Below are 144,179 nucleotides of genomic sequence, written 5' to 3' on the forward strand. Positions count from 1 at the left end.
GTGTCAACTTTCTTTTTCTTATTTTGCAGCACTCTTTCTGCGTGTAGTGCTTGGTTCACGTAATGTTACAGGCTGCCAGTCGGTTTGTCAACCCAATGTTTTTCAATCCATTGTTTTGTAGGATTATTTGAATTTTCATGAAGAGCATAATTGCCCTTGATACACACTCCCTGGAGTGTGATCTTCAGGAATGCCACTGTTTGCTTTAAAACATGCATTCATTCCAATTCTATATTCTTCAAATGGTTCATGTTATTTTATTTTGCTCTTCCAATGGCAGAACAATTTGCTTTTTTTCTCAATCTAGCAGAGGTGCGCGATAACCCTTGAACTCCCTGCTGCTGTGAGAAAGTACTTTGCTGTCATCCAAATTTATTGTACTTGCACACCATTTAAGTGGTAAGATTTTCTCAAGTCTTCTGTTCCCTGGACGAATTATGTCACATAAACTTTATGAGATGTGATATCTTTTATGGCCGTTTTTCACATCATCTTGAGTTCAGCTGTTTTGTTTTTGTGTTTTTTTGTGCGTGTGTTTCTCTTATTTTATCCTGCAGGTTAACTATATATATTTTTTGTGTGTATGTTGAGCTGGCCAACAAAGTCATATTGTGTTACCCACAAATTTAGATGTTTTATTTTAGTAGGGCATTGGCTTTCTACAAACTTCTAGTCCTTACACATTATTTTTTTTCAGATCTTCCGTTTGATCTATTTTGCCATTTGTTTTTCCCTTGTTGGAGTCAGTGGTTCACTTAGGGTGACTATACTGACTTCCCCCTGAACAGGGTGACAATTACGTTCTGTTTGAGGTAATTCTCAAGCTTCTACCACAAGTGGCGGATAATTCTTACCTCTGCATCCTCAAACAGTTGTCACTCAATTTCCTGTTCAAATGAGGTAGCGAACCTCCACTCACACTTGTACACATGCACACGTTTCACGGAGCTCACGTACAGGACACACCTTGCCCTTTTCTCAGTTTTATAGACTAATTTGTCTACTCGATAGGGTCTAGTATTCTCGAGGTTTAGTTCTGCCGCAGTCACCCAGACGCGCATTCACTCATTCCTCATGAGTGTGGGAGTTTCCTACTCACCAGAGATGCCTTTACTTCCTTCCGCTTCTCGTCAACTCTCAGCCTCCAGATGCAAAGTCGAGGCCCAGTCCCGGAAAGGGTCTCAAGTGCCGTGGCCACGGTCTTTGCCTGGACGTCAACTCAGGCCCTGGAAACCTCAGGTATCTTGAGATCCGGCTCGAAGGACCAAGTAAATATCGGGTTCACTAATCAGACATTCATTAAATAGGACAAAAAAGGAAGCAAAGACACCAGTTCAAGTCTCGCGAGGAGAGAGGAGAGGAACTGTCTCGTACAATTCACCACTGCACTCTCTGATTGTCCTCTCCTCAGCACCTCTATTTATTTAGTTTTAAGACCCCCCTTATTTACATGGATGTTACAAAATGGAGATGACAAGCAAAACAGTTTGAAATAAGGTGTACATGTTTGTCATGTGCGTGTGCATGTGTGGAAGATTGCTGAATACGTGTGTGGTCATTTTAACAGGCAACAGTTCTAACAGTCCGGATGATTAGATGTTTTTGTTCTTGCTATCTCCTGCTAGGAGGCTGCCACGTTATCTAGAGCAGAGCAAAGCATTTCTTTATTTGAAGCAGATGTATGATAATTATGATCACAATTATTCCTACAATCGCCCTCTGAGGGAAATCGTACCTGCAATGACACCCGCGACAAAAACGAGTTTGACACCTCTGCTCTAAGCTGTCAGACACCATGCCTCCCTCAGCTGTAATCCAAACAAAGCAATGTGTTACTTTCTTTTTATTGCATATGAATGCAAACTGTTTGACTGATTGATCATGTGGTTCTGTGGGGGACCAGCATGTACTGGATCTGTGTTGGTCATAACGAAGACTCAATTGGGCCAAAAATCAATCAAACCCATCCAGCCCGAGACTGACATGGATCTCATCTGCCTGATGAAAAGCTCTGCTGTCCTGCAGGGTAAAATAGGACATAGTGAAGTAAGTGGGATGATAAAGAAGAGATGGGAACTGCTGTGTGCAGTATGTACTATTTGTTGGTGTAATCACATTTCCATCCATCCATTTTCCATGCCTCTTATTCTGACTAGGGTCGCAGGTGTGCTAGAGCCAAACACGTGATCCCACAACAAAAAGAAAGAATTTCCGGATATGCACCGCTGTTTACCGAGTAGCTCCATAAGTTGATGGAGTCAGGTGTCTTGTGTTGTACTCAAAAAAAAACGACTTCCTTTGGAAAATACTTCTTGCCGACTGGGGAGTCCACCTCTCACCCCCCCCCCCCAAAAAAAAAAAAAACCATTAAACATCATCGGGTTTGGGCTGAGGGAAAGGTAAAAAAAAAACCCTACTGTCTAAATGTGTGTACCAGGCCGAACATGTTTGTAGATGTTTGTTTTCATGTACTGTTTCTGTGTTGGACAGTAAGTTCACTTCTTTGATTGGCCACATTTCCTTTCATGTTACAATTCTTGAAGTCATGACTCATGAGACATCAGCTTTTCCCACACAAATTTGTTTGTAAATACTGAACACATCCCAACTTCTTTCATACACAAGAATTGTGACAAATCCACCCTAAACACATCTCAGACCTAAGGAGGATTTTATAGGTTAATCTTGCCTGGTGTTTGACGTTCTTGGTTAGGGGAGGGGCTAAACCTCCACAAAAACAGGCCAATTGTGTCCTAAATGCATGCAGACTTCAATTAGCTGTTTTTACACAAGCCTGTAGAGCCAAAAATCTGTCATGTGTCTCTGCTTTATTTTCTTTTCAAGTGTAGAACTCAGACACTGAGAATATTTTCATGCTTTTTATATTTTCCATCCCTCCCTCCTGCTACCGCTTTCCCTGTCCTCCTTCTTCGCCGGCTTCAATCGAGCATCTGATCACAGGCTCGGGAGAATGGGGGATAATGAGATTAGGCCTGTACATGTTTACACATTCTGATTTGCATTGAGCTTTTCCTGTCTCTTAGTCTGACCCACATTTCTCTTCTTCTGGTTCCGCTTTTCATGTCTCCAGTCCCTCCCTCTCTCTGGTTTGGCTTTTCTTGTGCTGCAGCAGTGGCGTTGCAGGCATGTAGAGAAGATGCATTTTGCTCAAGGTCTGACGCTATCAGAGTTTTGAAATGAATTTGGTTATCTTTAATGTTCTTTTATCAAGTTTGCAAGATAATTTGGGTTAGAAATGCCCACAATGTGTCATGATCTGATTTTTGTTGACTTTGTTTTAATTAGTCTTTTTTTATGTCAGGTATTCCCAATGTACCTTGCGAATGCTGTCTTGTAGGGTTCTTTGTATTTTTGTTTCCAGCTGTTCTTGTCAGCCCTGTCTCTTGTGCCTAGCAACCAGCTTTCTCCAACCACTCATATTCTTTCCTGGTACTCGTTGTTCTCTCCTCACTTTGCTCGTATTAAGTTCCCTGCTTTCTTTCAGTCTATGTTGGTGCATTATTTTGTGTAGTCATATCCCATGTTTTTTTCTGTTTTAGAGGGGAGTGTTATCTTTCCGTATTTCTTTATTACTTTGAATTTAGGTTTTTAGACTTCATTAAGTGAGTGTTTGCTTCCTAATACTTGTTTGGCTTTTTTTTTTTTCATATGAAATACCATCCACGACATAATGTTCTTTTTCAAGGGACTGTCGTTGGTCTTTTTATACCTGGCAGTTGAGACAGCTTGATTTCTTGTTAATATTTGACATGTAAATAAGATTGGCCCGGATTGGATCTTACAAAATGTAAATAGAAAATGGAAAACACCTCCTTTTTAATGGTGAATGGCGATATCAGATCAGGCAGGCTAAGCATTCATAGCAACCTCAAGCTCATTCCATCAATGTGGAGCAAGTCTTACTACCATTGTGAAGTAGAGCTCACCAAGCGTTACATTGTATGGACACTACTCGCTCATCGCAACACTACAAAGGAGAAGACATATCACATGGGTGAAGTAGGAGAGGAAGGAGGATATTTTGTAAACGGGCCTAATTCACTTAATATAACGTCACCGGTAGCTGTTACACATTTTGGTGATTGTGACCACACTTGTACATTCAACATTCTGAATATACCATAGTTAGTTATCATTGTGAAATCCAACACAAATACTACAGCGGCGGTGCTCAATGTGTCAGTCGCGATAGAGTATCTGTCGATTGACTGACAGTCGGTCTGATCAATCCTGGCATTTTCTGATATGTCACTGCACATAAAGGTACATTCTAGCAAGCTGGCAAGTTGGTCTGCTATTTATGTTTCTAGCTTCTTTCATGGCCATCGTGACGATGATACACTCTTGTGCATGGGTTCTTTGCATTTGTTCACCCCAACCAGTCGGTAGGCCACAGGGAGGTTGGCTGCTTGAAAAGTATAGTCCAAAAATGTTTGACCACCTCTCTACTAAAGTATAATTGCTAATGGCAGGTGAATCTCTCAGGACCTGAAGTAGATATTAAACACCAAGTCGATCCTCAAAACAACACAACAGAGGATGTACTTCCTGCAGCTTCACAGGAAGCACGGCCTGCCACAGGAGTTGTTAAGACAGTTTAACACAGCAGTTATTGAATCAGTCTGTGTTCTTCTAGTTTGGTGCTGCTCCCAAAAAAAAAGAGAGATGAACTCCAACTGCAACGGAAAATCAAAAGTGCTGAAAAGATTATCAGACATTCCAACAGCTTCTTCCCTCTTGCCATTGACTGGTTAAAGAGCAACTATTTTAAAACAGGTATTGTTATCAAAACTACATATAATATTATTCACTTAAATGTCAATGCGAAAAAAAAGTGAGTGGAGAGCGTGTCAAATGTTGGATTAATTGGATATGAAGTTATCTCATATTTGCTCTTATGGTTGTTTTAATGCTTCTTTGCTTAATTTGATGCAATGCAATCAAGAGAGCCATTGGGAGCCATGGAAGCTTCTGCTATGATGTGCTTAAACAATGTGATGCAATCAAGTTACATTGGGTGCCGTGGAAACACCAGATAGGGATGCAGCAGACAACATAAAGAGTGACGATCTCGAGAGGATGATGAAGACATCGCAAAGATTCACATTGGCTACTTTGTCACAGTTGCTTTAGTTGTTTGTTTTGTTGTGATACGGACTGCGCAAAGGAATAAACAGGAGGACTCTTTTGGAAGTAGACAGAACGGGTTCGAGATTGTGAAAGAGACGCATCCCACATTCTCCTTGCAAGCAAAGGTTCCTCTTGTCTTCCTTCCTTGAGAAATTGTACTTTAAATGTTTTGGGTTGCGTGAGCCTGGCTATCACCAGATGCTATATCACTGGACAAGTCAATGACCATGTCCCTGAAGAAGCTGTCCCTGACTAAGCAAAAGACTGCGTAAAAATATGTGGATAGTTGCAGAAGTCTCACTCGACATCCCAGTGGTGGCCATATTAGCTGCGACGTCATTTACAGATGTCACACTGGGACAGTCGCCATAGAAAACAGGCTGTGCCACCTGCTATGACAGATGAAGAAAGACATTTTCAGATTTTTCTAATACCCCTTCAGAGACTGAAGCTCTTTTTGAAGAAGAGAACATCTTAGAAGCGAGTGAAGCGACCGGGGCCATTTTACCATATCATTTCGAGCCATATTTAGACGATATGCAGACCACTTCTATCTAACAACAGACTCCCCAACCAACGAATGTGTCATGCTCCTGGTTTCCTGCCCAGGCTGGCGTGGCCAGCCAATCAGTCAGAGCACACCTGCACCATGTTACAGTTGATGACGCCCAGTATAGATAGGACGTGGGGGACGACTTGTCCTTCACTAGATCGTCGTCCTTGATGCCTCGTTCCCGCACTCCTGTTGGCCTGACTTCTGCTCTCCATGCACCGACCCACGCCTGTCCACTGACCACCCTCGTAAGCCTGCCGTACTATTACTTCTGATTGTTGGGACTGTCTGCCTGATCTCAGACCTTGGACCGAATAAAGGTTTCCTCTGTACTGTCTGCTGTCTCTGGAGTCGTGCATTTGGGTCCAGCCTCGAGCCCCGTTTCGTGACAGAATGAGGAACCCGATGAAAAATTCAAAATGAAAGGCCTATAATTGTTCGATTTCCAAACTCTTTTACAAGTCTTGTGTATGTAGCGTACCCAGGCAGACCCATGCTCAGTGAAGTAACTTCAGGGGTGACCAGACACCGGTGGCACGCGGTAAAACGACCTTTCCCCCCCGACCCCTCGGGGCTAACGGCAGCCACCGGGAAACTGTGGCCACCTTCTTTCTAACAGTGGCCACGGCAAACGGTGGCCACCGGCGATATGACACCGCTCTTTTGTTACGTTCTGAGAGAAGGATTACATCGCTGGACGCGGATGGAGGTTTTTTTTAATACTGCTTCTTTCGGACAAGTACACGGAACTTCTTCTTTTCCTTTGGGCTTGTCCCGTTAAAGGTCGCCACAGAATGTCCTCTCAGATGAACTCATATTTGTTTGGCACAGTTTTACGCTGGATGCCCTTCCTGACACAACAACTCTGCTGGAGAGAAGCTTACAGCACCTCGTATTCCCAGGCGGTCTCACATCCAAGTACTAACCAGGCCCAAACCCCCTTAGCTTCCGAGATCTGACGATGTCGGGTGTTCTCAGGGTAGCGTGGCCATAAGCCCTCATTGCATTGCTGGAACATTCACTGGAAATAACATTTGTTCGAGTATGGTGACTATACATTTGGCTAGTTAGCTCATGTTACATGCTACTAAACTGTCTTTGTACTTCTGTTTTATCATTGTTTTGTTTTGTGTCTGATTAAATGCATAATGAGTGCTTTATGATATTTTGCTGGTTTGACCAAGAGGATTTATTCTAAATTATCACGTAACATATGCTGTTGTAGCGCCGGAAAAAAAGAGTCGGAGGCGTAGTGTCGAACACAGGAACAAACCTTGTTTTATTGGGAGACATCAACAGACTACACGCATAACGGCAGGAACTCACTACTTCCTCACTCCGGAAGTGCAACAACAAAAACAGTCTGTGCGGAACCCAACAACCCAACTCGAGTTCCTGCGGGTGAATTATGTAAACACCACACAAGCCCCCCCTACCCCAGAATTCACCCATAGACAAAATCCCCATGACGCAGAGGGATGACGACCCGACCCCGGGGGGTGCTGCACTGTCCATTGAGTCAAGGGACAAGGGCCCAGGCGGGGTCAAGGGCACCCCGGCAGGTGCAGGGGCACAGGGCAAAAGGGGGACGACCCCGGCGCGGGGGGAGAGCCAACCCCAACGGCTGCGCAATGTCCAGGTGCGCGGGTTTGACCCCGTCCACGGAAACAGTCTCGGGTCTACCACCAATGTCCACGAGCAAGCTCTTATCCCCACGCTCCAGGACCCTGAAGGGGCCGTCGTATGGGGGGCGCAGGGGTCCACAGTGGGCGTCATGTCGAATGAACACAAAATCCGCAGAGCGCAGGCAACGGTGCAACCGGGCAGCTGGGGTGCCATGTTGCGACGTGGAAACTGGCACGAACCCTTTGGCGGCCTCCAGCAGGGAGGACCATTGCCTGGCTGCAGACCAAGGCGCCGTGGCGTCTGGAATGAATTCGCCCGGGACCCGCAGCGGCTGGCCATAGATGAGCTCGGCAGATGAGGACATCAGGTCCTCCTTGGGGGCGCACCTGAGGCCGAGACCCACGGGAGCTTATGCAACCAGTTGGCGTTCGTCAAGCCGGCACGCAGGGCTGCTTTCATTGAGCGGTGTAACCGCTCGCAGAGACCGTTCGCCTGAGGGTGATGGGTGGTAGTGCGGTGCAGCTTGACCCCCAAAGTCTCACCGACTGCATTCCAGAGTTCAGAGGTAAACTGAGGGCTACGGTCAGAGGAAAGGTCGGACGGGGTCCCGAAGCGCGCAACCCACGTGCCGATGAACGCCCGGGTCACGTCCAACGACGTCGTCGAGAAGAGGGGAACGGCTTCGGGCCAGCGGGTTGTCCTGTCCACCATGGTGAGCAAATAGGTGAAACTGTGCGAGGGAGGAAACGGCCCCATCAAGTCGACGTTTAAGTGGTCAAACCTCCTCTCGGGGACAGCGAAGGGCTTTTGTGTGGCGATGCACCTTAGATCGCAGACAGGCCACGCACGAGTCGACCCAGGCCTGCACATCATTCTTAAGCCCGCGCCACACAAACTTCTGGGTCACCAGCCTCGCGGACGGTTTCCTGCCAGGGTAGGAGAGGTTGTGGACCGCCTCAAAAACAGCCCGCCGCCAGTTCGCAGGGACCAGCGGCCGAGGCTGCCCAGCCGAGAGGTTTCACAGCAACATGACGCCCGAGTCACCAACAGCAACTTCCTCCAGGTGCAAACCCGTGTCAGAGGTCTTGAGGGCCTGCACCCCGTGGTCCGAGGCCTGGTCTGCGCTCATGCAGGAGTAGTCGAGACCCAGATGCACAGTGCTGACAACCGCCCTGGAGAGCCAGTCCGCGACCACAATGGATTTGCCAACGATGTGTTGGATGTCCATAGTGTACTCTGAGATGAACGACAGTTGGCGTTGCTGGCGGGCGGACCACGGCTCGGCCACCTTGGACATGGCGAAAGTGAGGGGTTTATGGTCCACAGATGCCGTGAACCTACGGCCTTCCAATAGGGAACGGAAGTGGCGGATCCCCAGCCAGAGGCCGAGGAGCTCCCTATCGAATGTGCTGTATTTGCGTTCCCTGGGGACCAGCTGACAGCTGAAAAAGGCAAGTGGTTGCCAGGTGCCGCTGACCCACTGTTCGAATACGGCCCCAACGGCGTAGTCCGCTGCGTCAGTAGTAAGAGCGACGGGGGCCCCGTGGGACAGGTGGGCCAGCATAGCGGCACGACTGAGCACAGCCTTCGTAGCCTTGAAGGCTTCCACCCTCTCGGCCGTCCATTCAATGTCCTGGTTGGGGGCCTTGCCTTTACGAGCCTCATACAGCGGGTGCATGGTGTGGCCGGGTGGATGAAACCGGTGGTAGAAAGTCCCCATCCCCAGAAACTCCCGGAACCCTGAGCCGAGCGAGGTCGGGGAAAAGCGGAGACAGCCTCCACCTTTGCCGGAAGGGGGGCGGCGTCGTTCTTGTCGATTAGGTGCCCGAGATGGAGGGCACCCTGAAAAGACACTTCACCGGGTTGATGATCAGGCCATGCTGCTCGAGTCTTGCGAAGAGGTCGCGGAGGTGCATCAGATGTTCTTCCTCCGAGGAGCTGGCGATGAGAATGTCATCCAAATAGACGAACACAAAGGCCAAGTCTCTGAGCACAGAATCCATTAAACGTTGGAAAGATTGGCCCGCGTTTTTGAGACCAAACGGCATCCTCAGAAACTTGAACAGGCCAACAGGGTGTGATTACAGCCGTCTTGGGAACGTCTGAGGGGTGCACGGGAACCTGGTGATACCCGCGCACCAGGTCGACCTTGGAGAACAGGATTTTGCCTGCCAGGTGGGCCGAGAAGTCCTGAATGTGTGGAACAGGGTAGTGGTCGGGTGTAGTGGCGTCGTTAACGCAGCGGTAGTCACCACATGGTCCCCAACCGCCACTCGGTTTAGGGACGATGTGTAGCGGCGAGGCCCACGGGCTATCCGAGCGGTGGACGACGCCCAGACGCTCCATGTTGGCAAATTCGGACTTACCCACTGCTAGCTTCTCGGGGTCCAGCCGTCGGGGTCTAGTGTGAATCGGGGGGCCTTTGGTCTTGATGTGGTGCTCGACCCTATGTTTAGTTGTGGCAGAGGAGAAAATTGGCCGTGTCAAGCCAGGGAACTCACCAAGGAGGAGCTGATACTTGGTGCCATCTGAGAGTGAACTGGAGAGACCGCCATAAGTCGCCTCATTGCGGACACAGGCAACCGTGGAGAAAGTCAGTGCATCCACCAGACGGCCCTCCTTGACGTCCACTAGAACCCCGTGGGCACAAAAAAAAAAAAAAATCAGCGCCGAGGAGAGGGAACGAGACGTCTGCAGTGATAAAGTCCCATGTGAAGCGCTGACCCCCAAAACACAAGTCCACAGTCTTTATGCCATAAGAGCGGATAGGGGAGCCATTAGCGGACAGTAGGGGTGGCTCTTGAGTCCCAAGAGCGGCGTCCTCTGCAGTGGCAGTCAGGACGCTCCTCTGGGTACCAATGTCACAAAGGAATTTGCGCACGGAAAGCGTGTCCTTGACGAACAGCAGCCGGCTCTTCGCGCCCACGCTCACTGCCGCTGCGGAGTGCGGGCTTTGGAGTTTCCCGATGCGTCGTAGTTGCAAAGGGCGCGGCACCTCTTTGCTTTTGCGCCAAAATGGGCATGGAAGTAGCAAAAGCCTATGCCAGCGCGGCCGTCCGTGGCGATGGGGCCCCTGCTGGATTCCCCGACCTCCACCCACGCCCGGGGGCGAGTAAGTGCGCGCCAGGGCCAGCACCTCAGGGGAGAAGGGCTGGGTGGCCAGGAAGAAAGGGTTGGCCTCCTCAGCCAGGGCCCGGGGCTCAGTGAGCGCCGTCAGAACATGCAGCTGCATGTGTCTGAGAAACAGTTCCATGAAAATGAAATTGGGCTCCTCCGTGCCCAGCAGGTTTAGCATCATTTCCATGAGTTCTGAAGGTTTGCTGTCCCCCAGTCCATTAATAGCCAAAAGACATCAGGCAGGCTCTGGCCGGGAAAGCTCGAAAACCTTGAGCAGGTGAGCCTTGAGCCCAGCATATTTATCTCGGGTTGGGGGAGATGTGGTGAAACTCACTGCTCTGGCCGCCGTTGAGCTCCCGAGGGCTGAGACAACGTGGTATGACGCGCGGAATCATCCGAGATCCCGTGGAGGGCGAAATGAGCCTCCGTCTGCGCGAATCACGCTGCCGTGGATGTCTCACAAAACTCCAGCAATTTGAGGATGGCGGTTGCCATGTTCGGTTCAGTCTCGGAAACGCCCGGACTGACGTCGGGGTCACCAATGTAGCGCCGAAAAAAAGGAGTCGGAGCTGGAGTGTCGAACACGGGAACAAACCTTGTTTTATTGGAAGACATCAACAGACTACTCACATAACGGCGGGCACTCACTACTTCCTCACTCCAGAAGTGTAACAACAAAAACAGTCTGTGCGGAACCCAACAACCCAACTCGAGGTCCCGCGGGTGAGTTATGTAAACACCACACTATAAATTGTCAGACAAATTAGTCCCACCAACCATTATTTTTTTAATAGCTCTATATACTTAACTGTCATTTAGAGCACACCAAGCTCTTGTCCTTTGCACCTGTGCAATCCATTTTTCACCACGAATCAGGTCTTTTGGAAATGTGTGAAGAGTGAGTCCATCCTCCCGAGTGTTCAAGCAAAACCCAGCAATACAACGAGCCAGCATTTTGGCTTACACGCAGAAAAAACGGGTAATTTCTTGCCGGTACAGTAGCTATAAACCAATATAAACACTCAACCCTATTACTGCAAAAAACGTAACTTCCTGGTTCTTCATCAACTCAAACCAGTCGACAAAATTTTCATGGCGGAAGATGAAAAAAAAAAAAATCAATATGCGGCAACATTCTGACGTGCTGTGAACAAACTAATAAGTCCATTGCAGCTGATCTTTTTTGGTTAACATACTAAATGTTATGTTTTAGGTCTCAGTTGGCCTTTAAACAGTTAACTAACAATTCAGTTGTGACATGCTGCCATTTTTTAATGGTAAGAAGGGCAACATTGAACATTCCTCTTAATATAAGAAAACTGAGATACATAATGAGAGATTAAAAAAAAAGTGGGGCGAATGGGAAGAAATTATGAAATGTGAATAAGAAGGAACCTGAAGACGATGAGCTGATTAATTGTGAGACAGAGAAAGACAATGCATATTTTCTCTGATATCGATGACAATGGATACTGGGTCAGACCACTATTGGAGAACCAGACATTCAGGATGCAGGTGGACATTGGTACATGTGTAGCTATTGTATGGAATGTTGTTTACAATGCTGCAACACTTTGCTCTCCAAAATCCTAAATTGAAGTTAAGGACATACACTGGTGAGTCTGTACCAGTGTTAGAAAGTATATATGTGACCGTGGAACATAAAAAAAGAGTCTTCCACTTTATGTTGTTTCGGGCAATCATCCCATTCAGGTGAGTCGCTGGTGCCTGGAGAAGATTAACTAAACTGGCAAGAAGTGGTTATAATTAGAGGTTTTGTCTGCAAAGTAAGCATCCTTGAACTATGATTTTCATGATAGAAGCAGTTTTTCTGAGTAGAGAGGCTTTTGGGTTGTAGGGGTGAGAATCTCTCACCACTACATGATTTTATTGGTTTACAATTCAGAGGGCTATGATTACAAATGTATAAATGATGTAACATATGTTCACATATGCTTCTCAGCATTGCAAATAGCCAACAGTGGTGTTTCAATGGTGTGTATTTAAAATACTGACAAAAAGCATCATAACATAATAATCATAATGTTAATAATGAAGCTAGGTTCTTGTCCATAGTCATGGAGTTGTGACAGTCACCACCACACCCGTGAAAATGAAAAGTATGGATGATCCCAGTGAATCTTGTGACCCAACAGTTGTCAGAGAAGGCCGACATGTTGTTGCTCTGCTTTCAGACATACTGTAGCTTAAATTTACATAATTTTATCGGCAATTATTAATTATTATCAATTGTTCAGGAATCTGTAAGAGTCACTTTTTCTTTTCTCCTGCCCTGAGACTGCTCACTGGAATAATCCTAATCGATTTTTAACAGCAGAGACAAGTAATAAAAGTTTTACTTTTGTGAGAGCTGTATTTGTTCATACTGGTCCTAATTGGAAATATGCAACTCTGCAAACACTTTGTGTTTTTACTTTGTCTCTCTATCTGTACTGCTCTCTTTCCCATGGCTCTTTTTACATCTCTACAATCTGAACTCACCTTCAGATCAAAAACAAGACAAGCCTCAATAATAGATATTTTTTTTTACTTTTAAAAAAGTGTCACACTGTCAGCCTCATCCACCAATTTAATTGTGATATACAGTAGTTCAATGAGGCTTTGGCGTTAAACCAGAAAGCATCTTGCTGCATGATTGGAGCATAAAAGCAGCTCGTCAAAACCAACAGTTTATGGCAGCTGACAGCAAGAAGCCACTTTGCAAGCAAAGTTGCTACTCAAGCAGAAAGCATGAAGACAGTATTATGGAAGCAAATTTTCAAAGCAGTCTTTGGTTCTTTTTAGACATGTGAAAAGTGATAGCTTGTCATCTGAATTTCCACATATTACTGGAGTTTGTTGTCATGAGACATTGGTGTATAATGCTCGTTGTATATTATTGTCTGCCAGGTCTCAACCGAGCTTTCATTTCTTAAATGTATAATTTTATTTATTTGTGCCTGTTCAGTGAGCATATTTTTAAAATTCACTTTTTTTGAAGAAAAAGAATCACCTTTATTGTCATGAACATGCATGCAACATAAAATTTGTTCTCTGCATTTTACCCATCACAGTGAACACACACACACACTTGTTAGTGGAAAACTAAGGGAAGCAGGGGCACCATAAAGACCTAGGGACCAGTTTGGTGTATTAGCATCTTGCTCAAGGACATCACAGCCAAGAATCAAGGAACTTTTTCTGAATGGTCCAGTCAGGGTCTTGAACCTACGTCCCCCACAGTGGTTGGTGATGATCTTCACCATTGGGATACAGTTGCTCAAACCTTAACAGGTTATGGTTTTTCTGCCCTGATTTTAAACTTAAAATTTACTATGCTAAAATGGCTCAGTACAGTACAGTAGAGTACATATTGTACTCATTGCAATGTTCATCCCTTTTTAAGGTAGTTTTGCATCAGGTAAGATCAGATAGGCGGCACGGTGAATCAGCTGGAAAACATTGGCCTCACATTTCTGAGGTCCGAATGCAATCCCGGACCCGCCTGTGTGGAGTTTGCATGTTCTGTCGGTGCCTGCTTGGCTTTTCTCCGGGTGCTCCAGTTTCCTCCCTCTTCCCATAAACATGCAACATTAACATCCCATAAACATGCAACATTAATTGGACACTAAATTGCCTCTACGTGTGATTGTGAGTGCAGCTGTTTGTCTCAATGTGCCCTGCAATTGGCTGGCAACCAGTTCACGGTATACCCCGCCTCCTGCCTGTCGACAGCAGGGGTAGGCTCCAGCACTCCCGCGACCCTGGTGAGGATTAGCAGCTAAGAAAATAGATGGATGGATAAGATAGAGCTGAAAATATACTTTAATTTACCTGAATCACCCCACTGTTTACCATGTCTTTGACATGTTTTCTGCCATGCCAGGCCACTGTAGATGGATGGGAAAATGCGCTTCCATATCTCCTGTGAGGATACGCAGAGCCTCTCTTAATACATTCATCCATCCATTTCCTAAGCTGTTTATCCTCACAAGGGTCGCAGGAGTGTTGGAACCTATCCCAGCTATCTTCAGGCTAGAGGCAGGATGGATCCTGAACTGGTTGCCAGCCAATCGTAGGGGATACATAAAGAAACAGCCATTCAGACTCACATTCACATTTACTGGAAATTTAGTCTCCAATAACCTGACTATGCATGATTTGTTGAAGTGGGAGGAAAACCGAGTGCCTGTAGAGAACCCACACAGGCATGGCGAGAACATGCAAACTAGACTAGTTGGACCATTCCTCTCTTATTATTTGACAATTTCTTTTTTTCATTTTACCTTTACTTTTTTTCAATTAACTATTATTCTTATTGAGATTATGTGCCAAAAAATGTTAAGACCTGTCCAAAGCTGGTTGGTGTGCATCAATGACATTGTGCTCAACTCTAAGTTGTCTATCGTCAAGCCAAAGGGTGAACAAAGTAATGTGACAGTGGTAGAGAAGGTCTCTGCATTCACATATACATGTAAACATGTGCACAGGCATTCAAAATGCAAAGGTCATGGAATGTTTTCATTAAGTGTGAGTTAAATAAACCCCAAGAACAAGATGCTGTTAGAGATGAACTAGACTAAACATACATTGATTTTCCTTTTGGGTTTATTATTTGTGCTACAAAATTTGCATAACAGCACAATTCCAATTCTGAAATGGTTAGGATAACATAGAAAAAGTGAATCACAATAGATCATTTTTTGGATCAGATGTTTTGAAAACAACATGTATGGCTGTATTTTCATTGACTGCAAATGCTGGCGCACCCTGATTTTTGTGCAAGCGCAAGGCTCGCTAATCATGTTCAGCAATTTGGCAGACTAGTTTACACCAAGATGGGCGTACCTTTGATATGTACCCATCAGAGTTACAATTTGGTGGATGAAAATGCATCTAAACTTAGATAATTTCTAAATACTGGTGCAGCTGTTCTGAGCTCCGCAGTCGTGTAGTTGTTGTCAGACATAATTCATTCATAAATATGTGAAGAGCAACCCTCAAAAGTATTGTGGAAATAAATTCATTGAATGCATTATCCATCTATCCATGCATCCATTTTCTGTACCGCTTGTCCTCACTAGGGTCGGGGGTATACTGGAGATTACCTCTTCTATCTTTGGGCGAGAGGAAGTGCACCCTGAAATGGGCGCCAGGAAATTGCAGGGCACATTTAAACAACCAACCAATCACACTCATATTCAAACCTATGGGCAATTAACTTACCACACGTTTTTTTTCGGGGTGGTGGTGTGGGAGCACTACCCGGAGAATTTGCACCAGGGTCCCGAGAACAGTGAGCTAGATGTGCTAACTAGTCATAAACCGTGCTGCGGAATGCATTATTAATATTATTCCTGTTATCGTTGCTCTTGTAGTTCCATGTAAACATATTTTGTATGCTTCAATCTCCCGGACTCGAAGAAATAAGTTTCTTCTTGTTTGTCAGTCTACAACTTTGATTGGCAACAAATCAACTCGGCCGTAAACAGAGCCTTAGCAGTGCAGACCTCCCTCTTTTAGATGCACCGGGGAGTGTGTGCACGCAATTCTGGTCTAACCTCCATGTTTGTGTGTGTGACTATCTCTGCACTGGATTTATAGTCTAGTCAAAAAATAAGTTGTACTGTCTATTGACTGGCTAGTGCTGCACAATGTATCCTGGATGAGGTGTTATTTAGGACATTGGGGAGAACCTTCTGTGGAGAAGGTGAGAGGAAAGCTTGATGACGAATTAGTAAATCAAAAATACACTACATGTGTATTTGCAGCATCATGAAACCCAAACCAAATATAGCGACAACAATTTTGAGAGCGTGCTACATGGAGGGGTGTAAAGAAACCAAACATTCGTACAGTAGGAAGTGACATTGTCGTGCAGTAGGAAGTGACATTAGCCAAGATAGTGGGTACAGTAATAAAAGAATCTCGTCGTAGTGGGATGCTAGTGACAGTGCTGCACTGAGGTGAGTATTGTGGTAGTAGGCATGTGAGTACAAGATTGACTAACACAGTGCCGATTGCACAGCAGTAAACATCTGTTGACTGTCTGCCAGGGACTGTATTTCAGGTTTTATTAGTTGTTCATTTGCCTGTGTCTCCTGAACACAGGGTACAGCTCCAATTTTCTTTAATGTGCATACCACTGGCTAATGAAACGTATGCTAAATCATTGTCAGTTGCAGCCGGTCGTTTACTCGCACAGTCCCAAAGTAAACAAACATCATTAAAGTGTTGAGTTTATGGAAGTCAAAGTTGCTGAAGTTGTTACAGCCTAGGATTGACTGTTCAGGTTTGCAAGGCCAAGATGTATTTATTCTATTCCGTTCATATTTTCTGTATGTGTATGCTAATGTGTACCATATATTTCAAGATGAAAGTGAAATATATGTAAGTGACAAGAAATTGTGATCTTTTAAACAATATTTTCTCAAAATAAGAAGCCTAACCATGCTAGTATTTTATTTCTCGGTGGTTTCGTCCAAACAATACCTTCTGCTACAAAATAAAACATTAAAAAAAGGTTTTTCACTTTCCATTTTTATCCCGATTTTCCTGTTCATACTGTAGAATGACTGTGGCATACTTTATTGTATAGCTTGTTGCGCCTTTTAGCTTCAGTAGATGCAAATTTGGAAAACAAGACTATATGTATCTGTTTGTCAGGTCATTCATACTGAACTCTTTCCACTCACCAACTACTTCATTAAGTACACCTACACATTGTAAATGTATCCATCCATTTACAAGACAGTATGCCCTTCTTAGGGTCATGATTCAGCGGGAGCCTATCCCAGCTGACTTTGAACGAGAGGCGGGATACACCTTATACAGTTTGCCAGCCAATCACAGGGCACATATTGACTACCAAAAATTACCGTTTACATCTCGGGACAGTGTAGACTCCAGAGCAGGGGTCTCAAACTCAATTTACCTCGAGGCCATAGGAGGCAGCGACCAGCTGAGGGTGGGCTGCACCCTCAGCGTGCATGCACTCATGGCCAGCACCACCACTACCCTGGTGAGGATAAGCATCTTGGAAAATGAATGAATGAAAAACGATAAACAAAGATGCTTGTGTCAAGAAATTGCGTACAAAACTACTAGTAAAATGCTACATGGCAATGCTGCTATAATTTTCACTCAGAAAATTCTCTGCTTGCACGTGCCCGAGAGCCATATACCCCACCATGTTTGGGTGGCTTTGTACACAACATGGTAAAACTGTCATTCATGTAAAACTTGAGGGCCGCACTAACATTAAACTTTCATATTAAGGTGGGGGCCACGAAATATCGTCCCATGGGCCACAAAATGCCCGCAGGCCGCCAATTTGAGACCACTGCTCTAGAGGTACAGCACTATGAAAAAGTACTGGTTCTCATTCTTCTTCTTCCACAGAGTTTCACCAAGATGGACCTTGCTTTGTGCATGGGTGCAGTCATTAATTTTGGAACATTACGTGGCCATTCCCAAACTGTTCCCCACAAAGTTGGGAGCAATAAATTCTCCGAAAGCTCTTGGTATGCTGAATATTTCAGAGTTCCTATCACTAGAACTTAGGAGCCAGTATTTTGGACAATTCCATGCTCCCAACTTTGTAGGAACAGGTCTGCTGCATATTTCTAACATGGCTGTGCACCAGTGAACAAAGCAATGTCCATAAAGACATAGATAACAGAAATTTTGTTGTGGATGAGCTTGACTGGCTCGTACAGAGTCCTGACCTCCACCAGATAAAACACATTTGGGATAAATTCGATGCAGGCTTCTCATCCAACATCAGTATGTTACTTTACAAATCTACTTCTAGAAAAATGGTTGAAAAAAAATCCCATAAATACACTCGTAAACCATGTGGACATCCTCAAATATTTGAAGCTCTTATAGCTGCAAAGGCTTGACAGATATCATACTAAACTCTATGGATTAGGAATGGAATGTTATTTAAGTTCATATCTTATTTTCCTCAAAAGGGTACAAGTCATCACCATTTCCTTAAGCGCAAGCAAAGAATCACCTTCGTTATACACTAGTGAGAGAGAGAAAATAGAAGAAAAAGAAGTACAGAAAGACACCCCTCTCATTCCCTCAACATTCTCAAACAATTAGCTTCTTCTAGCCACACTCAGATTTATCTTTATGGGAATGGCTGCATGGAGAGGATGAAAAAGAAATAGAAAAACAGTGAGTACGCACAACAGTCCCGAGCACATTTACAAGGACATACAGAAGGACTCTGCTGTCTTAAAATAAAACCAGAATATACAAATACATTTTCCAAATCAGATCTCCTTTTGATAATATAGTCAACTACTTATCACATGGGAGGGGTAGAATTACTCATTAAAAACTAAGTAAAATACAATACAATAAAGGACATCTTCATGGCACTTCACTAAACCTAACGTGCGTTTTAAATGTTGAAAGAAGTTGGTATAACTATGGGGAAAAAAATGCGCATACTCCATCCAGTAAGGCCAGAGAAACCCAAACCTCTTGACAGTGTTTACCGTGATATTCCAATTTAGGTACTATATTTTAAGGTCCAATGGCTAAAAATAGATGTATCTGCTAATGGCTTTAATTAATCGTAGAGAAACACAAATGATGCGGGCATGACTGTTTGCCTGTTTATATTAAACACAGTTACAAGTGTTATGTGTGTAAGACCAGTGGATTTAGTCATGTCACTTGAGGACAGTCACCAGAACTGCAAGATTTTCAGAACCCCTGTTGTGATTTGACAAATTCACAAGACATTGCATTGGAACTTTGTGGTTAAAAGGCTGCTTTTGATAGGAGAGAAATGTCTGGCATTTAGCATAAGCAGTTGTGGAATCTCGAAGTGGGCAACTCCACTCTTCTTTCAGTCTACCTTTTACAATCCATAAATCCGCATTGCTTCTTGGAAGGAATCCACAGTGCACCTTCATTGCTCTGCAGGTGCTTTAAAAAGCATGGAGTGAGGTTCTGTGGAAAATCCACCTCACCAAATTATTTCCCTCAAGATTCCAATTGCCTCAGGAAGCCTGTGCATGTGGTTGCGTAGGGAAGTTTGGCATAAAAGAGTTCTATCAAAAATCATGACTTTAAAAGATAAACAAAAGCGTTTAATGATTGCTAACCTCTACTAAAACTGCCATGTCATAAACTGGATTGGCACCAAATTGTGTCATAGGGAGCGCACCACCCAGGACATCAGTGAGAAAAATGTATTAATCATTGAGAGATTTTTATTTGGTCACGTTTTATCTGGATCCAATCCAGATATGTCCACAATCTGCAAAGTAATTTTTGACAAGCCTATTAAAAAACAAAATAACATTTGATCTCACTTTTATTGAACCTATTACTAGCCCATTTTTATTTACACTGCTCAGAGAACATTGCTTTCGATGTGCATTAAAGTATGTACTGTATGTACGTATATATATATATATATATATATATATATATATATATATATATGATTGTATGTATGCACTGTATTTATGAATGGTGCTGTAGATTGTAGCAACCAATAATATTCATGTTGTTAAATTAATACCTATTATTAGTATATATGTAGTATATGACAGCCATGGAATTGTGGGATATGTAAATGTGCATCACGATACAGACACAAGCTATCTTAAAAATACAATTTCCTTAAAATGCACACAAACAAAATATAACACTGGTATTCATCGCACATGAAATCCAACTGTTGTTCAAATAATCCAGCAATTAGAGCCATAACTGTTGCAACAATTATGAATAGCTCTTTGTCATGTTCACATCTGTGATGATTGTAATTACAGCCTTTAGGCCTTTTTTGCACTGGATTTCTTTTTTCCCCCATTTTTTTATTGCCAGTGATTGCATCATTCTGCACAGAGAAAACCAAGTGTGTTTGTTGGAATTAATTCATTCCATCATGAAACCTGGAATATTACAGTGTTTAATTCTGAAGGCTGAGATCGGCGACCTTGATATTTGACCCATGGCGGCAAGTTAATAACTGAAGTTTTTCACACTTATTTTACATTGCAATGTGGTATGAATCCCAATGGACTGGGCCATGTATCACTTCACTCTAGAATACAGCAGATTGCCAAAAAAATAACCTACAGCCTTTCAGTTGTTTTTAGAGACTTAAAATGACTATTTTAATTTCATTTAATTTATTTTTAAATGTATTTATTTATTTACCCCTCCATTTTATCCTACAGCTTCTCTTCGCCAGAGTCACAGGTGTAGTCTATCCGAGCTGACGTTGAGCAAGTGGCGAGACTGCTCACCAGTCGATAGCAGCACATACTGTGCAAGACAACCAATCACATAACGATTTACAATTATTAACAATTCTGCTTCAAATAACGTAATACTGTGTACATGCTTTTGTAATGTGGGAGGAAACAGGAGTATCAGTAAAAAAAAACAAAACAAAATTGCAAGCATGGGTAAAATGTGCTAACTCCACACTGAACACGTCACTCCACCAGAGCCAGCTAGAGTTCATCTGTTAACAATGTGTTGCTATTAAAACAACAAAATACAATGCCACTTTGATACAGTATATGAGTTTCATTTAACTGTGATAGGATGGCACCTATGCAATAAACCCAGTCGTGAAATTTCCTCTCACCGAAATATTCCTCAGTTGACTGTCAGTTGTATTATAAGAACATGGAACTGTTTTGGAAAGGCAGCAACTCAGCCACAAAGACGTAGGCCACCAAAACTGCTGGAGCGGGTCAGCGGATGCTCAGGTGCATAGTGCAAGAAGGGTGTGAACTTTTTGCTGAGTCAATCACGAGAGTTCTCCAAACTTCATTTGGCCTTCAGATGATCTCAACAACAGAGATTTAGATGCAATGGGTTTCATGGCCGAGCAGCTGCATCCAAGTTATACATTACACTAAGTGGAATGCAAAGCATTGGAGGCAGTAGCTTAATGAATACCGCCACTGGACTTCAGAGCAGTGGAGATGCGTTCGCTGGAAGGACAAATCACACTTCTTTAAATGGTGAGTGAATGGACAAGTGAGTTAGGCAGTGGCTGGGAGAACGATACTTGTAGGCACGGCGAGAACATACATATGATTTTAACCTCGGTCCTCAGAACTGTGAGAGCAACAGCTGCTCCACTGTGCCCCCTGTATATACACACTCATACATTTATAAATCTACATACTGTACATATACACTTACATGTACTCATACACACATGTCGAGTATATATTGTATATTAGAAACGTCTGGAAACTGAGTCACAGCCCCGGAACAATAAGTCTCTGCAACAAATCATCACACAGAATCCAGTTACACTAATCAATCCTACACAGTACCACGGGTCTTGCTTTGCTGTGCCTCTACTCTATATTGCAGATTTCTATTAAAGTTGTTAGTATTTACTCTGTACAATGTATTTGTACAGAGTATCTGTGGTGCCCTAAATATGTTTATTTCATTTATTTTTTAGGATGGTCTATTTTCAAAAAACAATCCCGACAAACAATAGTACTGGTATTGTTATTTGTTTCCACCACTGACATATTGATATGAAGAGATATGAAGAGGCAAGTGTGAAGGATCAGGAAGTGGCAACAATTAGTAAGTGGGAAGTCAGAAAGGCACTACAAAGGATGAAAAATGGAAAGGTAGTTGGTCCTGATGACATACTGGTGGAGGTATAGAAGCAAGTTGGAGAGGTGGCTGTGGAGTCTTTGACCAAGTTATTCAACAGAATAGTAGCGGGCGAAAAGCTGCCTGAAGAATGGAGGAAAAGTGTTCAAGTTCCCATTTTTAAGAACAAAGGCGATGTTCAGAGCTGTGGGAATTATAGAGGAATAAAGTTGATGAGCCACACAATGAAGTTATGGGAAAGAGTAGTGGAGGCTAGACTCTGGACAGAAATAAGTATCTGCGAGCAACAGTATGGTTTCATGCCTAGAAAGAGTACATCAGATGCATTACTCTCCTTGAGGATGCTAGTGGAAAAGTACAGAGAAGGTCAGAAGGAGCTAGATTGTGTCTTTGTGGATCTAGAGAAAGTCTATGACAGAGTACCAAGAGAGGAACTGTGGTACTGCATGCATAAGTCTGGTGTGGCAGAGAAGTATGTTAAAATAGTACAGGACATGTATGATGGCAGGAGAACAATGGTGAGGTGTGGCTTAGGTGTGACAGAAGAATTTAAGGTGGAGGTGGGACTGCATCAGGGATTAGCTCTGAGCTCCTTCCTGTTTGCGGTGGTAATGGATAGGCTAACAGATGAGGTGAGACTGGAATCCCCTTGGACCATGATGTTCGCAGATGATATTGTGATATGCAGTGAAAGCAGGGAGCATGCAGAGGAACAATTAGAAAGATGGAGACATGCACTGGAAAGGAGAGGAATGAAGATTAGCCGAAGTAAAACAGAATATATGTGCGTGAATGAGAAAACTGGAGGGGGAAGAGTGAGGCTACAGGGAGAAGAGATAGCGAGGGTGGAGGACTTCAAATATTTAGGGTCAACAATCCAGAGCAATGGTGAGTGTGGTAAGGAAGTGAAGAAACGGGTCTAAGCAGGTTGGAACAGCTGGCGGAAGGTGTCTGGTGTTATGTGACAGAAGAGTCTATGCTAGGATGAAAGCCAAAGTTGGATGTTTTGGAGACAAGATTCGAGAGAGCAGACTTCGATGGTTTGGACATGTTCAGAGGGGACAGAGTGAGTTTATTGGTGGAAGGGTGCTGAGAATGGAGCTGCCAGGCAAAAGAGCGAGAGGAAGACCAAAGAGAAGGTTTATGGATGTGGTGAGGGAAGACATGAGGGCAGTTGGGGTTAGAGAGGAAGATGCAGGAGATAGGCTAAGATGGCAAAAGATGACACGCTGTGGCGACCCCTAACGGGACAAGCCGAAAGGAAAAGAAAAAGAAGACTTTTTTGACTATAAATTCCTGCCAAACTTCTCCAATAAAATCTTTCGGGACAAGCTGAAAGGAAAAGAAGAAGAAGAAGACTGACATATTGATATTAGACCAGAGCAATCCATTTCCTTTTTAAGAACAAGTAACTCAAAGAATATACGATTGAACATTAGTAGTGTAATGTAGCACAATAAATAAAACATCTTCGAAAACTATAAAAATATAAATAAGCACACTTTGGCTCTGTTCAGAATGCACTGAACATTGCATTCATTAATGGATTAATAGGCATTATACTGCAAATGAACTTCCAGTTGGTGGAGAAAAAAAGTGCATTCATTACAAAACAAGTCGATCAAAACAACCTGTTTTGGTTCAAGAGCTGAACTATTTTTCAAAAGTCTTCAGCCTTTCTTTAATTGCTGCTTTTCCCACATATTCAGCGGATACGTCTCTTAAAATAGTGGTTAACGCTACCGTGTATATAATGTGAACTTGTGTGCGCAATATACACTGGATTGTGTCAGTTTGAGTTTTTCAGTTATGTCGTCTTTGTTGGAACTTCATACAAATTCGACATACCAGCTCCCTGTTTCCGGGATGGCCGCGTTCATCTGGCTGGAATCCAAAATGTTCCCACATCGTCACGGTGGTGTTAGGCTTTGAAACTCATTCCATTTCTGGTGCTCAACCTTCTGTAACTGAGCAGCTACTGGCTTGCCATCAGAACATTTAGCTTAGAGGACTCTTACTCCAGTAGTGCATTTGAAATGCATGCACAAACACACATTGGCATGCATATGTTAAATTAGAGGGAGGGTGGAAGGCTCCTGTCTGATCTGAAGAGTGATTAAAGGTGTAAAGATTATGCATCTGTTTAACTATCAAAGCTGTGTGTTGATTGAAAGTGGGGGGGGGGGTAGAGAAGCACTTGCTTACGTGACGTCACCCGAGCAGCGAGTTAAACCATTGGCATTGAGCGAATTTCAGATTTGTCAGTTTTCATTGTAAATATTATTTAAGATCAGTATTGCGAGTCCTTCAGTGAGTCAGTCCTTACCATCTATAACCAAAATACAATATATATACTTCGTTATGAATAATTAACCCACAATGTATTCTGTGCTGATCAACCACTAAATCGCTATTCTTGGGTTAATAAAAAAAAAAGTAAATACGCTTTTCCCGAAGGAATAAAAAAAAGTGTAGTGACGGTTAAATTTAGCATTTCTATTGACCTTCATGGTACTGCACCGTTCCTCTGCTTTGTAGAAGCAACTAGCAGATCCAAGTCCTTTTTTTTTTATTATCCATTTTTGTTGTAGTTATTGTAGTTTTTAAGCAGTGATGTGTCCACATACCTTAACGCTATTGAGTAGATGGACAAGTGTTTTGTTCAAATCGCCAAAAACTAATTGGTACTTGGTGAGACTGTGATGACTCAATTGTGACTGCTCGTTTGAATAATCAACTGTAGTCTATTTTGCAGGCAAAGTAATGCAGTACTATCCCCTTTACAAAGGTAACAAAAGTACAGTACAAATACTTTAACATTCCCTACCACTGGGAATCACTGCAATGCGTGACTCGACGTGCAGGTGTACCTTAAAAATTGTCCGACATCTATGTAGCGTATGATCAACAAAAACACAAAATTTCCCAATGTGGCTGGAATCTGCCGCTTTATGGGCGTGCGTTGAGGTTGGACTTTGGCGGGTGGGTGGAGCTACTCTACAAACTCTCTCTCTCTCTCTCTCTCTCTCTCTCTCTCTCTCTCTCTCTCTCTCTTCTCTCTCTCTCTCTCTCTCTCTCTCTCTCTCTCTCTCTTTCTCTTTCTCTTCTCTTTCTCTTTCTCTGAAAGAAGAAGTTGAGGCGTCGAGTATTGCATGTTTTAGCCATTAAGAGCATTCACGTTAGTGAGCGTGCGGCCGGTTCTTCACGTTTGGGCTTCGCACCGCGCGCGCGCGCGCGCTCAGTGGAAGGCTCTGGTAGAGAGGAAGTCGTCAAAAAGCGTCCGGCGTAGCTCGGTGTCTGGTGAGCTCACGACGTGTTTCTTCGAACTCGGTCCCTCTCCAGCTTCATGATGACCGGCGACTATCGCGCTCCACATGTTGGGCTGGTGAGTGTTGACGCGCAGACCCAGAGTCTCGTTTTGTGTTATGATTCCCTTGGGTTCTGAGGAGTGCCGGGGGGAGCGGTGGGTTTAGAGGATCCGGGTTTTAGAATGCTGTCGTCCACGGTGTATTGAGATTCATTTTAATGTATCACGTGTTTAAACTCAGTTTGATCAAACGTGCGAATTGGGTTGCTGGTTTGAAGCTTAAACTTGACCACGTTGCTGCGTTATGCTTCTGTTTGTGATCAGCTGAATGTTGTGACGTGTGAGCGGCCCAAGTAGAAATCTTATTGGGCAAATGAGAGGATTCTATAGCAGTCACAGTTATTTGTCATTAAAATACTAGGCCCGCAATCTATGATAATCCATGCAGGAAAATGAGGCTCCTTTAATCAGGACAAATAAAAGCTTGTGTTTTTTCCCACCATCCCGTTTCTTAATTTTTTTTCCAACCTTTGTTTGCGAGATTTGAATATCAATGCCTCAACACGAAATCTCATTTGTGTTCCAAATTTTATGCATTTCTTATTTACTTCTTGTAGGGTTCATATTAATGTGGCATGTAATGTGGCTGAGAAGGAGAGTTGATGAGCGGCCAGTTTGCATTCAAGATGTTGAACTCTCCAGTTGCTCTTGGTCCTGTTGTCACAAGAGTTTTTGAGACACACATGCAACGTGAATTAATAGCGGGTACTTAACCTGAAACTCGAAATGATACCACTAATCTTTGCTGGTGCAAGAGCTTTACTACATTAAGGTGGAATCGTAAGGTGAAAAAAATGTGACGATTGTATTTCAGTCGTCCTATAGCGCTAATTGTGTGAACATTGATTTCAGTCGTGCTATATGATCTTCCTGTGCTTTGCAGACTTTTTGAGGGATTATAAACAGTCAGAATGTTAAATTTGTGCTGGGACTCATGGACAGGGAAGGTTAATGTGATTAGGAGATTGACATGACTGCATTTTTTTTTTAAAGCGGAAAGTTGATCCTGTGTGTCTTTCCCGAATCTTAAATCCATTTAGCATGCCAGCTGTTTTATTCCTTCTCTTTCCTTGTGCCATTGATATGATTGGAATAAAATCAGGATGAAATGTACTATTCAGTCTTAAACCGAATGAAGATTCTGCATTATGTGGAGATACCAAAACTACCAGATTTTGATATTAAATTGATATTTAATCTTATTTCAGTAAAAGGATAAAGTGTAGTGATTTGATTCTAAAACTTGAAGAATGTCTCACAGTCTTTAAACTGATGTTTGTGGAGTTTAGGGGTGCCTTGAGAGACAAATTAAATTTGCTCTGTGATGTAAAAAAAAAACCCAACAACTCATATTTAAAACCATATTTCCCCTTGAAATCAGTGGAAATACCTGTAATCCATTCCCGCCTCCACCAATAATTAAAAAAAAAAAAATTTGTAATGTGTTTTGAATTGGAAAAATAGCACTGTATAATATTGTACCAAAAACAATAATGACAATTACATTTAGCGTAAAACATTACTTCATTTTCACTTCAATTCAATGGACAGGGCTTCTTTGCCTTGGCCGCTTGGGGGCAGTATACAGTAAGTGAGCCAGAGACACACAGACCAAGAAGAGTTTTACAACGGACTCAGTAAGCTGCAGTCATATGAGACATTTTTTCATAAAGGATAAAGACTATACACCATGCCGATGATTATTTTCATATTCTCTTGGTCTTAAGTTTGTATTCTGATCTTTGGTTTATAACACCACAATGTGATGCTGTTTTCATGTTTTGCATTCTTTGTTTGCATTAAGCAAGATAAACTGCTTTTATCAAGGCAAAGCTATGTCCCTTATGTTGTTTCACGTACACAATGTGTAATGTTTTTTTGTATTATTTAATTTGATTGTAAGCTTTAGTTGGGAGTGTCAATAAACAAGTTCAAAGCTTTATTTTGAAGTAATGTTCAAATTGCTCGTGAAGTGAGTTGAGTTCACCGAGTGGTCGTATGTCAAATTTTTGATATCAAGTAAAAAAAAATCAGTCAAACAACAGCTCGTATCACGAAAAACCCGTAAGTCAGGTCACAGCTATCTGTCTGTGACATTGTCGTGCGTTTTTAATTCAAACAGCCTAGTGAAGGGGTGCCCAGACTTGTTTACCGCAAGATCTACTTTTCAAGCAGCCAGCCTCTCGCGATCTACTGCCGGGGGTTAGAGTGGGGGGAGCACCGTCACGACTGCCGTGGAGAAAGTAAAAGAAAGGACTTAAATAGGAGGCTAGCTTTCCATAACACGCCTTTATGTGCGTGTGATCGACGTATTGGCCACACCTGAAGCGACGAGATGGATGACAGGCTCCCCCACCCCTTTTTTTTTTTTTTTTTTTTTGCACGCTGTCACACGATCGACCAAAACTGCCTCCAACATATTGAGCACCCCTGGCCTAGTGTGTGCGGTTGCCGTATGTGCATTTTCTTTCATTGGCCAATGGGGCATTGACCTTGAGAACTTGGAGTAAGTGGTGATGCAACTGGTGAAGTGACCAGGAAATAGAAACCAATAAAAGAATCAGTAATTTACCCGTACGTCACTGTGTCTGATAGTTACAATGTCACCCTGAAGTTTGATTATGAAGCTTGACAAATTTTATTAATCTTTCTTTTCATTTCTTAAAGGGGAAATCCAGTGCTTTGCATGAACAACATTAATTACAGCCAAACATTCAAATCTGTATCGGTAAAAGTGTTCCTCTGTCTTCACGATCAACCGATACTGCTATTTCTTCATCAGATGAGGATAAATTCGAGAACTCAGCGCACGGGGTAATGGTGTCCCATGTAATCCAGTATTTGGAATAGCACGGTACACGTCACATACGTTCACGTAGATCATCTGACTCGCGAAAATGGCAGCGTCCCTGAAAATTCGTCATTGTCAATAAAAATCTTCTCAAAACACTATTAAATGAGAGAGGATTTAAAGCCCAAGTGTCATCCCTATAAACATTCCAAAATAGATATTGTAATGAAAAATACATATAACATTATTCACTTCAATGTCCATACGAAAAAATAAATGTGAGTGGAGAGTGCGTCATCCATGCGTAAAGTTGCAGAAGTGTCCTTCTATGACATCCAAGTGGTCGCCATATTGGCTGCATCCTCTGTTAGTGACGTCACCCGGACATTCGGCAATGAAAACACGCGGTGCACCTTAACTATGGGAGACGAACACGTCCCTTCTGACACAGAAGTTCTTTTCGAAAAGGACAAAACCACACAACCGAGTGAAGTTACCGGGGCAATATTACACTATTGTTTCGAGCTCTCAGGGCAATATTACACTATTGTTTTGAGCCATATTCAGATGATAACCACATCCCCGTCCGATCCACCTCCGCGGCGAAAATGAGCCATGGTTTGGTGTGACACGATAAACTCCAATGATTATAAAAGATGGGAAGCAGTAAGATTTCATGGCAGTTGTCTGACATAGTGCAGTCGTAAAAAGACAAATTTGTGTTGTACTCCGATGCAGCCATAACATGTCTGAGGTTAAGGGGTAATGTGCCACATTACATTTCAAAGTGAGAGTTTGTACGATATTGCGGGGGTGGGGGCGTGTGGCAAACCCTTTTTTTTTAACCTAGCACACCCATGAGCCTATCCCTGAACTGGTTGCCAGCCAATCGTTGGGCACATAATAAACAAACAACCATACTCACATTTACACCTCAATTTAGTGTTTCCATCACCCATACATGTTTTTGGGCTGTGGGAAAACTGGAGTACCTGGAGAAAACTCACACAGGCACAGAAAGAACATGCAAACTGCATATAGGGGACGCCTGTATGAACCCGGGTCCTCAGAACAGTGAGATGTGCTAATAAGTCTTCTACCGGGTCACACCTTTATTTTTAATCCATCTTTTCTTTGAAACATATTTTAATATACTATCCATTCCTCCATCTTTGAGTTCTTTAGTTTAAACAACACAGGTTGTTCTTCCTGAAATTTGTTCATTCAGATCAGCTGTAGCCCCCCCCCAAATTTAATCTGTCATTACGTGCATTCATTAAATTCTGTTCAGTTGAGGCATATACAGTACCCGACATGGCAGAACTCCACGATTTACTGCGATATGACTATTGCACAAATGTACATTGCAATGGCGATCCTCAAATAATGTATTGTGCTGCTCTACTTCACATGTAAATGTTTGTTTTGACAAATATATTGCTATTAACTTTAAAGTCTGTGAATGATGTGAGTGAGTCAGTGACTTAGAACATAACATTTAAAAACATAAAAGCAGTGAGGTACAGGCAGTGAGCGACCTTCAAACTGACTTTACCAGGTATGATCTGAAACGCATGAAACCCAGAATAGACTGAATGAATCAAGAGGGCAGATATCCATCTTTTATCTTTGTATCTTCTTAGCTTCGCTTGCTTTATTTACTTTTCTTCTCTTCTCAGTCTTGTTTCATTCTATCATGGCCATCATCTTTTATCAACTATGCCAGTGTTGTCATTTATTTAACGAGGAATTTCGATTGAGCTTTACACGATCAGTATTTTTGGGGCGGATCACCAATCAGCAAGTTTTAAAAAAAAAAGATAACTGATCACCCATTCGAATACAAGATGCAGCAAGGTATCTACAGGATTTGTTCATTTATTGTATATAATTGTGTACTCTCTACTGAATACTGTTATCTTCAAAAAAAAGTTTTCTGGCATTTAAGACAAAAGTTAAAACATCAATAACCTCAGGGGGCATTCAAGGATTAGCCACTAACAAAAGTTTAGGTCAGATCAACGTTACAACTGTAATTAAATTCTTCTTTTCCTTTTGGCTTGTCCCGTAAGGGGTCGCCACAGTGTGTCATCTTTTTCCATCTAAGCCTATCTCGTGCATCTTCTTCTTTAACACCCACTGTCATCATGTAATTAAATTACCTTAGTGAAATTAAATTACATTAACAAATACTGTTAATGACATCCTTACTCTTATGTTAGAATGTCCCAGCTATATGAAGGAAATATAATAAGGAAACAACCATTCACACTCACATTTACACCTCAGAGCAATTAAGTGTTCTCATCTCCCATACATATTTTTGGGATATGGGAAAACTAGAGTCCCCTAAGAAAACGCACACATGCACTGACATGCAAGAATCCAGAGAATGGCCATTCGCCATTTGAAGACAGCATGCTCCTCCTTATGTACATTCTTCAGGTACCCAATCAAATTTGTTCTTGAACCATTTAGAAAACGTTCCCCAGGACGTACATCAATTATGCACAGACTGCAATTACATTGACGTGTTTTTTGTCTTCGACACCGCAAAATAATCCCACACCGAAAACGGGTTTTTTCACTGGCAAGATTGGAAAAAAAAACAAACAAACATTATTCGACGTCAGACAATTGCAGTACTATGCCATTAAACACGCAACAAGCCTAAAAATGAAGTCGCTTTTGAATTCCTACGCATCAGCGACTCAGAGTAATTGTCTTTTGAAGATATGTTCAATGACATGAATGATCGGAACGAATTCGGACATAAAGTCGATCAGCAGATGATGTGAATTATTGCTCAATACTGATCAAACATCAGATTGGTGTCAAGTCTGTTAGGAATACTTTGATGGGGGTAGTTGTACTGTATTAAAATTCCACAGTATCTAATCTTAAAATATAATATACTAATGAATTGGCAAGTACAGTAATTGAACTTTTACGTGATTAAAAATGTATGACGTTTGTGTCATGTGCTTATATCCTTGACATGATTCAACGTTTTTTCATGTCTAATAAATGGATAATTCAGTCACCCTCCAAACACTGAGGACGAAGGGTGATCTTGCACAAGTGTGATAATAGTAAAAAATGTATTTTTCAGTTTCATCATGAACTCTCTAATTCTTCATTAAATGAGTCCACCAAACTTTAGTGTTGGGTAAACAAGCGGCCTCAAGAATTTTTTTTCTTATATTTTCAGTGGAAAAGATCCCATTGTAAATGCACACTTATTCCTATGAATCCACCCAGACAGGAAAGAGTGCGTGTTTTTTTTCCTCCACCCTAGTCTAACAGCAGCTGAGGATGAAGAGGCAGCTGACCTCCACCACTCAGCTAGTTAGCTGTCAGCTGCTTTTCTGTGCTCCTCCGGGGCTGCACATGTTTCCCATGATCCAACCTGCTGGCACCAGCAGTGTAGGATCAGGCCCAACTTCTGCCTCATGTCAACAATCCCCATACACATGTGCACAAACACACACACATATTTACCACTATAAAGCTCTCTGAGTATACCACCGGCCATCTCCTGGACAGATGTAGATGTTAAGAAGCTTGACTAGGGGAAAGAGTGTGGTCAAGGGATGACTATGACACCTAACCTCAAGGAATAACAAAGGAATTATTTGTAGGCATGGATAATTTTGAAGCATGATACCGGTTGAGGTTAAATTTCCTTAAATAATTCCAGGAGGTACAACTTTTGTGGTTCTGTCATTCACTGGTGACAATTGTGAATGCTATTCATCAAAAGCACTGCTTATTGTATGGAATGGTTTTTCTTGATTAATATATGATTTATTAACAACACTTCATGGTGGCATTGCTTATTGTATGAAATGGTTTTACTTGATTAAAATATGATTTATTAACAACACCTCATGGTGGTGCAGCTGTATAGTGTTGGCCTCACGGTTCTGAGGTCCCAGGTTCAATCCCGGACCCGCCTGTGTGGAGTTTGCATGTTCTCCCCGTGCCTGCGTGAGTTTCCTCCGGGCACTCCGGTTTCCTCCCACATCCCATTACACACACATTAATTTGACACTCTAAAATTGCCCCAGGGTGCGATTGTGAGTGCGGCTGTTTGTCTCGATGTGCCCTTCGATTGGCTGGCAACCAGTTCAGGGTGTCCCCCGCCTCCTGCCTGTTGACAGCTGTGATAGGCTCCAGCACTCCCCGCGACCCTCGTGAGGATAAGCGGCAAAGAAAATGGATGGATGGATGTTAAATCCTTGATATTTTTGGCCATGATAAAAATTCTGACTTTGATACTGTACCTGTAAACAGTTCATCACTACCAGCGCTGTATCATGGCAAAAACAACAAAACTGGAATCATAGGTGGAATAACATGGAACTTGAAATTCTTTATATTTTTATTAATTTGTAATCTTAGGTAATGGAGAATATTAAATAAGTCAATAAATACATTTTTGATTGAATAAAAATACACAGCACTTCATCTTTAAAAAAATAATAAGATGATTCTCCCAGCTTTTGAAATTTGTAGCCTTGTCCATCCATCCATCCATCCATTTTCTGTACCGCTTATCTTCAGTTGGGTCATGGGCACGCTATTTTCCCAGCTATCCCAGCTATTTTCAGGCAAGAAGGTGGTTACACCCTTCAACTGGTCGCCAGCCAATCACTGCTTTGTTCAAAACTTTTTTTTTTTTTTTTTGGGCGGAAAAGAGACTTGTATGGTAGACAAGAACCTGCACATTTCTTTTTTTCCACTCTGATTTGTTGTTTGGACAATTCATAAGGGAGCTTCAGTAGAATCAAAACTACAGTATACTCAGAAGAGCACAGTGGTGTATTGAGTAATATGTGTAACGTCTACCTGTATTTTAAGTGGTAAGTAGTACTGAAATATATTAAAGCTTCCTTCACATCAGAACCATTTTTTCTACTGTTTTATCCATAACATTGGTCAAGCTACAGTATATGTTGTATGTTATCATTAAGGTAACATTTAATTTTTTAATGAATGCTTATGTATAAAAACAAACTGACAGGGTGGGTGAAAACGAGGAAGCAGTTTCAAGGTATACTGTACATAAACTATTAGGAGTGCTGTGCTCAGGTACAAAACAAAGCCCGTTTGCACTACTAATTATAAGGAAACTGCCCTGGTGTTTTGTTCTGCTATGAGAGTGTGACATGTAACACAACAGTGTGGGTCCAGTATGATGTAGAACATTCACTGTCCCTGAAGCAACACAAAAGGTTTGGCGTTGTCTAACCCTGCTGCTGGATTAACAGCCAAACAACAGAGCTGTCACCCTTTCTGTCTTTGTGCTGATGTAGGTTGGTGAAGTGTAACAATGGCGTGCAACATTTAGCCTGGGAAAGACTGTAGAAAAGAAATGATTGAGAATAGAGGATTGGGAAACATGATTGTTTGCCAAAGCAATGTGTGTGAGGGATTTGGAGCCATTTATTCACTTTTGCATTAAATTGACAAATCACATAGATGTGACAAAATGAAACCATGTCACACTCATTTTGACCAATGTTATGGATAAAACAGTAGGAAAAAATGGTTCTGATGGAAAAGGACCATTTAATATATTTCACACAGTAAGTAGCAATACAAGTTTTGTTTTCTCATCATACTTGTCCTTGATTTATCCATCTTTTATTTACAGGGGGTAAAAAAGTTAAATAAATCTTATAAATAAATGCCAGGTGTTGCACATCAATCCTTGTGCAGCATATTTGAGCGACCAAAGTATGTAAATAAATAAAACGTTGATTTGACAGGAGCACCACATTCTTCAAATAAATAATTAATTTTGAAAGACAAACAACCTAAAATAAAAACATTAAATCAAATATTCATTATTTATTTTCAAAAGTCAACAAAGAGTCACAGCAGAAGGATGAAAGAGCCACATGCGGCTCGGAAGCCACGGGTTGTAGATCCCTGCTCCAGGTGATCGATTGTTCACAGTGCTCTGCCTCTCACAATTTGCACTGAATATATGTCAGTACCTGCCATTGACTGACCAATTCAGGCTGTGCCCTGCCTTTTGCCTGAAATAAGATGGGATATGTCTCCAGTTACTGAAACACTAATAAGGACAAGTAGGACATAAAAATGAACGAATGGAAGGGTATACTATTAGGGATGGGGATCAATTCAATTTCAGCAATTGTCATCCTAATGATTTCATTTCGGTTCCAAATGATCCTCAATTACAATTTTTTTTCTTAGGGGGCTGGGTCGACACGGTGTGTAAATGTGTAATTCTGACGTCCTGTTGAATACATGATCTGATCAGACTAGTGAATTTGAACCTTTTTGGGGCCAAGGCATGTGTGCTTTACAATTGAAAAATCTCATGGGTCACCAATAAACAAAAATGTCACTAAAAGTAGATGCATTCATTGCTGTATGTACCAGTACCTAATGCCTGTGTGGAGTTTGCATGTTCTCCCTGTCCCTGCGTGGTTTTCCTCCGGGCACTCCGGTTTCCTCCCACATCCCAAAAACATGCAACATTAGTTGGAGACTCTAAAATTGCCCCAAGGTGTAATTGTGAGTGCGGCTGTTGTTTGTCTCCATGTGCCCTGTGATTGGCTGGCCACCAGTTGAGGGTTTACCCTGCCTCCTGCCGAAGGATACCTGGGATAGGCTCCAAGCGCTCACGTGACTCTTGTGAGTATACGCAGCTCAGGTAACGGATGGATGTACTTCCATCTAAATTTGTTCTCTCTAACATGACCTCACTGGCATAAATAGTTTAACAAAGATACATTATCTATTCGTAAATATGTTTTTTAAAAGCACCATGGTGGCGCAACTCGTTAGACCGTTGGACGCACAGTTCTGAAGACGGGCGTTCAAATCCCGCCGCACCCCACCCCCCGGTGTGGAGTTAGCATATTCTCCCTGCCCCTGCGTGGGTTTTCTCCAGGCACTCTGCTTTCCTCCCTCATCCCAAAAACATGCATTATTTGGGGAGTCTAAATTCCCGCTGGGTGTGATTGTGAGTGGGACTGTTGTCTGTCTCTATGTACCCTGCGATTGGCTGTCAACCAGTACAGGGTGGTGTACCCTGCCTCCTGCCCCCTGATAGGTGGGATGGACTTGGTGATGATTGGTTATCGTTATTTAAAATTGCTGTTTGATGATCGGCCCCAAGAATCCTGATGGTGTAAAGCTTAGTTTGCATAGACGTGTTTTATCATTTCACTCACCTAATTAAGAGTTGACTTCACTGAAGCTCTGCGTGGTGTAGGCTGAGGCTCGTTAGTGCGTCAGACCCAAATGACGTAAAAGTGTTGCACTGAGGTAACTCATCATTAATTTTAACAAAGTTAAGACACTTCTCCATATTGCTACAGTGTCAAATTATCACCCTCGAGTTGGCCCTTGTCCAAACAGTCTATTAAATGTGGTTAGACCAATAGGTTTTGGAGGAAGCTTGTGGAAGTTTTTTTTTTTTTTCTCTTCTAGCCATCATCTGGTTGCAATAGGGATAAAGCAGTGGGCATTGTTACCCTTCATGGTTATTGTCTTTGTATTTGCAAGCCCATGGGGAGTAACTATTTTTAAAATGTGTCAGTGTGGGGAATCTTTTGTTTAGTTAACAATCTATTGATTTGTGTTGGGCTCGGACACAGGGTTACTGGGAGGGGATGAAACACTGGAATTGTTTTACAGTTTGTAAAATCTCTAAATACGCATTTATGATCTTATGTTTTGTATTCTCACTTGGTACAATGTTTCACGTTTACTCAATAAGTACTAAAAACTCATTACATCAGTAAGTGTTCGATAGGGATGAGTAATATATATTCCCTTCGTCATATTTGTGAAAGTTACTGTAACGGTGTGCAATTTTACATGATCAAGCATTCATCCTGGGCGGCACGGTGGGGCAGCTGTACAGTGTTGGCCTCACAGTTCTGAGGACCCGGGTTCAAATAAAGGCCCCACCTGTTTGGAGTTTGGATGTTCTCCTTGTGCCTGGGTGGGTTTTCTCCGTCCACTCCAGTTTCCTCCCAGATCCCCAAAACATGCAACATTAATTGGACACTCTAAATTGCCCCTAGGTGTGATTGTGAATAAGACTCTTGTTTCCTCCCATATTCCATCAACATGTATTTATTGGAGACTCTAAATTGCCCCTCGGTGTGATTGTGAGTACGGCTGTTGTTTGTCTCCATGTGCCCTGCGATTGGCTGGCAACCAGTTCAGTGTACCTTCTGCCTGGTGATAGCTCTGATTGGCTCGAGCACTCCTGTGACTCTCGTTGAGGATAAGTGGCTCAGAAAATGGATGGAAGTATTCATCCTGTCTTTAAAAAAGAAAAGAGAAAAACAACAAATGGATGGCATGTAAGTTAGAAAAAAAAAGGAATAAGTGGACTTGATTCTGTCACGTGACTGACTCAATAGCAAGCAAAATAAACTCTTACTCTCAAATTTGTGGCGGGGGCAACCTTTTCAGTAGTTTAGCAGCTTGACTAGTGGTTGAATGTTTGCTATGTACCTAAATGTAACGCATGTACAATATGTTTTTGTTTTTTTTTTTTGGCCACCAGGAAAATGACACGTCACCAATATACCTCCTGGCTTCCCAAATGTGGCCAGAACTACGTAGTACTAGTGTGTGTGTGCGTTTGTGTGTGTGTGTGTGTGTGTGTGTGTGTGTGTGGGTGTGCGTGTGTGCCCCTGAATGCACCACTGACCACCATCACAGATTTGACTCCCTCTTCTGCCCCCATCAACTTCGAACAACAAAAGATCAACCACAGCGGAGGACTCAGACCTTGTGTTCCCATCCTGCCACAAAGTCTCTGTGGACCAACTCATTCCAGTCTTCATACAAATCTTCAATTTATCTGTGGAAATGTGTAAAGTTCCATTCTGTTTTCAATGCTCCACCATCGTCCCAGTCTCCAAGAAACCTCCAATCTCAGGTCTGAATGACTACAGGCCTACCACTTTGATAACTGTTGTTATGAAGCACATATAAACATAGAACCATTTGCACTCAAATTCACACCTATTATGTGTTGATTTTGTTTCCATTTATTTATGTATTTTCTGAATTTATGGCGGCACAGTGGCCAGCTGGTAAAGAATTGGCCTCATAGTTCTGAGGACTGGGGTTCAAATCCTGGCCCCGCCTGTGTGGAGTTTGCATGTTCTCCCCGTGCCTGCGTGAGTTTCCTCTGGGCACTCCAGTTTCCTACCACATTCCAAAAACATGTAACATTAATTGAACACTCTAAATTGTCCCTAGGTGTGATTGTGAGTGGGACTGTTGGCTGTTTCCATGTGCCCTGTGATTGGCTGGCAACCACTTCAGGGTGTACCCCGCCTCCTGGCCATTGACAGCTGGGATAGGCTCCAGCACTTCCCGCGACCCTCCTGAGAATAAGTGGTGAAGAAAATGGATGGATGGATATTTATTTTCTAATTTGTACCCAGGATTTTACTACTGTCAAGTATATGTGCTAAGCAGTCAGCTGTCCTGCTGACGGATCCTTAAACAATGGGATGTATATAAGTTATGACACTGACAAGTTTTTAACCCATTCTTAGTAGTATTTTAGTTATTGCTAATGTACCGTAAGGAGGCAGAAGATTTTGTTTCTTTTTTAAAAAAAACACTTAACAAATAGGCATTGCGACATTTGACAAAAAAGGGAAACTAAGCCAACAATGACATTGAACTTTAACTCTTTTTGTTGGGACACATTGAATAGAATCCATTCATAACCACAGGTCACCCAGAATGTATGGAAGTTCCCTGTCATCTTAGAAGCAAAGTTCCAGTGCCACGAAGGCCTTCACGTTACACTTCCACAAGGCCACTCTGTTCAAGGTTGGGTCAGAGAGTCTCTTTGACTGGAATGAAAAGGCAACTTGGTTTCCCTGATTAAAAGAAAAAAATGACCCGGAACTTAAATTAGTCTACCTTTTTGAATTTGCCCCCACAAATAAACAGGGCTAGTGAAAATGGCCCAAAGAGGGACAAATATGTAGAAGAATGGAGGAGGCGGAGAAGACGAAGAAGGAAAAGAAGACGAGGTTAGAGGCAGACCGTATGTTACAAGCAGACTGAAAGATGAAAAGATGAACCTTTTAAAAACAGTAATTATTCCATTGATTGCAGTACTTATTACTCAGGTTTATCACAAAATTCATTAAAATCAAGTTGCCTTGAGAAAAGTGATGCCTAACCCATCATGGCACAGTAGCCAGGATGTAGTGGCCTTTTGTCCAATTTTATTTAATTATGCAGACAATCATTGTACTGTTGTAGACAATCATTCTACTGTTGTCGACAATCATTGTTCTGTTGTAGACAATCATTGTACTGTTCTTTCTACATGTTAACATGCTCAGTGTAGAACACAGAATTAACAGCCAGCCAAACTCTGTTCAAGAGCCAGCAGATGAGCGTTCTATAGCTCCTTTATTGAACAATTGAAGTAGCATGAAACTGTTAACAGCGACAAGAAATATACAGCACTTGGTGAGTTATCCATTCAGTTTGTACTGTACATAAATAAAATATATGAAAATACCAACCTAAACTAACAGTGTTAACCAATTGATAATCCTATCCACTTATGGTCAGATATTACAATAAGTAGGTTAACATAAAAATCCACACTAATAGATGGGTTTCCAATGAGGTCGCCACAGTCCTTAGACCAATCAGATAAATTAACGATAGAAAAAAATGGTCAAAGAGTAGCTAGTTAGGTAGGCTATGCACAAAACAAAGTGAACATATTTGCATTCCCATAAAACCAAGTCCACAAAACACATGTAGACCGGTTCAGCGAACTCCCATGCACCCTCGAGGATCCTGGCGAGGGTGCAGAGCCGGTCCACTGTTCCACGGCAAGGCCGAAAACCACATTGCTCCTCCCGAATCCAAGACTCGACTTCCTGATGGACCCTCCTCTCTAGTACCCCTGAGTCGACCTTACCATGGAGGCTGAGGAGTGTGATCCCTTTGGAGTTGGAACATGCCCTTCGGTCACCCTTCTTGAAAAGGGGGACCGCCACCCCAGTCAGCCAATCCAGAGGCACTGTCCCCGATGTCCACACGATGTTACAGAGGTGTATCAACCAGGACAGTCTCGCAACATCCAGAGCCTTAAGGAACTTGGGCAACTCTCAACCACACCCAGGGCCCTGCCACCAAGGAGGTTTTTAACCATCTCAGTGACCTCAACCCCAGAGATAGAAGAGCCCGCCTCAGAGCACCCACACTCAGCTTCCTTGTGGGAAGGCATGTTGGTGGAATTGAGGAGGTCTTCGAAGTATTCTCCCTACGGACTCACAACATCCCGAGTTGAGCTCAGCAGCGCTCCGTCCCGACTATAAAGTGTTGATGGTGCACTGCTTCCCCCTCCTGATACGCTGGAGGGTGGACCAGAATTTCCTCCAAGCCGACCTGAAATCGTTTTCCATGGCCCCACCAAACTCCTCCCATTCCTGTGTTTTTGCCTCAGCAACCACCGAAGCCGCATTCCGCTTGGCCAGCTGATACCTATCAGCTGCCTGGGGAGTCCCACAGGCTAGAAATGCCTGATAGGACTCCTTCTTCAGCTTGACAGCATCCCTCACCACCAACGTGTTCATGAGTTGCCGCCATGACAGGCCCTGACCACCTTACGGCCTCAGCAATGGAGGCGCGGAACATCGTTCACTTGGATTCATTGTCCCTCGCTTCCTCCGGGACTTGAGCAAAGTTCTTTTGGAGGTGGGAATTGAAATTCCTTCTGTCAGGGAATTTGCCAGCCGTTCCCAGCAGACCCTCACAATATGTTTCGGCCTGCCATGTCGGACTGCCATCTTCCCCCATCATTGGAGCCAACTCACCACCAGGAGGTGATCAGTTGACAGCTCTACCCCTCTCTTCAACTGGGTGTCCAAGACATGCGGTCGCAAGTCCGATGACAATACCACAAAGTCAAAGTTCTTTCGAAGGTGCGTGTTGAAATTCCTTCTGACAGGGAATCTGCCAGACGTTCCCAGCAGACCCTCACAATACGTTTGGGCCTGCCACGTCGGACTGGCATCTTGCCCCACTATCGGAGCCAACTCACCACCAGGTGGTGATCAGTTGACAGCTCTGATACGACCACAAAGTCAATCATCGAACTGCGTCCGAGTGTGTCCTGGTGCCAAGTAGACATGTGAACATCCTTATGCATGAACATTGTGTTTGTTATGAAAAATCCGTGATGGGCACAGAAGTCCAATAACAGAACACCACTTGAGTTCTGATCAGGGGGCATTCTTGCCAATCACGGCCTGCCAGGTCTCACTGTAATTGCCCACGTGGGCATTGAAGTCCCCCAGGAGAATGATGGAGTCCCCAGAGGGGCACTCTCTAGCACTCCCTCTAAGGACTCCAGAAAGGGTGGGTACTCTGCACTGCTGGTTGGTGCATAAGCACAAATAAAAGTCTGAACCCGTCCTCCTCCCTGCAGGTGGAGGGAGGCTACCCTCTCATCCACAATGTACAGGCCCCGAGCCAGGGGGAAATTAGCATACCCACACCTGCTCGGCATCATTCCCCGTGAGCAACTTCAGGGTGGAACAGAGTCCGGTGACCCCCGTGCAGGCAAGGGAAACCAAGATCCAATTTTTGTAGTCATCATAGGAGTTTTGGAGTTGTACTTTGTCTGGTCCCTCACCTAGGAACTGTTTGACATGGGTGACCCTACCAGGGGCATGAAGCCCCTGACAACTTAGCCCTTAGGATCATCAAGACACACGAACCCCTCCACCATGATAAGGTGACTGCTCGAGGAGTTGGAGAATTTAGATATTTTATAACATTTTATCAAGTAGTATAGTGTGGAATTTTTGTAAAATGAGTTCCTCATCTCAATAAAGTTCAGGAAACACTAATTTAGGCAGTTGTGTTATGACTTAAGTCAGATGGTGCTTCTGGGTCCCACCCAAATTTAGACCATCTTGTGCCCTGGATTTTCAAAGATGGACTCTGAGATCATACATTGTCTCCAACCTCCCATGATTTGTTTCCTCTGATTATTTGAATGAGTGCTCGCATCAACAGATGTACAAATGGGTGTTTAATTAGTGACATGATTATATGACACTGGAGACTAAAGTAAATCAAACAGCAGCCAGGGAAAACAATGGCTAATCCCCCCCCCCCACACACACACACACACACACACATACACACACACAATCATAACCCCCATCACAGGAAATGCCGACCATTGGTGTGGTATAAATAGCAAGGTCTGACTTTGTAGCACCAGACAGAGGACAGGAACTACCCCACCCCAATGCATCCAAGCTCCATGGGGTCACCCTGATCACAAGGTCTCAACATTTTCCCGCCACTCCCAACTCTCTTTACCTCTCATTTTAGTTTGATCTATTTTGGTGCTGATGTCTCATGACCTCCATGTTTTTGTGGTCATCTCTTTCTTTCTTTCTTTCTTTCTTTCTTTCTTTCTTGCTTTCTTGCTTTCTTTCTTGCTTGCTTGCTTGCTTGCTTGCTCTAGCAATCATGAATAGCTTAGAGACCGAGTAGCACATCCTGCTTTATTAATAGGCCCTCCCTTAAAGTTGAAATGGCAAGTGGCCCTTGTGGATGCATTATTTTTGGAGGGGAGAATGCATCGTTGCACTTTGACCAAAAAAGCTGTAATAGCCTCGGGCTCAGCAGCACAATTAATTTGACTCATATACGATAGTAACAAAAACAAAATAAACATTTATATAGTTATTCATGTTTGATTTGTTTGGAGCCATTTTTTAGTTTACTTATTAAGGGTATTGATAGTGAGGCTTTCGCTTATTAGGACACACAAATTGTTCCATATTTAGCAGGCTTACATACATAATGTGTTTTGTCCAAATAGAGTCAATTTATGGTGACTCTCACAATCACCTTTAGCATTCAACCTAGTGTCGCAACCTCTATGTCTTCTTGTGGATGGGTTCCTCGAACGGAAGGGGAAATGGTCCGTGCAAACTTCAATAAATAAAATAAAAGGTTTTCAAGTTCTCAAAGGTAAAAAACAAAAATAAAAATGGAGCTTCACAAGCACTTTACTGTGGTGATGAGAAGTGTTCTTTTATCGTAGGCTTTGATGGCTCTATAATAGAGTTGTACCAGCAGTTTCACAACTATAGCGTCTGCAGATGCTAAGCTTGAGAAACAGTATTCCAGGTGAGAGAAGATCAAACGGTGGAGATACAGCCGCTAAAATAAGTATTTAACACACCATTTCCCCCCGAAGTATATTTCCAAAGGTGCTATTGACATACAAATTTGACCAGATGTTGGAAACAGCCCAAGTAATCCATACAAAGACACTGCAACAACCAAAATTGAAAATTAACTGAAATTAGGGTAATAATATCAAATGACACAGTATGTAATACTTTGCAGTGACAGCTCCAAGATGCTTCCTGTATGGGGAAACTAGTCGCATGCATTGGTCTGGTGGGATTTTGGCCCATTCCTCCCTCCACGGAAGCATTCTTCAAATCTTGAGGGTTCAGCGGGCTTTCTCATGGACCTTGAGTTTCAATTCTTTCCATAGATTGTCGATTAGATTCAGGTTATGTGATTGGCAGTGCTATTCTAGCAGCTTTAGTTTTTTTCATTGAAACCAGTTGAGAGTTTCCTTAGTTGTATGTTTTCTATCATTATTATGCTGAAAAGTCTATCCTCGCTTCATTTTCATCATCCTGGTAGAGGGCAGTCAATTATTGTTAGGAATGTCGTAGCAGATTTGCCCATTCATCTGTCCTTCAATAATGTGAAGTTTACCAGTACCATTTGCTGAAATGCAGCCCCACACTCTCATGTCAAATGTCCTCCAAATTGTCCAAATTTGAAATGCTCCACATGGGGTCCTTGGCTCTTGGAAAACTTTTCCAATTATTTTTTTTTAAATCATCTGTCAAATATTGCAAGGAGGATAAGTGGCTAAGAAAATGGATGGATGGGTCTTGAGGCAGCTCTCTCCTCTCTCCCATCATGTGTCTTGACTCACATGAGGGCAATGAGACCTTTTTGTAGGCCATCAATTTGGACGAAACCACCTGATACTCATTTGCACCGACAAGGAGCTGTATTGGAACTGATCTTATTTGCTGCTATGGATGCAATAATTAATGACATACTGTATGCCGCATTAAGAGTGGACAACAGGTGACCGTGTGCATCTGCGGCTCGGCATCGTATTTACCACGTTGGCTGTAGCTTGTAGGTAACAAAATAGCATGCAACAAGCGTTCCCTGATATCAACAGAGAAAAGGAGGAAGGGTGAGTGACTATTCACTGTGGAAAGGCTTTTTTTTTTTTTTTTTTTTTTTAAAAGCATACACAACTGTGCTCTGGCCACATTTTTTGCTTGAATCATAACAATCCTATCCAAACATCCTGTTTTGTCCGTTTTATTTTGGTGAAAAAAAAAAACAGTTGGGTTTAAAAGCGAAAATGCACTTTTCGCCCGACCACTTTTGGTGGCCGAAAATTAAGTGCATTGCTTGCTGGCCTGCATTTATGTCTTTAAGAATACCTCTTACATGTCTTTAGGATGAACTGAAAGTATGGAAAATGTATAACTTGATTTCAAAAGGCAAAATGTACCATTTTTTAACTTGTTCAACAACTATTAAATAGATACATTCATTGCCGCTTGTCACAATTCTAACCAATTAAACCGAGTGAGGATAAGCACGAATGAAAATTAATTGATGAATGGATAAACGTTTTTTCAGAGCAATAATATTCATTCTATATTATATCTATCTATATATATCTATATCTGATATATCTATATTCTGAATAAAATCCCGCTAAAGAAATAATAATTTTTTTAATTACAGTATATTTTAATCCATCCCTCACAAGTGTCACGACGAGTGCCGGAGCCTATCCCAGCTGTCAACGGGCAGGAGGCGGGGTACACCCTGAACTGGTTGCTAGCCAATCGTAGGGCACATGGAGACAGACAACAGTCGCACTCACAATCACACCTAGGTACAATTTAGAGTCTCCAATTAATGTTGCATGTTTTAAGGATGTGGGAGGAAATGAGTGCCAGGAAAAAATACTTGCAGGCATGGGGAGAACATGCAAACGCCACATGGGCGAGGCGGGGATAAAACTCGGGACCTCCGAACTGTGAGGCCAACGCTCTATAGAAGGGTTGGGCAAACTACGACCCATGGGCCACATCCGGCCCATTGGTCTTTTTAATCCGGCCCGCCGAAGATTTGTATAGAATTAAGGTTTGATGTGAATGATTGCATTTATTTCATTTGACATGTAATGACAGGCATTTCAACACCAGGTGGTGCAGTTGGCCCAGTGTCTCGATTTTACGGAGCCCGAGCCATTTCCAGTTATCGCTCTTCTTCTACTGGTTGGATCAGAACCCATCTACAGCAATGTCAAAGAAAAGAAAAGTCAACAGTGAGTGCCAGGTATTTAACAAAGAATGGACGTCCAAGTACTTTTTCACTGAAGTCCGGTCCAAGGCTGTATGTCTTATTTGCCAAGAAACCGTTGCAGTTTTAAAAGAATACAACATCAGCTGTCACTTTACCACCAAGCATGCTAATTACGCCAGCAACCTTTCAACACAAGAACGTACGGCTACCGCTGACAGGTTGGTCGATAGCTTGCAGGCTCAGCAAAACACCTTTATTCGAGAAACTTCCATCCAAGAAGCAAGCACGAACACAAGTTATTTACTGGCATTCAAACTAGCAAAAGCCAGCAAGCCTTTCTCTGAAAGGGAGTTTCTTAAAGAGTGCATGATAGAGACAGCAAGTATTTTATGTCTTGAGAAGAAGAACAAATTCGAAAAAATTAGCTTATCACGCAGGCCAGTGATGCGCCGTATTGAATTAATTGACGAACACTTAACTAGCAAGCTAAACAAAAAAGCGTAGTCATTTACGTTATATTCTTTGGCACTGAACGAAAGCCATGATATAAAGGACACAGCTCAGCTTTTAATTTTTATCAGAGGGATTAATGAGAATTTTGAGATAACGGAGGAGTTTCTGGATATGTAATCCCTGAAAGAAAAAACATGTGGAGAGGATTTAATTAACAACGTGTCAGCGGTCATACAGAAGCACAAGTTACCAAGGAGTGCGCTCGCCAACGTTACCACAGATGGATCACCAAATCTTACAGGAAGGGATGCTCAAGAGAATTCAGGACAGGGTGAAAGAGGACAACCCTAAGCAGGAGGTAATTTTCCTACACTGCATAATTCACAAAGAAGCACTGTGTAAATCCGTGTTACAGCTTGACCACGTAGTGAAGCCGGTTGTGAAACTCGTTAACTTTATTCCGGCAAGGGGACTTCACCATCGTCAGTTTATTCATTTTCTTGAAGAAACTGATCACACAGGCTTACTTTGCCATTCTAATGTCCGCTGGTTAAGTTTGGGAAAAGTATGTCAACGTGTGTGGGAGCTCAAACAGGATATTATTTCATTTTTGGAGCTACTTGAGAATACTGACAATTTTCCTGAGCTGAATGACACAGATCGGCTTTGTGATTTAGCTTTTACTGTGGACATACTGACACATATGAACGAGCTGAATGTGAAGCTACAAGGGAAACACCAGTTTGTTCATGAAATGCAAGCAAATGTCAGAGCCTTCAAAACCAAGCTAGTTTTATTTTCGAAGCAAATGTCTGACAAGTCATTTGCTCATTTCCCCACACTGGCTACATTAAAAGAGGCCCCACGACATGTGAAAAATATAGGAAAACACTAGATGACCTGATGAATTCTGCCGTCGGTTTTGTGATTTTGGAAAAAATTGATAGGGCACTTAAGCTGGTGTCATGTCCCTTCTCACACGACCCGGAAACAGCGTCACAGGAGTTGCAGTTCGAACTGATTGATCTCCAATGTGACATGGTGTTAAAGGACAAGCTCAACTTCCTGAAACTGGATGAGTTTTATGCTTCATTAAGTGTAGCCAAATTTCCAAACATCCAGAAGATGGCACAGAGGATGCTGGTGTTATTTGGCTCTACATATGTGTGTGAACAGACTTTTTGTGTGATGAACACCAACAAAGCGCCCCAAAGATCCCAGATGAGTGATGAACACCTCGGATCTGTTCTGAGAATTGCCACAACAGAAATGCCACCAGACTTCGATGCACTGGCTTAAATGGGTGATCAACAACACTGTTCTCATGAAAAAGTATGTTGATACTTCAATGCTTTTTTCTGTTTATGTTTGATATGTACTGTCAACAAATCCAGTTTTTTTTATATGTATTGTATCTTGTGCTGATCCGGCCCGTCTGTCAAATTTTAAAAGTCAATGTGGCCCCCAAGCCAAAAAGTAAATCACTCCTGCTCTTTTGCCTCTCCACCGTGCCGCCACTATATTTTAATATTTATATATTTCAATTTTATTGTGATTATTATTTTTATTTTTAATTTAATATTAGTACAGTGCGTATGACATTTCCCACCAATGTTATATTTCAGATTTTATTTTCATTGTGTTTTTTAATCATGCCTATTTGTAATTAATAATTGTCAGAGCTACAGTGCAATCAGTGATGTGTCCCCTTGAGGAGAGAGGCCCACCCCACGTTATTCCATTAAGGCCTACCTTTTGGATCCCAGAATGGAAACCACATCCCTGCCTGTAGGAAAAATTACCTTGTAATATAAAAAGTTTTGATTTAAAGGATGTTAACTGTTCCATATCAAAGTTCACAGTGGCACTTCCTAACTTTTTACGTGACTTGCCTGAAATACATGAGGGTTACTTTTCAAATGCAGCTGTGAGGGAGGCAATTTTAGACCGTTCTGCTTAGCAGCAGTGTATGGGGAATGGCAACACCCGTTTGGCTGTGTGACTGTTTACATTTTCTGAAGAGGCATCAAAAGTTTGAAACGCACCCTTTTATGGTTGAGACATAGAACGAACGCGAGGAAAGTCAAGTGGAGGGTATGAGAAGAAGGAGACTAAAGAGGGAAAATACAGAAAAATATGAAAGATTTGGGTCATGACCGAGAGAACAAGATGGAGGCCCCATAGTGCAGTGGTTAGAGCATAGGTTTGGTAAACATTTTTTGGTTGTGGGTTGATATCCCACTGGGTCCTCCACTCCCTGAGAGAGGTTGTGTCAGGAAGGGCATCTGGCATAAAAACTGTGCCAAACAAATATGAGCGTTCATCTGAGATGTCACGCTGTGGCAACCCCTCACGGAACAAGCCGAAAGAAGCTTACTCTTACCGAAAGAACAAGATCCCAGATACAAGTGGCTGAAATTAATTATTGGGTTAGGGTTAGGCTCTCCCTGAGATCTAACGTGAGAAGCTCGGTCATCCGGGAGGGGCTCAGTGTTGAGCCGCTGCTCCTCCACATTGAATGGAGGCAGATGATAGCTGGAGCATATGATCCGGATGCCTCCCGGACGCCTCACTGGTGAGGTGTTCCCGGCATGTCCCACCGGAAATAGACTTCAGGGATGACCCAGGACACACTGGAGAGATGAGGTCTCTCGGCTGGCCTGGGAACAAGAAGTCTGGATATGCATGCTAAAGCGACTGTCCCTGTGACCCGACATGTAGAAGTGGTAGAAGATGGCTGGAGGAAACATTTGGAATGGATTGAGGGGGACAGCACATGCTAATATGTTCCTTTTTGTTGTTATACTGTGCTGTTATTGTGTCAAAGACTGCAAAGTAACACAACTAAAACAAAACATGAATATTCTTATATATATATATATATATATATATATATATATATATATATATATATATATATATATATATATATTTATTTTTTATACTGAAACTCAATTTCACAAAACAAAACAACTGGAAAAACAATGTCTGAAATTCAACCCTGTTCTATTCCTAAATGTCAATGAATCCGCTTAAACAATGCCCTGATTCTTAAAGGTTTAAAAGCTCCATTGAGCGCATTAGGGGAAATACCATGCTTTTCGGTTTAGAGTTATGTGTGCCAACACTGTCAATAATGGAAGTACTCATGCAGCTCTGTCATATAATGTTGACTTGTGTCCTTGGAAGAAATGTGAAATGACTCTGAATTGCAAGCCAGTTACTTACTCCTTGGAATGTAAATGTGTTTGCCTTTAGCTTGGTATGTAGTTAGCTCATAAACTAACGACTGAGAGGCTCTTGTTTGACTAAAATAGTATGATCCGGAAGAAAAAATTTGACTTATTGCTCATAGAAAAATCGAAAAGTGTTTCTTGATTATTCTGATTTAATTTGTTTTTTAGAAACCACACAAAAAGGCTCTATCTTGCCACATACAATAAACTGTTTGTCCCATGATGAATTAATATGCAAAAATGTGTAAAACCAGTCACTGCTTAAGGTGTAAATTAACTCTTCAGACTAGATGAGTATCTTGCCATGATGGAATTACAAACATGGCAGTGCATCAAGAGGTTCTTTTTCAGGGCAACTGCTGTTCATTTTATCTGTGTCACTCTCAGGGGCTTTAAAACTGTGTGATACTCTCCTTCTTTTTCTGTTAAAAAGTAGAAATTGACACGAGAATTAACCTCAAGATGCTTTTGAGGAAAGGAGAGTACTCGGAATGTGCTTAAACTATTTCAGGGGGGATATGGGACATCACATAGGAAATGGAAAACCGTGAATATGTCAGACTGATGTCTACTGATCTCTTTGAATGCTTATTATAGTCACAAACTGTGCTTTGTTACCTCATTGTTATGGTAAAAAAAATAAATAAATCATGGATTACGTCGTTTTATTCATCAATCAATCTGTCCATTTTCAATGCTGCTTATCCTGGTCGGAGTCGCGGTATGGCCTAGTGTATCATAGCTAACTTAAGGTGAAAGATGGCTACACCCAGAAAAGGTCGCTGTTCACAGGATGTGGAATATACCACTACACCTTCAGTGATCTCTCTCTAGTCATGTTGAATGAAGTGCTTATACACGCGAAAATATCAACCAAGTGCTTCTAAAACTTTGGTAAAAGTACCATTTGTTATACAAGGGTTCCGTCTAGTGGTATGCAAAAGAATGACTGAAATATATATTCAAACTTGGCATGTTGCAGTGGTTTACAATAATATATATTTTTGGATCATAACCTCTGTGTCATTTTAGAGAACACCTGGACCTAGTATGCTACTGTATTTGTTGGTCATTATGGCGGCAATTATTTTTGGGGTTTGTGCTTGGTGTAAAACATTTGAGAACACTGACTTCACTTATTTTGGAGCTTCTGAGTAAAATTTAAGGGGAGTTTTGGAAATAGTTTTTATTGTATAGGCAGCGATGATCATATTTTCTCCCATATTCCTGTAGCCTACATTTTAGTGTTCTCCATGGTTAGTTTGTGAAATAGATTGTTACTACTGTTTGTATCTTTTATCACAGTCCAAAATCCCACTAAACAAGAAGGTATCACTCATTAATATCTAGAGCTCAATTTGTGATTACAAACAGGAATATTTTAAGGATTTTTTTTGCGGGGCAGGGCTCCATACATTACAGTCAATTTGAAGCTCAGAAGCTAAATAATCGTTGTGTTTCCTACATTTATCATTGTTTCAAAATAATCTGCCATAAAGAGCTTGCAATGCTGGTGCGGTCATTTATGCACATTCGTATGCATAAATGACATACATGAACAGTATCTGAGATTGTTCCTTTCCCAGCAGTGAGTTTTTAACACGAATGGCAGGTTCGAGGCAACAAGACAACAACTATGCTGATAAATGTCTACACTTGTGCTTGCGTGTGCACCACTTTGCGCAGCTCTGCTTCTAAGTAGCTCCCATCAGTGTCTGCATTTTTTTCCCCAAGAGTGACGTGGTTGAGGCTTAATGGGCCTGCTGATGGTGTGTTAAAGTGGGGTGTTAATTATAACACTATGCTCCGTTAAGCACAGTCACATTAATGTTGCACTACTGAGCTCGAGCTGGCCAGACTGCTGACTCATTCTCTGGACTGGATGATAAAAAAAAAAAAAAAAAATGTGTTTTTGATGGTTGTTTCTGTCTTGTTTGTGTCAGCTGAATCACTATTGCTGTCATGGGACATTTTTTATCTGTTCTGCCATTTGTCACATTATTTGCTCATCTCTTTTGAAGGAACCCGTTTACACTATGATAAATCATTGATTTGTTTTCTTTATGATCACATATAATCATATGTTGTTTTTTGTTTTTGTCAGGATTTTATTGTTCTACCAGAGGTTTTAATGTGAGGACACAATGAAGCATTCAGATGTTTTTACTTTCAAGGAACAAATCAACAACAATGGCAACCATGAATCAGTGCTAGCTAGAACAAATTCACCTAGATGACCAGATGACGTGATTGAATTATTTTGCAAAGTTGATCAAGAATGCTGCGGGTGGCATGTATGGAACCGAGGGGAAAGCTGAATACCATCAAAGTGATCACACGAGATTATCTCTGCGGCATCCTGCGCATGCCGAGAATTTGTGCCATGTGGGCGTCAAGTGACGTAGGGGGGGCCACACGGGGCAGTGCGTCCATCACGTGATGCAACGTGGGTGCTGCAGCCCGAGGGAGCGCGGGAGATTAAAGGGGCCTGAAAGTGGCCTTAACTCGCTCAGTGGGAGCCTACCGTTGAACTTGGTATGTTTATACCAACACTGTTGATTTCTGTAGCTGTTTTTTCAAAAAACATTTACTTGTTCACCTTTGGGCAATATGGTGACTCAATTTTTTTCAGACCAACATATGAATCAATTTTCATGAAATGTTTTAATTTATTTGTCAAAGTGCAGAATCCTATTGATTTTGACAATGGTTTAATGCCTAATGAGGGGGTGTTTATTCAGGTGATCATTTGCTGCTTTTAAAAATCATGCACTGTAATATGCTTGAATGCAGATAGACATTGTCATTGCAATAATGGTGCTGATGACTTCAAATTCAAACTGCATATAAGAAGGCAATGTGCAGTCCTGATTAAACAAGTGAACAAAATGTTATTAAATTGATCATTGCTCAAACATGCACATCGAACATTTAAGTAATCCTTCAAAGTTTTTAGACACCCAGATGCGAAATGTGCCTAGTAGATCAAGAGAATTGATTTGATTTGTTCTTGCTCTTGCCCCCACCAACCTGGCAGTGTTGCAGCGTGGCTGCTCATACTCAAAATTCCATTTGACCACAACAAATATTTACCCATTCGAGCACCACTTTTGACAGGTATTGTTCAATTTTTATTTGTATTGTTTTTACTTGTGAAATTATTGTTCTTTTAACCACAGTATAGCAGGTTTAAAAGTTGTTGTGGACAAGGAAATACATTATTGTGATTTAAAAATTGTTGAAAATAGCAAACCTGTAGATTCCCGAAAACCTCTCAGGTCAAGTCACATGACACTTTATTCATAGTGCAATCAATGAAATTTAATTTGGAGTTTTGTGATCTGAATGCATGATTTGAGACGAAGGACTATCTACAGTGTTCATTTTCTTTTTTCCCCCATGGCAGAAAAATGTAAACAGATATAAAGGAATGTTGGTCTGTAATGCAAGAAAATTATTGAGCACTTCTGACCCCATCTTATATTTTGAATGTTGATAGTTCTGTACAGCTCATGATTTTGATAAGCAAAATTCAGCTTCTTGAAAATTATTTCATTAAATTTTGCTTCAGTGTTGCTCCCTGGTCCACATTACCGGAAAGGTCAGAATATAGGCTAATCACTTCAGTAAAGAAAACAAGTATTTGAACAACCTGCCATATTGCACGTTCTCCCACTTAGAAATCATGGAGGGGTCTGAAATTTTCATCGTAGGTACAGAGATAATCTAAGAGGAAAAATGCAGAAATAACAATGTATTATTTTTTAATTATTTATTTCTGTGATACAGCTGTAAATAAGTATTTGAACACCTGTCTATTAGCTAGAATTCTGGCCCTCAAAGACCTGTCAGTCCCCCTTTAAAGGACCACCTCCACTCCATGTATTATCCTGAATCAGATGGACCTGTGTGACGTTGTTAGCTGCATAAAGACACCTGTCTACCCCATACAATCAGTAAGACTCAAACTTGTAACATGCCCAAGACCAAAGAGCTGTCCAAAGACACCAGAGACAAAATTGAACAACTCCACATGGCTGGAAAGGGCTACGGAGAAAGTGCCAAGTAGCATGGTGAAAAGAGATCCACTGTTGGAGTAATCATTAGAAAATGGAAGAAGCTAAACGTGACGGTCACTCTCAATCGCAGTGGAGCCCCATGCAAGATATCACCCCATGGGGTCTCAATTATCCTTAGAAAGGTGAGGAATCAGCCCAGGACTACACGACAGTACTTGGTCAATGACCTGAAAAGAGTTGGGGCCACTGTTTCTAAGGTGACTGTTGGTAATGCACTAAGACGTCATGGTTTCAAATCATGCCTGGCATGGAAGGTTCCCCTGCTTAAACCAGCGCATGTCAAGGCCGTCTTAAGTTTGCCATTGACCATTTGGATGATACACAGGAGTCATGGGAGAAAGGTTTGTGGTGAGATGAGATCAAAACGGAACTTTTTGGTCATAATTCCACGAACCATGTTTGGAGGAAGGCGAATGATGAGTTCCATCCCAAGAACACAATCCCTACTGTGAAGTATGGCGTGGTAGCATCATGCTTTGTGGTGTTTTTCTGCACAGGACGACTGCACTGTATTAAGGAGAGGTTGACCACGGCCATGTATTGTGAGATTTTGGGGAACAACTGCTTTCCCTTAGTCAGAGCTTTGAAGATAGGTCGTGGCTGGGTCTTTCAACATGACAATGACCTGAAGCACACAGCCAGGAAAATCAAGGAGTGGCTCCATAAGAAGCATATCAAGCTTTTGGTGTGGCCTAGCCCGTCTCCAGACCTAAACCCAATAGAAAATTCTTGGAGGGAGCTGCAACTCTGTTTCTCAATGACAGCCCAGAAACCTGTCTGATATCGAGAAGATCTGTGTGCAGGAGTGGGCCAAAATCATTCCTGCAGTGTGTGCAAACCTGGTGAACAACTACAGGAAACATTTGACCTCTGTAATTGCAAACAAAGGCTACTGCACCAAATATTAACATTGGTTTTCTCAGGTGTTCGAATACTTATTTGCAGCTGTATCACACAAATAAATCGTTAAAAATATCATACGTTGCGATTTCTGGATTTTTCTTTTTAGAAGATCTCTCTCACAGTGGACATGCACCTGCGATGAACATTTCAGACCCCTCCATGATTTCTAAGTGCGAGAATTTGCAATATAGCAGGGTGTTGAAATACTTATTTTCTTCACTGTAGTTGTAAATTACAGCTCTTATTAAGTTTGTTGAATTCAGAACAAATTGTCTTTCCTTTGCAAAATCATGGTTTACTGTTTGGGGGTTCAGTGCATCCCCTTTTTTCATGTTTTCATGTTACTTATATTGGTAATTATTCACTCTATCATGATTTTTTGTCGTGAATTCCCCCACTACTGTAGAATCACATATGAATATGTGGAAGCCAGCAGGAAAGAGGGTAAAAGACAGAGAATGTCCAAAGTTTAGGATCAATTTACAGTTAATAAAGTGCAAAGGGGCTATTGGAAAGTACAATTGGTTCAAATTACCCACCTGCACGGCTATAGTCATGTAAGAAACATGTGCCAACCACTGGAAATCAGAATGAATTGTAATCCTTTAGAGGTAGGTAGGAGAGAGAGAGGGAATGATACAGCCGCTGGTGTCCTTGCAATTGCTTTATTGAATAAATAGTAACACAAGCGCATTTTTAGCTTACCTGCCGATAACCTCAATTGACGTTGTCAATTTACACAAATGATTTCAACCTTTATAGAGGCACATATTTTACTATTGAAAAATCTCACACAACCATCAAAAATGTCACAAAAAGTGGAAACAGTATATACTTCCAGCCAGCTAATAGAATAGTAGTTCTTGTCTGACACTGTCTCACCGGGATAAATATATCAACAAAGATTCTAATTATTTACAACAAATAATGTGTGTGTGTGTGTGTGTGGTGTGTGTGTGTGTGTGTGTACGTATGTACATTTGTTTATTATATGCATGAAGTTTTGTGTGTATATAAAATATTAGGTTGCTACTTCATGGATTGTGGGGGTGATCTTGAACCAGTTATAGATGCCTGATTTTAATGGGTTCTGCGCTGAGTGATGTCGTTTAATCTGGTATCAAAAATTTTTGATCTTATATTTTTCTATTTTTAACAGGCAAAAGACCAGCATCTGTGGGATTTGATGTTGCCTTATGATAGGTTCAACTGAAGATGGAAACACTGGAGTCTGAGCTGACCTGCCCAATCTGTCTGGAGTTGTTTGAAGATCCTCTGCTCTTACCTTGTGCCCACAGCCTGTGCTTCAACTGCGCCCACCGCATCCTGGTGTCACACTGCTCGTCCAGCAAGCCTCTTGAGTCTGTTTCGGCCTTTCAGTGCCCCACCTGTCGTTACGTCATCACGCTGAATCACCGCGGGCTGGAGAGCCTTAAGCGCAATGTGACGCTGCAGAACATTATAGACCGCTTTCAAAAGGCCTCCCTTAGCGGCCCTAATTCGCCTACTGAGAGCCGGCGCCTGCAGCGGCCCTACACCGCCACCATTAGTGGCACAATATCCGGAACAATTGGCAGCGGTGGTGGCGGTGGGACAAGTGGAAGCAGCGCCCGGAGCAGTCCGGCCACTTCCAGCCACCCCCACCCCCACCCGCACGCCAATCACACCAATCACATCAACCACACAAACGCCAACCACAGCCCGGCTTTTGTGGCTAAAATGGATCTGCGCATCTGCTGCCAGTTCTGCGAGCAGGATCCACCTCGCGAGGCCGTCAAGACGTGCATCACGTGCGAGGTGTCATACTGTGACCGTTGTCTCCGAGCAACGCACCCCAACAAGAAGCCCTTCACCAGTCACCGCTTAGTGGATCCTATGCCGGACACGCACCTTCGTGGCCTGACATGCCTCGACCATGAGAACGAGAAGGTCAACATGTACTGCCTAGTTGATGACCAGCTCATTTGTGCCCTCTGCAAACTGGTAGGGCGGCACCGTGAGCACCAGGTGTCCTCACTCACTGAACGCTTTGACAAGCTCAAAGTAAGTCCTTCATGTTGTTTTCAGTTGACGTATTGTGTCATATAATTAGATATTCATTGTCTTATAGCAATATACAGCCACTTTTGTCACAATATGCCATTAGAACATTTATTAGAGCTAGTACTGTCTCATTCCCATCAGGTCCCCTCACATCATGAGATTTTATCAGAAAGAAAGACAAATATGAAAGAAGCGAGCTTTTGAGACAGACTGCCGGTAAGCAGAGAGAAGTAGCGAGCAATAGGGAAGCGTCATCATCGTAATAGTCGATGAGCTGGCATTCTGTGTGACCGCTTAGCTTTCAGAGTTTCCTTGTTAAGAGTGGGACTGCTGAGTAAGGGTGGATAAACAACAGAGAGGCATGAGCTGTCACTAAAATTCCATCGCCAAAGAGCTACTGTGTTTCTTCTAACAACTGAAGTTGACCACATGCTGGAAAAGGTTTGATAAAAGTGAACATCGAGCATCTTAAAATACAGATCTGCAATCTTTGCTGTTTCACAAAAACTTTATGAATACAAAAAATAAAGTAGAAATTCTATGCTCTTTTCCCGCACATTATAGAAACAACTAGAATAAAGTGTACTTTAAATTATAGCTGTGATCACTTTTTGCCCCCCTTGTGTGTTTTTTTTTTTTTTACTGTAAACAGGATGACTATCGTTTCCATTAACAGTTTTCCCCTTCTGCCATAGTCCTCTTTGGTGGTTAAAAAAAAAAAAAATTGTCATTGCATTCCATGTTTTGTAGCACCGTAATGTCTGACGTCATCTCCCTCTTTACCGAGTCATGTCGTCATCATCATCGTCATCGTCATCATCATCGTCTTCTATTCTGTGTTCATCTTTGTCATTTTCTTTTGTGTTTTGCATCTTGTTCTTTCTCTGTTTGGTATTGCAGTATGTCACACATAGCCTAAAGTATTCCTCTGAAGAGAGACTAAGCACGGTAGTAACGAAAATCTAAATTTGAAACCGCAGTATATATCTTCCTCCTAATGTTTCATCAGAAAGCGTTGAACCATTTCAACGATTTATTCAGTCTCACAGTTCTGCGGACCCGGGTTCAAATCCAGCCTTGCCGGTGTGTAGTTTGCATGTTATCCCAATGGCTGCATGGGTTTTCTCTGGGTGCTCTGGTTTACTTCCACATGCCAAAAACATGCATTGCAGGGCAATTAAAGCCTCAAAACTGTCAATAGGAATGTCCATACGGGCGTATGAATGGTTGGACCCCACCTCTCGGCTCCAGTCAGCTGAGATAGGCGCCCGCATACCCATAACCCTAGTGAGGATAACCAGTTAAGAAAATGAATGGTTAGGTATGGGATAGGATAAAATGTTGGGTTGAGGAAATACAAAGTTAAATATGATTTTTCATAAATTTACATCGGATTATGCAGTCCAGATAGCCTTTCTCAGTGTTTCCCACAGGAGCAGAATCTATTCGCGGTGGTTGGTATCTGGCAGCTGGTCGGGAGTTTTTGTGGGGCTTGGCTAGAATTTCTTTTATATAATTTTAAAAGACAGTGGAAATGTGATGGAACGGTGGATGACTGGTTAGCACATCTGGATGTGAGTGTCAGTTGTTGTCTATATGTGCCCTACAATTGGGTGACAACTACTTCCAGGCGTACCATGCCTCTCACCCAAAATCAGATGGCATAGACTCTAGCTCACTTGCAACACTAGTGAGGATAATTGGTTAGGAAAATGGATGGCCAATTGAAACATGAAATGTAAATCAGCATACATGGGGGTTGGATTAAAGGTGGGGTGGGTTCAGCGTTGGGGGTGATTTGAACATTAAATGTTTACTTTATACCAAACAAGCAAAGCTTGATTTTTAGTAACAATGAAGTTGTTTTCAAAACATGCACTACTGTACATATAATTACAACTAAATACTTTTATATGCTAATTTAGTCATTTTATATTCTAATTTTTGACAGTAATTTCAATAAAGAACTTTTGGGATTATGAGTCCCCTGGCAGTTTGACGTGAACTGATGCCAATGCTGTCTTATATTAATGGTGGTCATGAGATTTAACAGTTGCATAGGTATCTAATTTTGAAATATATATTTGTGAACAAAGAAGTTAAAAGAATTAATATGCACTGTGGGTGTTCGTAGGGGTTCGCAGAACTCAGTGCTGCATCCAATCGTCTTTTCGCAACATAATCCTTAATTCAGAAGATCCTTACGTCTGTATGTACCCTTAGGGTGGTGTTTCTAAATAAAGAGCACTGATTGTGCTTTGATGAGACACCGGAGCAGCGTCACTGGCGTGGGGAAGACACGACACTGTCTAAAATGTACATGGCACTTACCAGAAGATAGATTTGCAAAATTAAATGTGGATACTTTAGATACTTCAATCATTGGAAGAGCTGTTTTTTTTTCCCAAATAGAAAGGAAATCAGTGGTGCCAGTCATTAGCAGACACTAAGGCTTCACGATTGTAACAAAAACTGGTTATTTTGATCAATTCTGTAATCACGATTACCGTAGTCACAATCATTATTGTTCATGTTAGGGAAAAGTCTTTATTTTTATTGGACTACTTCTCAACAAACTATGTCATATTTTCTACACACAATAAATCTTTAAATGAGAATAAATGGTAGATAATAAAAAAATAATTGTATCACCCCAAAAATTCACTGTACCAAGGACTAACTGAATAACTATACTATCACAAAGTAAAAACACAAATTGCAACTTAATCCAAGAAAATACAATTCATGCTTAAAAATTCCGTGGTAGCTATCTGACTAGGTTGCGGGCACTGCTATAAATGAAGGACTTTTTACATGCAGCAGTGGCCACATTTTGAATGTAAAAAAAAATCGCACACGATGGCGCTCATTTAGTCGAGGCAGCCAAAAACACGATCACGTTTAAAATTCCATTAATTGTGCAGCCTTAGCAGATGCACAATAGGAGCGCATAGCAGCACAGTCTCAGTGCAGCAAAAGGCAAATTGCATTTGTAGCACCCCAAATTTAATTGTGGCATCCTACCACACATGAATGTAAATGTAAGTCAGTTTTTGGTTGGTCTAATTTATCCATCCATCTATCTATTTTCTGAGCTGCTTATCCTCACAAACGTCGCTGGTGTGCTGGAGCCTATCTTAGCTGTCATCGGGAAGGGTAAACAGGGTTTCATTTAGTTAAGGGAAAATAGCTAGCATACTATCATAGTTGGCTTTTGCAAGAAAAGTTCTCAGAATCAGTTAGTAGTCGTCATGTGCAAGGTGTATTTTTGCGTGCAACCCATCTCAAGGGAAACGCCACTGAACGGATCTTCATGGCTGCAACATAAGTTTGGTTTTAGAAGAGCTGAAATCTCCAAATTCTGTATTATTGGTGTCTTGCTAAGTTGAGCATGAATCTTCTTCTTCTTCTTCTTTTCCTTTCGGCTTGTCCCATTCGGGGTCGCCACAGCGTGTCATCTTTTCCCATCTTTGCCTATCTCCTGCATCTCCCAATCAGTGCAACCACTGTTTTGTAAATTTTGCCCTTCATCCTAGCAGAAACTCTGTCACATAACACACGAGACACCTTCCGCCAGCTGTTCCAACCTGCCTGGACCCGTTTCTTCACTTCCCTACCACACTCACCATTGCTCTGCATGCTCCCTGCTTTCACTGCATATCACAATATCATCTGCGAACATCATGGTCCAAGGGGATTCCAGTCTAACCTTATCTGTCAGCCTATCCATTACCACTGCACACAGGAAGGGGCTCAGAGATGACCTGCTCAGCATTTTTCATCATTTTACCCTACAGGAAAACTGTTTATTTTTGCTCACACCGACTTGCTCCTGCCACCAGTTTATAGTAAAATGTAGCTGGCTCTCCTATTATTTTCTCCTTCACTTCATGGCTTCTTTCTTGTGGTTCTTTGGAAAGCTCCCTGCAGCCAATTCTTTGAAGTCTCTACTTAAAAATCCTTCGTGTCCACATCTGGGAGAGAGGCAGCCCGAGTCCTGGCTCTACTCCAGATGGCCAGTGACAGCTAATGTATAATCTGGTTTTCAATCATGGGGCAGCGGAGGTCTTATTAGGGCATACCTAATCATGGACTATGTAGGTCAAGACGGGCTTTATCTATTCAACTTAATTTTGCTCCATTCTGGGAGGTGAATTTTTTTCTTTTTTTTTTTAAGTAAAAGAACTTTTACAGCTACATTGACACTTGAAGGAAAATCATTTTGAAAACATTTTTCATATCATTGCATATCAACTTTTGTGGTTCTTAAAGTTGGACAACGCACCCTTGTGAGAGCAATAACATTTGGGAAGATCTTGCTGATGATCAATGAATCACAGTTTTTTTTTAATTTGCTGCACAAAAAACAACAAAAAAAGATGTATTTTGTATAGTAAGTATTTTTCACACATTGCTTTGATATTTTTGAATGTATAGCTATACAAATATTGAGTACTGTTACACTGGTCATAGGTGTGACTGGAACCACCTAGTGACATATATTTACTCCCATAGCAGAGCACTTTGCAAAGCAAAATAGGAGGCAAGTTCATAAGTGTCTGGAGAGAAAATACTGTCATACACAATAACACTTGACAGTCACACACAATACCAGAATGAATTTGTATGTCACCCTACAGTCCATGACGTCACAAATGTAAAAGTACATCAATATCCATTCATTCATTTTCTACATTTGCTTGTCCTCACTAGGGTTGCAAGTAAGTTGGAGCCTCTCCAAGCTCTCACTGTGTGCAAGAGGCCAATCGCAGTATTATAGATAAACATTAACAATCACACCTATGAAATGTTTAGTCTTCAATTATCCGACCATGCATGTTTTGAGAATGTTGGAGAAAACCAAAGTACGTACTATGAGAAAACCCAAGCATGCATGCAACTTCCACGCAGGTGTGGCAAGATTTGAACTCGGGACTTCAGAACTGTGAGGCTGATGTGCTAACCAGTCGTCTATCGTGTCACCACAGAGAATCTGCGAAAAAAAACTTATGATATTTATGAAATGTGTGAAGTCGATCACACAGAACTATGACTTTGTTTTCTTTATGGAAACAACATTCTATTTTATATCTTGGATCTTGGCCACTTGAAGTTTTCGGGGACAAACTTGGGCAAGCATGGTTCTTGTCTCATCAATCATCTGTATTCCTACAGTTTCAGAGTGGGTGTTATCTGATGCTTGACTGTTACTGAATAAAAGTTAATCAACATTTGATCATTATTTTAATAATTTTTAAAGGCCATCCTTAACTAAAATATATATTTTTTTCATCTAGTTTGCTTCTTCTTACATGTTGCTACATTTCCAACCCTCACACCACCTTCCTGTCTTTTCTCCCACTATATTGTATATTCCCTTTATAGCACTTTGCCAGTGGGTGTTGTACAATTGCCCACTAACATGCACAAACTATGTCTTAATATTACAGAATGGGGGCCCTCTGCTGTGTGCAGGAGGGTAAATAAAGGTCCTCAAATAGGTGTATTTCCAGGTGTGTGGGGGTGTACATGTGCAATATGTGAATGCGGATGCTCTGTAGTCAATGTGGAGTGATTGTGAGGGGAAGAGGGGAAGGCGTGCAACTGTGTTGCTAGCAGGAAGCTACTGTGCTCCATGAGAGCTGCTCCAGAAGATCACTTAGTCATGAAATCAAAATCACGTAAAATCACGAAGATGAGTAAAAAGCTTTTAACGTACCACTTGAAGACGTGCATGAGCAGGAAACTCATTCTTGCCACGCACGCGCACCGACGTGCACAGCCACTCCCTGCTGACACTGCATCATGTATGTTCTGTCATGAAAGCCCACCCTGGAGTATGCTGGGTCATAGAAGAAATAGATTAACAAATCAATCCTAATCTATGCATCATGCACAATTTATGCAGAGTGTACAAGGGAAGATTTTAAGCACTTTGGTGTCAGCAGTGGTATGCAGAAAAAAGAACGACCCGGGGCACTCATCATTATTTCCTGTGTATGTTTCACACCACTGATCATATGCATCCATTACAATTTATTCATTAACTACTGATACCCCATTTTTGCAAGTGAGCTACAGAAATAGATCTGCTTTTCTATATTTTGATGGCCAGGCAGCAAATGTTATTCCATTTATATATGCTCCAGAAATCCTCCCGCCCCGACCACAGGGTGCCCTCATTGGTCAGTCTGAATAAGCACAAGATCCACACAAACATTTCTCACTAAAGACTTTCTCTCTGGAACATTTATACTGAAGATTTCAAATAGTCAAAGTTTAAATGTAGGCTAAAGGGTTATCTTGAAAAAATGAACAAAAATCCAAAAAAATTGAATAGACCTGCAAATTCAGGGTCATCCAGATTTTATCTTATTTTTACTTTGGCTGTATTTGCATGTTAGTTTTAACTGGATTATTAGTAATGTCTTTCTTGGGCTGCTGGAAGATGCAAAATCTTATGAGAATTTATAACTACATCAAAATGATGACTGTATAGAACTGAAACAGTTACAGTATTTTGTATTTGGTTCCAATCATTATTCCTCCCAATTTTTCATCATTTTCAGCATCGTTTCTTTAGAAAATTTGATGAATAAGCGCATTAGTCTGTGTTTCAGATCAGATTCATGCAAGTGGAAAGAGGCCCTTTTTCAGGAAACTGATGACACACAGAGTCAATCAGCGTAGCTTTGAGACTCGATTCAGAATACCATTTCATATTTACTGAATTTCAATGAGATTCATTTAAAGCACACAAGAAGCGTGTACCTTTAGTAGATTCTTGCAATTCTCTTAGAGAGTTGTTGATTCAGTGCTAATATAGGACAATTCATAAAAATATTTGCAGTTAGTGTTGAATATTAGTGGAGGCCCCGTAGGTCAGTGGTTAGAGCACCAGGGGTTGTGGGTTCATATCCCACTGGGGCCTCCACTCTCTGAGAAGGGTTGCCCCAGGAAGCGCATCCGGCGTAAAAATTGTGCCAAACATATATCTGTGTTCATCTGAGATGACACGTTGTGGCGACCCCGACAGGGACAAGCTGAAAGAAACTCAGTGTTAAATATCAGTCTGCATCAACACACACACACAAGGCTGCATGATAATGTCCAAAATAATAATCAAAATTATTTTCATCAGTATTGTAATCATGATTTCTTCATCATGACAATTTCTCATGTTAGGGGGAAAAAATCTCTGTTTTTATTTAGTTTAATACTTGACCTGACAATACTGTATATTTTTGTAGATACTCAGGATGCCGTACCCAAGGATATACAGTAAATGAACAAGTTATTTAAATAGACACATTGCTTGATCTTGTTCGGATTTGTAATCTTTTTTTTTTTAACTCACTCATCTGTGATTAGCTCCCAAAGTCCTGATCGTGATATTGTACTGTGATTCACATTTTAAATTGAGATTACATTTATACCAAAGGTCAACCACATGAGATCAAATGCATGAGATTTACCAAATTATACTAAGTTTTATTGACAGTTTCCAGATCATATTATTTTAACAATTTGTTAAATCAGAGTTCATTGAAGTATTTAGCTATCTTTAAAGGAAGACTCTCCTCAAAATTATAGGAATGGGAGCACACATGAAAAGTTAGTAGATGAGGGTTCAGTGTTTCTTTTAATGCCAATTATCCACAGATTTCACCAAGAAACTAAATTGGAAAAGTATTATCGAAATTCCTCTCTCGCTCAGACATTCCAATGCACCCTGCTGGAAAACTGACAGCCAATCAGCTTTTGCCACGACTGCAGTGCTTTCTGTTGTGAATACACCCAACCCCCCTCACCCACCCCCACCCCCGATAAATTTCAACGAACAGAGAATATCCACTATCTGGCATTTTGTGGCCGATTTTTGTGAAAAATAATTAAAGAAAGAAAGAAATAACATGATGTACAATGTACAAGCCTGTGTGCTTGAGCCAGAATACATACAGGCGGAACTTGACGTGTTGGAGAGGGGGCGTGGCACTAATGCCGAACAATAATCCTATTATATGGACCGCGCAGATTTGTTTGATGATTGTCCGAGGAGTTGGTTTAGATGTAGAGAATATACAGCAGGTGTGGCCTGATTTTTTTTTTTTTTTTTTTTTTTTTTTTTTTTTTTTTTTTTACACCCCAAGTTCTACTTTTCAAGCAGCCAGCCTCTCGCGATTGACTGGCGGCGGGGGTGGGGGAGGGGGTTGCACGCGCGGATCGCCGTAAATAGTAACTAGGAAGTGTTGTGTGCTAAGAGCCAATAAATCGAGTATAACAGGGAGTCTCTGTGTTATTACTACTCCCGCCATTGAGCAAACAAAATAAAAGCAACAATGTTCAAGCATTTGAGCCAGAATACACACAGGCGGAACTTGACGCGTTAGAGAGGGGCATGGCGCTGACAATGAATAATAACAGTCCCATTATATGGACCGCGGAGATTTTGTTTTTATGCTTTTCTGAGGAATTGGTTTAGATGTAGAGAATATACTGCAGGTGCAGCCAGACTTTTTATTTTTTTTATTTTATTTTTTTTTTACCCCAAGTTGTACTTTTCAAGTAGCCAGCTTCTCGTGATCAACCAGCGGCGGGGATGGCGGGAGGGGGGCAGGGGGGTTTGCACGCGTGCATCACTGTAAATAGTAACCAGAAAGTGTTGTGTGCTTACACGTATATATCCATCCATCCATTTTCTTAGTCGGACAATTGTCGCAGGAGTGGTGGAGCCTATCCCAGCTGTAAACAGGCAGGAGGCAGGTTGCACACACGCAGACGCGGGTAGAACATGCAAACTCCACACACAGAGGTCCGGGATTGAACAGCAGCGCCACTGTGCCACCTCATAAAGTATGTTGTTGCTTATACAGTACCAGCACGAGATGCTATAACTAAGCGGCTAATAACCAGTAATGATTAGATGCGTGCAAATTTCCCAAGCTGATGAATGAGCCTCAACTGTGACAACCACAGCTTTATCCTGTCAAGTTGACCCCACGGGAGGTTAAAGAAGGACAAATTTGGGTGCGTTTTCTCAGTTTTGTTGCAATTTGGTGCAGATCACATCGGCATCTTGGCTTAGCTAGAATGAATGGCCTGTAATGGTAAGCACTGGTGATGTCAAGGGCAGGGTCAAGGGTGTTTTTTCTGGGTCTGGCTGTCAAAGCTGACACATCCAGATTTTGCTTGGATTTCAAAAATGTTCTTGATTTTCAATTTTTTTTTCAGTTAATATCCAAAATATATTTAATAATAATATAGTTCACATTGGATGGTTTATTGTACATATCAATTTTGTGGTGAGTCTTCCTTTAATACTTGACCAGGGAAACTGTAGAAAAACCTAAACTTTACATGATGAGCTACAGAGAAAAGTACACAGTGTTCGATAAAGTATCAAGGTCAAACCGATAAAAATAAAGATAATCGTATAGAGTACAATAACACCGTGCAGGATAAACAATTTACTGAGAGAGTTTCCCTCAGCATTATGAAGCATTCTGTCTAAGTAATGTGCCTGAGGTGCAGTTGTTTTCACATCATTTGTCAGTTTGAGATTATTCTCAAGGCTGTAAGTGAAGAATGAAGGTTAAATAGTGTGTGAGCATGGCACTAAAACTAAACAGAAGTTAGAAAGTGGTGGGACTGAGGAGTTGCTTCCAGTTTGGGTGGTTGGGGGGTGTGAGTCATTGTTCCCTTGAACAGAAATGTCCGTGATGGCTTTGCCATTAGTCTAAAGTGTTTTGACAGCTACACATTCTCTCTCAAAATAGTATTTTTGTAATTCTTCTCTTTGGAAAGAACTCAATGGAGGCACATTTGTTTAGGAACACTATACAGTATAAATCATTTAGGTTTAAGTTAAATTGGAAAAAAAACATAAAATAAAAACAGTCTTATTGTGCCACAGAAAGTTGTGGTAATGGACCACTCACTCCATCTTTTGGCCAATAAGGGAAACAGTGACGCATACACAGTCGCAAGTAGCTCTTGTGGGTTTTAGGGAGAACATTATCCTCTCGTCATTCTGGTGGTGACACCAGAAAGCAACACAGTCCATTAAAAACACTTAAAACTTGTTTTTAGATGCTCACTTTGACATGCCACCAGTATACATTGTTCCCTCACCATGTTGTGGTACACTTGTTGCAGGATTCAGTACATTGCAACTTTTTTTTCATGTTCACATTGCATTTAATTTGCCATATAACAGAATTTTGAGTGTATTGTGTCTTTTTTTGTATACAAAAAAACAAACATAGTCAAAAACCAAACTTTTTTAAAAAAAGTTGTTTTTACTGCAATTTACATTGAATAAAATGCACATAGTGTGCCAAACTACTGTACCTTAATCGATGATTGAGAGTTTAACAAGCCGGTCCTGTCACGGAGTTATGGAGGCACTGCCCCTGTGGCCCGTCCCTAGTACTGCAGCAGATTCATCCAAATTAAAGATTAACTGAAATTATTCCATCTCTTAAGCAGAGATATGGACAATTGGCCTTTTAATGTTTGTGTACACGTAGTTCTAGTTCTAGGTCGCCTTCTCACCCATCTAGTGTGAAACAAACAAATAACTAAATCTTATATTCTCTGCCTAATTCAGAAAATGTATATGTAAGGGAGCAAGTTCTGCCACGCCATTAAATAAACTACATTTCTTTAAATACTTGGTAGAGTTGTTGGTTGGTGCAGTTGTTTGGCATAGTGTCCATGTGGCACTAAAATGCTTCCATTGTCATCTCCTGGTAGTTGAATTAAACAAACAGCCGCTCAGCGAGACAGGAAAGCGCTTGTTCCTTTTGGCCAAAGCAGTATTTGAATTAGAATGACAGCTGGCACAGTCCATAAGATAGAACCACCCCTAAAACAAGACAATTATCCAATGGCAAGAGGCATGTTGTAAAAATGTCTATAATTCTTAACCCTTGAGCTATTTTGATAACAGCATACCACAGACATGTTATTAAGACACCTGGGAACTGTTTCAAGTTATGAAAAAAAAACTGGATACTGTTTTCTTTAAGCTTTAGTTTGTGTTTGATTCAATTAATTAATTTTTAATTATGCCATTTTATAAGTGGTTTGATAAATAAAGAAGAGAAAAAGGACAAAAACCATTGGAAAAACATATCTACTGTGTCTAAAAAAAATCCTGGGGATATGTTCCAGGCAAGTTCTGTGCACCTCTCTCAAAAATTCCTGCTTTGGAATCTTTCCCAGTAGCAATCACTCATAGTAGTCGAGACTAGAGTTCAAACCAACTTAGTCCTTCAGACAAGAAATGGCAGTATTGAAAGTCTATAATTCAGATCATCTAGCTGTAAAGATGTCATTTCAAATTTTGTTTTTGTAAAATGACCTTTGTCCTTCCCTACCTTTATATCCATTTTTTTCATTTTATTTTTTTTGCAAGAAAACTCCTAAAAGCTACAGTATTTGCTGGGTTTGTTCTGGTCTTTGGGGAGTCATAGAAAGAAGTATGTCCTCCTTCAGATATCCACACCAAAAAGACCACCGTGCAGATCGAAAAGACCGCCAGGAATATGTATTTTTTTATTTACAGGAGGTAATCCTACTGACTATCCTCAGGAGTTCCCCCCACTGATTCTGGCCACATCAGGAATGCTGAGCCATAGTTCTGCAAAATAGGTGATCTTGCATTATATTGCCAAAAATGGTGCAATGATTTAGTATCTGGATCAATACTAAGATAACATAGTCAGGTTGTGTCCGATTAATATCTGTCATCCAGATACAGCATGTCCTCTTCCCCTGCAGTATTCTGTTTGTTCATTTCTTGATCAGATTGCCATCAGCTGTCACAGTTAATCTAACGCCACTGCCTTCATCATGTGTTACATGACCTCTTCTATAAATACATGACAGTGACATGATTGCGTGTACTGCCCACTGAGTCCAATCAAACAAACAAAAGTACAGTTTCAGCTGAGACAGTCAATCACGTGGAGAACCCAAAAGCCTTATGTCTGGGTGAACGCATCTTTTTTTGATATCACTGAAGAGTTGGATGCACTGCCTTTGCATAGTTGAACAAGACATCCTTGTCATTCATTGTGTCATTCATGTTTCAGGCCACTTGTGTGTGTCTCTTAAACGGGCCGAAGCACTGAATTCTGGTGGCTAACATGGGTTGCTTCAGGGTTTACATTTCAAATGAAATGTAACACTCCTGAAAAAGTAAAATTTGAGGCATTTGATCTGAGGTCAGCATAAGCTGTTACAATGCGCCAAGCAAAAAAAATATAACCCAATCACACTTGAGTAATGTTCTTGTTATAAGTTTGAGGGTGATCAGATGATGTGCTGCTCAGAAATGTGAAAGTCCAAAGATATTCAATTAGTGATCAATAAAAAAGTATTTTCCAACATGTCCCTATCATTTGCATTATGGTGTTTTTCACCAAATAGTGTGTTTAATCATAATTGTTTCTTTAAGTAGGTGGTCCAACAACTTTTATAGTTTAACTGAAATAAAATGGTATTAAGGCTTTCAAGACAAGACTTGCTGTCCAACAAATTCTGGCGTAACCGTAAAAGCAAGGACAGAAGAATACGATGTTTTGTAAAAACATTTATTGTTCTACATTACAATGTCAATGTTCATTATTCTTGGAATTTGAATTAAAAATTATTTTTTCTATAAAAGGATGTACTCGAATTATGCTCTCATATATTTATATCAATGGCATAAAAAATAATGATGCCATCCTTTGTCCTTTTGGGGATGAATATTGTCCCAAAGAATTTCCCATTATGACAAGCCTAAACAAACATTACACACTCAGAATGAAGAATTGCAATGGATAACAGAAAATTTTGTCCAAAGAGATATTTACAAAACTATTGTCTAAAAAAGAGTTAACACCATTTAAAAAAAAATCTGCAATATAGCAGGACCGCGAGGCAAGAACTGTGATATAGTGTAGAATCACTGCGTGTGTATTCTGTGATGAAAAGTTGCAGGGACTCATGTTTCCAGTTTGCGACTCATTGTTTCCACGACATGTACCGTATTTTCGTGACCATAAGGCGCATCGTATTAAAAGGAGCCGTCTCGGTTGCTAGTGCAATATCTGTATTTATCACAAATACCTAAACATAATGCGCACTGTGTTATTGGGCAAAGGCACGGTGGCGCTCTTGAGGCAGTGATGAAAAATTGTACCTTCATTTTTGTAAGCAGAACACGTTAACCTTTTTTTTCCACAAGAATCCTCACTCGGGGTGTCACACAAAACCAAACTCATTACACCACAACAAACACAACAGCAAACGCAGCAGACAACAACAAAAAAAACAGAACAAAGACGGAAGAAATACAATAATTGACACAAAACATGCACTTCAAACACTATTTACGTAAATGTCTTGTGCCACAGAGCATGCTGGCAGCCTCCCACTGTATTTAGTTGTAGGTATTCAATGTCATTTTACGACTCCATGAATTATGGTTGAAAAGACAATGAAATTATTTTTTTTCAATCATCAAGTTACATGAAATATCCTCTCCTGGCTCAATGGCGCACATGAACTGGGCTAGTCCGTTCATAACTCCTGAGCCACTTTTTCCCCACAGTGCGTCCCAGCCCTGTGTCAAGAATCAAGTTTGAATAGAGAATGAAAGTGGCACTGTTTTACTGTAAGGCCTGCAGATAAGAAATGCTCAACCAGCGACCTTTACGTTTCTACTATTTTGTGAAGCGAATATGAATTCCCCTCTGACTCCCACACAGAGATGTTAAGTTCCATGTGTTGGAGGTATGATTATCTGTAGTGTCACTTTGCCACACATGACAGGGTGAAAGAGTGCAAAGGACCGCTGCGGGGGAAGCTCTGTGACTGTAATGAAAACTGTTGTAGTCGGTCATTACAGTTTGATCGTTACAACGATGGCTTAATCTTTTTTCAGGGAATTTGAAAGAAATATAAGGACACATGGAGTTCTTAACAATTTGCATACACGATTTAAGTCAAATACATACTATAATCTTTTCGGGGACATTTTTGAACGTTTTTTTTTTTCCATTTAGATCACTTATATACTGTAACAGGTTTGATTATTTGATTCCCAGCTCAGTTTACCAAAGGAAACTTTATTTTATTGCACATTATTTTCTTTCACTTTTAACCTAACCTCTCACCTTGCATCCCAGCATGTGTTATTTGGTTCCATGTCTTTTTTGCGGCCCAAAAAAAAAAATATATATATATATATATATATACAGCAGAGTATATGTTGAATTTCTTCTTGGCAGCTTATTACCAGAGGTGGGTAGTAACGAGATTAATTTACTTTGTTACATTTGCTCAAGTAACATTTTGGAGTAATTTTAGTAGTTTTAATGAAGCTGACTTTTTACTTTTAAAGAAGTATTTATTTTAAGAAGAAATATTACCTTGTTCTGTTACAATAATCTATTCGGTACTTGTCAAAATTGCAAGCGCAATCAATTTTTAGACTTTTTTTTCTCATCTTTTGCACTTGGGACCATTGCTTCAATAGAGTGTGATTACCATAGTGATGTCCGTCTAAAGTAAAAAAAATCCAACACAATAATGTGTGCGGACGTGACTGTCTTTCAATGGACTCCGTGTGCCAATCAAAGTGAGTTGTGACAGCTGCCCACATGTCGTATTTACATAACCTACTATGAAAAACAACAACTTTAACATGCAGTGTAGTTTTGTCCCTGCACAAACTTCGTTATTTCAGCCCACTTCCATTTTGAGAAAACAACTTGTGGCAAGTTGCAGATGTTTTTGCTGTTGTTTTGGCTGTGAATAGGAAAACATTAGAACAATTTTATGGCTACAAATAAACATTTTTTGGGGTGCACTTTTCTCTCTCTCTCTCTTCTCTCTCTCTCTCTCTCTTCTCTCTCTCTCTCTCTCTATCTCTCTCTCTCTCTTTCTCTCTTTCTCTCTCTTTCTCTCTTCTCTCTTTCTCTCTTTCTCTCTTTCTCTCTTTCTCTCTTCTCTCTTTCTCTCTTTCTCTCTCTCTCTTTCTCTCTCTCTCTCTCTCTCTTTCTCTCTCTCTCTCTCTCTCTCTCTTCTCTCTCTCTCTCTCTAAAATATTTTAGTCACATCTTTGGTTAACAGCACCTGAAAAAAGTAGCAGCTTGTCATCCAGAAAAGAATTGGCGTCCACTTCAGCATCTGCAGAACATGGGAGACTCCACCACCAATGCCCTTTGGGAGGTCCGTCCAGTCATCCTCCCCACCCGATTTCAGGAAGTTGTAAAGAAATCCCCACCCCCACAGATACCAGAACTCCAAACACAAGGTCAAGATGAAAAGATCCCCACCATGCATGTGTCCTTTAATCATGCAAGTCAGTTGAAAGTGTCATACAAAAAAACTCCCCAAAAACACCAACTACATAAACTAATGAATGAATGAAAAATAACAGCAACCTCGACAGCAAAGAATACAGAAGTCCAACTTTTACACTTACAGTATACGTTTGTTATTGTCAGATGGCATTCTATCCAGGCAAAGGAATCGAAAATCACGATTTAACGTGTTGAAGAAAGGTGACCAGCTATCTGTACATGTGTAATTGATTTTTTTGCTATCCTATTTTTTCAAATGCAATACTGTATATCTATCATGTGAAGAGATTTAACCAGTGATTGGTGGGAATTTGTATCCATTCTACCACTTTACTTTTTCAGTTTAATAAAACTGTTGTCCGAGCAGTAGCTTACATGATGAATAATGACTGTGATTATTTATTTGGTAGGTTGCTATGCTTATGTTGCCAATTATGCACAATCTTGGGGAAAGTTGAATCCTGCAGTTCAAAGTATACGAGAGTTTTAGCGTAACTGAAGTGCAAAGGCATTGAAATGCTGGACATCCCCATATAAATTGAAAATAGATGTCTGGGGTATCCAGTAATTATGGTTAGTGGACATAGGTCTTCTTCATTTTTTTTAATTGCTGCTTTTAGTTTATTGTATTGAAATAGAATTCAGACCATAATTTGGAATTCTTGCAACAAATCATCATGTGTCCTAAAAATAATAATATTATATAGGTGTTTTAGGTGGTAAAGTCCATATTTTTCTCATGTGCTAAAATAAAGGGGTATGGTGTGAAGTTCATAATCTGGATATTTCCAGAATTGGGAGAGCATACTGGGAGTTAATTGGGATCCTTTAGCTTCTACTTTGCCACCAAGCTTTTAAGATGGATTTGTTTATTGCGTTCTTGAAACATTTATGACATTTACGACTTGTGGAAATAAATGGGAGTTTCGAGAGTTTTATGTTGTTGCAATATCTCTATTCCAATTCTAGCCAAGAATGATGCTCCTCATTATGGTCTATCCATTTAATGAGGTAATGTAATTATTTAGTTTTGTAATTGGTTAATTTGTACATGATCTGCAGGTAATGTATTATCCAGTAAGCGAGCATTGCAAAGGGAGATCTGTAGGATCATTTATATTAGCAGTGAGCCCTCTGTGAGAACCGTTCTATGTGGCCAAACCGATAGATCCTTTGTGAACTTGATCTCCTATGTGAGTTTGCTGCTTGAGATGCCACTGGAGTCTTGTCAAGAGCTGCTCTCCAAAGTAGGTGAGCATAATAGTTACAAGCTCAGAGTCACTAGATACATGTAATTTTAGCAAGTGGTGGAAATCTAATGCTAATTTTCTGACGATATTGACTATTTTTGGTGTTGTGGGTGAAGAATTTGGTGAAAATTTCCATGACTGTTCCAAGCCAATGCAAACCACAGCCGCGAGCGACCTGATGTAATGTGATGTAATTTTGTTCTCAATATCAGACTATTAGTTATGTGCATCCCCACTGTCTACAGTTTATACCTGGAAAAACATGAACAAGATCCGACTGTACCTTGAGCATGAATTGACTGATATTAACCAAATAGGTGCGTGTACGTATTGAATATGCTGTCTCTCATATTGTAATCAATCAGTCATGACATTGTCAATGCTGTACTTTAGCCATGCAAGTGTTACAGTGAAGAAAATAAGTATTTGGAAACGATGCTATATTGTAAGTTCTCCCACTTAGAAATCACGGAATGGTCTGAAATTTTCATCATAGGTGCATGTCCACTGTGAGAGATAATCTAAAAAGAAAAATCCATAAATCACAATGTATGATTTTTTTTTTTAACGATTTATTTGTGTGATACAGCTGCAAATAAGTATTTCCAATACCTGTCTATCAGCAATAGAATTCTGATCCTCAAAGACCTGTTAGTCCGCCTTTATAAGTGCACTTCCACTTGTTGTATTATACAACTCCACACGGCTGGAAAGGGCTGTGGAGAAATGGCCAAGCAGTTTCATGAAAAAAAAGTCCACTGTTGGAGCAATCATTAGAAAATGGAAGACGCTAAACATGGCGGTCAATCTCAATCGGAGTGGAGCCCCATGTAAGAAATCATCTCGTGGGGTCTCAGTGATCCTTAGAACGGTGAGGAATCAGCTCAGGACCACACGACAGGAATTGATCAATGACCTGAAAAGAGCTGGGACCACCGTTTCCAAGGTGACTGTTGGTAATACACTAAGACGTCATGGTTTGAAATCATGCATGGCACGGAAGGTTCCCCTGCTTAAACCAGCACATGTCAAGGCCCGTCTTAAGTTTGCCATTGACCATTTGGATGATACACAGGAGTCATGGGAGAAAGGTTTGTGGTGAGATGAGATCAAAACGGAACTTTTTGGTCATAATTCCACGAACCATGTTTGGAGGAAGGCGAATGATGAGTTCCATCCCAAGAACACCATCCCTACTGTGAAGCATGGGGGTGGTAGCATCATGCTTTGGGGTGTTTTTCTGCACATCGGACAGGACGACTGCAGTGTATTAAGGAGAGGATGACCGTGGCCATGTATGTGAGATTTTGGGGAACAACCTCTTTCCCTCAGTCACAGCATTGAAGTTGGGTCATGGCTTGGTCTTTCAACATGACAATGACCCGAAGCACTCAGCCAGGAAAACCAAGAAGTATATATATATATGTATTATTATTTTTTTTTTAAATGCTGATATACAGTAGTGTTAGATTTCGGCTCTTTCATACATGACAATTACTGTAAGCCCCTTGGTCTGGGTGCTGAGACGAGCTCAACTCGCATTGTTGGCCCCCTGTCTATTCTCTTGGGTTCTGGAGTTGTGCCCTACCGAATGTTATCCTGACACCCCCCCACCCAAAAAAAAATATATAAAACTTTCCCAGAAGGCTCAGATTACTGACATGACTTCTAAAATCCTCCTTTCCAACAGCTTGCTGTAAAGGGAGCCCATTTCTATTCTCCTTCTCTTTCATGAGTTTTTATTTGTGACTTGCCTTTAGTTCTGTCTGTGTCTCAGCCCTGCTGAATGGCTTATGCAAAAGGGAGGATCCTGAATTAATTAAGAGGGAAAAAAAGACTTTGAAGTTCGATACTTCCCCTCAGGGGATTCTCACACAATTTTGTTATTGTGGTGCCATAATGTCTCAACGATTTAGCAACTGGACTTTTTTTTTTATCTTATTCCACAATAAGGCACTGTGGGATTTACGTTATAAAGTTATGTGCATGTTTGTCGACACGTTGTTGTTTCAGCTTTTAATCGAACAGCTTTGAATTCGGGCTGCAACAACAAATACATTTAATAGCTAAATATTTAAATATAAGTTTATGTCACATGTTGGCATTGCTCTCATTTGCCTTCCCTGGATTAAGGAAGGTTTAATAAATGTTGACGTCATTGACGAGGAAGCGAGCTCAACTAAGGGGTAAGAGTGGATATGTGCAATTTGAGAGTGACACAGGTAGTAGTTTTCAAAATAGAGGCAAAACAGTCTTGTTATAAGATGTTTGTTTGATTCAGAATGTCTTTGTCTCTTAAAGCACAAAACGGACAAGATACACAATGGCAATATTAGAAGTGAGAAGGAGACCCTACTAAAAGTCTAAAAGTCAGATAACAATAAACAGGAAGAGACAAAATTTACCAATAAACAGCACTTGCTGTGATGTCAAAACTGAACAATAAAGGGTGCCACTAAATGAAACATTGTTAAAGTGTAAGTAAAGCTCAGTATAGAATTGATTTAGAAATACCAATTACAAGGGGTTTACCACTAACATTTATAACATATAAACATGACTGTATGGAAAGTCATGGGTGAGTATTCTATATGGGTAGAACATTTGTCTTCATTTTTGGTGTAAATTTTGGAGCTGGGCCTTATATCATCAGTATATGAGAATCTACCGTTTGCATTCCATGTGTTTATTATCATGGTTTTAGTTGGTTATCTTGTTTGACTTTTTGAATGGTAAATATCCCTCAATTGATGCACGAATTGAGGGATGTTAACATCTAATCCTACATAATACATCATGTTTGTAGTTGGTTATCTTGTTGTTAGACTTGTAGAACAGTAAAAAATGTTCAACTTCATGTTTCCTGTACAGTTAATTACGCTGACATTTGCCTTTGACACTCGCATTTGGAATATTTCCATTTCTTCTTATCAGGAAAAAAAAATTCCAAATGTGAACTTATTTCACTGGATATGACTATTATATCTCATGATCAGTGGCTGTTGAGTGTTTAAATAAATATGACAGGGATGTATTCTTAATTTCTCAGAGATGTGTGCAGCATTAGAGCAAGGAGCCCATCAAAATCATTATATCATGTAGGAGGGTTTGGTGTGGTGGTGAGCTAACCCATGATGATGTGCTGTCAGCTGCTGCAGTTGTAACTGAAGCAAGATGGACAGAATAAGGACTGAAACTCCACAACACAGAAGGAGGGAAGAGACAGACAATCAAGTTAAAATGAGAGGTGGTGTTGCAGAGAAATATAGACAGCAGCAAAGAAGCAGATAACAATGAGGGTGTGATGAGGGGTGTAGGGAAGTGAGACACAGGAACTTTGACTAAAGCTCCTGTCAGTCAATCTGTGGCAATTATGCCAAACTGCCTCTCTCGGCACAAGTCTATCTCCTATCTTATCAACTGTCTCCATCGTTGTTGCAGTCTCATCAAATGCATCCCTGATACATAATTTCAGTCTGCGTATATTTGGCAACCGTAACTCAATATTTGGGGTCTCAAGTAATTGAAATGCAATTCGTCACTACATGGCCACTCTTATCTCCACTCCTCCACTGCTCCTCCATTTTGGTGTTTCTTCTGGATTTCTTTAATTTCATAACCATAAATATCAACACAAACAGTGACCCTCTGACTCCAATTAAGTGGGGAGTGAAGTCATATCCATAGTTGATGGCCAGCAGGGTCTTGCTTTTTGGAGATTTACCTCAGCATACAAATGATTGACTGCTTTGTATTGTAGGATATATTTCCATTTCACTTTTTCCATTTCTGGAAATTCAGTCTTCTCAGCTCTAACAAGGAAATGTTTTCATCCTTCTATCTAAACTACAAATCTTGGGTTGAATTGTGCCGACTAAACCACTATTCATGAAACTTTGTAGGGGCAAATAATAGAGAGGGTGGTGCAAATCCTGGTAAAGGGATTATCTTATTCATAACATTATAAAGTAATTAATAGTTCACTTTAGGGACTCAATGTAACCATACTAAGATACAGTAGTTAAAAGAAATCAAGCAATACAACAAAAATAACAGAACACAAAGCATCAATTAAAATTGACAATTATATTAGAAATAAAGTTAAAGTGACTAGGCAGTCTGGAATAGATGTGTATTGAGTTTAGATTTTGAATGAGTGTTAATGAGTAATTGTTTCAGGATTCAAGTGGTAGTGAGTTCCAAAGATGCAGGGTAGACCTGCTGGAGGTTCTGTCCCCCACAATGGGCAGAAGGGACAGTAAGGTGGATGGAGGACAACAATCTGAGAACGCAGGTGGGTATGGCAAGCAAGTGAAGTTGTTGCCAGGCTGGACTGATGTGACGAGTGAAGGGATGCTTGTGATAAAATGGGTGCCACAGTTCTGGAAAAGTTGTAGTTGTTGTCCTGACTTGTGGGGGAGATCAAACAAGAATGTGTTGCGAGGTAGGAACAAGGACTGCATCAGAGTGGGTGGGTGCAGACTGGGTGATGATGTATTTGTGCTTGGAAGCAGAGTGTGCTGTTGAGGAGGACTCTCAGATCTGGGTGGGTTTGGAGAACAGGTGCAGCTGGGTTTCATCCATGTAACAGTCATAGTGTAAGTTAAAATTACAGATAATATTGCCAAGAGGTGGGATGTAGGTGATAAAGAGGAAGGGGTGCTAGACAGAGCCTTGGGAGACCCCAAAAGAAACAGAGATGGATGGAATTTAAATGGTATCCTAAAACAAACTGGGTGTGGTTGGGTAGTAATAACTGAATCACTGAAGGGGTATGTCTATTTACATTTCTGTTATCCAGAAGAAGTGAAACGTGTGGTCAAGGAGGAGATCCTGGACAAGATGGTGCGTGACTGGATGTTGAGAAGTCCAAAGTTTACAATAAAGTTGCCCATTCAGAGTGATAACACAGTGTTCAAACCTCTGTTTGGTCCAAGGATGCAATTTCTCAATGAATGTTAATGAGACAGGGAGGGCGTATGCAGGTGTTTGTTTCTTTATTTGTATTCATATTTTTTATGGTATTGTATAGTGGTTTTTGCCAGTCCTTATATGTGGAACATACAAAGGACCACAATTAGTTTTGTAAGAGCCTACTGTCATAAAAAAAAAAAAAAAAACTGAAAAATAAAAAAATCAAACATAAAACATCCAGAGTCTTTGTTGTATGACAGTAGTTTTAGGTCAAAGAGGAGGTCTAGTCATGTTCAACATCACCTCTTAACTTTCTGATTAATAACTCATCTAGCCATGTTCATGCAATAATGAACTTCAACACACACAAACTGATTTTTAAAAAAAACTATTTAAACATCAACAGATTCTTAGCTGTGCGTGTTTTTCCAGATCTGCCCATAAAAAATAAATTGGAAAACTGTTCTGAAAACTGAGAAACAGTTCAGTTCAAAACATATCCGCCGGTTTGGGGTCTTAAGCTTGCTTTATAAAAAAAAAAAAAACGTTCCATTGTCATGCATTTTGGCCACACTCATCCGTGTGTGTGCCCATTTATGTGGGTGTATGTGTGTGTGTTTGTAGGCTTATCAGGTGAGCCCGGGCAGAGTGTCAGATCCAGTAATGGAGGCTTCAAAGACAAGCGCTGCGGTGAGTTTTCTGGCTGTCTTTCACCAACTAACAACCCTCACCCGCTCATTCCTTCTGCTGGAGTGCACACAGGTAGACACCCTAAAAAAAGGATGAGGACGGAAATAAGCAACCTGAGTAATTAAAGCAGGATAAAGTAAGACAGAAGAGAAGTGAGGCGGAGAAGAGACGGTACAGACTGAGCAGTGACTAGGTGGCAGTCCGATCATCTTCTCCTTCACATGCATGAGGACCGTGACGCTTCGTTCTCATTGCAGTTAGTTACTTTGTCTTTGTTTTTTTGTCTCTGCTGGCTACATCCATAGTTTACTTGCTCCCTAATAAACCACTATTCTATTTCTAACTGTGCTTATTTCCAATTTCACTGTACAAATGACCGTCAGAGCTATTGAGCCTTTGATTGTTAGAAATCTTCGAGCCCTTGGTTTTATTTTGGCGCAAGTCATTTTTGGAAAACAAAATAAATACCGAAACAAAGTATTGTCCTTTAAATTGTATCTTGGGTTGGTTTGCACAATTTTTTATTTTTTTTTACAAATTAATACATAACTTATAAAGTATTATTAAGTCTTATTTTAGAAACTTTTTTGTTTAATTGGATCTGACTATAGTTATCTTGAGATTTTGGTGCTGCATATCTTATAAACCTGATGTGCATTGCTTCCATCAGGAACTTTTTTCCTTACTTTGTTTTATGTGATGCATACGTTTGACATAAATACATTAATTCATTCATTTTCCATACCACTTATCCTCACTGAGGGTCTCGGGTGTGCTGAAGCCTATCCCAGCTATCTTCGAGCAAGAGTCACGGTACACCCTGAAAAGGTCACCACCCAATCACAGGGCACATATAAACAAACAATCATACGCACTCACATTCACACGTACCATGAATTTCGTCTTCAATTAACTTGCCATGCATGTTTTTGGAATGTGGGAGAACATCAAAACACTACACAGGCAGGGCTGGGATTTGAATTTCCTCAGAGCTGTGAGGCAATCATGCTAACCAATCATTCACTGTCCCGCCAACATAAATACAATAAACAAAAGTTCTAATTATGCTAAACATATATTTAAAAAAAACATCCTTAAATGTTTCACTTTGTTATACATGTCCTGAACTCAATTAAGTATTTTTTTTTCCTCATTAATGTACGCAGCACCCCATATTAACAGGTGAAAAAAACGAATTGTTGACATTTTTGCAGATTTATTAAAGAAAATTTAAAATGTCACGCAGCCATAAGTAGTCAGATGCTTTGCTGTGACAGTCATATTTAACTCAGCTGCTGTCCATTTCTTCTACTCATCCTTGAGATGGTTCTACACCTTCGTTGTAGTCCAGCTGTGTTTGGTTATACTGAATGGACTTCATTAGGAAAGCCACACAACTGTCCTTACAATGCAGAGCACATCTCAGTGCAAATGAGAATCATGAGGTCAAAAGAACAGCCTGAAAAGCTCATGGACATAATTGTAGCAAGAAACAGATCTGGACAAGGTTACAAAATAAATATTCTGCCCTTAAGGTTCCTAAGAACCCAGTGGCCACCATAATCATTTAATGGAAGACGTTGATGAGGACACTCATATTAGAGCCGGCCATCCGGCCAAGCGAAACAATCAGGGAAGAAGAGGGTTGGTGAGAGATGTAAAGATAACTCCAAAGGTCACTGTGGCTGATCTCAAGAGATGCAGTCTGGAGATGAGAGAACGTTCTAGGAAGTTCATGATGACTGCAGCCCTCCACCAGTTGGGGCTTTACGGTAGAGTGGCCCAACAGAAGCTTCTCAGTGCAAGACATAAGAAAGTCTGCATAATGTTTGCTAAAATACACCTGAAGGACCCAAAGATGGTGACAAATAAGATTCATTGGTCTGATGAGACTGAGATAGAAAATTTTGGCCTTAATTCAAAGCAGTGTGTTTTGAGAAAACTAGGTGCTGCTCATCACCTGTCCAATACAGTCCTAAGAGTGAAGCATGGTGGTACCAGCATCATCCTGTGGCGGTGTTTTTCAGCTACAGGACAAATCCGGATGATTGGTTGCATTCAAAAGAAAGATAAGTTCAAGCAACGGTATCTGAGATTAAAAGGTTTTCCACAGTGCTCAGGACCTGGGACTGGGCTAAACGTTCACCTTTCAATAAGACAATGACCATAAGTACAGAGCTCGAATAATGAAGACCCTGCTTCAGAACAACTCCATGACTATTTTTGAATGGTCCAGGCAGAGCCTTGACTGAGCATCTCTTGAGAGATCTGAAAAAAGCATCAACTTTGACTATCCAACTTGACACAATTGGAGAGAGAGAGAGAGAGAGAGATGCAAGAAGTGGCAAAGGATCCCTAAATCCAGGTGTGAAAAAAATTACATCATTCCCAAAGGACTCATGGCTGTATTAGCTCAACAGAGTCCTTCTACTAAATACTGAGCGATATCTGTTTTTTTTTTAATAGATATCCCCCCAAAAAATTTTTCTGTCAATATGGGGCGCTGTGTATACATTGGGGGGGGGGGGGGTTTGAATGATTTTAGAGAATGCCTATAATACAATAGAGTAAAAAAATAAAAACGGGGACTCAATACTTTCCATACCCATTGTATTTATCACCTTTTTAAAGTATTTTGAGACCACAGTCACCATTTCTCTGCTTGATATTTTTTGATACAATAGTGTATATGTATGTATGTGTGTATCGATATATACATGTTAACATTTGTAAAGCTGATACGAACATTATTTAAGGCATAAGAGAATTTTTTATGTGTGTGTGTTTTCAATACACCATTTGTGGTTTATTTAGAATCTTGAATACCCGAAGAACATTACTTTGAAAGAATAATGGGATTAAATGAAACTTTTCTGAATAGTGTTTAGTACTCACTATATAACAATCCCAGCCTTAAGTTTAACAACACCTACAATAAATCAATTTAAAACAATGTTTTTTATATATGCTTTGTTGTGTTGCCATCCCTAGCAACATCTCCATTATTACAGTGCGAAAAGCTTTTTTGTGTATCTGTTTGTATTGCCATACTTTCTCATGTACAAAGTGTATTTTTTCCCCCCAAAAATCTTGGAAAGTCAATAGTGTCTATTATATGGAGGTATAGTAAAAGTTCAAAAATTATTTTGTACTTGTAGTTTGTGAAATTATGTGATATCATTTAGTCCCCTGATCTAATAAATAGTTGTAATAATGTGACTTTGCAGCATTGTGACAATTGCCACGACAGTACTTTCTTCCTCAACCCCCATTTATTTATTGCCTGTATCAAACAAGTTTGCTGTATAACTCACTGTGTGGTTTTCATGGCAAGGCTCTGGTCTTCTGAACATTTAACACTAATTCCCATTCTTTAGAAATCAAATGAGAAGTGATAGTTACTCTATGTACGTAGAGTCAGTCACTCTGATATATCAAGAGTTCTTTACCTCCAATTCAACGACTCCCAAACCGCTGTCTCGACTCTGTGTACAGGTTTGGGATGGATGGCAACATCTGATATGCTTTCGCGTTAGAATTGCACCGTGGTTTAGTTGTCTTTTGTCCATTTTGTTTGTTCCAGATTTACAGAGAAATTGGAAAATGTAAAAAGTAGAAGTATTTCTCACCATACTCCACTGCAGATAGTATGTTGACACATGCTGCTACTGCCACTGCTCTCCTGACTTGCCATTTTATTTTTTGATTGATTGCGACCTCCTTTCATACAATGTAAATCGCACACAAAGCATCCTGCAATGGAAGGGAATGAGTTCAAGGGATTTGCTGAATCGATATTGACTTGCAGGGAGAAATACTGCACTGCATTGAATGGACATTTTTATCCACTTCTAATTTGGGAACCTTATTTCATTTTATTTTTTTAATGATTCAAATTCAATAGACTTAACAGTGCTCTTCTCTGTGTTTAAAATATATGTTTTTTGGTCTTTTTACATACTTTAAAACATATGTTTGCAATTTTCCCATTTCATAAACTGAATGTGATGAATGAATGAATGAATGAATGGTTACTGGGCAATTATAACCACAGGTTAGTTCGCTTTGTGAAATTGTGTTAATGAATTTCGCCCTTTGTCCCTCCTCCTTTTGTCTGTTTCTCCACTTTATTTCCATAGCAAACCTTGGAGAACAACTTGACCAACCTAGTGAAGAGAAACAGTGAACTGGAGAACCAAATGGCCAAACTCATCCAGATCTGTCAACAGGTTGAGGTATGCAGCATTTTTTTCAAGGTCTTTTGATTTTTAGAATGGTCATTAATGGAAGACTATGTAGTTTTAAAACTGCTACCAAAATTTTAATGTAGCAATCCACGCCCCCTCAAGAAACGAGAGCTCAACTTGGTGAGCACGGTGACGTCTGTGCCAGTGGTTGCACCCGTAAAGACCCTTTCCAAATAACTAGAATATCAGGGAAGTTTATTTATTTCCATTCAAAAACTTTAACATGCATCGATTATGCATTTAGGGCCCACAATTTAAACAATTTCAATTTGTTTTATTTTTGCAAAGTTTGGACCTCTATTTGTAAAACCCATGGAATTAGCAATTAAAATATTAAAATACTGTGGGGAAAAAAATCAAGACAAACTTTGGAAACCATAAATGTTTTAAATGGAGTGTCATACACTACATACATACATACATACATACATACATACATACACATCTACTATACTCATAGCACGTGCAGAGGTTTACCCAGAGGTCATTAAAATTACATCAGTTTGGTTCAATTGTTTCAGTTGGGTTTGGGGAAGACTGACAACTGACCAGAAGACCATCATTGATATCCTTCATAGGATGGGCAAGCCCCAAAGGTTCTTCGCTAAGGAGGCTGACTGCTCACAGAGTGCTGTGTCCAAGCATATCAATGGAAAGTCTAGGACAAACTGTGTCATGAGAAGATGCACCATCAAGAGATGACTGTGGGCTTCAGCGGATTATCAAACAGAGAAGATTCAAGAATCTGTCAGCGATCCAGAAAGAGTAGGATGAGTTAGGAGTCACAGCTTCACAGAAACACCAAATTCAGATTAATTAGGGAGAGGGGGTAGAACTGTTAGTTTCTCAGGTCACACTGTTTTTGAGCCTGAGCGAATGTACAGTACTTTAGAAAGCACCTCAACTGGGCTAAGGAGAAGAAGGACTGGACTGGCTCTTTTCCGATTAAAGTAGTGTGCCTTTCATTTGGGAATCAAGGTCCAAGGGTTTAAAGAAAGAACAGAACCCAAACTTTCGTCCTGTGTATGCAGGCTGGCTCAGTGGGACAGCCAAGGTAGGTATGTGGAACAGCACAAGATTAGAGGTTGGTGGGTGGTGGGGAAAACCTTTTTTTTTCTATTCATCCATTTTCTTTACCGCTTTATCCTCACATGGGTCTCGGGTGGAGTGGAGCCTATCCTAACTATCTTGAGGTAAGAGTCTGTGTAGATACTGAACTTGTAGCCAGCCAATCGCCCGGGACATACAAACATACAACCATTTGCACAAACGTTTACACCTACGGTCAATTTAGAGTCTTCAATCACCCTACCATGCATGATTTTTTGATGTGGGAGGAAACAGGAGTGCCTGGTAAAAACCCAAGTAGGCACATGGTGAACATAAAAACTCCAAACAAACTCTTATAGATTACAGATATTATAGAAAGTAGCAGAAACTGTCTTAGTGCAATTACTGCAATTGTTCATTCAAATATACTGAAAGGATTGAGTTCATTAGCGGGTGCATAGCTTTAAAATCTGAATTTTGTGCTCTTTTTTGTAAATTGTGAGTCAGAATTACTATCATCACTGATTTCATTTGTCCATTCTCTGTCCCGCTTACCCTCACTTGGGTCACAGGTGTCCTGGAGCCTATTCTAGCTGACTTTTGTCAATAGGAGGGGGGAACCTGAATGTCGATGGCGACAACATGCAAAGTTCTCATAGAAATGTCGGGTTGGAACCCACAACCTCGGAATTTATTCACTGTGGCAGCTCTTAAATCCAGTCAGATATCAAATCTGATAAGATATACTATATTGTTTGAGGTACAATAACATTCACAGGTCATTGTGGCGACATGATGTCCTGATGTGAACCCATACCTCTCTGCAGAAAATGAAACACCAGGCATTGCTCTTCTGATTTATCTTTATATCTGGAACTGTATTGTGATTGAAGTGGATGTAGCCAACAATGTGACGCTTAAGTAGCGTTTTGCACTAAACACAGACTGTAATGATTTGGATGAAAACCCCCATACTAATAATAAATAAACATCATTTCCCTTGGTCAGATTTGGCTGTCCTCCCTGTGAAGTTTGGACATTATACTGACCCAGCTCCATTTTCTCAAGCGTCACTTTGAGGTCTGTGAATGCATCTACTCAGCCGGTCAAAGCTCAATGACTACTGGATGATTCATTAAGTACAGGCAAACCCAACAGCATGTGAAGATTGTCTGTTGTCTGCGTACAAATAGAGTATGATATAGGACATGCCTCAGTCTCAACAGATCAGAACCTAATATGCCGTCCAAAAGGTTTAAATAAATCATTTTGAATGTCATTTCCTGTTACAATTGAGAATTGGTTATGTTCTGATGCCCATAAATACTGAAGATCAGTTGTTGAATTTGTAGACAGGACTATTCGGTAAAAAAAGAAAAACTATAAGTAGCAAGGTTCAGAGGGCAAATGGGAGGAGGAAAGAGTTTGCACAAAGAGAAGTTAGTTGAGTGAGCGCGTGTAAAGATAATTCTGAGGAGCTTTGAGGCCGACCTGGATTCCCATCCTCCTAGTTTGCATCATCCCATATTGATTCAGGAGATCCAATCAAACACTTTGTGCCGATATGTCAGCAGCTTCTGTTCCATCCAGTCTTCTTTTTTGTTTGGTTTTTGTTTTGTTATTCATTTTCTTGTGCTGGAATTTACAGAACTCGATGGATTCTTGTTTCTGAAAAGCAAGCAAATAGTATGCATGCCTTCCCAACAAGCTAGAAAGCCAAATTGAGAGCTGCCTGCCTGTATTTATGGAACGTTCGGGGTAAAAATGTTTTGTGCAAACACATGATGGGAGATATGCCAGCAGAGACTCATTTTGTATTCTATTGTATGTAAAAGGATGTGGGGGAAAGCTTTTGTATATAAAATTGAATAATTGTATATAAAATTATAGCAAGTGCAAAAAAAAAGTTTTTTTTTTTCACCATGACCACCACTCTGCATGTACTATCTAAGGGTGTCCCATTTGGCATTTGTTGGAAAAAAAAACGTTCACTTGTTTTCACATTTACTATATGACAATTCATTTATGTACTTACATTTAGATAAAATCTCAACCGCAAGACTTCCCCATTTTACTGTACATTTTATTGTACAGATGGGCAAATAACCGTTTTTTTAGGTCATTTGAACCTAGATGTAGTCTATATCTTAATTATACTTTGTCATATTTCCAAGCCCTCAAATTCATATTAATTATAAACCCCAATTCCTATTTAGTTGTGATGTTGTGTAATACACAAATAAAAACAGAAAACAAAGATTTGCAAATCCTTTTCAATCTATATTAAGTTGTATAGACTACAAAGTCTTTATCCAAACTAAGTTTTTTTGAGAGGCCCAAATATTATATTATATCATTTTGACATTGATGCTACGACAGGGACAACAAAACTGTGAAGAAAAATTTGAAATGGTCAAAATAAAAACACCTTTTTGGAACATTCCACAGAACAAGTTAATCGCAAACAGGTGAGTGTCATGTTTGGGTATAAAAGGATGGGGGTGAGGTTCACCGCTTTCTAAACAACTGTGAAAAACAGGCATTATCGTGTAAAGGTGACTGCTACGTGGCCTCTGGAATGCTTGACAAAATCACTGTCAGTTAACACAGTTTGTTGCTTCAAGTTAAAAGTCTATGATGCAACACCCGCAAGTGCCACCATTTTCTCTTGGCCCAACCTCATCTGAGATAAACTGGTGGAAAGTGGATGAGTCCACATTTCAAATTACTTTAATGTATCGAAAATAATGCGGAATTTTTTCCAGAAATATTTTCAAAAAGACCCATCGATACGGAGGTAGGACCCAAAATGCAGGAGACGGGAGACGCAGAGGTAATTCGAGAAAAACGCTTATTGTTCCACGGTTGGGGATCGGGCAGGCAGTCAGGTGCAGCAGCGGCAGTCAGGACGTCGGGCGTCGAAAACAGGTCCACGGGCAGGCAGGAGTCGGTACACAGGAGGTCGATCAGGGAAGGCAGGAGTGTCAAGGGAGTCAGGCTTACGGGGTCGGTCGGAAAACAGGCGGAGGTCGGTACACATGGGTTGTCTCAGAGATACGGGAGTGCAGGAACGGGGCATGAATTGCAATGATCTGGCACTGGACCAGTCGTCCCCATGGTCCTATATACACCGGGGCCAATCAGCCAGCATGAGGCGCAGGTGTGTTCCTCCCAATCAGCGCGGCCGCGCGGGAAACCACACAGCCAGGGCTAAACCGGTAGGACTATGACAGCTCTATAACCGCCTCGGGAGAGTTTCGCATTTTAAAATCGTTAGTTATTTGTTGCTCCTGCACCAAAGATCAGAAATGACTGCCCGTGAGTTGGTTATAACTTAAACTAAGACAAAAAATGTCGACTACAACAACTAGTTGTGCAGGTGCTTTTAAAAGAAATCTGTGATCGCTGACGCAAGGAACCCGGAAGCAGCGTAGCAATCCAAAACAACGAGAGCCCAATGACTTCAGGTCGTTATCAAAACAACGTGAGCTCAAACTATTTAGTATGAGTGTAATAAGTACAATTAAAAAAACGGGAGAGCGCACACAATTGGAATGCCCAATATGCTTGTTTCTACCAGGGCAACGTTTATAAAACAGTGGTGAGGCCGGCCATGATGTACGGATTAGAGCTCTGAAGACACAACAGGAAGCAGAACTGGAGGTAGCAGAAATGAAGATGCTGAGGTTCTCGCTCAGAGTGAGCAAGTTGGATAGGATTAGAAATGAGCTCATTAGAGGGACAGCCAAAGTTGGATGTTTTGGAGACAAGGTTAGAGAGAGCAGACTTTGATGGTTTGGACATGTTCAGAGGCAAGAGAGTGATCATATTGGTGGAAGGGTGTTGAGGATGGAGCTGCCAGGCAAAAGAGTGAGAAGAAGACCAAAGAAAAGATTGATAGATGTTTTGAGGGAGGACATAAGGACAGTGGGTGTTAGAGAGGAGGATGCACGAGATAGCCTTAGATGGAAAAAGATGACATGCTGGGGTAACCCCTAACGGAACAAGTCAAAAGAAAAAGAAGAAGACGCTTGTTTCTACGTAGTTTGAGCTCACGTTGTTTTGATAGCCACTAGATGCCGTAGGAAAGCTGCTACAGATTGGAGCTGGATTGAGGTGGAGAGGCTGCGCTGTACAACCCAAACTCTTAGGATTAAAAAAAATGTTTCCTCACAAACACTATGGATGGCACAGAGGATGACAAAAAAATGTTTGTTAAACAGTTAATAGTCATTATTTTTAAGACTGTAATGTGTCATCAACAGTATTAATAAAATGTTATGCCATCATTGAGCATTTATTTTATTCTGTTCTGACAATTGCAGGGACCAGGACAAGCATGTCCTGTGGCCTGTCCCGAGTTATATATTACCACTACATCAGCACTTGCACAATGATTATTTTCAATGATTGTTGTACAGATAGTTTTTGAAAAACAATACAAGTACAAACGTAACAAAATATTACCAATATTTTGAGCCTTGGTGGTGTGCATTGTGCATTGGTAAAAGGATTTTCCTGATTTTTTTTTTTTTTTTTTTTTTTTTTTTTTAAGTCAACTTTGGAGGTGTGCATTATACTTAATGACGCATTATGCTCGATAAATTACGGTCTTTTTGAAAATCATTGACATCATCTTCTCTGGGCCAAAGATGACAATGTCATTTGGATTCATATCAGTGAAAAGTTCAAAAGCCAACATCTGTGATGGTGTGGGGGTGTGAGACTGCCCATTGCATTGGTGACTTGTACATCTGTGAAGGCACCATTAATGCTTAAAGTTACTGTACTGCGTCCCCCTACAGCATTGCCTTCATGCTCTGAAGACCGCAGTCACTGTTCCAGTGAGTAACGCGTGAAAAAAAAATCAACGAATATGTGAGAGGTGTTGAAAAAAAGTCCAGGGTAGACACCCTGAGGGTTAGTAACTCATTTTCCCCTTGTGTATGTTAGTCTAGGGACAACCGGAAAAAAAAAAACAGACCAAACTATGGAGCACCATACAGTGGCAAACACATGGGTATGCACCATCTTGGAAAATGAAAGATGTAATCTCACATTAGTGACAAGCCCATCACATTGTCCATGTTAAATTTTCACAAGGTTTTGAACTTTTTCAAATGACTTTTTCTTTGGTATTTCCATATGTATTCTGCATCCCAACAGAGTAGCTACAATAATTCAAACCTTCGAGCCCACCACCATGCCCCATTATATCAAATTCACATCAACATGTCAAAGAGGTAGCAAAGGCAATAATGTTCATAAAAAAAAAAAAAAAAAAAAAAGTTCAGCTCAGTTGCTGCAAAATGGGAAAACTTTGGGTCCCCCTCGAGAATACGAAGTAAAGTTTTAACAACATATACACGTTTGTAGGGCCACTTGCATAAACATAGTTTGGGATTTGTTCAGTGGTTAATTGGGCGGTGTTAGTTTAGCTTGCAACTGACAACTGTTCCTGACAAAAGTACTTGCTGAAGGCTGAATGCGCATTCTCGCATCATGAAAATGTGCATAAAATTTGGCTTATTTATCTGCCGTCAACAACCTGTCTCAAAAATACTGCATAACAAGATTACATTGATACATCACACTATCAAGTTTAATTTAATCGTGTCCTTGTCTGGTAAATGCTTCCTGTCAGCCATTTAAAAAAGCATAAATGAATGCATGTCTTTTTCAACGTCTTTCTGCAAAGTAACTAAGCCTCATGAAGTAGTTGATTCCAACCCGAGGTAAACTACATTCTTCACTGTATAATTTCTTATTGAGATACTCCACTGACAATGATGAGTTACCATTGGGATCGTATTGGACGACATACTGTAGACTTCCATTTTACTGCACTGACAATCTTGCCTGTTTAATCATTTTATCAAACTGAAATGTGGTATTTCTTGCCAAGGAAGTGACATTTTTATTTCAAGCATTCTAGAAGGTTTTATCGCATACATTTTAATGAACTTTAATGAGTAATGAAGGGGGACTGAGATGTGAAAAATAATTTCCGCGTCACAAACCCTCCCAAAAAAATGGGACAAAACCTTTATCAAAAGAGGATGTCTCACTTGAAGCTTGCTATTTTGGATGGTTAAACTATTATATTCTTCTTCTTTTCCGTTCGGCTTGTCCCGATTATGGGTCGCCACACCGTGTCATCTTTTTCCATCTAAGCCAGGGGTGCTCAATACATCACTGCCTCACTGCTATCGACCGGTCGATCGCGAGGCAGTCTTGGTCGATCGTGGGACGGCATGCCAACAAAAAAAAAAAAAAGAAAAAAAAAAAACGTCAGCCAATGTTCCCTCTAAACTGCGTGCGTGCACACTTATGCACCGCTGATGCAATCTCGCAGATATTCTGCGTTGTGCACACAAAACAAAAATTCAATGCAAAATGAAAGTATAACATACATCTATTCAGTTTGTGTTTTGCAATGTGATTCAACGAGTGAGGGATGACTGGTTGTTTCATCCAATGGCACAATTCACATTCATACTGTAAAAAATGAAAATAAGCCACTAGTTTCTTTAGGCAGCTCACGGAACTTTCTCTAACAACGACCACTCCTCCGCCATACTCTCTTTTCCTAGTTTACCTTAAGATGTATACTAATTATAAATGTTACAGTACTTACGCAGCCAGTCAATATGTTTTATAATGGACGAGATTTTCTCTTTTCTCAGTGGGAAAGGTCTGGTCTGAAGCCAAAGCCGAAAATGCAGGATGAGATGGTGTGTAATTTTAAAATTCCACGTTGGCACAGCCTGATCCGGGATGAAAGCACAGACAATACAGCGCACAAAAAGCTAATTCTGTATTTTAAATATAGTGGGCAAACTAACATTAACCTGAAAACGGTTTGGGAGCATCAACATCATCACCTCCAGTAAATTCTTTGCCTGCTCTTCCTTTAGAATAACCCCTACTCCATTTCTCTTCCCATCTTCTCCATGGTAAAAGAATTTAAACCCTGCTCCTAAACTTCTAGCCTTACTCCCTTTCCACTTGCTGTCTTGGATGCACAATATATCAACGTTTCTCCTAATCATCATGTCAACTAACTCCTGAGCCTTTCCTGTCATAGTCCCAACATTCAAAGTCCTTACACATGGCTGTATTGTCTGTGCATTTTTCTTCTTCTTCTGCCAACTAAGTTGCTTTCCTCCTCTTTTTTGCCTTTGACCTACATTATCTGAATTTCTACCGACACCTTGCAGATTAACAGTGCTGGGGGTGGCCGTTATGGAGTTCCTTTGATGAACGCTTGGCACAGTTTTATGCCGGATGCCCTTCCTGATGCAACCCTCTGCATTTATCTGAGCTTGGGACCGGCCTACAGGTCGCTTAATATTCTGTTCGCCAAAGGGCTGCAAATAGTCATACAAGCAATCAGATGAGGAAAATCAACACATTAGGTACACAATCCACATACACTTTAATCTATGTTAAAGTACAAATAGAAGCAGTCAAATAAACAAAGTCAATACATAAGTAACAGAATTAGAAAACTACCTAGTCTATGTTAGACTTAAAGTTAAAAGGGTATGTGGATAAGATGTTTTGAGTCTAAAAAATGTCAAGGATATGGGGATGAAAGAGATTCAAACCAATGGCTCTCACTCCAGTAGTTGCAGGTTGAGTAGTCTTCGCGATCCTCATTGTATAAGTTGTGTTGGTTGAACAAGATTATGCAGTTACTCGCGTTCGATGGATTTTCAACATTAACGGTTTGATCACAAACGCATCACGTTGCAAGCCACCCAACAACGTCTAGTTGTTAGCAAGAGGGGCTAGGCTAAGCTAGGCCGCGCTGCTTCAAACGCAAACGAAATATGGCTACAATTTGGGAACTAAGATTTCACAGAATGATTCTTATTCCACTGAAGTCGTCACTAGGAGCGTCCCACGTCAAGTATTCACAACATTCGGTCCAAATTCAGCAGGATTTATTTATTGTACGACCGAGTTTGCCGGAGCCTCCTCGTTTTCGCTGCCACCAGGTCGGGGAGTGGAAGCAGACTGCTAAAATATTATAATATTATATGAATATATATATATAAACACACATACTTGCAGTATATGTGAATGCTATGTTGCATGAATTGTAGTGGTGCATTTTTAAAGTCAATACATGCAATATTTTTTTACTCTCAGAATGTTGCATAAATTGACTTTACATGTTGCGGTGCATTGTTCCTACATTTTAAACTGTTTCTTCACTTTGTGTGGGTTCATTCCTAATGCAGGACCCAATTAAATATTACTTTCATTCTTGATACAAAATTGAATGTTCGTATTTGCATATTGAATTATTTATTTTAAAAAATAGTCATGATTATTATATACTGTGAATATATTACATTTGGCTTGTTTAAAACAAGATCAGATAGGATAATAAAAAAATTTCACGAGCATATCACTAGAGTGGGGAGGGCTATTGGAGGTCATCATGCTATGATGGGTATTAGTCAGATGAAGCCACCCCCCTGTTAAAAAGTGTCACACTTTGTGATCTTACAAAATATGACATGATATAGGATATGTCATACATTCCAACTTGCTTTGTATCATTTTTAATTTTCATTTCATTTCATTTGCATTAAAGGGTTAATTTTAGGGTTAAAAGTTACTCTGGATTAAAAGGTGTTTTGTTTCTGCACCAACACTTAACATGCCATCCATTTTCCAAACTGCTTATCCTCACTAAGGATTACGAGCACGCCGGAGTCTATCCCAGCTATCTTCAAGCGAGAGGCAGGGTACACCCTCAACTGGTCGCCAGGCACATAAAAACAAACAACCATTCGAGTCCACTTTCACACCTACGGTCAATTTCAAGTCTTTAATTAACCTAACATATTTTGGGGATGTGGGAGGAAACTGAAGTATCTACAGAAAACCCACGAAGGCACGGGGAGAACATGCAAACATAGGGTAGGCTGGGCTGGAACCAGGGTCCTCAGAACGGAGAGGCAGGTTGTCCACCGTGCCACCACATGAATACTTTATTCCTAATAATAAACAAGTGGATCATACGCTCAAATTGTACATTCTAATGTGGGTGCAATATTTATAATCAAATATTCCATCATTTCATAGGGTGAATGAGTGACATAATTGTGTTGTATAACAAAATATGTCCCATTAAACTAAATCAACAGCATTTTGATTTGCTATATTCTCATGAAGAAAGTCTGGTTTCTTCATTTTAATGGTACTTCAAATGAAATGTCCATGTAAGAAAAGCGCTTCATCAGTTGCGATTTGTATTATTTTAATTATTCTAAATTTTTTTAGCCCTAACTTTTGATGACGTAAAGCTATCACTTCATGCAAACTAGTCTTGTATGAGATATTTTAAATGGTTTGTCTCGTTCTGTCCAGGTGAACACCGCCATGCACGAAGCCAAGCTGGTGGAGGAGTGTGACGAGCTGGTGGAGATAATTCGCCAAAGAAAGCAGGTCATTGCAGTAAAAATCAAGGAGTCCAAGGTAAAAGGCTCTCAAGGACACATTCATAGTTTCAAGGACACAAAGAATAACACGTATGTTGGGAAAGTCTGAGTAAAGAATTTCTCATTTAAACTTTTAAACGATGTGTTAATTGTAACATGTAAAGATGAGTGATAACATGTTTAGTTGAGAAGATGAGGGAAGAATAAATAAATAAATAAATCTATTCCAAAAATGTAAATACCATTTCATCCCAGCAGTTCTTCAATGCAGTTTTGATTAGTTGAGGCCTGCAATCAATAACAGTCACACAACAGCTACTAGAATATAATTTAGGGGAATTTTAAATAAATTTACTTTGAAATCCCAGTCCTCCAGTTGGTTAAGTTGTCTTTGAAGACCTTATTAGGTGGGAATGGAGGTTTTGAAATTTAAGTTTTAATGAATGACACTTAATGGACACTTTAATAGGTACACTTAATCTGTTACAAGATATGTAATCAAAATATTTTGTGGGGTTTTCAAACTCTGCATGAGTGTGTGTGTACAGTATTTTGATTATATACAGAAGATCAAATTATTATGAACACCTCTCATTATTGCAAACTGCAACAAAATCCACCTTTTTCGTACACCATGTTATTAGATCGTTTACCTAATAGTAGTATACCTGTAAATACATGGTTATATGGTTAATAATAACCTACTTTCTTGATACTATCTGTTTAAGCAGAGCCTATGAAAGTGCAGTACTTTTTTGTCACCTCATGGTTTTTTCTCCTCGACACTTTGTTTTATTTTTTAAACTTTAGGACTGCAGGATTAATTGTTACACAATCCAGCGTAATTCAGATAGTTGTACAGGGACCATGAGCAAAACTTACGTAGTTGTCAGTCTTCAAAAATAGAAGTTGCTGTCGCTTCTGGAGAGGAGTCCGTCCCTTGAAGAAAATGAGCCTCTGCAACCAAAAAACATGATTATGCAGGCATTGATCACGGCTTGGATAAGGTGCTCTCACTTTTTCCGTCATTTCATTGTAAGAAATCTTGGTGCTCTCAAAGAAGGTTTATTATCTTGTCCCATGTCCTAATGTGTGTGTCTATGATGATGCGTTTTTAATGCACCTCCCTGCTCTATTTTCATCGTAATGTTCAAATGTTTTTCCTACATTCTAAAACATTAAATCAAACATTTATTTTTATTGGACAGTATTTGGGGACAATAAAAGAAGGAGTACAATTTGTGCTCAAGCTGTGAATTGTTCATGCTTTACACAGGTGGGAGCAGTGGGAAAACAAGTTAACTTAAGGAACAAAAAGAAAAGTTTGGCATATATTTGTTAGAAAGTGGGTCAGAGAAGTTTGGAGATGACGCCTCAGAACTTGGGCTGGTTGTACTGTCAGTCTGCTAACATTTTGATGCTTTTGTCCCTAAGAGCCAAACTGTAAAACTTCTGTCTACGGAAGAGCTTAAAGGGGAATTCCAGTGCTTTGCATGAACAGTGTATCCAATAGGTCTTTTGACAATGTGATATTAAATCCTCTCTCATTTAATAGTATTTTGAGAAGATTACGAATTACGAATTTTCATGGGCGCTGCCATTTTCGCGCATCTAATTTCACAGAATGCCACTGCCGGAGCGCGCAGCACGCATTCGGCGTTGGCGGAGGCCTTGAGCCGAGCTTCGGCGGAGGCCTTTAGCTGGGCTTCGGTGGCGGCGGAGGGTTTTAGCCTAGCTTCTGCGTCCAGGGGTAACGGCCTCCGCCGCCTGGAAGCTCGGCTCACGGCCACCCGCCGGACCTCGCTCGTCAGACTCTGCGTCCGAAGCTCCGGGGGACCTTTGTTTATGCACGTATGACCCACGCATAGTCCTCCAAGTAGTCAGACTCCGCGTCATTCCGCCCGAAAAACCATCCAAATATTCAACATTATTTACAGCCACAGGTTCAAATCTGTATGGAAGTATTCCTCCGTCTTCCGATAGACCGATACTGCTATTTCTTCATCAGATGAGGATAAATCCGAGAAATCAGAACTGGGCATAAATGTAATCGGGCCTTGGTTGCGGCACGGTACACATCACATACACTCACGTAGGTCATGTGACTCACGAAAATGGCTGCGCCCTCTCTAATAATCATAACTACGTCATCCAACTCCTTCCAGATTTTCTCTTTCACTGCTAGGTCACATCATACCTGTGGGTCATAGTCAATAATCACATTTTACATAACACCCTCATTTTGAAGATTGAGCCTCATCCCTGAATCTGACGCTATTTTCACATTGAAGACATTCTTAGCTAACTCTTGCTTGAAAACAACCCCTACTGCATTTCTCATCCCATCTTCACCACAGTAAAATATTTTAACCCTGGCCCTAAAATTCTAACCTTACTGCATTTCCACCTTTTGGATGCACAATATATCAACCTTTCTCCCCCAAATTTTTTTCAACCAACTCCCAGGCTTTTCCTGTCATAGTTCCACCATCATGGCTACTTTGATGTTCACATCCTCAAAACGATCCTCTTGATGGTCTCCTTGAGATTATGAAAGAGGGGGAGAGATTGGCTGGTTCGGGTACAGCAATATTATTCTCTGCCACAAGCTGTCGAATACCAAGGGGATTGTGAACCAGGTATGGATTGAACTGGACTGTCAGAAGTCTTGCTTGTTCTTGCACACTGAATGGAGCAAACACTGGGGAATCTCTTTAGAGGTTTTCAGATTGATTGTCTGGGCCAAATTACAGGGGAAACATGGACTTTTTTATTTATGTTGCAAGGATGGTGTTTTTTTTGTGCCAGCAGATTATAATGCTCCAAGTGTAGTAGCATACTGTATAACATAGCCCATTGACAACGCCATTAAGTTACCAGCTTGGAACAGTTTCTCAGAGGGAGCAGCCTTTCTGGCAACAGACAGGAAGTCCACATTGGGTAGAGCTTTGATTCTCCCGGACCTGTTGATGACAAGCTCTGAACCAAACCCCTTTTTTAAGTTGTTTTCCCTAGAGTTACTATTCTCATAAATAAAAAATGTAAATGATGTAATTTGTTGAGGTCATGCAAAAAGGTTTATAGCTTAGCTTTCTCTTTATCTGATGAGAACATGTTTTATCATTGGTGTTTTAAAATTAAACTGAACTGGTTGCCTGCCTATCATCGAAACAACTATACACACTCACAATCACACCTAAGGACAATTTAGAGTCTCTAATTAATGTGTGTTTGTGGGATGTGCGAGGAAACCGGACACAGGTGTGGCCGGGATTCGAATCCCGTTCCTCAGAACTGTGAAGCCAACATTCCAACCCAGTTGCCTCACTGTGCTGCCCCAGTACAGAAATATATATTTTCTCTCTATTGTTATTTTTTGGACAGGCACTTATTCTCAGATTTTTTTTTCAATCAAATTTGATCAACACACAGAAATATATTTAAATCAATATCCTCAGAGGCATTTTTTTTGTCTCCAACATTTTGGTTTCTGTTTGTATTGAAATTTTGCAACCATTATGTGGTCACTGCTGTCATTTTTTTTCCTGACATTTTGACTGTCACCATGATTACTTTTTTGGCAAACTCACTGGAATGCATGGGGTTGGGGGCAAATAAGATTAGCAAAATCAACTACCTTGTAGTCGGAAGTGGACTAAAGTAGTCTGCTAAATATACATGTAAGTATCAGTATAAGGCAGAGCAATGTAAAGAGGATTGTAAACATTAAACCATAAAACATTGTTTTTCTAGGTAATGAAGCTGCGTAAGTTGGCCCAACAGATTGCTAACTGTCGTCAGTGTCTGGAGCGGTCCAGTGCCCTCATCACGCAGGCCGAGCAGAGCCTTAAGGAAAACGATCATGCCCGATTCCTTCAAACTGCCCGAAATGTAGCGGAAAGGTGAGTGATGGACACATTCACTGATAATTTGCATAATTTTAGGAGAGGTCATCTATTTTTACATTTGATTTGGCTGAACTTTGTTTGATATCCATAATAATGGACTTCTGGAAGTACCGGTTTTATATGGTTCCACAATTTTAAATAGGTTTTAGATAGTTGGTGCGATAGGACCTGATGGTTGATGTCTTCGGTATTTCAACTTTTTCAATCTACCAATGGCTTTCTTTGTATGTCTTGAATGTGCCACCAGAGTTGCCATGGCAACAGCCTCCTCCCAAGTACTTATCCCTGATGTCAATCTGAATGAAGCTTTCGACAACTTTGCCCTCGACTTTTCTAGAGAGAAGAAGATTCTGGAAGGCCTTGATTACCTAACAGGTACATTGTTTAAAAAAAAATATATATACATATATATATACATACAGACTGTTCAACACCCAAAAAAAGTTTACTTTAAATGGGGGCCTTTTACAGTGTGTTTCAATCAATTTTTGTTACCTGTGGTAAGGCAAAAGGGTTATTTAGCATAATATATGAATATTGAGAATGTAAAGATATCTCTCTTTATTTCTCATGTATAATGTGCAGTCAGTAGTGTGCATAATACGTAGGAACAGTAAACGTTAGAAAATTGGGAAATGAGGTATGAGTAGATGTTTTACAAAAGCCATCAATTAGTTTTAAATCATTTGACTTCTAAGTTGACATATTTAGGTTCACATTTAAAATGTTATAATCCATCTACTCCTTTATTATGTCTATGTGTTGAGGCTGTGATGTAGTCTAGTGTATAGTTTTGACACAGGCAGTATTAATAATACAAAGGTTCACGAGTTCTTTAGTAATGTATGTATTACTGTGGCACACCCTGGTGTTTAATTTTAACACTGCGGCATTCTGGAGGTATTTTCCATCTAACAAAAGTTGCAGAGGGTGGTTCAACATACGTAATGTATAATAATATTTAGATTATAATTATTTATGAGATTATGGGATAGGGAACTAACTTAATTAAAACAGGATTTTAACAACAATACAACAGCGCTAGGTACACTGGGAAATCCCATTTTTGCAAGCCCCCACGACGTCTTCGTAAAAACAATGTATTCATTCATCTTAATATGTATTACTAAGTTTGTAGTTTGCAGTGGTATGGAACTATGCTGCATCATGGATTTGTTTCCCTAACTTAAAATTAGACAAAATATTACCTAAACATTGCAGTTAAATGCTAGTGGTACTCTGATAATTTATCCCCGCCAAAGAATAGTAGAACTATGGCATATGCCGTATTCAAAAAGAAAGAAATACAGTTATTATCCAATTATGAATAAATTAAAGGCTTTTTCATGTTGTTCTTCTGTATTGTCAATTCACTTTCTCGTTCAGCACCCAGCCCACCATCCATCAGAGACGAGCTGTGCACAGCGTCACATGACACCATCACTGTTCACTGGACATCAGAGGACGAGTTCAGCGTCACTTCGTATGAGCTGCAATACACTATATACACTGGCCAGACTAATTTCATCAGTGAGTCATGTGACACACACACACACACACACACACACAAATGAATATTCACAATCATTTGTATATGGTCTAATGATGACTTTAGCATGTTACTGTGTGGAATGCAGATTCTTATAGACACAAATTAAAATATAAGAACTAGTCAATCAATGTTTTTGCCATATGTTAAATATTTTATTATGTTCTATTCTAGGGTAACCTAGATTTTCTCTCCCATCTATTTTCTGTCCTCAATGTTTAAACAGGCGGCACGGTGGAACACTGCTTAGAGCGTTGGATTCACAGTTCTGAGGTCTGGGATTCAAATCCCTGCCCCACCTGTGTGGGTTTTCTCCGGGCAATCCATTTTCCTCCCGCATCCCAAAAACATACATTCATTGGAGACTCTAAATTGCCCCTAGTTTGAGTAGATTGTGAGTGCGACTGTTGTCTGTCGCTATGTGCCCTGTAATTGGCTGACAACCAGCTCAGGCTGTAGCCCAAATGCTGCCCGAGGATAGCTGGGATAGGCTAAGGCTTCCGTGACCCTTGTGAGGATAAGATGCTCACAAAATTGATGGATAGATGAATGTTTAAACAGAAACTGAGAAGGTCTATGCTTACCACAAATTGTAAAACTGGACCTAGATGACCACAGTGAAGCTTTCACTAGCAAGATGCACTAGTTCAAATCAAATAATGTTCTTTCATTAAATTTTTAATTTTCAGCCCACCACTAATAGTTACTTATAGTAATGGTATTGGATGAAGGCTTAAGATTCTATAAAATGCTAACGACTGTTGTTGAAGTCATGTGTCGAATAGTCAGAAGAACAAGTTTATCCCCAACAATAACATTAGAAGTTAGAATTGACTTGCAAAACAAGAAAGGTATCCCGTCTGGTCACTGTTATAGACTACCAAAATTTCTAATCTTGGTTCATTGTGGCATTAGCTGGAACGCTGTCCAGTGTACCCTTTAAAGGTTTAAAAGAAGTTGATGTACATTACATACTGTGACTCAATTTTAGACATTTCATAATTGAATGGTTGTTTTTGTACCCTGCGATTGGCTGGTGATCAGATGAGGGTGTACCCTGCCTCTCGCCCAGTGTTACCTGAGAGAGGCTCTAGCATGGCCGTGACTCTAGTGAGGATAAGCGGTACGGAAGTTAGATGGATGGCTAATGATTACAGCAAGTTCTTGCTCCATTAGTAAATGAAATTATATTTAGCACAATGTGAGGGAAGAAACAGAATGAACGTGAAAGAGTGGATAGTTGGTGTAATGAAGGTAAAATACCTCTCACTGAGGATGGCTTGATTATTCTGCATAATTATGGGCACTTGTACACATTTATACACGCACACATAAACAGCTGCACCTCTCAACTTTAATCTGCCGCTTTTATGCCTTCAGCCTCTGCTCGCTTTACTCATGAGCAGCCTGACTTTTCTCCATCTATCCGTGAAAGTGGAGTGCCTTGGCATGTTTGAAACATCAGGATTCATTTCAAACTCTGACTCAGTCATTCAGCCTAATGCTGCCACACAGTCCTGAGAGACTCACAGCAGACATTGAGAAACACAGAAACCATTAGGCCCGCCACACCACTTAGGTTTTTACCATTGTAAATGTTCAAAGCGGCTAAACGCTCCCATTTGACCACCAACTGATCTTTCTCCTGGTCTCGCTCTCAGCCCTCCTGGGAGGGATAAAGTACTGTCTGTGGAGAGCCATGCGAGCAAACCACAGAAAACAAACAATCGGCAAGTGAAAGCAAGAAGCACCATGCAAAAATGAACAATTAAGCAGATGAAAGAGGTCTTGCTCTGTAAATATCTAATAGTCTATCTATGTTATTAGCGGATATGCTTTGCAGCTCTGGGGACCCAGGTTCAAATATGACTTCGCCTGTCTGGAGTTTGTATGTTCTTCCCATGGCTGTGTGGGTTTTCCCCGGTTTTCTCTCACATCCTAAAACATGCATCATAAGTTAATTGGAAATGTCAAGAAGAATGTGTGTGAATGTGAGTGCAAATGGTCGGTTATATGTCCCCTTTTGGATTGGCTGACGACCAGTTCAGGGTATACCCCACCTGTCACCCATTGTCAACTGAGATAGGCTCCAGCATGCCAAAGACACTAGTGAGGATAAGCAGTATGGAAAATAGATGGATGGATGTATCTACCTTGGCAAATTTAGAATAAATCATTGGCAGTGAGTCAACTTTGGTTTTCTGATAATGTATCATCACTCAAAGAAACTATCGCTAATCTTAATAATTATTTGGAGCAGCAGCAACAAAAAATAAATACATCACATCTTTAGAAGTATTACAATTTTAATGCAGTTGCTTATTAATTGATTAGTTTCTAAAATTGCACTTTACCATCATTTCAACTTCTTTTGTTTATACCCTCTGAAGACTGCTTTAAATTTTCTGTTTTATGTCTAGATGGTCCTTTCTTGGCCTCTATACAATAACCACAGAATTTCTCTTCCATGCAAAGCCATAAACTCCTCGACCTTTTTACATATTTGGAAAGAGGGAATTTGCTAATCCATTAGTTGCTCAGGCGGCACGGTGGATGACTGCTTAGAGCTTCTGCCTCACAGTTCTGAGGACTGGGGTTCAGCCCCACCGGTGTGGAGTTTGCATGTTCTCCCCGTGCCTGCGTGGGATTTCTCTGGGCACTTTGGGTTCCTCCCACATCCTCAAAACAAGCATTAATTGGAGCCTCTAAATTGCCTGTATGTGTGATTGTGAATGTGACTGGGTGTTTGTCTCTATGTGCCCTGAAATTGGCTGGTAACCAGTTCAGGGTGTACCCCTCCTTCTGCCCAAAATCAACTGGGATGGGCTGCAGTACTCCCATGACCCTTGTGAGGTTAAACAGCTTAGATATTGGATGGATGGATGGATGGATGGATGGATGGATGGATGGATGGATGGCACATCTGAATGTAGTGCAGGTTTATTTAATTGTTACAGGAAAATAATTGCATTTGTAAGAAAACTATCTTTTTTGAGTATTTTCACGATTTTCCCATCATCCTCCTGTGCTTGCCCTTGTCAATATACTTGTCCACTGTAGTCAAAATTTCTTCACACGCAAAGACTAATTTTTATCAAAGCTTTACACCACAATTCGACAGAATGCCATCTTGTTTACATACAACTGTTCATGGTAGCCCTAACTTGCTAGGCTACATAGCGTTTTGTTGCCTTCTTGCAGGCCGTATCGTATTAAAAGTATTTAAACGCACCTCAAGCAGTCTGTGAAAGAACCAATGATGACTGCTACACATTTTCCTCATTTTGTTCTTTTTTCGCCCGACACAATACATTGGCGCATCACATTATTATTGTCACTATAATAATGAATGTATTCGGTCGCTTTGACCACTAACATTTTCTGTTTCTGCTTCTCTGCCTATGTTTGATTTGGGACGATAGAGCCCCATGATCATAAAAGACAAAATATGGATGTATCGGAATGCAAGCCATGTAGTGTTGCCACTATTTGATTGAGAGACTGCAAGATTTTCGGGAAAGACCAAATTTGTCTTCTGGTCTGATCCAGGCACGATCTGGAAACAAAAGCACTTCTAATTGGACCAATTTGACAACAAACAACTCACAGAGAGAGGATCTAGAAAAAAATCTTTAATGTACAATATTTGCTTTGTCAAGGAGCCTGATGTCCTCTTTCTTAGCCATACACACACATCAAAATATGTCAGATGGATTGAGGTTGTCAATATCTCATTCAGCATTTGTTCCCTGAAATCTTTAATAACTTCCGCTCCGTATCGTTCCATGTGGTGTTCTTTACAAGCTCTCTTTTCTTAGTCCCATTTAACACTATCACCTTCAAATTGTATTGCCTGTTTAAATGGCCTTTTTTCTTTTTTCAAAGGAAGGATTACCTCAAGCTCCGTGTTTGTGTATTCATAGCCTGTGCTTCAGTGTCTGACTACAGGTGAAAACCAGGTTATTATTAGTATTACAATAGCTATGGGTTTATTGATCTTTTATGCATCTACATTTTTGAAGAAGAAAAAAACTGTCCTTTGTAGTAATGTTTGGCAAATTTACAATCATGATTCTGCTGCTAATTTCTGCTCCTTGTGTGCACCTGCATTTCATCTAACACACTCAATAAAAACACAAATAATGTGTTGATTTAAACCCTGGATTAAATAACATTCGAAAACCAACAACAATTTCTCTTCACAAAATAGAGAAATCGTTAAGTTATAAGAACTATTGGGTTGTAACTAACATACAGAACACGGGAAGTTTCAACTTTGGCTACCCTGGCCCTCTAATGTTCAGTGTTTATTTAGAGTGTTTTGTTTTACTATAGAACAGATAATCCTTTTTTGGATGGGCGACAATAATTAGGACACAAGTCACGCAATATCACCTTGAACTGTGTTGCATCATCAAAGACAAACTGTTGTCATCTCCCAGGATAGCTAGCATGTTTTCCGCTCACATCATCTGTCAAAGACCCAGTTATTCCTTTTCTTCTTGGTCGCCTAGTTTCCTGTTACTGTGCCTTACTTTGAAGCCGCAATGTTTTACAAAGCTGTGAAGCTGCTGTTAGGAAGCCCTTTTGTTCACACAAGACTCGATAACAAACCGCTGTGTACCGAAAAAAATTGATTCAGCAAAAAGGGGCAATTGAGCGCAGAAACACATTTTCTCTTTAAAAGCATAACATTTTATCACCTTTTTATACCACATTAAAATAGGAATGTTTGTGAGGTAAATCATGACCAGTGGCCAACATTGAAATTGTGAAAGAAAGCACAAATTCTGCATCTGTCACTTCTAAATAACCCTCCATCTAAGAGTTACTTCCCTCATTCATTCTTTAAAGCGCCTCACATTTAATGGCCTTATTTACGTCCTGTGAAGTATTTATATTTACAAGAAGACTCTCCACTATTACTTATGGATGTATGTTGTTGCCCCTCACTAAATATTTCATTAAGTCCCGGAAGGTTTGAAGTCAGGATTGTTCCCGGAGTTCCGGTTAACTACCGCAGGGAAAGATTTAAGGAACAGAATGATGAAAAGAACTTGCTAGTATAGATTTAACTGTATGCTACAAACTTTAATCCGAACTGTAATGGGACAGAAATGCTTTGTTTTATGAGGCATTTAAATGTTTGTAATGTCTAAAGATAATCCTAGTGATAATGGTTATTGACAGGCTCACTGACATCATAGTTCACTGACATTGTCCACTTACAGTAACAGAACAAGGAAATTCTTAATAGCCAGCTGTCCAATTATTCTTCACTCAAGGATTTTAATTCAATTTATATTCAATGTTTGTTATGACAGTGTTTGAGAGGAAACTTAAATGCTTCAAAATGAGAATAGCACACTGGCATGGCAGGAAAGCCAAGGTTAAAATACATCAAGAGCTAAAGTGGGGAAAAGTGAATTGCTATCGGTGCATTGCATCGATTCACCCGAGGTATACGAAAAATCCCCCTGCTTTGCCTACGAGAGGTGCCGTTATCATGTCCTGTTTCCAGACATTTGAACAGGACAAGCTATCAATTTCTTTTGCCCCCAGCTTGTAGTGCTCACTGACAACAGCCCCCCAACCCCACCGCACACACACACACACATACACCAAACACCCCCTTCCCCGTTCCAACGTGGTTCATGATAATGAGGATAACAAAGTTACGAAGTTGGGCCTGGGAGGTTGTGGTGGTGGTGGGGGGGCAGTATCGCATATAAAACCTGATGGAAAGGTAATGTGACGGATAACTATGTGCACATAGATTATGCTTACCACCTGAGGCTGTGGGCTCATCAAGCTATTGTACAGTGCGATGACTACGTGTGGTTTGGGGTGAATACACAGAGGTCTGGTTCAAGTTGAGTGAGAGTCCAAGAGAACTACTGTGCCTAACCTTCATTGTTAGGATAACATGGCGTGCTGTTTTCTGCATGTGCGCCAGGTTTGTACAACTCTGCCGACAGCTGGATGATTGTGCCCAACATCAAGCAAAACCACTACACGGTGCACGGCCTGCAGAGTGGCACACGCTACGTTTTCTTCGTCAAGGCTATCAACCAGGCCGGAAGTCGAAACAGCGACCCGGCCCGCCTCAAAACCAACAGTAAGTCATGTGGCACTTGTCTGCAGCTTCTTTATGAACATTCAAAAAACCTTTTTTAGTTTGCCTTTTCATAGTTTTTAGTCTGTACAGTACTAACTACTCAGTTAAGATTCTCTTCATGTGATTCAATTGTTTTCTCTCTTGCTCTTTCTCTCTCTCTCTCTCTCTCACTCACTAACTCTCACCTTCACTCTGTCACTCCCTTCCTAAGTCCCTCCCTTCCTTCTTATTGAAGCAAAATATGATATATACGCAATTTTGTGTTAATCTGCACACCTTCCATTTATACTGTACAGAACTAAAGTTTCAGGGTTATGATGCAGCATTACATATTTCAGTGGTTTGTCATTTGCTTACTTTTGGTATGTCAGCATCAGATCACACAATTGAAATATGTTGAACATATAATTTTTTAAAAGGTTGGTCAGCTGAGTGTACACTACTTCCTTGTTCTCTTTCAGATGCAACTGTCACACAAAAAGAAAGTTGCCTTTTTTTCCTTTTTCAGATAATTTTTCAGATAAAAATAGTTTTGTCGTATGTGACTGGTGCAAAAATAGCCATATATCATCTTCTATGCTCTTGTTTGCCTTTCAATCATGGTAAATGTTTCGTAAAATGGTGTCACCAAATGTTGACACCAACAAATAAGTAATTCAAATACGTATACGAGAAATTAAATACGACATTGCACACCAGTTAAAAGGCCGCACCCACTCTGTGCAGCATTTTTTTAGTTTTTTCCATACACGGGCCTTGTCGGGTATACTGTATAAAGGCAATTTAGAGTATAAGTATAAGCACTGGTACATTGTAAAAATTTGATATTCACACAGACTTTGTAAATGTTTATTTATATACCTTGTTTCCAAACAGTGATCAACACAGCAGTAGATTTTTTTTTAATCCATTCTTGCCCTGTTCACTGAAACCAATAAAGTATTGGGGTTGAACAGCCTCAGAAAGTCTCACATATCTTTTCAGTCTGTCAGTCACTCCCAATGTCATTTTCATCTCGAGTTACCGTTGAAGTTGTGCATGTAGGAAACTAGCATTTTAATCGCTTAGTGATACTGGATTATTTCCACGTGTTTAAAATCCACCGGAAGATCTTTGCGTATGACTATTTTTTGTGAAAGATTTTTAAATTGGTTAAATTGAAAATATATATTTTGCATTTATGAGTGTCTTTCAGCATCCTTTCAGGGCGCTGTCTTTTTCTGTGGCGAATTGATCTAATTTTTCTTTTACGGCCAATCAAGATACATTCTTCTTCTATGGCTATTTGAGATAGATTCTTCTTCTACTTCCAATTTAGGTACATTCTTCTTCTACGCGCGCTGAAAGTAAAGTCTCATTCTTTTTCCTTCTCATATTAGAAGCCTCGGCGCATGCCCAAACCCGAGTCCATTGTCAGGAAAGACCATTTTGGAACCCTTCCATCCATTTTCTCAGCCGCTTATCCTCACAAGGGCAGCGGGAGAGCTGGAGCCTATCTCAGCTGTCAACGGGCAGGAGGCAGGGTACACCCTGAACTGGTTGCCAGACAATCCCAGGGCACATAGAGACAAATAGGTGCACTCACAATAACACCATTTCATTCAAACAATATTTTGTTGTACTTTTAAACTCATAGCCACGAGTGAAAAAAATAACATTTTAACCACAGCAGAAAACAGCCCGCAAGGTTCATAGTGCCCGAAAAAAATAGTGGCTTGTTGTCCAGAAAATATGATAAATTTAACAGAAAATGTATCCCAATCTAAATGGGTAAAAGCATTAAAGTAGAAGTCTGTAATATTCTACTCTTTTTTTTTTTTTCATTATTGTCAGATCTCAGGTTCCACAGGCAGTAGTTTTAAATGTGCATTTTTGACAGCAATGATTTTTTTGACATACCTTGTACAAACAATAAAGCAACAACACTCCAAATATTACACCATGTGAGATGCTCACCTTTTTTATAGACCAGAAAAATGGGTCATCTAAGGTCACATGGATAATAAACACAACATGTTGTATTCCAGGCCAATGCACTCTGTAGTGTTGAAGGATGCTGAGTTAAAAGCTGTAGCCATGTGGCTGATTCGGGATGTTAAATTTCAAAAATAGTTCAGTGGGGCTTAAATGGAGTTACGATGACTCCTCTGAGCGCCTGTCAGGAGCCGAGCTGCCGCGTTAAGGATTAACTGTAATCTGAACGCATTGCTGAGTAAAACAACATGAAACGTGCAAAACTGTTGCACTTGAAGCCACCGAAAGTTTTTCGGATTTTCTTTAAAATAACTTTTGCAGTCAAACCTGTGTTGAAAACATTTCATTCTACTGATTGACCTCTGATGTTATAAAATAAAAAATCTTACTATCATGTAATTTCAATCAAGAGTTAGTTAGGGCTAGACAGCAACGCTTTTTTTTAAATCATCACTGACTTCAACAATAGTAGCACACAGTTTGCTGTGGTTGACGAGCTCACCCCTCTCCCGAATCAGCTCCAGAACTCGTAACAGCTGTGTTAAATGCAATGAATACGCTTGTTTCCAAGCATGTATTTTCAAAACAGTTGCTGTTTTTTTTTTTGTTTTTATTTTTACTTGACAAGTTTTGCCAGTGTCGTGTGTCATACTCCCATGTTTTCAGGTAAATGGGTTTATAACCATACTCTGGCTTGAACCACATCAGGATGAGTTCAATTCCTAGCCCTTTAATTACATACATTACATTACACGTACATTACATACATTACACGTTATATATTGGCAATACAGTGGCACAGCTCTAAAGCGTTGGCTTCTCAGTTCTGAGGACCAGGGTTCAATCCCGTGCCCGCGTGGGTTTTCTCTGGGCACCCCAGTTTCCTTCCACACCACAAAAACATGCACTAATTGGAGACTCTAAATTGCCCCTAGGTGTGATTGTGAGTGCGAGTGTTATCTGTCTCTATGTGCTCTCCGATTGGATAGCAACCAGTTCAGAGTGTACCCTGCCTCTTGCCCGTTGACAGCTGGTATTGGCTCCAGCGCTCCCGCGAACCTCATGAGGATAAGCAGCTCAGAAAATGGATAGATATTATATAATTTTTTAAATATTTTTTTTACAAAAATGCTGTATTTCTACATTATGATTAATTACGAGGTAATGCATCCTTTTTTGTAGTTTGACCTTCAATGACACAATCTGCAATAAAAGTTTTCCAAATGTAAAAAAAATGACCAAATATAACTGTATTTCAGTGGTTTGTTTTTATCAAAGTGGATTAGTTCTGTCTCACACTGGGTGTGAATCTCATCTACTTTCATCTTCGGCATGCTGTCCTCTGATTCCCTGGGCTGTGACATACGATCTCATTGTGCCCTTTAGTCCATCTTCCCTCTTGCAGCCATCTGTCAGTTTAGCCTGAAGGAAACACATTTTATGTCAGAACCTTGGGTCTTCTGTCAAAGAGATTGTTAGGAGACTTTGTGAGCTAGCTAGATATTAAAACTTCCATTTTACCATGCAGATAAAGACCTATTTTCAATTGTCATATATTTTCCCTATTCCCCAATACTTTTATTCGATCCTATGTTGGTACCAATCATTACTTTGCTATTTTCCTTTTAACAGTGTTACATGTTTTACTGCGTTAACAACAACAAAGGTGTTTGAATGAGTTGTTCAGGAGAATAATCATGCCACCCTTTCACGAAGTAGAGGTAGATATCTGATTTTCACTATTGGAAATCAGAAAAGGTTTAATTGTTTTAACATGGAGAAGGTGTTCTAAAGTTTCTAGTATAAGATTTTTTTTTTCCAGGTTTCACACACCAGATGTCTTGAACAGAATACTGGACGTGATTGAAACAGCACTTAAAATCATGTTGCTGTTACACTCGAAGGTTTTTCACTGGCTTTTAGGTCACTCTGGATTCAAACAGTGAAACCCAACCGTGGCCTAATGCAGTGCCCTACTATTGTTGATAAAAATTTCACTGTGTGTTAAGGTACTCACTGCTAAAAATGTGTCACAGCATCCTGAAGCACGTATGAATTAAGTATGACAAAGGGGAAGGTCGACGATTGTGTGACCTTTTACTGTAGTGACCCGTACTTCTCTATCTCAAACCGGCCCCGACCATCCATCCATCCTAATCCTAAAGTGGCGTGAGAAACCTCTAAATGGAGGCAAGCAAGAAGGGGGATGACAAAGAGCGGGAAGGTTGAGTGCACTGAGGACACCAAATAGCTCTTTGCAGGGACGAGTGTCTGCAGACAAAAGTGCTCTCAATCTTCTGCTTTTTAGTCATAAATACCGCCAATTTCTCTCTCACCCGAACAGGTGAACACAAAATAAGGCCAGCTAAGGCTTAAGAGGCATGTCAGAAAAGTTCCGGGACCGCTCTCATTAAAACTACTCAAATCCAAAGTACAAGCTGCAAGTTTTACCCTTCAGCATTCTTTCCCTGGAGTCAAACACACTTTCCTAGACTTGTTTGCCATGCCTTATTGCCACTTGGAAGCATTCTTCCGGGATCCTCCACAGCTCCGTTGTCACATCTAGCTTGACGTCATCCATGTCTGCTTCAAAATGTATCCCTTTGGTCTTGGGAAAGAGGATTAAAATAAATTATACGAACCGGTTGGGTAAGTAGGGAGTTGCGCCAGGACAGCGTTTTTTTTTTTTTTTTTTTTTTTTTTTTTTTTTTTCATCTCGACCAGGAACTGCTCAGGACATTGCAAACAGGCATGTTGTCATGTTGAAGTATGAACCGAACCAAGTACATTCTCTGTGTACCTGAAGATGTGTTGCCTAATCCTCTGGCCCACACTGAAGGTTAAAACAAAAGATTGTAGTTTGATCTATTAAATTTTTTTTCACCCCATTCCTACGCTTAACACACCCCATAAAGCACAATAATATTTATTCAGCACTTTCTCATTAGCGATTTCACTTTAAACTCAGCCTACCATAAACACATCAGAAAAACTCATAAGGAAAAAAACAAGAGGGATGTAAGCCTCAGTGCTTTACTTCACTCCAATTGTCATGCTCCATTTTAACATTAAAAATGCAAGCTATGGACAAAATTAGTCATTATTTTGGTTTGAACTCACCATATTTTGGGCATGAAATTGAATTAAGCTAACATCTGAACTTTGCCATCCAGACACTTTAAATGTTTGTCTGTTCATGAGCTGTTTGTCTGACTCGTTATTGAATTTATATCAGTCATAAAGTCATGAATTTTGACGTATGCTGTTGCATCCCTGGAACCTAGCTCTGAGTGCTGCAGAGCTGGGTGTACACGCAAAAAAGAGAGCACCGGTTTTAATCACATCTAGCTTGGCTCGACATCCATCAATTTTCCATACTGCTTATCCTCCCTAGGTTTGCAAACAGGCGAGAGGCAGTCGTACACCCTGAACTGGTCCTCAGCCAATCGCAAGGAGCATACGTTGAAGCAAACAGTTGTACTCACATTCACACAAATCAGTTTTCAATTCTTCTTCGTTTCCTTTCGGCTTGTCCCGTTAGGGGTCGCCACAGCGTGTCATCTCAGATGAATGCATATTTGTTTGGCACAGTTTCATGCCGGATGCCCTTCCTGACGCAACCCTTCTGCACAATTTAGTTTTCAATTCACCTGCATAATTTGGGGATCTGGGGGGGAAACTGGACTACTCAGAGAAAACCCATACAGGCACGGGAAAAGCATGCAAACTCCTCATAGCCGAGGCCAGATTTGAACCTGGGTCTTGAGAACTGTGAGACAAATGTGCTCAATGTGCCGCTTGCTAGGCTGTACATTCAAGGTGAAAACAATAATAATGGGTGTATTTTCTTTCCAGCTAAAACTCTGATTTGTAATTAAAAAAAAAAAAAGTTAATTCCGTAAATCACCTATTTTTAAATGTTAAAACGAAGGTACCAGGTAACCCATCATAAAACCTCTTTATTTCTAAGCCTATTATTTTCCATTATTTGCAGTATAATTTGACATGGACTCTAAGTGTAAAATATCAAAACATAATATTGACTTTCTAGTGCCAATACCTACGTATTGTCACTGTTTGGCAGAATTTTTCTATCTCCCTAAGCACTACTTTTCAGGAAATAAAAAAATGCACCATCTTACTAGAGTTGTCAAACACTGCATTAAGTTTGTTGCTATCAGATGCCGTTGTCCAACAAAATCAAGACAACAACACCCCAAATCAATCAATCAATCTCCATTTACCACACTGTCATTGATTTTAATCAATGGCATCAAGAACATGACACCGGTGTCAAAAACTGTGCCATAACGAAATCTGTGCTCAAGTAAACAACAGACAAAAACCATTTTGTACTTCTTAAAAGAAAAAGACAGTGTTTACATCATCCCCATAAACATTTTTCAAAGGACTTAGAGTTAGGAGTGATGCAATAAATAAAATGATAAACTGACTAAACAGTGTAATAGACGGGGAATTAATTTGCATGCAAACGTTCCTCTCGCTCGGGATTCCTTCTGCATCAAGCTATTACAATGATCCACTTTTGACAAAACAGGCTAAATGGAATGTATCTGACCTTACTCATTTCCAGTCGTTACTGTCTATTAGACATCCAGACTTTCAATCTTGAGGCAAGATAATGACACACGGCTACCGCAAAGTGATGGAGAAGGCCGTTTTACAATACTTCAGAGACAGCTGAGTGTTCAATTGCGTTAATCGATTTCTTCACAAGCCATTTCCAAGGCTTTGTATTGGTTCAAAACGCATGTGAATAACTATGAACCTGACCATGTTTGGACAGACAGTGATTTTATAATACTGTGTATATGTTCATTGTTTGTGTGTGTTTATGTCTCTAATAATCATATTAAACACAATGTCTCTATCCAGACAAAAATGGCTGATACGCAAGCACAGGACGGTCGCTGTTGAGAAATTTGCGTGTGTGTGTGTGTGTGTGTGTGTGTGTGTGTGTGTGCGTGTGTGTTTGTGCATGTCTCCTCGCCCCTCACATCTGAGCTTCTACCTTGACTAAGCCTGGAAACCAGGCTGAAAATATTACACGTCAAGGTGCCTGGGGTTGTACACATACTTCTATACGTCCTCTAAAAGAGACTGCAGTAATATTTAGGTGGCATGCATCCCTGATGACAGACATCAAACTGGCTCACAGGCCTTAAGGTAAACAGCGAGAGGTTGGAAGGAGAGGAAGAAGCGGAGATGATGGTGCCGCTTATGAGGGGCTGAGGGAGACTACAAGAACACAAATATTTAATTTCATATTTCTGGTGCAGGTGTTGTATCCATTCCTCCTCTTAATGTGTTCATATAAGACGACACTATAGTCACAATGTCACGATTAACACAAGGAGGTTAGTTGGTTTAAAGGTGCTATAGTTTGCTGTAGTTTGCTATATTGTTAATTTCAGTTTTGTTGCTTTTTTTGGGTTTACCTCATTGATTTGGTTTACAGATGCTTTGGTGTACAAAATATATATAAACTCTAGTCACACTGAAAGTTATTCAACCAAAGACTCGGTTTAATGAAGTTGAATTGAAATTACTTTTTGAATCCCCCAACAGAGGCCACTTTTGTTTATGCCCCATTTTCTTCACCAATACGATTTTAATGTGTTTAACAGTAAAGCCCTACAAGTCTGTAGCAGTGCGCTGCTTCAAGGCAGTCCCACACAGAACACCTTGGTGGATGGTTTGAATCTTTTCTAATTGGTATGGCCTCACAGTTAAATAAAACCAAACTGCATGCTGCCTTCATTTATTATATGAAGTAAAAGTCTGACCATGTAGTATGCATCCTTCAGAATGGACTAGATTAAATTGCACAGGCATTCACTTACTTCTTTCACAGGTTTGATGGAGGGCTGCAGAGTAAGTATTCATCTATAACAATTAACGACTAGTCAAACCCCAAACCAGTCCCGGAGCTCGGATGTTCGAAGTCTTGATTCCAAACTAAGTGTTAAAAAAAAAAAAAAGTGCTAATGACAAGTATGTGGTATGGTTTGTTCATACAAAGTATGAAATAAGAAAAATTGTATCATAAGGTGCTACAAACGAGTACAAAAATAATACATAAATATAAAATATATATCTATATATATAGAGAGGCCCCGTAGCTCAGTGGTTAGAGCACTGGTTTGGTAAACCAGGGGTTGTGGGTTCATATCCCACTGGGGCCTCCACTCCCTGAGAAGGGTTGCGTCAGGAAGGGCATCCGGTGTAAAAGTTGTGCCAAACATATATGTGCGTTCATCTGAGATGACACGCTGTGGCGACCCCGAAAGGGACAAGCCGAAAGAAACTTTATATGTGTGTATATATATAAAAATGGGAAATTACAAAGAAATACATCAAGCGTACTTAAAGTGCTCCTTCTATAGGGAGAGCGGGATTCAAAGGATTAAAAGAAAAAAAAACACATTCCACAGGTGAACAGGTCAGTTAGAAACAGGTCCGTGTCATAATTGAGTATAAAAGGAGCATTCACCCCAAAAGGTGGAAATGCAATGCAATTGGCATTTGTATTTATCAAGTTCAAACTTGGGTAAAGAGTAGAATAAGGAAGATTATTACCAGGAAAATGCCAGAACTTCCTGGGGGTAACAAAAAAGCACAAACAATATCCAACTAAGAGCAGAATCCAAAAGAGGCGTGAGACAGACTGCAGCAAACAGAAAAAAACAAAGGAACAATCTGGCGCCTTCCTAATGTGGCCACGGGCTTGTTGACTTGGGGCTGATTACCAACTAACTCCTCCCAGATGCACACCTCCTCCCTGCACTGCCAGGGGAAACAGGAAGAGACAACTGATGGGAATATATATAACAGTAACTGATGACAACAGTTATTATATATAAAATATTCAGTGCTCAATGTACAAACTTGCTTGTCACCTAATTGCGCCCACCTCTCAAAGACATATCTCCCCGAACTCGTGCTGTTTGACTTGTGCTGGTTCAAGTCACGAGCGCGTGTTCGCCCCTCCAACCTGGCTCTCGTGAGTCGTCCCCTGGAAAGCCGTGACTGAGAGCCCCAGTGTTTGCAAGAGGCTGCGCTGGCAGCGATAAGCAGTTCAAAGAAGCCAGCGCATTAATGTAATTGGCTGCCAGCAGCACATTGGCCTCGTCCTCTCACATCCACAAGCAGTTTCACTCAGCAGGCGGATTATTGGAGGGGAGTGTGCGCGAGAGGATGAGATTGAGAGGATGGGGAAAGAGAGATGAAGGGAAGGACACAGAGCGCGGGGGCTTCGGGAGGAGGTGCGGGGGGTTCATTGTGTCTCATTAAGCCGTGGGAGGCTGAGGGAGCCAACAAGCTAGTGGTGTCAGAGTTAAATGTCAGGTCTAAGAGGGATCCAGTTGACCTCCAACAAGTTTACAGTCGCAATCTTCAGCATGGAATTATCCCCTCAACTTCTCCCTGCTGTCTATCACCTCGTTTGCCCTCTCCGTTTTGTCAAAATTGCTCTTATGTGAATGCCTCAAAATGATGCATTAACAAAATGGAAGGGCACTCCAAAACGCACAGACCTGCAACGAGTTTCAACAGTTAACAAGAGAACAAATTTATGTGCAGTCTGCCAAAGGAAAGAGGACTACTAAATTTGAAGCGTTCTTCCTCATCAACCATTCCACAAAAGAAAGTTGGCAGTGCAGTTTTTGCGTAACCCCGCTGACTTAAAATAACAAAATGCTTATCATATATAATGGCAGTGCCATAGCTCTCTGGATGCAAACTCGGCGCATGGCTTGTTGTAGACTGAACTGTTTGGTCTCATCCCAAATACTAGTTTCACTTTTTCCGAAAAGAAATTTGATGTGAGTTTGTGGACAGAATGATCATAATGAGTCGGTGATTCCATGGGATTGCCAATCCAATCAATTGATGTCATTCTCAAACCACTTTTACCCCTTGGTACAACATTTGCATGTTATCCCTGAATTGCATTAGGATTGTTATAATCCTCAATTTCTTACGTTCTCATTCGTCGCAACAACATCCTTTCGGTGTGAGGATTGCCAATCAAGTTGCATGAGGAACGGTTTCTCACCGATGGCAGCATATTCACCATTGTAACGCCACTTAAAGTTCCCTTCTTCTAATTTTCAAGTCTGTGTGATGTCAGGCTCTGAGGAGGATGCTGGCTGCCTCCCTCCCCTCTCACGAAATGTTTTCACAAAGGCTCAGAGAAGCTTTGAAGTTTTGACTCGCACTCCTTGTATTGCAAATAACTTTCCCCTGATGTCTCTCGAGTTCTCTGCAAAGACGTCTCACTCGCACTTTTTGTTTATATTTCCCCTTTCCTGAACCTCATTCCTTCTTCCTCAGCTCCTGGATTGTCCACACCAGTGAAAGTAACAATAGACAAGATATAAGTGGCTCTGCACTGTCGCTGTCATTTTGAATTAGTGGGAGAAGATGTCAGATTTTGTTTCGGCTGTTTTTGCACGGGAAGCAAGGTACTGTGGCGGTTCATAAAACTGGCATTGTAATGTGTCTGAAGTCATGCAAGCAGGCTACTGGAGATTAAAATATTTCTTGGCACATATTGAGGCATTTTAGATCCTCTAACAGACTTTCACCCATCACTGATGACTTAGTGCTACATTTTTCTGGCTTTGGTTCCAACAGTACAGGTTCCACTGATACTGAGTGAATACTTTCCTTGTCTCTATACACATTAAACAATATTTATTTGCTATTTTTTTTAAGCGAGAAGTGAGCTGAAAATTTCCAAGTTTGGCCAATCACAATTTAATAGCTGCATGATAAAGGTGTTGAGTCTGTAAAATAAACATGCACTGCTGTTTCCTCTCCCCAGAATGCGTTACTTTGATTCTCTCGCGAAGGCTATGTGACTGCTTTGTGTTGTCTAATTGGTGAATTAGAATCAAATGACATTGCCGATCCTGTTTGATTGGTGCAACGGGCACCCTATATGGAAGTCCAAGATAGAGTCTTAAAATAGAAGCACACGTGCAAGAATGAATAAATAAAAGTGTCAAATGGCTTATCGAGCATTGTAAAGGAGGAAAAATATCAATCCTTCACATAAATACTCAAGTAAAAATGAAACCCATGGTGCGTTTGAAGTACTGTGACGAGCAGTTTATGGAAAATTTTACTTGAGTAAATGTAACTGAGTAAATGCAACGCGTTTACTACCCATTGCAACATTGTTTATGGGCCATTTTGTTATATTTTGGTGTCAAAGAACTATGTTGAAGTAGAGGAAGAAACTTTAGTCAATGGATTGCCTTGTGTATCAGGAAAGAAGTGCTTTGCCGCAATCTTGTGGTTTAAACCAGGGCTGGCTCCCTAACCCCCACAAAGAAAATGGGTTTACTGGGCTGTGATAGCGGCAAACGAGTGCTTTTGTTTAAATGAAGCTGCTCAACTCACTTCAAATTGAGAGGCCACCAGATCCTGCATCCTGAGCCCCAAAACAGCATGACTTTTTCAGCAATAATAGAATATAGCTTCCCCCACAAAATAAGAATAAGTAAAAAGGCACAAATAGACGAATTTGGGAATGCTGAGCCACAAATATGTGGGAGGTTCACTGCAGTTGAATTGGAGCATTGTTATTATCGAGCTTTCATTAGCTTTTTGAAACACAACCATTGTGCTTATGCCAAGAAGTGTAGTGGACAATGCACGTGTACAAGTACATGTAAGAAGAACTAATGTAATTATCTCCGTTTGTAGGTTGTGACAGCTTTATTTCCAATATGCACAATTGATGCTGAAACGATTCAAAATTTCTCCACGTTCAGTAACGTAGTCATTAATTTCTGGTTCAGGCATGGAGTCCTATGTGGATGTGTATTAGTTTACATTTATATCTTTAAACATATTAATTAGCCTCTTATTTTGTTCACTATTTGTTACGCGCCACAATAACGCAGTTCCAGAAAGACTTATGTGACAAATGTACAGTTTAATCCAATCATTTACTTTGAAGTTTTGCGAGCTTTGTACTTAGAAGCTCGTCCCCCCTTTGTAGAGCTGGTAATATGTGTAGTTTATTCGCTACTAAGGAGGCGATGGTCAGTGACATACAATGCGTTGACACCGGACACAAAAAGAAAAAAAGCACCACAAAGCAGCTGGTTAATCTGGATGCTGTATTTTTTATTGTTTTTTTTTTTTTAACAATATCCATAACAATCAGTGTTAACAAGTCAACGGTCCGTGATTTCCGTAACAAAATACGGAAGTTCTATCACATTTACCAGCTCTGGTTCCACTAATGACCTATTTACTATCTTATAATGTATGTAACTGTAACGAATACTGTGGCATGGTGTACTGGCAGGTCAGCCATTCAAACTGGATCCCAAAACGGCGCACAAGAAGCTCCGTCTCTCCAACGACTGCCTCACCATGGAGAAGGACGAGAGCTCTCTGAAGAAAAGTCACACACCGGAACGCTTCGGTGGAACAGGCTCCTACGGGGCTGCCGCTAATGTGTTCATTGACAGCGGGTGTCACTATTGGGAGGTGCTGCTGGGAGCATCCACATGGTGAGAAACCCACTTACACAAACATGATTAGGGGTATATTGCGAGCCTGCAAGGAGGTTTGGTGAAGTGAAATATCTTTCTTCTGGGAGTTTTAATCCAGGCTGCTACACAAGCGTACATACACAAAAGCACAACAGCACACTGTGTACTCTTAGCCTAATTATATTCTTTGCACTAATTGGCTCTGAAGTAGACCGCTTCCTGCAGGAAAGACCCAAAGGGCCGTGGGTCTGTCTTGCATGTCCTCAGCATGAGGTAGCTTGACTATACCAGCAATTAAGGAGGAAGCTGGTTTTGGATGGCTAATTTTTCCAAAATGTGTTTTTGGCCCTGCAGGTATGCCATTGGCGTATCTTACAAATCAGCCCCTAAAAATGAATGGAGTGGCAAAAACTCATCATCGTGGGTGTTCTCCCGCTGCAACAACAACTTTATGGTGCGCCACGATGGGAAGGACATGCTGGTGGAGGCCAGCCTGCAGCTGAGGCGTCTCGGCGTTCTGCTGGACTACGACAACAATTCGCTGTCCTTCTACGATGCCATGAACTCTCATCACATTCACACCTTTGAAATCTCGTTCCTCCTGCCGGTCGTACCCACCTTCATGATCTGGAACAAGTCGGTCATGATCCTCTCAGGGCTTCCCGTGCCAGATTTTGTGGAGGGTTTGGCCCTGGATCACCCGGAGCAACAGCAGCAGATGGGCCTGTGCCGACAAGAGTCGCCCTATTTGACCGGAATGAAGACCTGCCACTAGGAGAGTCCAGTTCTTCCCAGCAATGGACTGAACCATGTGGTCATATTGACGCAATTCTTCTGCATCGACTGTGGACGTTATGACTTTCTACAGGATCTAAAAAGTATAAAAATATGCACACCACTCCGGAAAATATTCTGTCCTTCATTTGACGTCATACAACACTTTAATGGTCCACGAGAGGTTGGAAAAGTAAAAATACATATTAGTGGATTTTACATCCCAAAATCGCTCAGTACATTTTCATGGGATTTCTTTCTACTTTTGAATTGCTGCAGTGATTTGTTGAAAGTTGTCTGACTAGATTTTCTTTATTCAGAGGCTTTCTCCTTCACCTCACCTGTGCAGACCTTTCATTGAGTATTATAAAATTGCTACCCAAAAAAAGTACACATACAACAAAAATGTTGATTTTTTTTTTTTTTTTTTTTTTTTTTTTTTTTTTTTTTTCTAAATTGGCGCAAGCGACACATTGTACATGTGTAGTCGTACTCGGTCAATCCATACAATGCAAGTACTTGAATTGGTACAGTAGCTTTGTCTTTCCATTGAGCTGATTTATGATTAACTTTGAGTTTCAGTTTAAAAACCGCACATCTAAAAACTTACCGCAGGTTTAGCTACATTGGTAGCACGTTAACATACAGATTGAAGACGACTTTGGTCTTTTGGGAACTTTCTTGAGCTTTTACGGTGTTCCTACTTGATTACTGTCTTCCAGATTTATGTCTAGGTAGAAGTCTTAGGAGCGAGAGAGCAAGAATTTCCATATGTAACATTTCACCATTGGGATTAGCAAGATACATTCTGTTTTATATTGTACCCATGACAACAAATCTCACCATTATCACTGATTACGTGTTGCTTCCTCAATAGCTCCTGTAAATGACTTCCTTGACTATCGTCTGGGAGCAGACACAATAATCTCATTCGCATTATGTGATAACTTGTATCATAAGAGTTTTATTGAAAAAGACAGAAATGTTATTTATGGCAGAAGATTACTTTTATTATTAATCGTAGCATATCCATGAAATACTATTTAATAACACTTGTGAGTAGTGGATCAATTGATCTTAATGGGGAAAGCGACACGATGGTCCTCCACATTGCTACTTCCCAAAGGCGTTGTTGTGATTTTTATCACATGAAATAGCGATAAAGATGTTGTTTTAAAAAAAAAAAAAAAAAAGAACACTTGATATTGATTATTGGGGAAGGGGGTCGATTTCTCATTCTACAATTATATCACAGCATGATTGTGTTTTCCTGTCAGGTGTCCAAATGCACAGAGTTGCACACGTTTTCCTTTTCTGGGCCCAGTCGAAATAATGCATGATACCACTGTCGGACCCCATGTTTGTTCAATGACTGATTTCAGTATCTTTGTCGGGTTCTACCTGTCCGTCAAATGTAGACTCCCCAGCACATTTGCTCACTATGCACTTAAAACTCTTCTTTCTATTGCCACCCATTCAAATCACTATTGGACCATGCATACCTGAGTGACAACTTCGCTCATGTTGTCATGTAGGTCTGATATAGTACAGGGATACAAAGGCATAAAGTACTGAAGAAAGTTCCATAGCGGATTTGACATCGGTCATAACTTAAACATCACAAGATATTATTAATCATTAATGTGTCATGTAAAAATCCAGTATTGCTTTACTTCTCTTAACAAGGTCAACTTGTCAAAAGCTCAAAGTGCAGCCTCAGGCAGCAGAGTTTAGTGTTTCAATTGAGTAAATTGATTGTCGTCATGAGAGAATTTAGTAGGAAATCATACAAAAAATTTGGATGCAAAAACTACTTTTTCCCAACTGTGCTAGCAAAACAACCAACAGAGTCCAGGCCTCCACCAAGGCCAAACAACTTTAAACATGTCGGTCTGTATTTGTTGAAAAATCCTGATGTGCTGCCAAATAAACATTCCAATCTTGTAGGTCGCATTATATACTTGCCACAGTCTTTGTCAACTATTCTATAGCATTTAAAAAAAAAAAAAAAGCCTTTGAAGAGCTTCTACCCTTTGCACGACTACCACAGCTGTAAATTTAGGGCAGCTGTGACATAAACCTGCCTGCCTGAAATGTGGTGTTGCTCAAATCAATGTAACAGAAGAATAAAATAAGTTTACAATGTGCTAGTGTACAGTAGAAGAGAGATGAATAGAAAATAAACGTAAGTGCGTATACTGTATTGGCAATTGTTCAAGTTGGGTGTACAATACAGTCCAGTATTTAATTGGAATTTATAATCACCAAAGCTTGTACTTACTTGATCTTAGGAACCCACCTGAGCCACAATCAAATATTGTGATTGCAAAATTAAATGCCACGCCAAAATTTTGATTTGCCTTGGCATTGGGGTTGGTAAATACTAGAAAACGACATTGGTCTGATGAGGTGACAGACCATCAAATGGCACTCAACTTCAACTTGTGGCTTATTTGCAGTAGAGGATGGATGGATGGATGGATGGATGATGTATGGGTGACATCTTTCAGTTTACAATGTTACTTCTTGCACAATAGCCTACTAAATTCTCATGAAGACATAACTGAAACAAAGCACGTACGAAATATGGCTGTGGTCTTACAGGGATACTTTCAAATATAAGCTGGCTAAAAAGATGTTTTTACCATTTTGCTGTTGATGAACGTCAGTTGCAGGCTCCAAGTTGCTTTGTTGATTTTTTTGGTCTCGACTGACAATCAAGTCATCTGTGCAAGTGTGCTTGTCAAGTCAATGCATGATATTCTTCAGGTTCCCTCCTGTTCCTCTGGGGTTGCTTATCATATGGTGAATTTTTATTTTGGAGGGTGTTGCAAAAAAAAAAAAAAGCCAAAAACAACACTATCTCATGCATATGAACATGAAACGGTTTGCTGTGCTATTTTCTTTCTTCACGTCACAAGTCGATCCAGTGAAATATATACAGTGAATGATTTCAAATAGCTACCAACCTCTAGCAGTGCAGTGTAAAACCTTCGAGAGAATGCAACATATTATTCCTCTTTTGCTTTTGTGTAACTTGGGAAGTAACTTTTTACAACTCAGAAGAAGCACTTTTGATAAACAGAATAAAACAAGCAGGGTTGCATTTGTGAAATGACATTTTAGCCAGAAAGGAACAATCAATGGAGGGGAAGATATATACATAAATATTATATCCAGTTGTACATCACACACACTATATACAAACCAATGTTATTTGTGAATTTAAGTCTAATTAAAAGTATGATCTGTTGAGCTGTATGTGTTATTTAATGACTTCAGCCCATTTGTCACTTCCAAACTAAAATGTCATAGACAAAGGGGTTTCAAAGCTGGCATTTTATTTAGTGATTAGGCATTTGCTTTTTTTTTTTTTAAAGGGCCAATAGCGATTAATAGTTGTCAAGAATATTGGAGCCAATATTCATTGTGGTGTTAAAAATCTTGAGAGCAAAGTTTGAAGTAATAAAAACTCCAATACTTCATTAAAATGGCTTTAGGCATGTTTATTAATTAGCTTTTCAAATTCTAAAGTTTTTTTGGTGGGGGGGATCATCTTTATGAAATTTTAACAAAAGGTGCAGGGAGCTTCTGGCTTAGTAGCATGTCTCAAAGTTAAAAGACAAGCTTTAAAAAAATAACTAAAGTTTTCTATAGGAAATTAGATTTTCAACAAATTTCAATGTAAATGGAATGTTAGTGTTTTAAAGTAACGCTTATCCCCGCTTATCCCCACTACAGTCGAGGGCACCTAACCGCCTATCTCACCCTGAACGGATCACCAGGCAGATACAAACAAACAACCATTTACACTCACAGTCACACATATGGACAATTTAGCGCCTTCAGTTAACTTGCTGTGCATGTTTTTGGAATGAGGAAGGAAACTGGAGTACCCGGAGGAAAACCCACACGTGGGAGAAAATGCAAATTCCACACCGGGAAGGCTGGTTTTGAATAATAATATTTGTTTGAAGTTCAAAACCAAAAAGAGTTCCTCAGGTCAGCAGAATCTCTTATAAAGTTAACTGCAAATGGATAGAATTAGTTACCAAAGGTTTTCTAATGTAAATAAGAGAGCCTGAGCGGTCACCTCTATTAGTGGAGTGGGTCCTCCTTGAAGTTCAGATGTAGCTCATCTTCAACACAGCTACTGACAAGCAGGTCACGAATGTGATACTCAACATCTCATCAACGTAGTTGCCGAAAGATGCGTGTACACTCCGACTCCGATTGCAGGCATTTCCGTCATTCTCGTGTATTCATAGGCAGCTGCTTGCCCCTCCCTTTACAGCAGAACTAAAGACGCATTATTTGCTCGGTTTTAGACATGAATGCTTTGCTGTCTTACACACAATTCTCGACCAATCCCTTCAATGTGCATGCTTCCCTGCAAAAACAAGTACCTCTGTCACTATTTCCCTATCAATGTTATTGGCAAACGTGTTTCAAGTCATTAAACCGCTACCCACAGCCACTAAATGTATTTCCAAGAAAAAAGACTGCAATTCCTCTTACTACTTGAAAAAAAATTGCCCAACAAGTATAATCATAGCCGAAGTAATATTAGTAACAATAAATTGCTTCTTTCCTCTTTGTTTTATTGCAAAGCAATAGAATCAATCAATATGCTTTTACTAATCGGACTCTGTCCATTAGAAAACACATACAGTATGGTGTACTATAAGACACATAAAAGGCAAGTACGTCAGGAAAATATTCATAATGACCATAATTAGTTTGTACCCAATTCCCTTACAAGACAACATGAACCATCCAACCTGGACTGTCTAATGTGTATTGATTTCACAGTCGGAATGGTTGACTAATTGGCTCAAAAGTTACTGCATCCTTTTGGATTTTATCGTTTTGAATGAACCAATATTGTCATTGAAATTTAATTTGCAACCACAAATCGTAATCTGAATAGAATTGTTGCTAAAATGAAATGTTACACATCTAGTATAGCGTTTGGTGAGAGAGAGAGAGAACTTGAGTCCACCCACAATATTGCACCAAAACAGAGTAGTCTCCAATACACCCCCACCTGCCTGCCTGATGGGTGAGAGACATTGATGGTCTTGATATCCCACCGCACACCGACCAGCCAGGGTGTCCATGTGAGACGGGACATACAACATTGTCGCATTAAAGGATGGCCAGGGAGGGTAACCACGTCGGCGGCCTTGGGCCGGCAACAAGACCTCACGTGCTACCATATGAGGTGGCTTGAATGTATCCAATAAGACACACTCTTCACGTCCACATATCTCAAGCACAAAACCTTTAGGACCACGCTTGAGGTGCCTAAACAGGATGTTATACCTGGGTTGGAGGGGTAAGGGGAGAGCATCGTGGCGTACAAAACAAAACGAATGGGGACCAGTGTTAAGGGATCACTTGATCAACATGAAAAAAGGTCCCAAGGGGGAAGTGTCGGCAAAAAAATTCAACAGGAATGCAGACTGTTTGACTGAGCACCAAATCCACAGGAGCAGCTTTAAGATCCTCTTCCGGAACCGAGAGCAACCCTAGTATGACCAATGGTAGACGGTCATCCTAGTTGTCATCCAAGAGCACAGCACACAACTCTCCTTCAAGCAACCATTAAAAATTGTTTGCATGAACCATTACTCTGCAGGTAGTTGGCAGTAGTCTATTGTACCAGCATAACCAAGGACTCCACCAAATTTGGCCAAAGCTCTGAGAGTGTCCATTGAGGCAATATCAAATGACTTGCCAACACAACCCAGTCCAATAGGAAAGTGTGGACGATATCCTCAGTGGTTGTGGAGGACAGAGGAACTGCTTCAGTCCACTTGATGGTACAATCCACTTTCATGAGCAGGTGTGCAAAATCCTGCAGTTGTGGGAGGCGGACCACGAAATCCACATGTATGTTCTCAAACCCCCTTTCCACAATGGGAAAAGGCTCGAGGGTAGTTTTTGTGTGCCAGTGGACCAGGCCACATGGACATGCCGCACATGTACCTGCCCACTCCCTAACATCTTTGCTTAGTTCAAGTCACATAATCTTGGCAACAAATCATTTTGACTATATGCGTAGTTGCAAGTAAGACTGGGACTGCCTTACTGTATCAGCACCTCTTCAAGTTAAAGAGATGCACCTGCCAATTTGGAGATATTCGGACGTCTTGGTCATCAGGCTGGTCAACAGCCCTCCTGGAACCCTTGCACCATAAACACAAACTCGTGTGTTTAAAGACGTCCACCAGGTTACACTTGCTGGCTATATGATAAATGTCCATTGTAAACTTGGTAATGGTGGCCAAGCAGTATCGTTGGTGAGCCAACCACACATCTTACTTCTTCAACTTCTTACATGGCAAAAGTTAAGCTGCTTGTGGTCCACATAACCACTGAAACTGCCTCCCACCAGTAGGAAGATGATGAACGACAGAAGGCACTTCAACACAACACTGGGTAAAAAAAATGCTATACTTGAGGTTATGTCCATGGAAGCACAGTTGACAATCTGTAGCCGAAATCCTTGATGGGTGAACTATTACCCGTGCTAAGCATAACAGTTGCATACGAGATGTTATCGGTTGATAGAGGGCCGCAATGACAATGTCCTACTTCAGATCATCTTCCGTGAATCTTCTTAGGTTCTCAACATGCTGGAATAATGAAACTGGATCACTTCACCAGCAACCTTGTCCATGACCATAGAGGGAAGCAGGCAAACCTGAGAGCTGCTGTCCACCAGGAAACATTTGCCCAAAGACGAGTCAGAGATGGAGATCAGCACACTTTACTATAGTGCCGGCACTGAAGTTTCCCATAATCTCTTAGGTACAGAGGGGCACACAATACCAACCTTTTACACTGAACCACTGAATGGAAGAAATACAGGTCACTTTCACGTAGCCATTCCAGTCACCACTGTCATGTCGACGTTACCCACAGCTAGCTGCCTGAAGGGATTCACTGTCACACACTGCAAGGCCTTTCCTCTCATAGCAAGGGGGATTTCATCAGCTTCCTCTGATATGCCCCTGTAATCACCGTTAGCAAGGTAAATGGAGTTAACCAACACTGCGTGCACGACTGAATGTGGGACAATCCTGGAGAGAGGTCACAGAGAGGCGTATCGCAGCAGCATCAAGTCCAAAATAACTGTATTTAAAAAATCGACCATTGGACTTCAAAAACGCTGATGCGGATATCCCCCAAAATACCAAATACTGACCCCGATAATCAACCCGGCCGTTTGATCCCTATTTGTAACCCATTTCTGCTGAGGCCTGGTTGACCATTGTGAAGTCATATGGCAGTAAAGACATTTAAAAGTAACCAATTATTTAAAGGAGTTTAAAAAGATACAAAAACACAAGTAGGAAAATATATTATAAAGCTTAATTTGAGTCCAGACATAATTTATTCATGGTTTGGGAATACAATGACCATATTGTTGGTCCTGCAACACAGAGATCTCTCTTTGATGATGTCATTGTCAAATATGACAGCCATTCACGATGTAAGGAGAACTGTTTGTCTGTGGCGATGTCATAGTGTCAAAACATGACAGCCATATGAAGCAACAAAAAAGCTGCTTAGTCCGGTTGATTGAAAAGGTGTAAACTTCAGTTTGGGAGCCTGGTCGAACAAAATGGAGGAGAAAAGTGGCAAACATGGAGACAAAATGCATGCCAGAAGAGTATTTAAGCATTCACACATCCCACTTAGTGGAGAGTGTCAACCACAATGGCTCAAGAAGGAGCAAAACATGGCCACCTACCTCAAATGTCTAGAGGTAGATTACAGGAAACTGTTGATGGAAAACTGTGAAATCCGCAAATTTATGGAGGCCAACGAGAAGATTTTTTTAAAAACAAAGGCCGAGCTGTACAAAACCAATCTGGAGCTTGAGAAGGTAAAACTTTTCAAAGAAAATCTAACGGCAGAAATGTCGGAAAAGGAGTCTTCCTGGAATCGAGACAAATACAAGTTGCTTAAGGAGAGAGAAGCTATGCTGAATGAAATGAGCCAAATGGTGGAGGACATCAAGCACTTGGCCCTCAAGTACATGGTAAGATCTCACCAGTTTATATTAAAAAGTAACCTAAAAGCCTGAATGATGTTGCTGTTGATGTTCTCTGTTACCAGGAACTTGTGGTCAGAACATTAGAGGATGAAAATAGGCTAAAGCAGAAGGAGGAAGGCAAAGGTAAGGAGAAGAAAGGCAAGAAGGATTGCTCCTTATTTGGAAGGATGATTAACCGTTTTATCCCTAAAACATCACTTTAACTACATGAGGACAAAAGTCTGGATGGTGATTCTTTACCCTCTGCTGGAGAGTCAAGTGAGTGACTTAATAAAGCACATGTAGTTATAAGATTGTGTGCAACTGGACTTGTGGTGTGCAGACGACCACTGCACAGCAAACAATATTGGAAGAACTGGACATGACACCAAGAGGAAGTCAAAAATGAGGAAAATGTGGAGGCGCTACAGTATAACAGCTTCCATTTCTCTTGAAATACTTTGGAAGCATTTGAAGGGACATCTTTGAAATCAGAGGTCAATGATAATGGTTCGAGTTCCCCCCAAATCAGTGGAATGGGCTCAGGTTCATGCTAGATGAAGACAGGCTGTTCAGCAGACTTCCCACAAACTTGGGTGCATGAATCCATCGCTAACCTGTTGCTTTACCACAGACCGAGTACCGACATTTGAGGACTCACCAGGTTTTTTCTTAATGAGATCTGGTGAAAAAAAAAATCTTGAGCATGGTGAAAGTTTCAAGTTAATATATGAAGAGTTTGTTTTCAAAACGAGACATAGGCATTTTTTTCAGGTTTACGAAACTCGCGCCAAAATTATCCATTCGGAGCTGGATAATTTTGGCGCGAGTTTCGTAAATCTGAAAAAAATGCCTATGTCTCGTTTTGAAAACATACTCTTCATAATATATATATAATATATATATATAGATATATATATATATATATATATATATATAGAGAGAGAGAGAGAGAGAGAGAGAGAGCGAGAGAGAGAGAGATTTTTTTTTTTTTTAGGATAACCAATTGTCATTTGAAGATCCAACTGCATGTTATTTTACAAACAGTATTGCTGCACATTTTACTTAAATGTATTTAGCAGACCAGGAGTAGCTCATCAATGTTTTTATCTGATGTAGACTTGACTGTTGTAATGGTCTTCTGACTGTACTCCCCTAGAAGAGCATCAAACAGCTGAAGCTCATTCGGAATGCTGCACCTTTGGTTCTAAACAGAACAAAAGAGGTCAAAACATATTACTCGATATCTAAAGTCTGTGCACTGGCTACCAGTCAGCTTTAGAACAGATTTTAAAGTTCTGCCCCTGGTCTATAAAACACTAAATGGTTTGGGTCCTGAAAAATATATGAAAGAAATGCTAATGGAGAATTGGCTTCTGAGATCTACAGCCTTGGGTCAAATAGTGAACCATAAGCAAGCAAAGCAAACACAGCGAATAACCATTAACATTATGCTGCACGCAAATGTAACTTGCCAACAGAGGTGATGTCAGCCCTCAGTGTCAAATGTTTTTAAGTCCAAGTCAAAAATGTATGCTTTTTAAAGCATTTGCACTTTGAAATCATCTTTCTTGTACTGGATGCTGTTCGAATAATATTTTTCATTTTCTTTGTTTTAAATGTTAAGCTGTATTTTTTTGTGTTTTTAAATGCTTTTAATCATATAAATCCCCTGTAAAGAGTTAACTTGTAGATGAAATGTGTATTTTACAGTAGATAATTTAAACAAATGAGTTTGTTTTGCCTAAATGTAACCTGTATCACAAGCCATTTCACTCTGAAAGCTTCAGGACAATTGAAGTGATACATTATCACACCATTGTTTGCTCCTCTTTACTGGACATACCACGCCGCAGCAAGTCTCTCGCATGGCCGGTCTCGCCCGCGGCCTTGTGACAGTACTGTTACTCTCTCTGCCTGAATCGAGCAGTGCAGGACAGGAGAGAGGGCTCGAGAAACTGCTTGCTGGATGACCCACCACCGCAACTTGCAGGGTGGCTGCCTCCATCGCTGCTTCAGATAAGTTCATCATCCATTTTACCGGATATAATTCTACTTCACTTATGTCCTGCATGAACAGAGCTAACATGGCTCCCACTCCTTTCAAACTGCATAGTGACAGAAGGACTTTTGTAATCGTAGGGGGTCCATCTACTCCTATTAATATTGATGTGTATTTGCAACAATATGCTAGTTGGTTAAAGACTCAAAGCTAAAACATGATGGTAACCGTACAATATATTTCATCACCCCCACCATCTTTTTCAAGAAGACTTGTTGAGTAGGAGGAGACCATGTTGATCTCCTCAGGCTGCTTCACATCAATGCACCCCCTCGTCTACATTTCATGTCCTATAAATAGCCGATGCATCCAATTGGATCACCAAAAAAAGCAGCTTGTGATTCTTTGTCCCTGTTTGCTGCATATCTGACTGAGCTGACTCTGCATACGTTAAGATTTCTAACATCAGTAAATGATTATCTATCCTGTTACAGAAAAATCAAAGATGACTGAGAAATGGACACAAGATGAAGAGGATATGGTTCATTGGGTACGTATGCGGCAAATCATTATTTTTCCTTTTCTTGATATTAATCACCATTTAATCAAAGCAGTGGATAAAATGTCCCTATCCATATAAATATGTCATGTCTAAATGTTGCTCCTACTCTAATCCCGTTTTCAATCAAGTCTGCACCTGAGCAGTCAGAAGGGCAGCGTAAACGGTGAAAACAACCATGATAGCACGAGCATTTATATAAGTTTAAAGAATGTCTTTTTCTGAACTATCCTGTAATGTACTGTACTCACTGTCAAGAACTAACAATAATGTTCAGAGTCAGAATCATCGCTACGTCTGTAGTGCTGTAACACTCAGACATGACTCGTAACGTTTTGGTCTTGTCTGAGACTCGGATTGATTGGCCTGACTAAGATTTTCAAGACCAGCATCGATCTACTATTTTTCAAATTCAAGTTCTTCATAAGAATTACGGTTGTGCTCAAGACCACACTTGACTGACACCGAGACTTCCCTGAGACCAGAGCCTACCGAGATAAAGTCAAGACCAAGACTTTTAAAGGTCGAGACTGAGTCAAAACAAAGACAGCCTGAGACCAAGACTGGGACGAGACCAAAGCCATAAAACTACATTTTAAAAACCATAAAACATCGAACAATTAAAGTGCATTCCTTTTTTCCCTTGCTGTGTGATTTCAGTCATCATCTTGTCGGAGAGGAACACCATATATCATAGCTTGATATTGTTTACAGTGAAGAAAAGTATTTGAACACTCTGCTATATTGCAAGTTCTCCCACTTAGAAATCATGGAGGGGTCTGAAATTTTCATCGTAGGTGCATGTCCACTGTGAGAGAGATAATTTAAAAAGAAAAATCCAGAAATCACAATGTATGATTTTTATTTTAAGGATTCATTTGTGTGATACAGCTGCAAATAAGTATTTGAACGCCTGAGAAAATCAATGTTAATATTTGCTGCAGTAGCCTTTGTTTGCAATTACAGAGGTCAAATGTTTCCTGTAGTTGTTCACCAGGTTTGCGCACACTGTAGGAGGGATTTTGGGCCATTTCTCTACACAGATCTTCTCGAAATCAGACAGGTTTCTAAGCTGTTGCTGGGAAACAGGGAGTTTCAGGTCCCTCCAAAGATTTTCCATTGGGTTTAGGCCACACCAGAAACTTGATATGCTTCTGACGGAGCAACTCTAGTTTTCCTGGCTGTGGGCTTTGGGTCATTGTCATGTTGAAAGACCCAGCCATGACCCATCTTCAATGCTCTGACTGAGGGAAAGAGGTTGTTCACCAAAATCTAACAGTACCTGGCCACGGTCATCCTCTCCTTAATACAGTCCAGTCGTCCTGTCCCATGTGGAGAAAAACACCCCCAAAGCATGATGCTACCACCCCCATTCTTCACAATTCTTCACAGTAAGGATGGTGTTTTTGGGATGGAACTCATCATTCGTCTTCCTCCAAACACAGTTTGTGGAATTATGACCAAAAAGTTCAATTTTTGTCTCATCTGGCCAGAAAACTTTCTCCCATGACTCCTCTGTATCATTCAAATGGTCACTGGCAAACTTAAGACAGGTCTTGACGTGCTGGTTTAAGCAGGGGAACCTTCCGTGCCGTGCATGATTTCAAACCATGGTGTCTTAGTGCATTACCAATAGTCACCTTGGAAACGGTGGTCCTAGCTCTTTTCAGGTCATTGGCCAACTCCCATCGTGTAGTCCTGGGCAGATTCCTCACCTTTCTAAGGATCATTAAGACCCCACGATGTGATATCTGGCATGGGGCTCCACTCTGATTGAGCTTGACCGTCATGTTTAGCTTCTTCCATTTTCTAATGATAGCGCCAACAGTGGACCTTTTTTCACCAAGCTGCTTCGCAATTTCTCCATAGCACGTTCCAGCCATGTGGGGTTGTACAATTTTGTCTCTGGTGTCTTTGGTCTTGGCATGTTACAAGTTTGAGTCTTACTGATTGTATGAGGTGGACGGGTGTCTTTATGCAGCTAACAACCTCACACAGGTGCATCTGATTCAGGACAATACATGGATTGGAGGTGGACTTTTAAAGGCGGACTAACAGGTCTTTGAGGGGCAGAATTCTAGCTGATAGACAGGTGTTCAAAATTAATTTTTGCAGCTGTCTCACAAATTAATCGTGAAAAAATCCTACATTGTGATTTCTGGACGTTTCTTTTTAGATTATGCCTCTCACAGTGGACATTCACCTAGGATGAAAATTTCAGACCCCTCCATGATTTTCAAGTGGGAGAACCTGCAATATAGCAGGGTGTTGAAATACTTATTTTCTTCACTGTAGATATCATTATGCCCTGCACAGAGTCAAGACACTCTGCACTGATGGGAAGGAGCCCCAGAGTACAATTGAGCTTCCTTTATATTTCACATTAGATAGTGTTCTTTTCTTTGTATGCTTGTTCATGACTTAAATCACGAGCTGATATGAGTTGCAATAGATGTCCAGTTTCAGAGGTTGGCGAAAAGGCATTTGTGGAATTTCAAGTTTTCAGTTTCAAAGTATTTCAGTGATCATTGTGAGTTTTCTTTAACAGAAGGGTACCAACATAATTTTACTCGACATATGTAACTAGTATTCATTGTGACGAAAAAAATGTTTACTCACTATTTTAGATCGTTTGAAAGACCCAACCAAGCTTGACAGTTTTTTGCTTTGCATTATTGATCCTCAAAGTCAATTTTCAGTCAAAGCATGATTAAGATCCATCCATCCACCCGTCCATCCATCTTCTCCTGCTTATCCAAGATCTAGCAGGGAGGCCCAGACTTCCTTCTACCCAGCCAATTCATCCAGCTCTTCTGAGGGATCCCGAGGCATTGTCAGGCAAGCATATAGAGTCTCTTTAGCGTGTCCTGAGCCAGTCTTTCTCAATGGCCTCACTGAACTCTTCCCATGTTCGAGTTTTGGATTCAATGAACACCTGCATTCCGCTTGTGCAACCGGTACCCATTAGCTGCCTCAGGAGTCCCACAGGTTAAAGAAAAAAAAAAAAAATGCCAACAGGAATCTTTCAACTTGACGGCATCCATCACCCATTGGTGTCCACTAACGTGTCCAGGGATTGCCACCATGATAAGCGTCGACCAATTTACAGCCACAGCTCCAGTGTGTCACCTCAGTAATAGCTGCATTGAATATCATCCACTTGCACATGATGTCCCCGACCCCCCCAGAACATGAGCAAAGTTCTTTCGTAGGTGGGAATTGAAACTTCTTCTAAAAGGGGATTCTGGCACCTGTTCCTAGCCGACCCTCACAATATGTCTGGGCCTGCCACATTGTAACAGCATCTGCCCCCACCAACAGAGCCAACTCACCACCAGATGGTGATCAATTGTAACTCCAGCCCTCTCCACCCGAGTGTCTAAGACATGTTGCCTCAAGTCCAACACCACAAAGTCAATCATCAAACTGCGACCTAGGGTGTCTTGATGCCAAGTGCACAAGTGGACACCCTTATGCTTCTTGAATATGGTGTACATTATGGATAATCCGCAGTGAGCACAAAAGTCAAATAACAAGGGGGGCATTCTTCCCAATCATACCCTACCAGCTCTCACTGTCATTGCCCACGTGAGCAACTCAAGTCCCCCAGCAGAATAATGGAGTCCACAGTGGGAGCACTCTCTATCACCGCCTGTAAGGACTCCAAAACAGGTGGGTACTCTGAACTGCTGTTTGGTGCATAGGCACAAAATACAGTCAGGACCCGTCCCTCCACCCAAAGGCAGAGAGAGGCTACCATCTTGTCCACTGGGGTTAACCACAACATACAGGCGCCAAGCCTGGGGGCAATAAGTATACCCGATACCTGCTTGGCGTCTCTCACCATGGGTAACTTCAGAGTGGAATAGAGTCCCAACCCTCTGAAGAGGCTTGGTACCAGAGTCCATGCATTGTGTGTGGAGACGAGAACCACTATTTCTCGTCGGAAGTTCTCGACCTCACACGCCAGCTCTGGCTCCTTCCCTCCCAGAGAGCTGATGTTCCATGTCCCTAGAGCCACCTTCTTTAGCCGGGGATCAGATCGCCAAAATCCCTGTAGCCCCACCTCCAGGCCTGGTGTGAGAGCGGGGCCCAGTGACCCGTGTTCCGGCAAGGGTAACTACAATCCATTTATTTTAGTCATCTTATGGGTCTTTTTGTCGTGCTTTGTCTGGTGCCTCATCTAGGGCCTGTTTGTCATGGGTGACCCTAGTGGGGGCATGAAGCCCGTGACAACTTCACTTCTAAGGTCAATTCGGGACACAAACCCCTCCACCACTATAAGGTGACGGCTTCCAGGAGGGGCATGATAAAGATGTTCTGCCTTTTTAGTGGGGTTAATAGAAAGAAAGCTTGTTTGGACTTCATTAAGTCTATAACAATCAAGTAATTTACAGTAACTTTGTTGCTATTAAGTTGTATACAGATAATACTGTACACTTTATAGATTCAAACTATTTTTTTTTGTTATTGCTAACTGAATCTGTAAGCTACTTCAAACTCTAACTCAAATTGTTAATTGTAATGTGTCCGGTTCAGGTTTTAAAACATTTAATAAGTAAAGATCAACAAAGTCAAAAGTGCACATCGTGAGACATCACCTGTTGAATTCCTGCACAATCTATAATGTCAGCATCCTGGCTCAAACAATCCAGAATGCTACCAGACGTTGAAACTACACTGAGGTAGCTGAGTCCCAGAAGAGCAAAAGTCCATAATGTTACATAAAATCATGCTTCAGACAAAGTCAACCTTCTTGTCAATAAATGTTTTTATATTCATGTTAATTTTAGTTTGGAGTTAGCACTGTCTCTTTGGCCTTTACTCAGACGTATGTAAGGTTATGTCATTCGCGTGCAACTGGATAAACCTCAGCACTCAATTCTATTTCTAAGAAACATGATGACTTCAATTGACAATATTTGTTTAGTCTTCAGTAAAAAAAAAAAAAAAAAAAAAGTACACTAATGAGAAAAATCTAACAATTCAACTGTTTCAAAATCCCGCAAAAAAATGCATGCATGATTGTGGCAAAATGTATGTTATTACTGCGTGTTTCCTTTGTTATTTGAAATTTTCTCGTCATTGCAGTCTGCTTACATTGGACTGAAGCCAGCTAATTGTAGGTCGGTGATATTAAGCCTGCTGTGTAGCAAATGGCCTGCCACTGAGTAGCAGGCAGCCCAACGTGTTCCCCAACTCTGGCACATAGTTAGCTGAGATTGCATTCAAAACATCACATCTTCCCCTTAAAACGCAAATCAGACAGCAACCGATTTGCTTTGAGTAGCATCACTTGGAATTAGTATATATAGTTATCACTCAGTTGGGTTAAAATAGAGCAAAGTATGGAAAAAATGGTTGAAATGAAAAGCAAACCATTTACAAAATTAAAGAATTATCACAAAACTTGAGTCTTGCATCGTTCCTGAACGATTTGTTCAAAATAATTTCTTTTTTTAAATGAAAGTACTGAACATAATCACTTCATGAAGATAATGTATTTGTTTTTCTGTGAGCACTGCTGCGCCTGAGTTGGCTGGCAGTGGAAATGGAGCTGCTGTAATGTTTTGTCAGTCATAAATTGAATTGTCAGTGAATGACCAATGAACAGCCACCATGTGGGTGGGGAAGGGATTTCAGTGGACTGTAAAACACACGTAAGTCAACCAGTTAAAGGCGTGACATACTAAACAGTTATCGTACTGCCATGCGTGATTTTAATTGGTCATTGTCATCCTTGTGAGGATAGCTTTCACTGGCAACCATTTCTTCAAGCTCATAGTAAATGTTGAGTCAGCCGAACGCATGAAAAGAAGCATACACACATGGTGTATAATGGACAATGTCTCTATTATCGTAACAGACGACACGAAAGGTTATGAAAGGACACGAGCAAAATTAATCAATTGGGTTAGGCAAGCAGAAGCTGCAGCAACAGGCCGTTGGGGGGAATTCGAAAAACCACAGTATGTACATACTGTATCCATATTATTATTCTCTCTCAGTGTTGTTTAATATTCTGATTATTGTAATGCTGATGTGCAATTCAGGCAGGCATGCAGGTGCCTATCACAGCTATTTTCTGGTTGCCAGCAAATCACAGGACACATATAAACCAACCATTCATACTCATTGCTGAGGGGAAATGTAGTCTTCAATTGATCTCTACCATGCATGTTTTTAGGATGTGAGAGGAAACCAACGCAGGCACAGGGAGAACATGCAAACTCCACAAAGGCGTAACCAGGATTTGAGTAGTTAACCAGTACTTCACCATGTTAACCAGTACTTCACCATGAGGCCCAATAAAATACATAATTATAAAAATCGATTGGTAGGACAATTATTTCTGAATGCACAACTGGTTAACACATCTGCCTCACAGTTCAGGTTTAAATCCAGTACCAGCACTCTGGCACCTATATCCCAGCTGACTCTGCATGAGAGGCTGAACTAGTCGTCACTGATGGTGTAGAGGCACATTTGCCTGGATTTGGTGCAGGCCAAGTGGGTTAAGTTCCCATTCTGTGGCGGTGCAAAAGTGGTGTAACCAGTCCAGGTGTGATTCACAGTGGCATCATTTGAAAAAGTCATACCTTCTTTTCTCAGATGAGCTCAGCTGGTCTAAAGTGGAACTGCAGTGTTCTTTCTCTCACTCTCCTTCCGTGCCGTGCATGATTTCAAACCATGGTGTCTTAGTGCATTACCAATAGTCACCTTGGAAACGGTGGTCCTAGCTCTTTTCAGGTCATTGGCCAACTCCCATCGTGTAGTCCTGGGCAGATTCCTCACCTTTCTAAGGATCATTAAGACCCCACGATGTGATATCTGGCATGGGGCTCCACTCTGATTGAGCTTGACCGTCATGTTTAGCTTCTTCCATTTTCTAATGATAGCGCCAACAGTGGACCTTTTTTCACCAAGCTGCTTCGCAATTTCTCCATAGCACGTTCCAGCCATGTGGGGTTGTACAATTTTGTCTCTGGTGTCTTTGGTCTTGGCATGTTACAAGTTTGAGTCTTACTGATTGTATGAGGTGGACGGGTGTCTTTATGCAGCTAACAACCTCACACAGGTGCATCTGATTCAGGACAATACATGGATTGGAGGTGGACTTTTAAAGGCGGACTAACAGGTCTTTGAGGGGCAGAATTCTAGCTGATAGACAGGTGTTCAAAATTAATTTTTGCAGCTGTCTCACAAATTAATCGTGAAAAAATCCTACATTGTGATTTCTGGACGTTTCTTTTTAGATTATGCCTCTCACAGTGGACATTCACCTAGGATGAAAATTTCAGACCCCTCCATGATTTTCAAGTGGGAGAACCTGCAATATAGCAGGGTGTTGAAATACTTATTTTCTTCACTGTAGATATCATTATGCCCTGCACAGAGTCAAGACACTCTGCACTGATGGGAAGGAGCCCCAGAGTACAATTGAGCTTCCTTTATATTTCACATTAGATAGTGTTCTTTTCTTTGTATGCTTGTTCATGACTTAAATCACGAGCTGATATGAGTTGCAATAGATGTCCAGTTTCAGAGGTTGGCGAAAAGGCATTTGTGGAATTTCAAGTTTTCAGTTTCAAAGTATTTCAGTGATCATTGTGAGTTTTCTTTAACAGAAGGGTACCAACATAATTTTACTCGACATATGTAACTAGTATTCATTGTGACGAAAAAAATGTTTACTCACTATTTTAGATCGTTTGAAAGACCCAACCAAGCTTGACAGTTTTTTGCTTTGCATTATTGATCCTCAAAGTCAATTTTCAGTCAAAGCATGATTAAGATCCATCCATCCACCCGTCCATCCATCTTCTCCTGCTTATCCAAGATCTAGCAGGGAGGCCCAGACTTCCTTCTACCCAGCCAATTCATCCAGCTCTTCTGAGGGATCCCGAGGCATTGTCAGGCAAGCATATAGAGTCTCTTTAGCGTGTCCTGAGCCAGTCTTTCTCAATGGCCTCACTGAACTCTTCCCATGTTCGAGTTTTGGATTCAATGAACACCTGCATTCCGCTTGTGCAACCGGTACCCATTAGCTGCCTCAGGAGTCCCACAGGTTAAAGAAAAAAAAAAAAAAATGCCAACAGGAATCTTTCAACTTGACGGCATCCATCACCCATTGGTGTCCACTAACGTGTCCAGGGATTGCCACCATGATAAGCGTCGACCAATTTACAGCCACAGCTCCAGTGTGTCACCTCAGTAATAGCTGCATTGAATATCATCCACTTGCACATGATGTCCCCGACCCCCCCAGAACATGAGCAAAGTTCTTTCGTAGGTGGGAATTGAAACTTCTTCTAAAAGGGGATTCTGGCACCTGTTCCTAGCCGACCCTCACAATATGTCTGGGCCTGCCACATTGTAACAGCATCTGCCCCCACCAACAGAGCCAACTCACCACCAGATGGTGATCAATTGTAACTCCAGCCCTCTCCACCCGAGTGTCTAAGACATGTTGCCTCAAGTCCAACACCACAAAGTCAATCATCAAACTGCGACCTAGGGTGTCTTGATGCCAAGTGCACAAGTGGACACCCTTATGCTTCTTGAATATGGTGTACATTATGGATAATCCGCAGTGAGCACAAAAGTCAAATAACAAGGGGGGCATTCTTCCCAATCATACCCTACCAGCTCTCACTGTCATTGCCCACGTGAGCAACTCAAGTCCCCCAGCAGAATAATGGAGTCCACAGTGGGAGCACTCTCTATCACCGCCTGTAAGGACTCCAAAACAGGTGGGTACTCTGAACTGCTGTTTGGTGCATAGGCACAAAATACAGTCAGGACCCGTCCCTCCACCCAAAGGCAGAGAGAGGCTACCATCTTGTCCACTGGGGTTAACCACAACATACAGGCGCCAAGCCTGGGGGCAATAAGTATACCCGATACCTGCTTGGCGTCTCTCACCATGGGTAACTTCAGAGTGGAATAGAGTCCCAACCCTCTGAAGAGGCTTGGTACCAGAGTCCATGCATTGTGTGTGGAGACGAGAACCACTATTTCTCGTCGGAAGTTCTCGACCTCACACGCCAGCTCTGGCTCCTTCCCTCCCAGAGAGCTGATGTTCCATGTCCCTAGAGCCACCTTCTTTAGCCGGGGATCAGATCGCCAAAATCCCTGTAGCCCCACCTCCAGGCCTGGTGTGAGAGCGGGGCCCAGTGACCCGTGTTCCGGCAAGGGTAACTACAATCCATTTATTTTAGTCATCTTATGGGTCTTTTTGTCGTGCTTTGTCTGGTGCCTCATCTAGGGCCTGTTTGTCATGGGTGACCCTAGTGGGGGCATGAAGCCCGTGACAACTTCACTTCTAAGGTCAATTCGGGACACAAACCCCTCCACCACTATAAGGTGACGGCTTCCAGGAGGGGCATGATAAAGATGTTCTGCCTTTTTAGTGGGGTTAATAGAAAGAAAGCTTGTTTGGACTTCATTAAGTCTATAACAATCAAGTAATTTACAGTAACTTTGTTGCTATTAAGTTGTATACAGATAATACTGTACACTTTATAGATTCAAACTATTTTTTTTTTGTTATTGCTAACTGAATCTGTAAGCTACTTCAAACTCTAACTCAAATTGTTAATTGTAATGTGTCCGGTTCAGGTTTTAAAACATTTAATAAGTAAAGATCAACAAAGTCAAAAGTGCACATCGTGAGACATCACCTGTTGAATTCCTGCACAATCTATAATGTCAGCATCCTGGCTCAAACAATCCAGAATGCTACCAGACGTTGAAACTACACTGAGGTAGCTGAGTCCCAGAAGAGCAAAAGTCCATAATGTTACATAAAATCATGCTTCAGACAAAGTCAACCTTCTTGTCAATAAATGTTTTTATATTCATGTTAATTTTAGTTTGGAGTTAGCACTGTCTCTTTGGCCTTTACTCAGACGTATGTGTCACGCAGGAAACTCTGCACATCAGGACACTCACTGATTCCTGATTGTTCTTTGATTCCTCTGTGGATGGCAACCTAAAGTTAATGATGCTTTTGGCGTTGACAGTCTGTAATTCAAACTACTGTAATGTATCACATTACAGATAAGTTTAGACAATGTTCTATTTACATCACTGCATTTATGAAGGCGACCACTTACAATTGTATACAAAGAAGATTTTGATCAATTTTTGCCAGACTCAAATTTAGATAGGTGTACTTAGTCTGATGTCTGCTTTATGTTATAACAGATAATGATCAAAGCAGACATGGGCCTACGTTCAAGTCAAATTTTGTGTTCCCTCTTGCCAAGTGACACTTTGATATCGGCACAGTCAGGAGACGATTGTTCAGTTAGTTCAAAAAAAAGAAAAACTGCCCCGCTCTTTAAAACATTTTAAACATTATGTGTAATAACTGTATAATAATAATAACAATAATGCAGATTTTGTTATTCATTCTACACTCAAAAATGCAGTAATTCTTCCTTTGCTTTTGTATGGAGCAGACACTAATTGCCAACTGACAAAAATATGCTAAAGCAATAAGTAGCCCTATAAACCCTGTTTTTACTTATGTGTGGAGTTTAAATCATCAAGGTAGTATAGAGTACATTTCCCATCTATGCGCTTGGGTTTTTACAAGCCATAATTTTCCTCTACAGTGATTTTAATGAGTCATGTTTGTGGTGTCATGGAGAGAGAATTTTTCACATGAAGGATTTAAAGGTTATGTCATTCGCGTGCAACTGGATAAACCTCAGCACTCAATTCTATTTCTAAGAAACATGATGACTTCAATTGACAATATTTGTTTAGTCTTCAGTAAAAAAAAAAAAAAAAAAAGTACACTAATGAGAAAAATCTAACAATTCAACTGTTTCAAAATCCCGCAAAAAAATGCATGCATGATTGTGGCAAAATGTATGTTATTACTGCGTGTTTCCTTTGTTATTTGAAATTTTCTCGTCATTGCAGTCTGCTTACATTGGACTGAAGCCAGCTAATTGTAGGTCGGTGATATTAAGCCTGCTGTGTAGCAAATGGCCTGCCACTGAGTAGCAGGCAGCCCAACGTGTTCCCCAACTCTGGCACATAGTTAGCTGAGATTGCATTCAAAACATCACATCTTCCCCTTAAAACGCAAATCAGACAGCAACCGATTTGCTTTGAGTAGCATCACTTGGAATTAGTATATATAGTTATCACTCAGTTGGGTTAAAATAGAGCAAAGTATGGAAAAAATGGTTGAAATGAAAAGCAAACCATTTACAAAATTAAAGAATTATCACAAAACTTGAGTCTTGCATCGTTCCTGAACGATTTGTTCAAAATAATTTTTTTTTTAAATGAAAGTACTGAACATAATCACTTCATGAAGATAATGTATTTGTTTTTCTGTGAGCACTGCTGCGCCTGAGTTGGCTGGCAGTGGAAATGGAGCTGCTGTAATGTTTTGTCAGTCATAAATTGAATTGTCAGTGAATGACCAATGAACAGCCACCATGTGGGTGGGGAAGGGATTTCAGTGGACTGTAAAACACACGTAAGTCAACCAGTTAAAGGCGTGACATACTAAACAGTTATCGTACTGCCATGCGTGATTTTAATTGGTCATCCTTGTGAGGATAGCTTTCACTGGCAACCATTTCTTCAAGCTCATAGTAAATGTTGAGTCAGCCGAACGCATGAAAAGAAGCATACACACATGGTGTATAATGGACAATGTCTCTATTATCGTAACAGACGACACGAAAGGTTATGAAAGGACACGAGCAAAATTAATCAATTGGGTTAGGCAAGCAGAAGCTGCAGCAACAGGCCGTTGGGGGGAATTCGAAAAACCACAGTATGTACATACTGTATCCATATTATTATTCTCTCTCAGTGTTGTTTAATATTCTGATTATTGTAATGCTGATGTGCAATTCAGGCAGGCATGCAGGTGCCTATCACAGCTATTTTCTGGTTGCCAGCAAATCACAGGACACATATAAACCAACCATTCATACTCATTGCTGAGGGGAATGTAGTCTTCAATTGATCTCTACCATGCATGTTTTTAGGATGTGAGAGGAAACCAACGCAGGCACAGGAGAACATGCAAACTCCACAAAGGCGTAACCAGGATTTGAGTAGTTAACCAGTACTTCACCATGTTAACCAGTACTTCACCATGAGGCCCAATAAAATACATAATTATAAAAATCGATTGGTAGGACAATTATTTCTGAATGCACAACTGGTTAACACATCTGCCTCACAGTTCAGGTTTAAATCCAGTACCAGCACTCTGGCACCTATATCCCAGCTGACTCTGCATGAGAGGCTGAACTAGTCGTCACTGATGGTGTAGAGGCACATTTGCCTGGATTTGGTGCAGGCCAAGTGGGTTCAGTTCCCATTCTGTGGCGGTGCAAAAGTGGTGTAACCAGTCCAGGTGTGATTCACAGTGGCATCATTTGAAAAAGTCATACCTTCTTTTCTCAGATGAGCTCAGCTGGTCTAAAGTGGAACTGCAGTGTTCTTTCTCTCACTCTCCAGCAAGTAACCAATGAGCGGCCAATGAGGATGCAGAGGGGAGCGACTGAGCAGAACGTTCTGCCATGTGATTCGCCAAAGGAACGAGATGGCAGAACCGCCGTGTTCTGTCACTACTACTGTACTAGTGTAATGAATGTACTGAGTGAAAGGATGTGTACTGCTCATTTAACTTCCTCCACGGGCCAGTTGGGGTTCACCAAGCAGTAAATTATTATCAATGTTATCTCCTCTTAGGGACAAGTGTCCCCTCCTTGAGTTGTCACCTTATCTTGGTGAAGGGGTTTGTAAGGCCCAATGATCCTAGGAGCAAAATTGTCTGGAGCTTCATGCCCCTGGTAGGGTCACCCACAGCAAAAAAAAAAAAGTCCTAGGGTTAGGGTTAGGGTTAGGGTTACAAAGCGTGGGTCCATAAACCCTTATGATGAGTACAAAGAATGGGTCTAGGTTTCCTTTGCCCAGACGGGAGTCAATGGCGGATAACCTCCGGACACAGACATGGATATTTTGGACTCGAAGGCGAACACCTGGTAGCAACCTCTACACCGATCAGGCTCAGCCAGGCACAGCCCGAAAGGGTAACGTGTGTCCCCTTTCCCATGGGCTCACCTCTTGTGGAAGGGGCCATAGGGGTTGGTTGCAGTGTGAGATGGGGGGTGGACGAAGGCACGCGTGATATTGACGAGCCAATCCCTGGCTACAGAAGCTGGCTGTAGGAATGTGGAATGTCACCACTCTGGAAGGGAAGGAGCCTGAGTGTGAGGTCGAGAGGTTCTGACAACATTTAGTCGGCGTCGCCTCCACACATGGCTTTGGCTTTGGTACCAGTCCTCTTGATAGGGGTTGGACTTTCTTGCAACCTGGAGTTGCCCACGGTGAGAGGCGCCGAGCAGGTGTGGGTTTCCCAAACCTCCCCCAGCTCAAAAACTACATTGGGGTTCACCCCGTTGCACAAGAGGGCAGCCTTCCTCCACCTTCGAGTGGGGAAAGAGTCCTGACTGTAATTTGTGCCGGTGCACCAAACAGCCGTTCACAGTACACACCCTTTTTGGATTCCTTATAGAGAGTGCTCTGGATTTTGTGGGTCAGTCCTGGTTGAGACACATCTGCAACAACGCATGGACATCAGGGACAGCGTGTCTGGGTTGGCAGGCTGGGTGGTGGTCCCCCTTTTGAAGATTGGACAGAATTTCTAGGTGCTGCTGAGGTGAAGAGGAGGTTCGGTCCAATCTTTGCTTTTTGCAGATTATGTGGTTCTGTTGGCTTCATCAAGTCATGATCATCAGTGTGAGTTGTAATGGCTATTTGTTTGATAGCTGGTATAGGTTCCGGCAAACCCGCAACCCTTGTGAGGTTAAGCGGCAAAGAAGATGGGTGGATGGATACTTTACCTGAAAAATGCTGGTGGCGAACTAGTGGTTCCTGTGCTACATTGAGGACACCTGTACACAATGTGCTGTCGGCATGCGAGAAGACTAGTGAGGGGTGGCCAGCCACGCCAAGGGAAAACTAACCTTGCTGAGTGGGAAGAACACACTTTTTACCTGGTGCTTATCAAATGGCAACCAACGTGCCTAGGACTGGCATTGGTGCTGAGAGGAGTGTTAATTAGTGATGCTTCCCATAACCGTTGAATACCTGAATGTATTGTGCAACCATGGTTATATAACTTGTTTTTCACTATCTTCTTCGCATGCATACACTCACTTGTTTTTCGCATCACTCACTTGTTTTTCACATCACTTGTTTTTCTGGTCAAGACGTCTGGACCGTTTCACTATTTTGTTCGCATGCATACCAAAGACGACCATTGTTGTGGGATGTCTTGACAGTTATGGCTGCGTAAGATGTTTTTCAGAGCCTGAAGGACACACTTAGGTGTCAATAGTAAATCAGGAAACAATTGTTGCGGCGCCAGGTGGGACGGGTAGGCCACCCGCCCTTTCTCTCGCACGCAACTGAAAAGTATAATAGAGAGATGCAGAGTACAAACAGGTAGAGTCTGCTGCGGGTTTCGTATGGACGCCCAGCTGGTTGACAAGCGGACCTCTACCTGGGTGATCGGCTCTCCACCTTCTCGGCATAGGTAAGGGGCTCATATGATTGATTTCACGCAATGTCAACTGTATTTTGAGAACTTGCATTTGGTCGAAATAAATATGCCAGTTATTGAGGCTAAATAGCATTTGGGAACGTTGGTCTTTTGTTGAGTGTCGTCTTTGTCTCCTGAGCGCCGACCAGCACCGATCCTTTCAATAAAACAGGTGCGATGTTCATTTGCTGTCTGGTGAGTGACTTGAGTACAGACAAGTGTGTGATCCATGCTACACTCATTTGTGTTGATAAAATTTCTTTTCCATCCACCTTGAACTGGTTTTGACTTCTGTCATGCCCCCATGATCCCAACTGTCCTCTTTTGCACACTTGCTGCTTTACATGACCTCTCCTGAACACGAGGGGGCTCCCTCTGCTTGGATTGAAGGCCTCAAGTGTTCACATCAGAAAGGTGTCAGATGTTAACTGTGTTGGCGGTAGATGGACAGAAAGTAAGTCGGCCTAGGAGAACTGATCCCTGAGCTGATAGAAAGTCAGAAATAATGAATTCTGGTTTATTTTGTCAGTCAGACTGGGAGTGAATTCACTGTTATCTAATCAGTTTCCTGCGTGACCCTGAACTTAGTCTGCAGGTGTCACCTATAGCAGTGGTTCTTTCCTCCCAGATGTCATGCTCCTGGCTTCCTGCCCAGGCTGGCGTGGCCAGCCAATCAGTCAGAGCACACCTGCACCGTGTTACAGTTGATGACGCCCAGTATAGATAGGACGTGAGGGACGACTTGTCCTCCGCTTGATCGGAGTCCTTGATGCCTCGTTCCCGCAATCCTGTTTGCCTGACTTCTGCTCTCCATGCACCGACCCACGCCTGTCCACTGACCACCCTCGTAAGCCTGCCGTACTATTACTTCTGATTGTTTGGACTGTCTGCCTGATCCCAGACCTTGGACCGAATAAAGGTTTCCTCTGTACTGTCTGCTTGTCTCTGGAGTCGTGCATTTGGGTGCACCCTCGAGCCCCGTTTCGTGACAGAACGATCTAGCCATAACATGGACCCAGCCGACTCTGAAGCCATCCGCCGTGTGCTGCAAGTGCAGGGCAAACGCCTGGGCGAGCAAGAGGCTGCTCTCCAGGGTACTAATGAACGGATCCATGAGCTCTGCGCCCAGCTGGAACTGTGGCTAGCTTCTCAAGCTAGCGCGACTGCAACTGAGCCTCCCCATGCCGGCATAACTCCGCTCTCCCGACCAGGGCGGTTCTCAGGCGACTCCGGCAACGTCAAGCCCTTCCTGGCGCAGTGCGATCTCCACTTTGAACTTCAAGCGTCCGCTTTTCCCACGGACCGCTCCCGGATCGCCTTCGTCATTTCCCACATGACGGGGAGGGCGGAGGCGTGGGCCACTGCTGAGTGGAGTCGTAACTCTGAGATCTGCCGCTCATGGGCGAGGTTCGTCTGTGCGCTCACCCAGGTTTTCCAGTACGCAGCTCCGGAATGCCAGGCGGCGTCCTCGCTCATGACAATTCGTCAGGGACGTCGCCGCGTGTTCGACTACACCATTGAGTTCCGGGTCCGGGCTGCCGAGAGCCGTTGGAACAAGGAGGCCCTCCATGACGTGTTTTACCAGGGACTGTCCCCACAAATCCGTGGCCACCTCGTTGCCATGGATCTTCCGCCTTCGCTAAACTCCCTCATCGCATTTGCCCTCAAGGTGGACCAGCGCCTGACTGTGCAGAGGCAGATGGACGGCCAGATGGAGAGGCTCAGCCCGGTCACTTCTCGGCCACCCGCGTTGTCTGCTACA

General features: G+C 41.1%; 3 protein-coding genes and 1 pseudogene across 9 annotated transcripts in view; 3 read left to right on the forward strand and 1 right to left on the reverse strand.

Moving 5' to 3' along the window:
* Nucleotides 1-6,581: 6,581 nt before the first annotated feature.
* LOC133509287 (5S ribosomal RNA) lies at nucleotides 6,582-6,700 on the reverse strand (annotated as a pseudogene).
* Nucleotides 6,701-25,188: 18,488 nt separating this feature from the next.
* mid2 (midline 2) lies at nucleotides 25,189-120,472 on the forward strand. 7 transcript variants are annotated; one of them, XM_061834368.1, is made up of 14 exons: nucleotides 25,189-25,463; nucleotides 34,842-34,908; nucleotides 36,800-37,177; nucleotides 44,580-44,712; nucleotides 54,510-55,393; nucleotides 77,541-77,606; nucleotides 81,746-81,841; nucleotides 92,291-92,398; nucleotides 96,115-96,263; nucleotides 96,517-96,644; nucleotides 97,656-97,799; nucleotides 103,775-103,936; nucleotides 116,256-116,463; nucleotides 116,800-120,472. In XM_061834368.1, exons 5-14 carry the CDS (start codon nucleotides 54,566-54,568, stop codon nucleotides 117,218-117,220), a joined length of 2,310 nt encoding a protein of 769 aa, XP_061690352.1. In that variant the 5' UTR covers nucleotides 25,189-25,463; nucleotides 34,842-34,908; nucleotides 36,800-37,177; nucleotides 44,580-44,712; nucleotides 54,510-54,565; the 3' UTR covers nucleotides 117,221-120,472. The 7 variants fall into 7 exon arrangements, with proteins under 7 accessions (XP_061690352.1, XP_061690350.1, XP_061690354.1 ...); XM_061834366.1 differs by lacking the exon at nucleotides 36,800-37,177; XM_061834370.1 differs by lacking the exons at nucleotides 36,800-37,177; nucleotides 44,580-44,712.
* Nucleotides 120,473-124,852: 4,380 nt separating this feature from the next.
* LOC133508982 (chromosome partition protein Smc-like) lies at nucleotides 124,853-125,490 on the forward strand. Its single transcript, XM_061835587.1, has 2 exons — nucleotides 124,853-125,272; nucleotides 125,350-125,490. Exons 1-2 carry the CDS (start codon nucleotides 124,853-124,855, stop codon nucleotides 125,488-125,490), a joined length of 561 nt encoding a protein of 186 aa, XP_061691571.1.
* A 2,066-nt stretch (nucleotides 125,491-127,556) lies between these two features.
* pmt (phosphoethanolamine methyltransferase) overlaps nucleotides 127,557-144,179 on the forward strand; it is a 36,483-nt gene continuing 19,860 nt past the window's right edge. Inside the window, exon 1 of the mRNA XM_061834375.1 lies at nucleotides 127,557-127,818. The gene's annotated coding sequence lies outside the window, so the exon portion shown is untranslated. The remainder of the gene's footprint in view (nucleotides 127,819-144,179) is intronic.

This window comes from Syngnathoides biaculeatus, chromosome 11, assembly GCF_019802595.1.
Source record: "Syngnathoides biaculeatus isolate LvHL_M chromosome 11, ASM1980259v1, whole genome shotgun sequence".
Lineage (NCBI taxonomy): Eukaryota > Metazoa > Chordata > Actinopteri > Syngnathiformes > Syngnathidae > Syngnathoides > Syngnathoides biaculeatus.

Coding starts and splice junctions, on each gene's coding strand:
- mid2 (XM_061834368.1), top strand. CDS start 54,566: ATGGAAACACTGGAGTCTGAGCTGACCTGCCCAATCTGTCTGGAGTTG. Junction 77,607..81,745: donor CTTCAAAGACAAGCGCTGCG/GTGAGTTTTCTG, acceptor TTATTTCCATAG/CAAACCTTGGAGAACAACTT. Junction 116,464..116,799: donor CTGCTGGGAGCATCCACATG/GTGAGAAACCCA, acceptor TTGGCCCTGCAG/GTATGCCATTGGCGTATCTT.
- LOC133508982 (XM_061835587.1), top strand. CDS start 124,853: ATGGAGGAGAAAAGTGGCAAACATGGAGACAAAATGCATGCCAGAAGA. Junction 125,273..125,349: donor ACTTGGCCCTCAAGTACATG/GTAAGATCTCAC, acceptor CTCTGTTACCAG/GAACTTGTGGTCAGAACATT.